This window comes from Chrysemys picta, chromosome 23, assembly GCF_011386835.1.
Source record: "Chrysemys picta bellii isolate R12L10 chromosome 23, ASM1138683v2, whole genome shotgun sequence".
Classification (NCBI taxonomy): Eukaryota; Metazoa; Chordata; order Testudines; family Emydidae; genus Chrysemys; species Chrysemys picta.
In genome coordinates this window covers 19,129,323-19,271,912 of record NC_088813.1, presented here as the reverse complement: position 1 = coordinate 19,271,912, position 142,590 = coordinate 19,129,323, and the positions used below count along the sequence as shown (strand labels likewise).

The following is a 142,590-nucleotide window of genomic DNA, read 5'->3' as shown; positions in this document are numbered from 1 at the left end:
GCTGTATGTGGAGATGGTTTGTGGGATTTGAGTGGTGCCCAGGCCATGTGCTGTCTGTCTGCATGGGGACGACTCTCCCAGGCTGCATGGAAGTCTCTGGGTGGCTGAGGGGTGCCTGGCGTTGCAGAGTCTGTGTGACGAGGGCAGGAGTTTTGCCAGCTCTAGAAGGAGCGGCTGCAAGTAGCAGGAGCAGAGGTGAGACAAACCCTGCAGCGCCTCCCTTACGCTCCCTTCTGTTCCTGTCAGAGGCCTTCTCCACCCCTCGGCACACAGGCAGGGCTGCGGGAGCAGGGAAGGCTTCTTATTTAAAAGAAACGTCGCTCCCTTGCTGGTTTAGAGACAGCTGTTCAGAAAGAGAGAACGGGAACGAAACGTTTGTCAGCCACAGGGATCTGGGCTGTTCAAAGCCCTGTGGCTTCACGAATTGAAAGCCATTGAATTTGCTCCTTCTGGGTTTGCTCTGTTTTTCTATCAGTGAATTCATTGTAAAGCCACCAGGAGCCTTTTGAAAAATAGAACTCTAATTTCCTCGTTTGCGGACTGTCAGTCTCAGGCCTTATTGTTGAGGAATATGTTGATGACCCTGCTCAGCCATTTGCATGTGCCAGTTCTGCCTGACCGGAGCCAGCCCTCTTCTCTACCCAGGGACCTGGCAATGCAATAGGAGGTGGCAGGAGAGAGCAGAGTGGGCATGCAGATGCCATGGAGTGCTAGACAGAGAGACAGACACAACGGTGCCTATCGCCCACCTCATCACACAAACATTTGTCATGGACTCGAGCTGATGGTCAGGTTAAACAGCTACCCAAGGCGTGTGGGCAGTAACACCCGACCGTTCTGCCTCCACCTCCCTGCTCATTCAATGGGGCGTAGCACGTCCCTGCCTCCCAGGGGGTCTCTGCAGAGCAGGGAGGGCTTTGGAGAGGAAGATGATGATTTCTGAACACTGCACCCATGCAAAGAGCGCAGGGGAGGTGACTGCATCACCCACCTCGTCTTGTCAGGGAACCAGATTCATTGTCTCCGTTTGGTGCTATGAAAGGCCCCGGCTGAGCTGTTTGTTACATCACTGAACTGAACCATTGAAAGGGATGAGCAGCATCTTTTCAGATCCCACCTGTCCACCTTATAATCTACTCGGGGCCTAGCTCAGAAGACCAGGAAAGCTAACCCTAGAAAGATCCCTCCTCGTAACAGAATCAAACACCAGATACAAAAAACAAACACAAGGAAAAACCTCTGGAAAACCTTCCAGCTGGGGATCAGCAGAATCAATAGGAAGGAGCTCAGGCCTCTGGAGGGGCCCACAGAGAGGCACATGGCCCTCTGGGCCCAGAGACCGGCGCCGTGGGCAGTTCTGCATCCCGGACTCAATGGCACCTTCACTCAGGTTTGGCAGATCAAGGACTGACAGGGAGCTTTTCCTGGATCCAACACATTAATCTGAAGCTCCTCTCTCCCCTTCACTTTCAGATGTTCAAAGCCGAAAACGCTCTCTCATCTCAGAGGGAGGAAAGACTAAATTATTGTGATTGGCTGCACCAACAAAGCTTGCTGCTGAGGGGTGGGTGCGCCTCCCCCCGCCCCATCTCTGACCTTTGCGGGGCTGCAAAGAGCCGCAGTTCAGTTCTCGCTTTTCCGCTAACCTCCTCGACATCTGTTTCCAGTGAAGAAAGAGACTCGTTAATTATCAGCTTTTTACTGAGTCTAAAAAACTGGATCATCTCCCAGTGGCTGAGCTGAAAGCTACCCTTAGATGTAGCTTTGCAGGATGAGAACTGTCTCAGAGGGAACTTCTAAATTGCACCAGATGCGTCCTGAGACTTGCACCAGCACATTCCTAGAGGCAGAAAGTCTAAAACGCAGTCACTGGTTATTTTCATATGAAAAAGCCTTTATTAAAAACGTGTCCCAGTTGTGGGTTTCTGGCTGGCTTGGCTTGGCCACACCTTCTTGTCCCAACTGGCAAAGAGCCTTCCCACATGCAAAGCCAGGGCCAGATGCAGCACTAAGACTCTGGTGGAGCAAGGCAGCTGCTTATTGTGGCCCATAACGGCCAGGGCATCCCAGAGCCTAGCCCAGGATAGGAATTAAATTAAAAATAATTCTGCATTAAACAACATTAGTGAGCTTGGGAGATAAACCCCCCAATGCTAGGAAGGTTGGAGCTCTGCCTGCTACAGCAGGGACATTCGGCCCCACTGGGGCTAGGCAGTTCAGCACACTCTTCTGCCAGACACTCCCGAAGTGCCCCAAGCAGGCGTTCAGCCAGAGGGGGAGAGAGCCGGTGCTCTAGAAAGACAGCGCAGCAAATACTGATTCTGAGAGGCAGCTCAGTGGGTCAGCAATGGATTCTCTGCAGCTGGGAACCAATGAAGGGTCTCAGTAAAGATCTGGGATGGGTGCATGAAGGTGTTGCCCTGGGTAATGGTGAACAAAGGTCATTGCAGGTAAATGAGAGGGCTGAAACATTTAATGGCATTCAGTCTGAGGTGCTGCCGTTACTGGATTAATTGTTCTTATAACTCACACTCAATAGGTTTTCTAATGGAAGAAGAGCTGTAATATACTGGTAACTGTCTAATAACAAGGCTGGTATTATGTATCATTCCTCATCCTTACAGCCAGGCTGACAGCTTGTACAACAACCCGTCGTCTCCCCTTAATTACACACACACACACACACACACACACACTCCCCAAGGATTTGTCTTCACTTATGGCAGTGCACATGTACCACACTTGTAAGGTGCGCAGCATTATATCCCCCTCTTGTGGCTCATCTACATGGCGGATAGCAGCCTTCTACTGCTGCCAGCTGACAGAGTCTCTCCTTTAGCTGAACTGGGGGAGGTGTGTGCCTGGATGCTGGAAGTCCTGGCTCAGACTCTGCGGCTGACCCACGGCGGGGGTAGTTACAGCCCTCCGGAGTTGTCTCCCTTTCCTGCAGCTCTCCTACACCCCACGGACTTGCCTTCCCCTCATTGCAGCCCCGATGCTGCTTGTGATGTTCTTTGTGTCAGCTGGGGTGCCCTGTGGAAGGGAGGGGGCTTGAGAGGAGACCAGGAAACAGGACAGCAAATCCCCACTGTGGGAGGTGTTCCATGGAGCTGAGGGCGGGGTCCCCGGGCAGGAGTCGTTGGGAGCAGGGGTCAGTCTGTGAAATTGGCTGATGTTTGGTGTCATTAATGAGCTGCAGGTGCTGCTCCCGGGGTCCGTGTAGAAGAGCTTTAGGAATCCAGCCTCTCCCAGCAAACCCTCCATTCCACCCACAGCTCCTCTAAACCCCCAGCCCAGAGCATTCCGGGGGACTCAAGCCTCAGCCAGCACACACCCAGCCTGCCGGCCAGAGCAGGGGGCAGGGTACCGGGGAGTAGGCAGGGAAGGCACCACACCTGCACGGAAGACCCGCAGTCTCAGGGCAAACGGGTGGTTCTCCCCCAGGAACAACACGCGCATCCAGCAGAACGTTCCCCAGGCTGCCTGTGAGCAGTTTGCTCTGATCTTAGGAGCTGGCGGTGGGGCCTTCTGCCAAAGAGCAAGAATACGGGTCTGAACAAGTGATCCAGAAACCCCGGAAAGGCCCCTCCCTGACAGGTCTGTGAATCACAGCACGGCCAGAAGAAGGAGTGGTGCGTGGTTCAGCTCGGCCGTTGTTCTGCAGGGTGACTGTGATTCTGTCTTGGCTGTGTTTCTGGGAGCACTGCTTTCAGGCTCTTCTGTGCAGAAGGGGAGAGGAAGCCCTTGCAGAGAGCTGTTGATATTTGCGATGCTTCTGCAGTTTGAAGTGATAGTTTAACTCCAGGAAATTGTTTAACTCTATGGGACTGACCCCTATGTTGGTCTGGGCCGTGATTCTCTGGCCCCACTGAGATCCTGGCTGAACAGATGCTCAGATCTCTGGCCTGTGTGTTTCTCGGGCCTGGGTTTGCTTTTGCCAAAATTTCTGGTTTTCTCCCCTTGGCCCGTTCACCTTTTGTTCTTTGTGAATTTTTCAGAGAAACATCAAGTCAAATCTCAGCCTCTCTCTTTTTTTCAAAAGCCGACATTTCCATTTCCACGCACGCTCAGTTATTCTCTGGTGCTCTCAAATCCAACAGTACTTAGCATTTCTTTGATAGACCTCTGTGTACAGTCACCAGTCACAGGCACCCAGGTTCAGTGTTTACAGGCAAAGAAGGTTTCCTTTGAAATGTTCAATGAGAACATCCTGTAATAAGGATGGAGTAAAGTGTGACTCATCCCAGCATCCCTGCACTAAACCTTTGTTTTGCTTCAGGCCCTGGAGGCTTCCTTTGCATAAGTCTCAACAGCTAATCCTCATCTCCAGCTATTATTATTTATTTAGTGCTAACGGCGCGCTAGACACTCTGCAGACATGCAGGAGAGAAGGTCCCTGCTCCAAACAGCTCAGCAATGAAACAGCCAACGTGCACCGAGAGGAGATTGGTGGGGAGTCACACATGATAGAGGCTTAGCTGGGAAGGGCCATGCTAGTGCCAGGAGTATTTTTAATTTCATTTATTTCTTCTCCTGCCGGAAGCCCTAGGGTTGCAATCTCCTCTCTTTAGGGATTGCTGGTCCTTGTATAGTATTCTTCTCTCTATATCACAGCGACTGGACTATTTGTTTTTTTATAAAACTAGAAGATTTTATGATCTGTAATAACTTTTGCAGCTGTGTGTCTTCCTGGGACATTAAAAGTTCTGGTTCTTGTTCCTCCCATTCCCAGGCGCGTGGCCTGCCTTCCCTTCCGGGTTTCCCCTTTGTACAAGGGGCCACCCTTGGCTTCGTCCCCTCCAAGTCTGTGCCCTGGGGCTGGAGGGAACAGGGTGGGGCGCTGCTGCCTGTGCAGGGAGCCAGGACTGAGGACACCTGGGCATTCTCCTCAGGCCTGGGTAGAGGAGGGGGTGTGGGGCCCATCGAGGCTCAGGGGGGGAAAGTGGGGCCAGGCCCAAGTACATAGGTCCCATCAGTGGCTCGGCGCTTTCGTCTCACACTCCTCCATGCGTTGCCATTTTAAAGGGTAGAATGTGGGGGGCGCAGCGGGAGCAAGCGGCACTGAGACGAGCCTTCCCCCTCCAGTCCAGATTGCCCACCCCCATGTCCTGTGTTTTATACCTCAGAGCTGGACACCCTTTGCCTCTGCCTAGGGAAGTGCCTGGAAAGGCCGCCACAGTTACCCAGTTCTGCCTCGAAAGCCTCGCAGCCCAAATGACTGGCAGAGCAGTGCGCTTCCTGTCGCCTTCTGACCCCACAGGTCACTCACCTCCTCGGCTCTGTCGCCACCAAACTCATGCTCTGCTCCCCCCAAGCGTGCCAGGTCCTTCCCATGCCAGCGCACGCTTGGGGCCAGAGTCTATCACCCCCCCCCCCCCTCATGCCGAGTAGCGTCTCACAGGGCCTGCGAGTGGCTGCCTTGATTTCACTGCCTGGGGAAGGAGGCGGAGGTGCTGCTCAGTCTGACAGAGCTTGTCAGGAACATTCGCTTGGTTGGGCCCCAGAATTCCTGTGGAGTCTGATTGGCTCATGGGTTAGGGAGCAGGTTGCTGTTGCGCCCCCCCCCCCCCCCCCCCCGTGTAGTATCCTATCACTCTAGGAAACAAGAGAATAACACCCCCGCCCCCGGCCCCTACAACACTACCAATCTGAACGTAACAAGCTAGACTTTGCATTTCGCTGACCTGCACACCCTGTATTCGCACAGCACCGCTGAATGCAGCTACCTCTGCAGGCTGGCAGCCAGGAGCACATCAGAGAGGAGAGGGCGTTTTGGTAAAAGGCTCCTATGAAAAGCACCCTGGATCTTTGCTGTCCATGCTGGGGAAACAGGACTTGAATTTTAAGGTCTTATCTGAAGGATCCACTCTCTGCCCACAAGTCAATTCATCCGCATAAGGAGCAGAGCCCGCCCTGCTCAGATTTGAATTGTGGTCTTCTGGACTCTAACCTTAAGCCACAAGCTATCCTGAATCGCTGCTATGAGGGTCCCTCCAGGGGTTAGATGTGTGGGCGTTGCCTCCACCCTGGTATGGGGACCACAAATGCTAGACTGCTTTGGCCACAATATAAGGTGCTACCATTGATCCATTTGTAACAGGTGCCTAGAGCAGGGGCTCTCCACCTTTCCAGACGACTCTTCCCCTTTCGGGGTCTGATTTGTTTTGTGTACCCCCAAGTTTCCCCTGACTTTAAAACGACTTGCTTACAAAATCAGACATAAAAATACAGAAGTGTCACAGCACACTAGTACTGAACAACTGCTTACATTCTTATTTCTAGCATACAATTATAAAATAAATCAATTGGGATATAAATATTGTGTTTACATTTCAGTGTATAGACTCCTCCTTGTTTTTCCTTATGGCTGGAGACACACCCACATCTGGGGGCTTGTGGCTTTCAGGCTCTGGGAATACAGGAATTTGATAGTCATGACAATGTTAGTTCAGAAACTATTTCAATGCATAGAAAATAATTCAGTCCCAAATTCAATCTGTTTACTTTAAGTAACTGGACATTAATTAGCACTAAATTACAACCGGGTTCCTCTGGAGTGCTAAATTACATTTCTATTAGCACCCAACGATTTCCTCTTGAGTAATATCATCACAGTGAATATCAGAGCTGTTATTAATGGCTGACAGGGCCGGCTCCAGCATTTCTGCCGCCCAAGCAAAAAAAAAAAAAGCCGCGATCGGCGGTGGAAGTTCAGCGGCAGATCCTTCACTCCTAGAGGGACCTGCCGCCCCCGAATTGCCGCAGGTGCCGCCCCTCTCCCTTGGCCGCCCCAAGCACCTGCTTGTTAAGCTGGTGCCTGGAGCCGGCCCGGATGGCTGATCAGTTGTCACTGCAGGGAATGGGCTAAAACCCTCCTTGGGGGTAAATCCATTGGCTTCAGCTGGCCTGTGTTCTCTGCAAAGTATTCAGAGGCCTGGCAGGGATGGGCAGCGCGGTTTGTCTAGCAAGATGGCAGGTTCCAAGCATGGTACAGGCTGTGCAGTGTGAATGGGAGTGGAAGATGGCAGGGAACCAGTATGTTCAGTAAATGAAATTCCCAGAATCTCCCCCACTCTGGAGGGCTGGTAAGTGTCCTGCCCAGTGCAGGGAGGATGAGCAGACGCCATCTGTAATGCCCAAGCCCGGGCCCTGTCACATTCAATTGCCTCATCTAGTTGTCTGCCACAGTGGCTGTGTTCACACGCCGTGCTTACAGTTAATCCTTGGGGCCATTGCTAGAGAGCGACATTACTGCTCCCCAAACAGGTAGGGCTGTTCCATACCTCAGCCCTCCCCCTGCTCCCCTTCCAGCCCCCTTCTTCATTGCCCCCCCCCCCGTGTTTAATGTCAATGGCACTGAGATGACATACCCGTCTGTGTCCGTCTCTGAGTGGGGCACACTCTGAGAGCCCGGGCACTGCATCGGTCAGGGCTGTAATGATGTTGGCTGGCCAGGTCCAGTCAAAGCTGCCGCCGATTCATAGCAATGCTTTCGTGTTAGCCTTCCCCAGCCTGGTCCTGAGCCGGGGCTGCAGGTCCATTATGAGCCGGGACGGAATTGGATTTGTCTTGCTTTGTTGCTATCTGGGCTCCATCAGATCTCCGGAGTCAGCAATTTATATCCCATTGTGTGCCTCTTGACTGAAACCTCCTATCAGATAATTGATTCCCTTTGTTTATTCTTAATCCTGTAAAATCTCCTTTCTGATACTAATTACCTGTCCGGGTCTCTATTGTCCAGCCAGCTCTACACAGCTCCAAGGGCTCAGGACTTATTCACCAGCATCTCACACCCGCTTTCCTCCCACCTCCTGTCCTCAGAAAGGCAGAGCCGGGGCAGCTCGGTGCTTTGGCCAGCAGCACGGCTCTGCAGGGACTGGGCAACCGTGCTCTGTGGAGAAGTGTAACCATAAGCCAGCACGTCCCTCGGCCCATGCCGCTTCCAGCAGCCCCCGTTGGCCTGGAACGGCAAACCAGTGGGAGCTGCGATCGGCCGAACCGGCAGACGCTGCTCGTAAACAAACCGGTCTGGCCCGCCAGCGGCTTTCCCTGACGGGCCGTGTGCCGAAGGTTGCCGATCCATGTTCTAGGGTGTCATTTAAGTGACTGAGAAATGCTTCTTGGTGGAGCACAGTGCGAGTGGGGGTGCTTTGCCACCCCTCTTCCACCCTGCGGAGCCTGTGTTCGGCCTTTCCCTGGGGCTGCTGGGAAGAGTGTGTGTCCTAGGGCAGGACCCTAACATGCGTCTCCGAACAGGCCAGCCAGGGACATGGCATGGGGCAGAGAAACTCGCAGAGGCCTCTCTGCTGTGAAGATGAGAATGGCCAGGAGGAATGAGGCCTAGAGGAGGAGGAATGGGAGCTCGCGCTCTCATTCAGCCTCCACAGACCCTCTTTACCATTCGTGCCTGGAGGACCACGGCCCCAGGTTTGAATTCGAGCCACGTATCCAGGCCTCCAAGCCACACTGGAGCATCATAAGGTCCCCCCCCTTCCTTCCTTTCTCCTTTTTTCCCTCTCCATTTTTATTTCCTTCTCACTTTGTAACTACAGGGGGCTCGCGTCCCAGGGCAACGTTGCCCCGTTTGCTCTCTTGGCTCCCCCCAGAGCTCTCTGCTTTTCCTCCCCAATCTGCTTCTCCAAAAGCCTGATTTTCAAGGCCCCAAGTACCTACATGTCCCAGTGAAGTCAACGGCCTGGGCTCAGCACCTCAGAAATTCAGGCCACAAATCTGTCTGAACACCCCCTGAGAGAAATGACCCAGCAGCAAGCGCTGGCGGCCATGAGCACCAGCAGGAATCTTTGGGTCCCAGCGAGGCAGCTCATGCTGTGCTTCCCTGGGGAATCTGCCCCAGTCATATGGATCTGGATGCCGGGGAAGGATGGCGGGATGTCAACAGGATTCGGGTATTTCTCCCCTCCGAGGAAGTTGCCCCATGTTGTGTTCCTGTCATGGCAGTGAGTTGAAGCAAGTGCACTGCCACAAAGCAGGGACATCCTGATCCTCCCTGTCTCTCTGTGCTCCCCAGCAGTGGACCCTGCCTGATGGCCAGGGCCAGCAGGGCACAGGACAGTTTATTTCTGCAGGCGACCCAGAAAGGGCTGCTGCACTGCCCATCTCAGGCCCCTCTGCTCTTGTTAAGAGAGATCTGACTCCAGCCTTGAACTGCTCTGCAGACCTGAACTCTAACCTGCATTTCTGGAACGCTGCCTGCGTTCAGCGAGTTACCTGCTGGGCTGAGTCCCTCAGGGCCTGGACCAGAGAGTCTAATTATTTTATATACTAAATCTGCAGAATTAGATGCCCAGTCCACACTAAGGCATCCCTAAGTCCCTCCTTTGAAGAGATCATTACAGCGGACAGCTCAGGAGACAGGGAGCTTTTTCATTTAAAGGGATTTTGTGATTCGAGTTTAAAGCAAGACGCAACAATAGAGCAGACAGAAAAGGAAACTAGGCCCGAGAAATGCCACCAGAGACTCCTCAGCTCTCCAGTGAGCCAGCTGCCCTCTTACAACCCTGCCTTGGCTCAGGCAGGCCTCTCCTCCACTCTAAACATGGGGCAAAAAAATTCAGCAAAGCCCACCTGCTCCCCAGTCTCTCCCCGTCCCTCTCTCCAGCATGCTCCTGGGAGTTTCAGTTGGAAAGCAAACACAATGAGCTAAGACCTTGTCTACACAGAGCCCCCACCCAGTGCTGTAGCTGAAAACCCAGAGTGTAGGCATGACTCACACTCATGCAACATGTTTTGACAGTGGAGTTAGCTGCACCCGTGCAAGTCACACTGCACCAGTGCGAACATGTCCACACGAGAGGCACGCTGTGGTGCAGCTGAACCCCAGTGCATGCTAAGCTCCATGGTGATGGACTCTCCCTGCAGAGCTCTCGGGGACGTGAGAAGCTGAGGTACATTGGCTGAAGTGAAGCCACGGCAGTAGCCTGTCTTAATGAGCTGCTAAGGGAGAGGCAGGAACACAAAGGGTATGGCAGAGGCTTGACATAGAGCAACGCTTCTCAGTCTTTTCCATACCAGGACTTCTCCACACCTAGCCATCCCCACTGTAACCATCACACACCCTGACCCCATGACAAGGAACGTGTGGCTGGGACACTGCGGGTCTCCTGGCTCTTTTCAAAGAGGGAGGTTTAAATTCCTCATGGGCAGCAGCTTCCAGAGATGGGCTGGATGGAGTCCTGTTTGCTGTCTCACTGCTAGCAGTACTGCACCGGGGGACCAGCCCCGAATCCGGGAATGAGTCCTGGAGGCTTATGGCCACCTGCAGCTGAGGCTGTGCAGACACACGTTCCATTTGGCTAGTCATTGCGGTTTCTTCCCTAGGCAGGAGGGCCAGGACGCTATTCAGAGAAGAACCCCTGAAAGTCAGATTAATGTGAATCGGGCCCTTGGGGTCAACAGACCTGCTCCACTGAGATCGTTATTTTATCTAGAGCTCCTCTTTTATTTTGATGTTTAAGGGGACGTTAGACTTCATTGGAGACAAATTGCCTCTTTGCCACAGCCACTCGTATATTATAGCATTTCCCTCTTGTGAATATGGGCAGCGTTCAGGCAATGTGGCTGCTGGGACAGGCCATATGTCAGATAAAGTGGAAAGAGAATGAGTTAATGTATTGTATTCTAGACAAAGCAGTGGGATGTTTTGCATATTAACATGTAAGAGTCTAAATGCAGAACAAGAATGTTTGCCTCTCTGAGATCTACTGCCCCACAGGAGAAAGATTCCAGCTGGGATCGATCTATCTATCTATCTATCTATCTATCTATCTCACACACACACACACACACACACAGCGAATACACCAAGTGTCCTCAGTATCTTTACATGCCCCTATACGTACCACAAGATCACATAGCCAGTGTGTGTGCTAAGTGAAGAACTGAGATACTATGAAACAGTCTCTCTTTCTCCCCCAGGTTTTTGCCCTTGCTATGCAGTTTAAATGGTGGTTTTTCCTTTTTCAAAATTTTCTCAGCAAAGGTGTATTTAAACATTTAAAAGAGGCACTAAAAATGCAGGAGACCGTCTCACCGTATCCTAACCAGTAAGGTAGGGTCTGAGGATTAACCCACACAGGCAAGGAACTGACTGATCAGTATCAGAGCGATGGTACTGTTCCGTGTTGCCCTGCCCTCCCCCCAGGGTTCTGGGGCACTGCGGCTTTCCCCTGCCATTTGTTCTCTCCTACTCCAGGAGGTTTGTCTCAGGACCGTAATGTTCGTTCAATGAGCTTTGTGCGAGGTGAACTGTCACAGTGAGTCACTCTGCCAGGAGGTCACAGGTGGGATTGTGTCCTGGAGCTGCAGGCAGAAGCGGAGTGAGAGCCATGTGTCAGCACGGAATGGACTCACAGCACGGAAGTTCGTCATTGTCCTTTCACCTCGTTATCTGGTTAACTCACTAGCTCCCTGTTATGAAATCCAGAGGTTGAGAAAAGGACCATTTTAGGCTGAACAACAGGAATATTACTATCCAGAAGGATGCTTAGAGTATGAGACATGCATCGTAGAGATGGTGCGAATCCATCTGTGGGTTTGTTCAAATGCAGTCTATATAGCACCCCCGGGATTCTTCTTTAGGGAACAGGGACGGGCTACGTGATCTTCTAGGTCTTTCCCATTTCTGAAATCTCCTCAGTCCCCTTTCACACTCCAGCTGTCACTGAGTTAGGGAAGCCAGTCACACCCCAAGGCAGATGAGATTGTGGATTGGCCAGAAAGTCTTGGACTGTCTAGGTTTTTTACCTAGTTACGAAACACAGGTTTTAACCTCGGTGCCACAGGGCCCCTGGTGGGATTACAGCTGTAGTGTAGATGGGGCCACAGCCTACCACCAGCTTTTGTGACAAAATGGCAGTTCTTCTAGCATGGCTGTTACCTGCAGAACCTCCCCCCCACCCTTTGCTAATTGGCTGCTTATCCATCTCCAAGCTGCCCTAGACACTCACCTCCGGTAGTGCTGTCGCCCTTCAGACACCTTGAAGCCAGGAATTGTGGGTAACTCAAGGCCCAAACCTATCCCTGGGTGACACGTTCCAAGAGCACAGGGGCTGACTGAGATTTTCAAAAGTGGCTAGTGATTGTTACACCAGAGATGCATTTGGCTCAATAACAACCCCTCTTATCCTGATCCCACTCTCATTTGGTGTCTCTCTGAGCTCCTCCAGCAAAGCGAAGTCTGGGTGACCTTTGCATGATGCACCAGACACATCCCTTGCCATCGCATGGTAGCAGTGCATTGTGTTGGGGTGGAGTTGGGATTCGGAAAGGGCGAGATGGTTATTTCTTTTGCACCTGCTTTAATTAACTCCAGTTTGTGCCTGGATTCAGAGCTTTGTCCAAGCTGCTGCAATGTGTTCACCACTCCTCCGAAAACACCCCTTGAGGTAACAGGAGTTACAGTGTGTATTTCCTTATGGACAACCCAGGTGGGCTTTTTGTGATTCCTGCTTTTCCCTACATTCCCCTTTAAAACTCACCACAGTGTAACCGGAGACAAATACATCCAGATGGGACAGAGCCCAGCAGGACCAGTTGCTAATGCAGCGGAACAATCCATCTGCCAGAGGTTACTCAGACGGTCTCTCTCCAGCCTGCCTTTCAAGGGCAGCCGATGAGAGAAACAGAGGTGACTTGGAGAGCTGGGCTGCCTGTCTGACTCTCAGGCACAGACACAAAGTGACAGGGGCAATAACGCATGTTAGTTTAACCCATGGGCGACGTGTGAACAACCAGCTGGGGGAGGCTAGACCCCTGCCCTGCCCCTTCTGCCTGAAGCCCCGCCCCTTCTGCATCCCTCCCCCCACTGGAGGCCAGAGCCTGCCCCCACCATGGCTGCCAGCGGCGGCCCCTGCCCCAGGCTAGCACCCCCAACCCCGGAGTGCCGGGAGGGCGGGTGGCGTGGCCCCAGCCCAAACTGGGACCACCTCACAGGGAGACTGGAGCCAGAGAGCGGGAAGCGGGGTGGGGTGGGGGTTAGGGGTGGATTGTGGGCGGGGCCACACCTGGTTCTTTGGAGAGGGACAGACTACCTGCCGCCCATGGTGATCTAGCTGGCCATGATGCTTCCTGGGACACCTCCCCACTGCTAGAGCTGCTGGGAGGGTGAAATCTGAAAAAGGCCCTGGGCCTGGATACATTGCTTCTGAAAAGTGTCTACAGTTGGATGCTCTGCATACACAGCTCACTGCCATGCCATGTGCATAAACACACACAGTCATCTGTACTTGGCTTCAGAACCCCTGCCAGGAGCTGCTGGACCCACCTGAAACGAGAACTCTGCCCGAGGTCACCAGAAGCCAGCCTGGCTCAGGAGAAGGCTGCCAAGCCTAGGTTAACTTCTGCAAACGTGGCCCAAATTTTGGTTGGTCTTGAGATCTGAAACTTCATGATGAGACTCAGCAGATCAACTTCCAGAAACATCGACATTCTTCCAGACGTGGGCTATGGGTGTGATTGTTTCCTGGCTCATAAGGGCTGTGAGTAGCAGAGCCTGCATCAAAGCCAACAACTACCCTTGCGAAATTCCACCTGTAGGCCATTAGAACTGATCTTTTTTCAGAGGAAAAACCACCTGTACACTGGCTGTGCATCAGGGTCTGGCCTTGGAATGGTTGGGTCGGACCCTCAGTTGTGTCTAATTTTTCTGATGAAAACTTGCTTGGCCCAGGTCTCTATTTTCCCAGCTGCCAGTGCACTTGCTTGGCTTCCCTCTGCTGCTTTAGAAGAACATGTCATAGAGTTGTGAATGTATCCATCACAATGGGAATGGGGTGGGACATATTTTGCTATGAACATTTGTTAGGCTGTGGAAGCCCTGCTGTAAACTGCAGATGCCAAGGAGGATAAGTCCTAGCGCACGACTCTCAGGGCAGCAGGACCACGCAGGGGACCCTCTGGGGTTTAGCACAGGTAGCAGAGACCGCGCCAGCCAAAGTAGCCATATGTTCACATTGTGCTATGACCATTTATGGGAGCTGCTTCACTCTGGGACGTCCTGCCATGCATCATCTTTATATGACAGCCAATTAGAGAGACAAGGTGGGGGAGGGGATATCTTTTATTGGACCAACTTTTGCTGGTGAGAGGGACAAGCTTGAGAGCTACACAGAGCTCTTCTTCAGGTCTGGGCAACGTGCTCAGAAAGGAACAGCTAAATACCAGGTGGAATGGATTGTTCAGCACAAGGAGCTAATGGATATATGAAGGGACCATTCAAGGTGAAGAGGCCCATTAACCTCTCTCCAATAATAGGGGAGAAAGGAGAAAAAAAAGCAGGGTTGGTGAGGAGTTTAGTGGGTTACAGATGGTTGTAATATGATATAAATCCAGCGTCTCTATTCAGTCGGTGATTGTTAGTGTCTAGCAAAGTTCTGACTTTGAGCGCTCAGGCTCGCCTTTTGTAGGCGTTGGGCAGGTTTCCTTTGAGGATGAGGACTGAGAGGTCGGAATGGAGCGATCGCTTTGTGAGACGTGTTCACCCATGGGTGACGGGGTGTTTTTCTCTTTTATCGTCTGTCTGTGTGAGTTCATAGGGAGTTCAAGAGCATAGTGATTGTCTGGTTTCACCCTCCTTGTTGTTACTGGGTATTTAGTGCCCTGGATGAGGTGCACCACATGTTGTGACAGGCATGCGTAAGACTCATGGATTTAGAAAGGTGTGTTGTGGGGGGTGCAGCTCTGCCAATGCACGTTTGTAGTGTAGACCTGCCCTGAGTACCTTTCCCAGACCTGAGGAAGAGCTCTGCGTAAGCTGGCAAGCTTGTCTCTCTCACCAACAGAAGTTGGTGCAATACAAGATAGTACCTCGCCCACCTTGTCTCTCTAATCTCCTTGGATCGACACAACTACAACAACACCGCATATCACAGCCAATGTCATCTGGAGGAAAGAAGAGATATTGCTGCATGGCTGATGAAGAGAACCTTTTGCTGTCAGGGTGCGTATCCTCGAGATGCATGGGCCCCCTGCTCTTCCCCTCTCACCCACTTTGAGTGGCACAGCATGCAAGCCAGGGCAGAATTTTTACTTTGTTCATATTCTTATACTGAGCCTATCACCAGGGTATCTGGTTGTATGGACGGATGCACCAGACTAGCTGTGGTTGCTACACTGATGAATGAAGTCTCTGCAGGAAGGTATGGACCTCATGGCAGGTGGCCAGAGAGCATGCAGAGTGATAGGAGCACTGCTTTTGTTTACATGGAGAGAAGGACAAGGTCAGACGGGCCTCTCGCCTTCACAATGCGCGGAACAAATGGATCCATTCTCTGTATGGGGATTTGCCTTTGACTCTGAATCGCTGTGAAAGTCATTGAATTAGTGGAACAAAATAAAGAATATGTGGTGTGTTGTTCTTATATTTAAATGGTCTGTGCAGAGCCCTGAGAGCCCTGCTGGGATGGAGGAGGTGGGGAGAGGGAGGGGAAGGAAGGGCAGAGGCTTAATAAATAAGATGATTATTATACAAGTCAGTCTGGAATTTCTGAATCCTGGACTTGTGTCTGGTTTGAACTGGGTCACCAGGCAGCTGTCCTGAGTTAGTGCTGGCCTGCCATTCGGTGCTAATATTGCTCTGAACTGATTATCCTTCTACCCAGATTTGCTAAAGTGAGTCTGAAAAGGAGTAAGGAAAACAAATAGAGATGCTCGGAAGGATACAGGATCTCACGAGCTACAGAAATGGTTTGTATTGACCCCTCACCTGAGCCAGCTGTGGTTGGCTGACTGGCTTTGCTGGCTTCCCAGCCAGGATAAATGATAGCAACAGCATTATTCTCTCCAAGCCAGCGTGCTGATCCTAAAACACAGACGATACCGGGAGTGGAGGTTGTCATTTTCTTTCTCTCCAGGGCTCCTGAGCGGTGCTAAGTGCCCTGGGCCTGCACTTCAGATTCTAACACCAGATTGCAAAACCCAGATCCCCACCTGGCTGGCTCTAATTAATAGCATGTGATAATCTGTCTCTGATTGAGTTGGAACGGAGCATTGGGTGGATCCCTGCCCCCTAATGAAAATCCAGATTTCATATAGACAACAATAAAAAGGCATATACATTATAGGAATATAATGGTTTTACGCTGCCTACAGCTGTGGATTTTCTCATTTTATGACAAATGTGAGTGACTTCAAAAAAACACAAGACACTCACTGTATTTTACATTATTTTCTGGTACATGGGTCCCTGTGGGCTGCCTGGAAATCCATTAGCAAGAAATGTAAAGATGCTTAAAGGCATTTACCCAGATTAGCTGCCTTTATTTAGTCAAGGATCTTTCCTATGATTACATTAAAAGCTGAAGAGCTGCTGTGAAACATTTCTACTACAGAGATTCCAAAGAGTGCAAGAAGAGCATACATCTGACAGCAAAGTAGGCCATTAAAAACAAACGGATTGCGCTGATTGCTTTTATTTCCAGTTCAATGCCACAGAAGGTACAAAGAGTTAATCCTTGTTATGAACATTTTCCTTTTGGAGCCTGCAGTCAGGAGCCCTGCTGCCTTTATTGTGGGATTTATGAGCTAGTTTGACATTAATTTTTATTTTAGTTATGACTTCTGTCACTGAACTGTGAGAAAAGGATGCCAGCAATTAGCTGGCATTGTCACCAGCCCCTGTGGGTGCATTTATCGAGGTAGTACTATACCCTCTTGGAGACCTAGGGGTAGAGCCCTCAGAACATGCCTTGGGGTTGTGCATTCAAATGGAAGATTTGCAGATGGTACAGTGTATGTGGGCTGATTGTTTAAACCCTCCTAATTTTTCATCATTCCAAGTTGACATATTTATTTCATGCCAAATCAATTAATAGATTATTCCTGTCCCCTGGCAGCTTTGCTGATGCCCTTCAATCCAGATCTGCATCACCTCTGGCTACTCCCATCCTGGCCCATGCCCACACAGCCCTAAGAGTCCCCCTGAATCTAGACCTGCAGTGCCCCCTCCTATTTCAGCACAAGCCCTCCTATCCCACAGCTCTGCCAATGCACCCTCTGCTTTTCCAGATTCCAGCCCTTTGGAGCAGAGACGGGGAAATCTGTGCTGGAGTCTGTTGATTGTGTGACATGCACAAAAGAGCACTAAGAAGACATGTGACTAATTAATTTACACTTGTAAACAAAACCTTTTGAGTCCAGAAGGGAAAGTGCAGGTTCAAACCTACCATAACATCAAGACTTCAGTTTCTCTGTAGTCTCTCTCTCTCTTCAAGGGCATCTCCTGCCACCACACATCAAAGCCTATGTCCTCCCAGTTCCCTTACCCTTTATCCTAAAACCTCATTTGTCAGCAAAAGAAAAAAGTTTTGTTTCTTGGTCCAGCTGTGCCCATTCTCCCACCAAGACTTCCAGCTCTTTATCTCAGGAATTGATGGGCACGGAGTCTGATCCTTTGTCCTTGGTGTTTCTATCGATTTTTTTGTCATGAGGGTTATTTTCACTGCGGTTTCAAAACTATCTTTCTGTCTCCAATTACAGCAGCTAATATCTCATCTCGGGGAATTATAGAGGTGCGGGTCCTGCAGCCCCATGTCTGCTGAGTTTCAGGGTAGTCCTTTGCTGTTCTGGAGTTTGAAGCAGGGATCACCAATGACAACTCAAAACTCTTCCATTGCTGTCACCTGGGGCTATCCTAGTGCTGGGCAGTGGAAATCAGGAAGGTGGCAGAGCTGTGTGTGTATGACAGGAGTGAGCAGAAAACCCAGGAATTATTTTCTAAGAGCTTTTCCCACCCTAAGAGTCTCTGTTTATAAAAGCATCTCTGTGCTTCCATCAGCATCTTTATTTCCTCCATCTGGCCAAAGAAAAACTCATGAGCTCAATTCCCCAGCACACCATGATGCTCCAGAAACATAATTAAAACACCTCTGGCTGTTCTAACATTAAGTCTTTACAGATGCCTGGAATAATGTTGTAACCAAATGGAAAAGTTTGTATTTGATTAGCACGATGTGTGTCACTGGAAAAAAAAATACCCTGAACATCAAAACCTCCCCACACATTTGAAATACACTCCACTGGTTAGGCTGTGAAATGAAATAAATGCATATGGCTCCCCTGGGTCTTCTTGTTGTGAATGAAACTATCCCAGTGGTCTGTATTGATTTGGTACATGACATTAATACCTTTCATTGTACCAGAAGCACGAGCCCGTGCATGAATATTAAATGGCAGGCTGTTGTGCCCCAGAGGCTGCTAAGTGAGATCCTATATATTACAGCATGTGAGTCATGTGTCATATTAGAGCAATCTAGTTTTAAAGGGCATCTTTCAAGCACAAACTAGCTTTTTCCCACACTTGACTGATCACACAAATAACTACGATTAAAGGTCAAGTGCCTGGGTTTTTCTATTTTACTCCTTAAAAATTTATATGTGAAAGAAAACCTAGAAGTTAACATAGCATGAAATTGTTATGCAGTTATGAGTCTTTAACGACAACTAAATATCACTTTGTTCCTGGGTGGCTTGAAAAATCTCCTGTAGTGATGGGTCACTTTTGCTGGTTTCTACTGGAGGAAGGTTATAAATAAATGCTGTCTTTTGCTTCCTTGAGCAGCAATGTGATAGAGGGAGAACTCTGGTAATATGAACTCCATGCCCTTCATCACCTGATAAATGCCTCACACCTTCAGACACACCTGGGATTTTTTAAGACTTTTTGCTTTGCCCTTTGTCGTTCAGGACCTAGGCATGCCTGAAGTGGGTAAATTGCAAGCACCATCAGAGCTCTGCCCAAACTGTGGAAAGAAAAACAGCAAACAAGCAATGATTTTCTTGTGGCTTAACCTCAGGATAGAACAAAGGTAGCAACAAGAGTTGCAGAGAGGCTGAGGGATGATGGGAGATACCATAACTGCCTATTTGGGCCTGAAATATCCTACAGGCCATTTATTACTCAGCTGGGTGTGTGAAGTATCACATTACAGCACTCCCCCTCCTCAGATCTGTCAAACTAACATTCAACTCCATGTCTGAACAGAAATGTTTAAGGCCGAATGGAGGGATTGGTAGGGGACTCTGGTGCTTGGGAGATGGAGGTTAGAGCTGACAGGTGAGGAAATCAAATGGAAACACTAGAGAGATTTATACGCCTCGAATCTAATGGCTAATCCTCTTTGTGCTTGAAAAGTGTTTCCTTCATTTCAGTAGAAGGGTCACGACAGCAGTGGACTCTTGTTAGCTGACCAGGAGCCTCGGGCTGCTGGCGGATTTATACTGGGTGCAGCGCGTCCGACACCCTTTGTCAGCAAATGTGCTTTGGTTTTTAATTGGTTTTGGAGACTGAGGGTCTTACTGATCATGTTACAGAAATAATGGACTTGCCGTTTTAAACCGGTGGATAGACTCTGTTCAGGATTTAGGCCCCAATCCTACAAAGAGGCACACACAGAGTTCGCTCTATTCACATGAGCGATCCCATTCATTTCAGGAGCAGGGTGCCCAGTAACTGGACCACAAGGCATGCACGTAGCTGCAATTACCAGATCCAATTCATCTTGCTATAGGATGTGTACCTTTGAGTCTGACTGGCAGCAGGCTTCAATGTGTGAGTCATTGCAGGATCTAGGCTTCGGTGCCTAACATTCTAGAAATATTTACACTGAGTGAATTGTTGTTGGCACAGAATGCTGTCCCTCACCCCCACCTGCCTCTTTCCCCAGCAGCTTTTGACGGGGCATTTTTATTTTTTTCTGAACCCAGTTTAGGCAAAGTTCTGCTGCTGCTTCACCACCTGCCTCACATCTGGGCTTCAGCTGAGCCAAGTCTCTCTCAGACACAGAGGAACAATGTAGTTATTCAGCACCGGCTTTCAGCCTCTTGTATCCAGAGACAGTGGCTGGTGGGGTGTCTTCCTCCTACTTCCCCTCGCACGCACCTGCCAAGCCAGGCTGGGGTCCCTCACTACCTCTTTGCTGTTTAAATCCTTGCTTTGAAAGGACTGATCTAATCAGAGAAGATGAAGGTTGATGGGCTTCCTATCAAACAAGCAGCATGGAGTCAGAACAGCAGAGTTCAGCCCACTATCTAGCTACACATCTCTGTTTTGTGACGGGCTGCTCGGGAAGCAGCATCTCCCGGCCACACTGCGTCACTCAGGGGCTCAACATTTGCATCCCAAACTACCTGACAGGGGGGTTACATTTGACTGTACAAATCCACAAGGAAGGAAGTAAATGTTGCTGAATAATTAAGGACATAAACACCTTAGTCTTTCTATTATGCAGGTCTCAGATTAAAGGGTTCCTGGGCTTGGGAGGGTTACATCAATCTCATATAAAACACAGCAATAGCAAACAAACAGCCTGTAACCCTGGTGTGCGTGAGCTCCACTTAGGGTGACCAGACAGCAAGTGTGAAAAATCGGGACAGGGGGTGGGGGGTAATCTACAAGAGCCCATACAAGAAAAAGACTCAAAAATCAGGACTGTCCCTATAAAATCAGGACATCTGGTCACCCTAGCTCCACTGAGCATTCTCAAATCCTAAACAAACAAGGCAACAGACCTTCCAAAGACACGCTCTGAGCTAGCTCTTTCCCCCAAGAGAAGCGAACACCGAGGAACAACCAGAGCTAGTGCTGCACTTCCCTTTTGTAATGTGCTGGGGGAAGGCTCTAATTCACCACAGCTGAGAGCCCTGCTACCCTCCCACTCACTGTGCATGCAGTCCTGCTCTTTCCCTGGCTCAGAGAGCGTTAACTCTTTCCTTGCTGGCCCCAGGACTGGCTCGATACAGCCCTACAGTAGGTCCATGTAATACTTGTGTTGCATTTCAAATTTCCTTCAGCAGCACCCACTAGAAAGGTCACTCTCACTGTTAGAAGTGACCTTTCAGTAGAGAAGCCCAGTACATGAGCAAACTTTACACTCAAATGTACATGTCTTTTCCTGCTTTTACATCATGATTTCAATTCACCTGAAATATGTTGTAATTTAGTCTAGAATGTCCTCCAAGGGAAAAACAAATCTCAAATTATACTGCAAAGAAATTAATAGGAAACAATGCAATGCAGTCACTGTTTCTACAGGGCCTCTGAGGTTGTGTGCTTCAGTGCTAGTGAGCCAGGAGAGGGACCCATCATTCACTCAAATCATCAGAAACTCTACTGCTTCCTGTAGAGTCACCATGAGAATTTGCAACGTGCTCATAGAAAATTTGTGCATTTTCTTTTGGGATCAGGGGACAGTGAAAAGATTGACGTGATTATAATAGAAAAATACTAGGAAAAATAGCCTTGAATGTTTTTGTCTTTGTGGGGGATGAGTGAAACCAATCCATTGTTTCCCACTTTTGAAAGCCAAGTCCCCCTTCAAGAAAATCCTAGTCACAGCCCCCTTTAAACTCACCATGTTAGAGTGAAACTAGCTCTACTACTGTACTACATCCCCCTGGCTACTCCTTTGTGCCCCACCGCCCCGACATGCCCCACACGGGTCCAGTCTATTCAGACAGCACAGAGAGCTTTTCTACCTGCACAGTCTTGTGGAACTGTAAATTGACCATAACCCAAAACACCTGTTTGAAATGCATGTCTCTGTATCTTGCCCTCTTAACTTAGCTATACATACATTTTCAAAAAACACTGTTTGGGTTGAAAGAGGACTGATTTCAACCAAGGAAAGTATAACATGAGGATTTGTCATAAGATTTTGCACATTTAGGTGCTGATCCTGCAATGGGCTGTGCACCGTCAGACCCCAGATCTTGCATGAAGCCCTACTGACTTAAAATAAATATTCAAACACTTGCACTGCTTATTAGCAGGGTTACATAAAGAGCAGCTCCACATTTATACACTAGCACTAACAACACAGCTTTCATTAGGCATATTTATTAATAATATTAGGAATACAGTGTTCTGTAACTAGGGCTCAAGGCATATTTTAATATGACTGCAATAACCATATCAAATGAATCCAATTTATTATGACACGCAGAACTGAGTCTGACTGGTAACAGGCTGAGAAGCCAATCAACATTCTGTCTGATATCTGGGGATTTTAATGAGTCTCACTCTAGGGTGATACAAGAGTAGTGTTCGCTTTATGGTTTACTATTAGAAATCTAAGAGACTTACTATTTATTAACAAATATCGCCTAGCTTTTCATGGTTAATTTGATTTTCTAGACCTGCTTCTATTTATTGTTCAAAACCAAAGATAGACAAAAACTGGAGCTACTCTGGGGTTATGGATGAATGGAGAAAAGATTCAACTCTCCTCCCGTGCTTCTGGGTTTGATTTTGCAAAATAAAATCCTGACTCAGCACTTTTTGCAGATTACCCAGTTACTAATTTTTCATTAACTGCACCAGGGAACTGAGCTCATTCAGTGGAGAGGGCCAAATTACATTTTTAATTAGGGTCGATGCACTTTGACTACAAGAACATATAGTACCCTCCACAGTAGATTTCCCAATGATATTGGGGGCAAACTATGACCCTGGCATAGTAATTAGATTTTTAGGACCACTGATATTTCTGCCCTTTGTTTAAGTGTCCACTTATGTGTGGGACTGAAGTAACTGTGCATATGAATTAGGCAGGCAGCTGCAAGCCCATTCTGTATGCACAATTGTCCATCTATGTTTCTAGAACCTGGGATGTAGCCATTAGGCTTCAGAATCACAAATTTATCAGCATGAATAGGAGGAGCTCACATCTTTCAGAGATGTTGCAGTTGTATCACTCTGAACGGCACAATGACCCCCCCCAACCTGCAGCAAGAGCTGTGGACTTGGCACTGAGCTCCCGTGAGCTGCTTCTCTTGCCCAGAACCTGGCAGCCTAGAGCCCCCTAAATCCCCAGCCCTATGGAGTGGCTACATCCCCCAGCAACTCTGAGCCCCAGGCTCCAAATTCCACTACAGATCCCTGAGCCCTCAGCTCCCCCAACCCAATCCCAGAGCCCCCCCAACACTCCCAGCTCCCCCCAATCCCAGAGCCCCCCCCCAGCTCTCCCTAACCAATCCAAGTCCACCAGCACTCAACTCTGTTAATCCCAGTTCCCCCAAAGCCCCAGTACTTCCAGCTCCCCCCCAACACCAGCCCCCCTCCCCCAGCACTCCCTGCCCCCCACAATCCCAGAGCTCTCCCAGCCCCCCAGGCCAGTCCCCCCAATCCCAGAGCTCTCCCCCCCCCAGGCCAGGCCAGTCCCCCTAGGCCCCCCCAATCCCAGAGCTCTCCCCCCCAGGCCAGGCCAGTCCCCCTGGGCCCCCCAATCCCAGAGCTCTCCCCCCCCAGGCCAGGCCAGTCCCCCTGGGCCCCCCAATCCCAGAGCTCTCCCTCCCCCAGGCCAGGCCAGTCCAGTCCCCCTGGGCCCCCCAATCCCAGAGCTCTCCCCCCCCCCAGGCCAGGCCAGTCCCCCTAAGCCCCCCCAATCCCAGAGCTCCCCCAAGGCCAGCTCTCCCTGCCCCCCCGAGGCGGGCCCCGCACATAGGCGAGCCTCAAATTCAAGCTTACCCGAGACCGCGCGTGCCCCACCCTCGGCTCCGCCCCCTCACTTGTAATTGGCTGGCAGGGACACCCGCCCCCGCACGCTGAGCCGCCGCTCCTCTCCCCGCCCCCTTCCTGCCCCCTTCTCTGAATGGCTGCTGTGCTCCCTTGGCCACGCCCCTCCCTGGTGTGCGGCCGCGCCCCCAAACGCTTTGCCCCTGCCGCGCCCCCCGTCGTGAGTAGCTGCTCCCCATCCTCGCCCCGCCCTTCCAGCGCACTTGTCGCTGTGATTGGCCGGTGCCACTCCTCGCCACGCCCCCTCCCACTCAGCTCTCCCCTCGCGGCGAGTGGCCGCGCCTGCCCCCGCCCCCGGCCCCGATTGGCCCGGCTGCCGGGTGGGCGGGGCGGGCTCCGACGGGAGCGGGCTCGGCGGCCGGGCCAGGGAGGGCGGGGGAGCGGCCGGGATGAGGGAGGCGGCAGCGGCAGCCGGAGCCGCGCGGAGTCGGCAGCACCATGGAGACGGGCGGAGGCGGCTTCCTCGGGGCGCTGCTGCTGCTGCCGCTGCTGCTGCCCGGGGCCGCCGCCGAGGAGGGTGAGTCCGGCCGGGGGGGCTAGGGTGCAGGGGGGTCAGAGACACGGGCAGAGGGGCGCACAAGAGCTGTGTGGGGTGTGTTGGGGGTCCTGGGCAGGGGGGATGGGGCTGGCAGGGGGGATGGGGCAGTGGGGGGGCTGGGTAGAGGGGATGGGGCAGTGGGGGGATCCTGGGCAGGGGGGATGGGGCAGTGGGGGGCTGGGCAGGGGGGATGGGGCAGTGGGGGGATCCTGGGCAGGGGGGATGGGGCAGTGGGGGAGGGGGCAGTGTGGGAAGGGGCTGGGTGGATGGGGCAGTGGGGGGATCCTGGGCAGGGGGGATGGGGCAGTGGGGGAGGGGGCAGTGTGGGAAGGGGCTGGGTGGATGGGGCAGTGGGGGGATCCTGGGCAGGGGGGATGGGGCAGTGGGGGAGGGGGCAGTGTGGGAAGGGGCTGGGTGGATGGGGCAGTGGGGGGATCCTGGGCAGGGGGGATGGGGCAGTGGGGGAGGGGGCAGTGTGGGAAGGGGCTGGGTGGATGGGGCAGTGGGGGGATCCTGGGCAGGGGGGATGGGGCAGTGTGTGTGTGGGTGGATGGGGTGTGGGGAGGGCAGTGTGGGAAGAGGCCGGGTGGATGGGGCAATGGGAGGGGGCTGGCAGGGTGGATGGGGCAGTGGGGGAAGGGGCTGGGTGGATGGGGCAGTGTGGGAGGGGGCTGGCCGGGTGGATGGGGCAGTGGGGGAAGGGGCCGGGTGGATGGGGCAGTGGGGGAAGGGGCCTGGGCCGGGTGGATGGGGCAGGGTGGGAGGGGGCTGGCAGAGTGGATGGGGCAGTGTGGGAGGGGGCCGGGCAGGGTGGATGAGGCAATGGGAGGGGGCCTGGGCAGGGTGGATGGGGCAGTGGGGGGTTGGACAGTGGCAATGTGGAGGGGCGGTTGAGTAGGGGCAGCGTGCAGGCTGGGTGGGGAAGGGGCCTTGGGAGGAGGTAGGCATGTGACAGCGAGTATCTGTGTGGGCGGGAGGATTGATGGGGGGGGGGGGGAACATCTGGTTGTCATTGAGCCATGAACTGGGCACTGACAGGAACATCTTAAAGTTCCCTGTGCCCCACGTGGTTCCTCCCAGCCTCCCTAGGAGGGTCCTTTGCCAAAACAGGTGCCTTGAAGAGAGGGGAACAGTTTGGGGATGGGGATGTGATGAATAAAGAGTTTCTGCCATCTGCATATAAATAGTGTTTCCAGCATGTTTATAAATAGTTGTTGTCATTGTAAATTGCATTTCCTGAGTGTCCCCTTCCCCTCAGCAGAAAGGACGGTAGCTGGGGGCTGGGATCAGGGGAGTGAAGTCTGCAGAAAGTCTTCCCTTCTGTGGGGAGTCTGTCCTGGACTCTGGTTGCTCACCCCTTCCCTCTAGTCTCGGTGCCTGGCCCCTTTCTATCTTGTGCCTGGAGATTCCTTGCACAGATAATTCTCTTTGGCACTTGCAGCTTTACAAGGAGCCCCTGGTTCCTCGTGCTAGTTTTGTCTGCTATGTGAAGAGAAAAGGCAGAATGGGGAAAAGCAAGCAGATTGCTCAAAAAGTCAACAGCTGGGAGGGTGCACATGTTTCCCAGTCTGCCTCCAAGATCCAAAACCTCCGCAGACTATTATTCTGGCTGTGTGAACTCCTCCTGGTTCATAATTTATGGGAGAATAGATCAGTATCTAGAGAGAACATATATAATGCGAAATCACGGTAGAGCTGTCAATTTGTGGTTGTAAAGACATGAATTTTTAGTATTGTATTTGTGCTATTGTGGGGACAATAGAACATGTGAAGGTAGGTGAGTTTCATTAGGCTGTGCAGTTATCATTCCTTTCTTAATTGACAGAATAACACCGAGAGAAGGTGGGTGAGGTAATACCTTTTATTTGACCGACTTCTATTGGTGAGAGAGACAAGGTTTTGAGCTTACACAGAGCTCTTCCTCAGGTCTGGTCTGAAGAACAGAATAACATCGAGGCAGCTTAGATATTCCCTACAGCCAGAGATCGGAAAAGATTACAGTGTAGTCTGGCCAAATCAGTGGATTTTCACTTCCTCTGGACCTATAAGTGTCTAATTTATCTGAGAGAAGTGTGTAGCTTAAAGATTTGGACAGCAGTTTTATGGTTTCCAGGACCAAAGAATCGAAAGTTTCCATCCTTGTCTGATTAATTCTTACTGTGTTTGCTGGGTTGTAATCTCATCATTTAAGGAGAGAGTAGAAGATGGACATCTGGTGATGTGAACAGTAGAGTCACTACTAACTCTAAATTCCAAGGCAGACTGGCTGACATTGTGGATAATCTGGTAAACTAAACCATGTAGATTGTATACCTTAGGCACAATTGTCATCCAGGTGAACTAACATGAGGTGCTGGTATAGAGCTTGTAATTAGTGCTGTAACCAATGCGTTCCTGTATTATTGGTGAATAATGCACTAAGTGAGAACATGATTATGATTTAGGCCCTATGTGATAAAAGTTCATAATTCAGGTAGCTAATGCAAATTCCCAATATGTTGTTGCTTGACTGGAGTTTTTTTCCTCTATGCTATGCACGTGTGTAGTTGGAAAACAGTTCTGCTTTTCTGTGGTATGCACAAATTAATTTAGAGTCCCAAAATTCTCCTGGTTACATGACTAGAATATTCTCTGGAATTGAAACTCTAGATTCAATTCCTTTTCCTTTCTTGAATTAATCCAGAGGAGATCCTGGTAATAAAGTCTGGTCAAGTGTAGTTTGTTTCGTCTTGAAATACTATTTGTGGCTGCTAACTTCCTGTATGTCTAGGTGCCACATGACTGCTGTTGCATTAACTGCATGACACTGCTTTGTTTTGTGTTGAAAAGTGTGAACTGCTGCTTCTGTTTCCATTGCCAGTGCAGTGTGGGTACTCTTGAGTCCTACACTTCGGAGCATCCTTCATTATGGGTTCCCTGGAAGCTACCTGACTTTTGGCTTACAAAAAATGCCCCATGGATATTGTGTGTGGGTCCCCATCTGGTCACTTACCCAAGTTTGTATTTATCTGTAGACAGACACACAAGCTTGCCAACACTGGCTACCTCCTCCAGACGTTGACTAGATTACCAAGAGCAATCCTACAGACAGTGGATCTCACTGGAACTCTGCTGAGAGACTGAGTGTGCCCACCTCTGGGATGGGACAGTATCTGATATAAATACACAACCCTGAGATTGGAAAGGAGGAAGGAAAGTGAACTCCTGTAGCTTGGGACTGTGCTTGTTGTACTAAATGTATCCTGAGGCTTCAGCCTTCTCTCTAATCCCTCTGCCCTTACCTCTTCCCTGTCACTGTCCACCTCAGCTGCTGCCCCTTCTTCATACTTCTAGGTCATGATGCTCTATATACCTGGAAAGACCCTCGCTCCCCCCATGCTCTTCATCACTGACCTCCCCTCCTGGATTGTCTTCTCCTCCTCCTAGCTCAGTCTCCGCTTCAAAGTTGTGAGCAGATCAGATTTGCTTACCTCAGTTCCACCTCTGTAAAGAGTGATGATAATCCTTCCTTTCTCTTGTCTGCTTCAATGGTAAAGTCTTCAGGGCAGCGGCTGTCCCACTCTCCGCTTGTGCAGTGCCCCGCACAGCAGGGCCTCTTACCGCTATTGTAATACTAATAACTGGCGTATATTTTAAGCTTCTTACCTTCTCCCTGTATCTATCACTGCTGTGTTCTATGCTTATCTTCTTTAGAAAGAGAGCTCCTTGGGGCAGTGACCCTCTCTGGCAATCCCTGGAAAATGCTGGGCAAAGCTCTGATGCTGCATTAATGATTAACAATACAAATAACAGGATGCATGTTGAAGCTATATTGAAAAGTGTGGTTCTGTCGGTGCGGTGATCACCTGGAAATTCTTGCTGGCAAGTTCCCTTTCTTTACAGTTGGTTACACGGCAGCTCTCTGAACTTGCCCTCTGGAGGTGCTTTAAAATGTCCTACGAGGAAAACTCGGAGAGGCTGACTTTGTTCTAGTCTCGTGTCTCCCACCCCTCTGCCATCTTCCTGCTTTACTTTCACACTCAAAACCATTGAATTCAATCTGGCTGTAGCATATTGATCTGCTTTCTGCAATATTTTTCATTCAAATAAAGCAGGCAAATAAATGGCTAGGAGTTCATATGCTTTTTTCCAAATGAGCCCAGTGAAGCTTAATTGAACAGCCTTTGAATTTCTGAAGAGCTGTAGTTAAAATACACTAGGGGCACTAGTGTTGCTGACATTCCCATTCACACCGTGAAGATGGTGTTCAGTGTTGCACTGTGGTGTGAAGTGGCCCAAGCCCTAGAGGATGCTGAGTGTTGCAGTCAATGTTCTGTCTAGAAATGGCGTGGCAAGCTTGGTCTCTTTCCCCATTCTACCTCTTGCTTTCTGATTACGTTGGACTCTGCTTTTCCCCTAACATAGAGCTTTGTGCTTTCCACTTGCATGGATTTAGTGATGGGTAGTGGTTTGATTTATCACTGATGGAATAGAGAGATCAATCCCACATGTGCTCGCTGCATTTACAAATTCCCATGGGGGAGAGGAGCCAGGACTCCCCTGAGTGTCTGCGCCATTCGCTTCACAGCAGAGGGCCTTAGCGTGGGAGGCTGGACAGTGAATCTAAGATCTGATGCTCTGGGCAAGATAACATCTAGGACTAAGTTATATGCAACCATTTGGATCCGAGAGCTGTTGCTTTTAAAGGCACGACCTAGTCCGCTGTGCAATAGTCTTCAGACTATTTATTCTGTGGCATTCAGATTTGGCTCGGAAATCTTGTGCAATCTGTGCCTATAGTGTGGTTTGCTTGAAAGGAAATGTTGAGTTCTCACTGTAAGAGCAGCCTGGGCTCTCCTGCCGTTGTAGGTGAAATACACTCCTTTTGTAACTAAGAAGCAGTGGGACTTTCACATGCAGGAGTTGAATCTAATCCTGGGCTATGTAGAAGTTTCTCAGACTGAGAAGCAGTCCCTACATTATTGAGAATGTTCCTGCATTGGGTTGCTCTATTTCTTCTAGGACCATAGAGGATAGAGTTGGCCACAACTTCTCTCGTTCAGTGGATGAAAACAAAGTTGAGCCCTGGTCTGACCCCCTTTCTGTTCTGTGCAGTAAACCCTGATCCTGGCTGCATGGTAGAATCTGCCCATGGTGAATTCTGGGGGAGGGAAGCTCCCTCTTTGAAGTTAAAAGGTTCCTGGTGGTTTCAGTGCATCACAATGTCTCTGTTATAGCCCTCTCTCTTTCCTCTTGCCCCTTTCACAATTCATCCATGCCCCAAATACTATATTAGTGCCCCCAATCTTACAGAGTGGTCCCTGCCACCATATCCTTCTGGGAGTGCAGTGGAAGCATCAGAGTCTGAACACCGGCCACCAAGAAAGGTTACGGTACGTGGATGGAAATGTGCTGAAAGCCCAGCTGGATCTGGGGGTTGTGTGGTTGCAATGTTCATATTAACAAAGCCTGATTTCAACCTTGATCTGCAATTAAAATGACCCCCCAACATCAAGCTGCAGCACTGGTTTTCAGCCCAGATCATTTGCCTGAACAATTTGGCTCATTTGAGAAGGCTCCTCTGACTGTCTTCCCCTCTCAGTAATGAGGGCAGGTGCAGTCCTTTGGAATAAGGCAGTTTACTGTCCGCCAGCCTTGCATGTTTTTAGCTCTGCTTCACTCTAGTGACGCCCTCTGGTGGCTGCAGCTTTTTCATTCCAAGTAATCCCACGGATTGCACCTGTTTATTTCCTGATGTGGGTTGCATTAACCTTGCCTGTTAGCCTCTGTCGGCTCCAACCTTTTGCTTTTCCTATAGGAGCCTGAGGAATTTGAAACGTTGTTTACACTTCCCAGCCTTACGGGTAGGAAGACCAAAGAATGACTGAAATGCAGTGGTGGTTGTAGCTTTGTCGGTCCCAGTATATTAGCGAGACCAGTGGTGAGGTAATAGCTTTTACTGGACCAACCTCTGTTGGTGAGAGAGACAAGCTTGTGAGCTTACACAGAGCTCTTCTTCAGGTCTGGGAAGCTCACTGGTGAATTGATCATAATGCTCCTTTCTTGCCTTAGAGTCTATAAATGAAGGAGTCCTACGCTGACTGTACTGTGGGATTGCTTTCATATTTAATGCAATAACTACCATGTTTAACTCCTCCGCAGAACTTGGCACCACAGTGCCATGGAGCCGAGGGAGCCTTGCTGCAGGATTTCGACCCTAGTGGGGCCATGTGTGTTACATGGTGGGATGCTTGCACTCCTGCCCACTGTTGGAAAAACTACTGACCTTTCACAGTGGCATCACAATGAACTAGAAGATGAAAGGATTTTGCCCACTGTGCTAATTTAATTTCCTGGACACCTGCCTGTCTTTCTGGGTGTCCTCGGTCTCTTTCTTGGGGTAATGTGTACTTGGTGGGAATCAGTTTTCACTTCTTGGCTTGCACTATCTTTTTGCCACGCTCCTTAGAAGTCACGGAGACAGAACCACTTGCCTTGAGAAGAAAAGAGCTTAAATGAATGTTGTAAGCAAGGGATGAGTGGAATCCAACAGAATAAACTGATTCTTAGTCTCTGGATGATGATTATCAAGAGAGTTTATACGTCTGTGTCTTCAAGATGTGTGTTTCAACAAGAGCCTCCTTATTACCCGAATCTATAAGGAATCTACAGACACTGAAAGCCAGAAGAGAAAAATAGAGAGAGAAGAGTGACACTCAAGTGTCTAACTAGAACATGCAAGGATTTTAAGGAACCTCTGTAGCACTTCAATCATCAGATTCCTAAGGACTGCCAGGAACTCGGCCAGAGTTCAGGTGTGCTCTGTATAATGCTGCACAGAGCTCTCCCAAATATGGGCAGAGCTAAGTTGACCTTAACTACGTATTTTGCCTTTTTTTTTTTTTTTTTTTTTTTAAGAAGCATTGGAACAGATATGTACATGATGTCCTAAGTATAAAACTGCCTGGCAGTCCCGAAATTGTCAGTGTTAACCCTTTACACTCTCTGGCCCAAGCCCACACCTTCAAGCATAGCTGTACTCTGTCTGGACCAATAGCGCCATCTCAGCCAAGACACAGAGATTTTGTGTACGAATCCTGAGCTGTGACGGCTTCATGGCACCAGAGACCCAGGGGCCAGTCTGATAAAGGAGGTTTCCTTATTCTGTTCAGATGGCTCACAGCCATTGCTATTACACAGTGATAAAGTGCCCTCCTCCAGCATGTGCAAATCCTTCATAGAGTAAGAGAGTGGGAGCAGACACGGTTACAGCAAGGCTTACGATTTAAAATAATAGAGCCTCATAAACGTAGTTTATTGCACCAATATGGAGGTTTTCACACTCTCCGGTTTTTGCAGAGTAAGAGCTCTGGCTATTCAGCTCCACTGATTTCACAAATTAAACAGTCGCCATCCCATGTGCTGCCTCAGAGAGCAGGGTTATTTTTATTCAATCTAATACAGCTTGTAGGTCAACTCAAGCTCCCTCTTGGCAGGAGAGAGTTAGTATTGTACAGCAGTAGTGGGGGAGAATCCCTGTCCTCTTAACCCCCAGCAAAACACAAGAAAGATGAAAACCTCTATTGCAGCTAGCCCCATGAATGAGCCACCCACACAACCGACTGCTCCCAGGAGACTGACTGGAAACTCAAGAAGTTGGGACACCAGCTTTTCTGTGTAAACCTACTTTATCGGCCTTCTAGTAGGAATATCCCAGTGCATTTCTCTCAAAGTGGATTGTCATTCAGATGGTTTGAGCTCCTGGGCCCGGCTCTCCCCAAACAGAACACCTGCAGCTCCCACTAGAGCCTACCTCCTAGCGACCAGGGGAGCATTAGGTGAATAGGGTTCTGTGTGTACAGAGCACACCTGAACTCTGCCTTGGCTGACCGAATTGATGCTAATCTATGGTTACAGGAGTTGTGGAGGGATGAGAATCCCTGGCAATCCTTAGGGGTCTGACTGAAGTCTTGCTTCATGTGTTCCTTAAAATTCTTGCATGTCATAGTTAGACACTTGAGTGTCACTCTTCTCTCTGGATTTTTCTCTTCCACCTTTCAATGTCTCAGACATCTGCCTGCAGATTCCTTGTATGTCTGGGTCATAAGGAAGCTCTTGTTCAGGCACACTTCTTGAAGACATTGTATAAACTCTCTCCTCAGGAGGCTGCCCAACATGTTAGGGGGCTTGATTATCATCATTGAGAGACTAAGAGTCAGTTTATTCTATTGGATTCCACTAGTCCCTTGCTAACAATGTTCATTCAAGCTCTATTGCTCTGGAGATGAGGGGTCTGCTTCTGGCCTCCGAAGGAATGCGATTCTAGGAGAGGGAATGCCGATCCAATAAGTTAGCAAGTATTCAACAACTCTGCTGCTCAATTAAGTTTGGGAGTTGGTGCTATGGCAACTGTTACACTATAGCGTAGCCTTCTCTGTGCTGGGCTGGTCAGAGAGTTTGAGGCCAGAAGGGACCCAAGATCATTTAGTCTGACCTCATGCATGACTTAGGCCACCAGTACTGCCCAGTGCCCACATGCTAAACTCAACAACCAAAATTAGGCCAAATTATCACAGCCCACAGGACACTAGACCCTTATGTGCCGCAGGCAGAGAATAGTAGGAATTGAGGTGCACCAGAGCCCGAGACCCGTGCAATTAGCAGGGAATTGATTTAAGTGAGAGATACCTGGATAATCCTGGCAAGTGACCCTCACCCCATGCTGCAGAGGAAAGCAACCCCCCTCCCCCGCCCCAGATCACAGCCAGTCTGACCTGGGGAAAACTCCTTCTGGAGCAATCCGTTAGACCCTGACCATGTGAGCAAGAACCAGCCAGGCAAGCATCTGAGAGAGAATGCTTGCCTGCCCACTTGTCCGGTGTTCTACCTCCAGCCAGGGCCATCTCTGAAGAAGCTTGCCTCAGAATACATTTTGGGGTGTGTGTGTGTGTGGGGAGGGGGAATCCCTTCCTGACCCTTGCAGGTAACCAGGTAAGTCCTGAAGCATGAGATTTTAGGAACACAAGGCATGAACCAGAAGAGACCCCGAGGGCAGCTGAGCCCTGCTCTGCCCCCCCTCCCCCCCGCCCCAATCACAAGCAACCCTGCCATCAGGGCTGGATTAATGCAGGGGCTTTAGGGCCTGCAGCTGAGGGCCTCCGGCTAAGATGTGAAATATCAGGTTCTAAGTGCTGGGGAAGATGCTGCTTGTGCGTAGGTTCTGCAAAGTACATAACACAGCCAAAGTGTGGGATGGAATTAGGTCTAGAGTTCTTGCATGCTGCGTGCTTAACCTGGCAAACTAGGTAAAGTAGGTTGGTCAGAAATACCTGGAGCTCTTGGGGAACCCAGCTTGCACAGTCCCTCGAACAACCAGCTTGAAGATACCGTTAGAGTCCCCTTTATCAAATTACCTGGTGGATGTGGTGCACCCTGTGATACTTGAATTAGCCAGCAGAGCATGCTGAACGACATTGCCATCAACTGGTATACAGAGAGCATTCCGTCTTCAGCAGACCGTTCTGAGTGCCTGTTGCCCTGTGGGGAGGCCAGGAAGAAGGAATGAATATGGATACTTCTAACCTTCTGCTCTGCCAAACACGTGCAGTCAGTGCTCCCCACGGGGCTCAGTTACTAAGGCAGGTAACCTGGGCAGCGCAGGCACCTGTGCTTCACTGGAATCCATGCACGCTGACAGGCGATAATAAACTCTCCTGAAAATGAGAAATCCAAGAATTCAGCATCAAACGATTTATAAATAACGTGATTTTTCCAAAACATCCCTTTGTGTTTTTCCAAATATTACAACACTGGACATCTCTGTCTCACTAGGTTCATGTTCTATGACAAGTTAAATGTTCTCTGAAACAAAGCAGAGATTTTCTGCACCTTGGGGTATTCTGTAGCCCATGGATGAGTGGGAAGAGTGGAGCTGCAGCCTAATGCGAGGGGAAGGATGGGCAGGCTAGAGCATGTGGGATGCTGGCTTCTGGCCCTGTCTCTTTGCTTGGCACACTTTAGCACTAGTGGTGTCTCAATGCCTATGGGACAGTATTAAGAACAGGCATGCATCTGGGTGAAAACTAGATCGTATTGTTTGAGAGGGGAAGGAGGGTCAGAGAGCAACTAAAGCAACAGTGTGAGATGCTGGGGTCTGCGAAAGCTCCCGCTTGTTCCTGTCGTTAGGGGCCCTGGGGCTCGGGACATGGAGTTATGATGTGCAAGAGAAGATGGAGCCAAGGAGCACAGAGGACTGTATCCAGACAGGCCCCACAGAGATTTCTGGGACTTAACTTTAACTGTACTTGTCACTCCACTGCAGCTCTGAAGGCTGATTTGCATGTGCCTGCTTTCTTAGCTGCTGTGCAGTGGTAGCGCTAAAGAGAGATCTGAAATCTCAATACTTTCCTGTCAGGTTGTGGTGCTGGCAAGGAGCAAACGAGCGCTTTGCTGTGCTTTGAGAAACATGCTTTATTGCCACTCCACCAGGAAGCAATATTTGAACATCTCATTAGCTTTTAAGGCCTCTCTTTTATGTGTTTTTATTCTGTTATCCAGATGTGCATATATTTGGTTAATTTCTCTATTAAGCTTCAGTAGCAGAAACATCTGTCTCTTTGGTCTTTGGAGATGGTCTCTCCCAGGGGATCTCTCTTCAAAATGGCAGCACGAGTGGATTTTATAAATATAATTTAAAAGGGCAAATAATTAATTTTGTAAAATATTGATTGCTCCTTTGAGAGCTCCCTAATACAATCATGGCGGTTCTGTTACCTGATATCCGATCTGATCAATCAGCGGGTCCCTTGGGGAGGGGATATTCCATTAAATTTCAGTTACAATACAGCCAAAGGGACTGCATACAAATTTGCCTAGCAGGTACGATGGTGTGTTGCAAATATGGAACTCAGCAGCATTGCTTATTGGTTGAAGCATGTGGTGGAGGAAGGAGAGAATCTAGCTTCTGTTCCTGGCTCTAGAACAAACACAATGTGCCTAGGAGAAGTCTCTTCCCATTGTCGACTGAGCATGACACACTTAAGTTTATTAATTCAGACCTTTGTTTGAACAGAAGCATGCCTTGGGATTGCAATTACTATTAAAGTAATGAATGACATATATAGAGGGGGGGGGGGGGAGAAAAAAGAGAAAAAGACAGTGGCTAGCTATTTTCTCCTGGGGCATCAGCGGGTCACAATGGGTTTCTCCTACAAAGCTCTGCCTGTCTCTGATAATCTATCCTGTATTATATACATCCAAATTGCGTATTCGTTAGTTCTCTTTCAATAACCATTAAGTATCATGAATATTACATATCTTATGTAACTCATACAGTACATGTGTAAACTTTAATTGGCATAACTTCTGTTTATCTTTGCTAATTTCCTGTTATTTTTTTTCTCTAATTGCTTTATTACCATTGATCATGCAAATTTGGCCAGGTCACTTTGACTCTACTCTGTGTAGGGACTTTTTACCTGATTTTTCTCTAATTGTCTCTTGGCGGTACGTTTTGCGTATCTGTCCCAATAACTCCCTTCAGTTTATGTAATATCTGTGGTCAAAACCTTTGTCCTATGCAGCCTCGGCTGTAAGCAAGTTTGCTGACTAAGAAGCTTGCTAAGAATACACTTGGGTCAAACAAAGCTGAAGCCAGCCAGTCAGTACAAACATCACCTCGGTCAGTCCAAAAATACTCATCAGACGCAACTTATAGCACTTCTCACAACCTTCTTTGCCTCTGTTTCTTCATCTGTAAGGTGAGGACAATGTGCTCCTCCCAGGGATGATGTGTGGCTTCATTTATTACTGCGTGTAGAGTGCTTTGGGGTCTTTAGTAGTAGCTAGAGGACAATGAGTTGTTAGTGTAAATTGTGTAAGGTTCTGCATTATTGACTGTTTTCCTTGTTAGCCCCTGTGTCTGTCACACGTTGTTGTAATTAAATCCAAAGCAGCCCAGAGTAACACCACTGAGGTAGGGAAGAAGACCCGGTAGGGCTTCCTCTTCATCCTCCACCCACCTCTCCCACACCCATTTTACTTCTAATACAATAAGACTCCATTATAGGCATGTAAGGAAGCTGCTGGCTGGGTCGTTTGTGGGGAGTGAACCCAAGATCTGTGGATTTAAAAGCATAAGCAGAAACTGCCTGAGCTTCAGGTCTGTGTCTATTAGCTGGAGGTAACAGCAGCCTCATACCTGCCCATGTAACCACGAGAGGGACACGCAGAGCCAAACTATGTTAACATGGGTTATGTGCAGATCTTTTGCCTAATAATCCCCCTGGAATTGTGGGTACGATGAGATAGCTAGTGTGTCCTGCTGACATTTTTAACCACAAAGAGCTCTATCTGGAAAGGGCAGAAGAGTGTCTAAAAAAGTGATGTGAAAACTGAGTCTCCCTTCTTCCCCCCCACCTCCCCAAATCAGAAACCCCTGAGCCTAGAGGAAGAAACTAGCTGCCAGTGACTTGCGCTTGCGGTCTGTTTTTTAAATTGTCATTCATTTGTTGAGGGATTTTATTCATCGCTCTAGATTTTCAAATAACGAATGCCCCATCACTGGGCTATTTGGTGATTATGTAAATAGTCGCACAAGTGTGGTGAATAATAATAATAATTCCTCTAAACTCAGCTGTGACCTGGAAATACAGGTGCTTCATTTGAACATTCACAGCTCGAAATGAAAGCTGCAGACCATGAAATGCAGGGAGGGAGGTTATTTGCGAGAAGTACTGGTTTTGTCAGAATTTGTTGCTGTAAATAATTTCAGCATCGCTGTAATCCGCTCTACTATAATGTAGGAAAAAAGCATTAGCTGAACTATGCCCAGTGGATTGTGGCCAATTTGATTGGGCTTTCGAGTAAAATGTGTGGTCTGCATTGTAACCAACACCCCCCTGCAAATGAATGATCGAGGACGGAGAGAGCCAAGGTTTGTTTTCAGTTCACTCTGAACTTCACTTCATACACATTATATTTCTTTTAAGTATTGCTCGTTGTGCTGTCCAGAAACAGCCCTCTCTCAATTTGCTGCTCAGATACTGAGAAGCCTAATGCCGCTAAGCACCGTTGGTGATGATCAGCGGAATTTATGAAGTGGTACAATATGGTGGGTCTGGCAGGGGGCATAACAAATGGCCAAATCAGCAGTAATATCATTTGATGGAAGAACTAGCATCTGCCAGGAATACACCGCAGAGGCTGGCAATTTAAGGCTTACAGATAACTAAACTTGATGTTGGGGGGGAGGGGGGGGAATTCTGCATGTGAATAAAAACTTCTTTTATTCTATGGAAACCGAAGGTAGAGATGAGACTACTTATTCTCTGCTATTGAGAGGCAAGCAGGTCATGGGTTGTGTTTTGTCTGAATCTCTGCCCTCCCGCCCGCAATCCTCAGGTTGGCTTGGGAATCCCTTATTCTCTGGGGAAAACTTTGTACCAAGCTCACAGTTTGCAAACTCATGAGTAAAGCTACTTTTTAGTCACTGGTATTTCACAGGCAGTAAACCAGTCCATGACTTTTACTATATACCCCTAACTAAAACTTGGGCTGGGGGACCGCAGGTGCTCAGGGGGGAGGAGGGGTGTGGGGGTTCCGGGGGGGGGTTGTGGCCTGCGATCCCCACTGGTGCTGGGAGGGGGGAAGGGTTGGCAGGGCTGGCAGGCTACCTACCTGGCTCCAACCAGCATGTCCCTGTAGCTCCTAGGGGGAGGGGCAGCCAGGGGGGCTCCGCGTGCTGCTTCCGCCACAAGCGCCAGCTCTGCAGCTCCCGTTCGCGGGGAACGGGGGTGGTGCCTGTGGGCGTGAGCAGTGCATGGAGCCCCCAGGGCTGCTCTGCCTAGGACCTTCAGGGACATGCTGGTGGGAGCCGGGGAGCACCCCAGGTGAGCGCCGCCACACACCCAACCACCTGCCCCAGCCCTGAGCCCCCTTCCACACACCCAAACTACTGCTGCTGGAACCAGCACCGGCTGCTGCAGAAGTCACGGAATCCATGACTTCCAGACACACCGCCTTACTCAGGAGGGAATCAGTAACGACCATGTTTTTTAATTATTGTCCCTTAACTGAATAAACAAGCTACTCTCTGTTTGTCTGTGACTGAAGTTCTAGCACAAGTTCCTGAGAGCTAGCAGTTATCCTTAATATCCTCATGGTATCAGTTTAAATGTTTGACAGTCTTTATATTCCAAAGTGGGTATTAAAAATGAACATTTTTATTATTATTGGTGATCGTCTCTTCCAATAAAAGGCCCATGTGCAACACTTACACCAGTGAAATGTTTATCACTGTGATAAAAATGCAGATGGTTCCAGCCTGTTATTTTTGGCATGAGCCTGTAGAGATTAGCCTTTATATCCTGTTAGTTTTAAAGAGAATCCCACTACAGAGAGACGGTGTCTTTATGACTTTCAGAGGGGTGAGTGAGTTTGATCCTGCCTCTCTTGGGGTACTCTGCCAAGATACTTGGTTCATTTCTACACTGGAATAAATGAATGACTTGGTATAGCCCCGGCATGGAAATTACAGCTACTGAGAGTAGAAAAGATCTGTTGGGTCATCTCGACCGTTCCAGGATCTGTCCCTGCTGGTGACCTGTGATGTTTGGCCATTACATATGGGAATCAAAGTGGGCATTTATATTTAGTGTAAAATGATATCTAGTATCTCAGGCCTGGTAGTGGCAATGGTGCATTTGGAAAGGGCAGCACCATTTTCCAATGTGTTGGAAACTGACCTCGCCCAATCCCTTTTGAGTAACTTGGATCAGAAAATGGGAGAATTTCCAGCAATTCTGCTGTTGTAAAGGTTTTGATGTTTGTAAAGTGGAACACTGTGCTTTGCTCCAAGGAGCCGCGTGGGCTAACCTGACCTAAGCTCAAGCATTAAAGTCAATTCCAATGTGGTATTTAAGGTCAAGTGGTTGTCATGGGATTAGTACTGAAAATCACTTGTTCGAATGTCATGGTATTTCTAGACCAGACTTACACACGTGAGTCATGTCTCTTTGCTGATCTTTTGGTTGTAGTATGAAGAGCTGTGTTGCAAGACACTGCTCAGAGCCCAATGCTTAGCTGTCTTTAGCTAGCTAAAGATTTCTCTACTAGTACCCATCACCATGGTATCTGAGCGTTTTAATCCTCTGGCATGAAAGCTGTGCCGTTAGTGGGAGTTTTGCCATGACCCTCAGTGACACCAGCATTTCACCACTCAGGTGTAATTGTGCGCCATAATGTGTATCCTGGAATTCTTCTTGCCACTGTAAAATAGACATCCCTCCTGGATGCAATTACAGTGTAGCTGGGTAGGTCTGCTGAAGCTTGGTGAGGTAGCGCTACCACAGCTGGCTAGTCAGAGGTACACAGGAAAGTTTTAGAAATGAGATTAAAGACTCTACATTAGCAGCAGTAAGTTCTTGAACTTAACAGTTCTCAATTAACTTACAAGCTAATGGTCTGTTCCCCCCTCTTTCTCACCCCACCTGCCCCATTTCAGGGCTCTGTGGTTACCCTGAGATAGTTGCTGACCTTCCAGACCCCCAAAACAGCATGTCCTTTGGCAGTTTTGCTGCTGCTGTTGGCACAGTAGAAATGGGCAAATGCAGAACCTGGAACTCTGGTCTCAGCTGGTCAGGGAAGGCAAAATGGCCTTTGAAATAGTTTGCAGATGTGGTAGTTGTCATCATTACATTTCTAGTGTCAGCTGGTGACAAACTGGAATTTTAAGCTGTTTCAGGGTTTCCTTTAAAGCACGGCAGTGTCACTCCTGTGAAACTGCTCCGTGGGGTGTACGTCTGAGGCACATTGTGCCTCTTTAAAAGTGAGAAGTGGTCTGAATACTGTCTCCAAATGGTCGAGCCAGTTGGTCATTTCAGAGGCTGGATGTTCAGTGTAGTTTGTCAGGGTGGCTGAGATGGGTGTGAGTTCTATAAATTCACTTTTTAACACCTCTGTCTCCCATGCAGTTGTTTTGCTGGATTCTAAGGAGTCGCAGGCCGAATTGGGCTGGACGTCGCACCCATCAAATGGGGTAAGTGAAAACATAGGCAGAGATGTTCTGTCACTATAATACAGCTCCAGCATCTCACCCGTTTCACCCCCGGTCAGCCTAGTTAACCCTGATTTAGAGCAATGGTGTGCGTCCAGCATTACTCGCCGCCTACGTGTGTCACGAATCTCTCCTAATTCTGCATGGTGATTCCAGGCTGTCTGGATTTATGGGAATGGCTTCGTGGCTCGAGCGAACTAGCTTCAGCAGCTGAGTAACGCCACCTGCGGAAGTGCATTTGTTGGTGCACTCCCTTCAAGGAGATGAAGACAGAACTCTTGATCCCGATGAGCTCCTCAGGGGTGTCCAGTGCTCTATACTGTGGAGGGCCTTTGCTTTTGGCTATTGCTTGTCTAGATAGGTATCTGCCTTCAGCCACTAAATAGCATTAGAATGATGGGTAGACAAAATTCTGCTGAAAATCCAGCTCCCAGAGGTGAGCGGAGAAGCAGCGACACATCTCCGTGATGTGAACAGCAGGCTTGACAAGCTGACACAATGCTGCCTTGACGTGAACGGTGATGTTTGTCAATCCCAGACAGCCGAGGAGAGGAGCTGAGTGACTGTATTGATTATGTCAGAGGAACACTGCAAATTGAGCATAGCTCATGACAATGCGCTTTGCATTCTTGTACTAAGAAAAGGAACTCAAGTCAATTAAAGCTTTTCTCTCTAGTTCACTTTCCAGGCCAGTTGCCTTAAGGATTCACTCTGTTCCCTGATGAGCAAAAAGGGCAGGATCTCTGGAATCCTTGGGGAACTTGACCCCATACCCCTGCATGATTTGTAGTTTGTCTAAGTGAATGGCTGCGGTGCCGCCTCTGTCTATAGCTGTGCCCGCTTTCACCTGAAAGGGCAAATCAGTGAAATCAGATGATTCCTGCTGCTCTTAACTCTCTCTTCACAAGTGACACTGCATGTTTGGAGCTTGGCTCAGGGGTCAGCTGGACTGGAGCCTGTGGGTGACTGGGAAGGAACTCCATTAGGGGGTTTCTTTGGTTATCTCACTACAAACTCTGCCACCTGTGGAAGGACTTGCTGTGAGCAGCCCTCAGATCACTTCCTTCTCAGGGCTGATGATCTAATCACCATCTCATCAATCAACGCTTCCCTGGCTGCTGCAGGGAAATGCCACTTCACTTACACTTGGGGTGAGTTTGTTCCTTGAGAGCATCAATGTCCTTGGCTTGCTTTCAGGCTGGAGATTGTCCCTGTTGGGTTTGAGGCACCTGGCTCCTTCATCCCCAGCCATCTCTAGCTTCTTTTGATATTTGGCAGTGTGAGCTGCTTCTGGGTGACACATACTACCTGTCTGGGAAGGTAAAGCCATGAGAGACAGTCGGCCTTGGGGACTTTGCCCCCGATTCTGACCTGAGTTGCTCATTCTTGGCAGGGAGGGTGGAGTCCTTCTCGCCTGTCATTTGGTGGGCAGGAGAAGGAAGTTGGCCTGACACTTCCTCTCTTCTTTCTCTCCTTTTTCCCCCCCGCCCCCGCCGGTGCTCTAATTAGGAGGGTAGTTTCCCCACTGGGGAGCTGTAGTTGCTGCTGCGCTATACTAAAATACAGCTTATGACCTAAAGCGAGTGGAGTTGCAGAGAGACTGACAGTCGCCATCTTCAGAACAGTTCAGTAGGTGCTTGGAGAGAAGAGGTCAGTCAAATGGGATTGGAAACTGGCCCTGATAATACACTTTAGTCACTAATACAGGGAAAGCCATCCCTGGCCCTGCGGGAGCGAACTGGGGGATTGTGCACCTTGCCTCTAGCTTTGTAGACAAGACTTTTCTGGCTTTTAGAAATGAGATCTTGTTTTAGACATTAAATCCTGTGTCCATCTTCTCTGTTACTGGCTGTGTTGGGATTTATGTATTCTGTGGGCTTCAGGTTTTTTTAATGTCTGCTATAATAATGCATAGGTTAAGGGGTTTTTAGTGGCTGTATTTATAATGATCTCAGTATGAAGGGGTCAGGTATCAGAGGGGTAGCTGTGTTAGTCTGGATCTGTAAAAAGCAACAGAGACGCGTCTGATGAAGTGGGCATTCACCCACGAAAGCTTATGCTCCAATACGTCTGTTAGTCTTAAAGGTGCCACAGGACTCTGTTGCTTTTTACAGTATGAAGGGGGTTTTACTTGGAAGACTGGTTCTCACTAAATAGCAGTTATCATGACGTGTGTGTGTTCTTTTTATAGTGGGAAGAAATCAGTGGAGTGGATGAAAACTACAAACCGATTCGTACCTACCAGGTCTGCAACGTCATGGAGTCAAATCAAAACAACTGGCTGCAGACTGGCTGGATTGCCAGGTGCAGTGGCCAAAGAATCTTCATTGAGCTGAAATTCACCCTGAGGGACTGTAACAGCATCCCTGGAGTGGTTGGCACGTGCAAGGAGACCTTCAACCTCTACTATGTTGAGTCAGATTCTGATCTGGGCCGCAGCATCCGTGAGAACAAGCATACAAAAATTGACACTATCGCTGCCGATGAGAGCTTCACCCAGGGGGACTTGGGCGAGCGCAAAATGAAGCTGAACACAGAGCTGAGGGAGATTGGGCACCTGAGCAAGAGAGGCTTCCACCTGGGCTTCCAGGACGTGGGTGCTTGCGTGGCTCTGGTTTCCGTGCGGGTTTATTACAAAAAGTGCCTCTCTACAGTGCAGAACTTGGCAGTGTTTCCAGACACTGTGGCAGAAGCAGCATTTGCAACCCTGGTGGAAGTTAAGGGCACCTGCGTCAATCATTCTGAAGTAGACCTGGATAGTCCTCCCAGGATGCACTGCAGTGCGGAGGGGGAGTGGCTAGTCCCCATTGGGAAATGTACATGTAGTGCTGGCTTTGAAGAAAAGGATGATGGGTGTGAAGGTAAAAATGGCCATTCGTGCTCTATTTCTATTGCAGGCCCCAATCAGTCCATCTCATTGTTATACTGTGTCCAGCACCCTGGTATCAGAGCACAATGTAAACAAATGGAATTGCATTTTGTCAATCTTGTGTTGTGGCTTTTTTTTTAGTTCATTCTGATTTACTAATCCAATAACCAGAGCTTTATTTGGGGACCAGGGAATAAGAGAGTTGTCTTTTGTGACGGTGGTTGTACTGTGCCGACTGATTCAGCAGCATCTTTGACTAAACAGACATGCCAAAGGCTCAGAATAGCTTCAGGTATTTTCCATAACTTTGTACGTGCCATAAAATGACTCTAGAACATTAATATCCCCATTGTCGTGCTTTACACTCAACTTAATAATTCAGTGACTTTACAGCTTGCAAGGTTACATTTAATGACAGCTGTAAAAATGGATATAACCCCTACTTAACTAGTGTCACTTTAATGAGTCTGATGCTGAAATTCACTTCAGTTTCTCTCTTTTAAAATGATGGTAAGAGAAACTCAGCATTACCAAGGGGCTGAGTGAGCCAGGGGGCTGGTGCTGTCCTTAGAATCAGTGTTTGGAAATGCTTTTGGAATGGAGGAGAATTATTTTGTTAACGTCTTTTTCTTAGTTCTTGTTCAATATCTAATCTCAGCCCAGCATTGTAGCAAATGCTTCTGTAAATCAAGTTAAAAATGTCAAAATAACTAAGATGCATCTGTTCAAACAATTTCAAGGGCAGGATGCTGAGAGTGGCGTTATCTGTGCAAATACTAGGAAGTTCTTGTGCACCTTTTTGTCACGGACTAGTCAAGTGTCCCCTGTTGGGCACTGTCCAGGTTGCTGTGAGGGGAACCAATTGCCAGATCCTGAGTGCTTGAGGCCTAACCAGTTCATGTACTGCCCTTAGTCTGGGGTCCCAGCACGCAGATCCTCTGTCTAGCTACCCCTCTTGAGAGCTGAGGCCTCCATGTCCAACGGTCCAGCCCCTGTGATCAGTGCCGACTTCCCCTCCCACTGTACTCCCTCATAGCTTAAACACACCCTGTTCCAGAGCTCCGTCTGTGTGAGCATGCTGGTCCCACAGGCTAACATTTCAAGGGCCTGAGACTAGTGTAATACAATGCACATACAGCCTTTGCACAGGAATCTAACATGATTGCTCTTAATCGTACAAGATATACACAGAGCTAGACAAAAATAATAAACTTTTCATGCATTTGCCTTAGTTTCCTCCCTACTCCAGAGCATTCTTTGGGTTGGGGTCAGTCTTCCCTGTGGACCTCCAGGGTCCTTCTATAGCTGGTTTGTCTTCCCAATCATGGCACACCTCTCTCTTTCTCTGTCTCTTTCTGTCCAGGTCAGCTTGTGTTGACTTTGATTGGTCCCACATCTAAACTATGGATGGGACAAGCAAGCCATATGAGCAAAGTTTGAAGGAACTGGTTATATTTAGTTTGGAAAAGAGGAGATTGAGGGGGAACATGATAGCGGTCTTCAGCTACTTGAAAGGCTGCCATGAAAAGATGGAGAAAAGTTGTTCTCTTGCCACAGAGAACAGGACAAGAGGCAATGGGCTCAAACAACAGCATGGCAGATTTAGATTAAAGCTCAGGAAAAACTTCCTAACTGTAAAACCAGTAGGACAATGGAACGGACGCCTTGGGAGCTGGTGGAAGCTCCTTCACTGGAGGTTTTTTCAAAAGGAGGCTGGCTAGCATCTGTCTTGGATGGATTAGACACGACAAATCCTGTATCGTGGCCGGGGGGGTTAGACTAGATGACCCTTGTGGTCCCTTCTAACCCTGTGAGTCTATGATTCTAAAACGGAGGTTATCTCGGTGACTGTCAGGGTAACTTTATTTTTAAGATTGCAGTGGCTCTGTGGCTATTGCCAAAATGCAGATTGGGTGAAACCCCTGCTACCCTCTGCTTCTGGAAGGCCATGCAAGGCTGCCGAAAACTCACTCCGTGAAGAGGCAAGAGGCGAAAGGACGTAAATATGTCCTAAAGTGCTAACATTTCTCTGTGGTAGAAATGCACCCGTGTGGTAGAGTGAGCTCTGCCTAAGGACAACAGTTCAGTTGTCAAATGAATACTTGGCGCCATGCAAACCTTAAATTCCCTTTACAGGATGCCGTGTGCCGGCCGTCTCTGCTCCTCCCCGGGAAGGCGGGAAAGCCTTTAATGGTGCTCTTGGTAGTAGTGATTCACTTAATGCCCTCTTTAGGAAGACCATAATAAAACTATTGAATTGCAATCTTGGTATTGTTCATTGCTTCAGTGCTTGCGTGGCAGCTTGCCATGCTCTTCCCATCTGTTTGGAGTGGGGAATTTACATAGCGACTCCCAGAAGGCTCTTACTAATGTTTCAGGTTTCTCTGTGTTGAGTTTAAATAATTCATATTCTCTTAGGAAAAATATTTGAAGTAATTTAATGGACATAATTAAGTTTTTTTCCCCCCCATTCACAGAAAGCAGGTCATTAGTCACTGTGTGGAGCTGCATCTGATGTCTGGTCAAATGTCAAAATAATTTTGAAAAGTGGAAATTTCTTTAAACCTTGCATTAGCCTAGTGCTAAGTGAATAATGTTAAAGATTTATGATGAAAGCATCCAAGGCCGCAGGAATTCTTCGACAAGGACAAAAAAATTAGCTTCACTTGAAGGCAAACAACAATGGCTTTTTGTGGTTGTTAAAATTGACTGGCTGTGCAGCAAATCTGACTTCAGTGCTTTGCTCCTAAGATCTGTTCTGAGAAGGGCCCTACTCCAGGTTAAAGTTTTCCAGGGCCTCCTTCCCAGTGAAACTGTGACTCTGACCTCTGACAGCAGTGCTTTTGCCTACCAGTGAGGGAGAGAATCCAGTGGAGGCTTGGGGAACTTCACGGATGGCAAACATAAGTGAGGGAGAAGCAATTCCAGCCCATGTGATTGCGGGCCAGCTCAAGGGAACAGCAGCTCTGACTTGGGATAGTGGGAGCTGCTTGGACCTGCAGCAGAAGTTCTTTCCCAGTATATCATGATGGTTGCAAGCCACCTTGCTGATGTGTGGGCTGTGGGTGAAGGCCAGCGTCTAGGGGAGAGTGTGTGCAATGCTGTCTCTCACACACTGAGCTGGTCTGCCAGAGCATTTGCCGTGGTCTTTTCTCTCCCCCAAGGAGAGGGCATCATGCAACCTTGCTGGGCTATTCTGCTCCTCTGTCTGTTGAACACCCCCTCCCTTTCCCTCTGGGGCCATGTCTGAAACATGTGGCTTGACTGATTTGTGATGAATTGCTCTGAGGCTCCATTTGTCTGCGGGTGTCACTGCCTGATTTCGTGCGGGGGGCTGTGAGCAGGGCCCTTATTTCATGAGGTGACAGGGATAGAATCCTAATCTTAATGGGCTTCTCTCGTTCATTCTTTGTTGGCAGCCAGAAGTACCTGTTCTTTTGTTCAAGGACAGCTCCCAGTTAAACTGGGATAAGCTCGGGGCAGACCATTTGTCTGGTGTAATGGGGGCCTGGCAGTTCGGAGGCCTGGCTCTTTGCCTAGGGTTACCATATTTCAGCAAGCAAAAAAGAGGACGGGAGGAGCCCCGCCCTAGCCCCTCCCACTTCCCGCCCCCCCAGAACCCCCAACCCTCCCCCCGTTCCTTGTCCCCTGACTGCCCCCTCCTGGGACCCCTGCCCCTAACTGCCCCCCAGGACTCCACTCCCTATCTAAGCCTCCCTGCCTCTTGTCCCCTGACTGCCCCAACCCTTATCCACACCCCCACCCCCAGACAGACCCCTGGGACTCCCACGCCCCATCCAACCACTCCCCACCCCCTGACAGCCCCCCCCCCAGAACTCCCAACCCATCTAAACCCCTCTGCTCCCTGTCCCCTGACTGCTCCGATCCCTCTCCGCACTCCTGCCCCCTGACAGCCCCCCCCAGAACTCCCAACCCATCTAAACCCCTCTGCTCCCTGTCCCCTGACTGCTCCGATCCATCTCCCCACCCCTGCCCCCTGACAGCCCCCCCCAGAACTCCCAACCCATCTAAACCCCTCTGCTCCCTGTCCCCTGACTGCTCCGATCCATCTCCCCACCCCTGCCCCCTGACAGCTCCCCCCCAGAACTCCCAGTCCCCCACCCCCCCACTCCTTGTCCCCTGACTGCCCCCTCCTGGGACCCCTGCTCCTAACTGCCCTCCAGAACCCCACCCCCTACCTAAGACTCCCTGTTCCTTGTCCCCTGACTGCCCCCTCCTGGGACCCCTGCTCCTAACTGCCCTCCAGAACCCCACCCCCTACCTGTACCCTGATTGCCCAAAACTTTCTCCACTCCCCCCCAAAAGCCCCCCCCCGTTTCTTGACTGCCCCCTCCAGAACCTCCCTGCCCCTTCTCCTGCCCCCCTTACCCTGCTGCTCAGAACAGGGTGTTGGGCTCTGTGCAGCCGAGCCGGACACGTGGCTGAGCTCCCCAGCACAACAAAACCCGGTCCCTGGCCCTGCACAGTGCTGCTGGACCGGGCTGCAGGGGAGAGCTGCCGGCTCAGAATGCAGGGCGGATCCGGCTCCTCTACAGCTGCTCCGGAGTCCAGCCCGGGACTTTCCTGCAGCCCTCCCAGCCGCTCGCTCTGCTCTGCCGGGGGAGGGGGGAAATCCCGGACATTGTGAGTGCTTTACAAATTCCCCCCGGACGGACGCTATTTTTAGCACAAAAAGGAGGACATGTCCAGGTAAATCCGGACGAATGGTAACCCTATCTTTGCCAGGCTTTTCCTCATGTTACGCTTCAGAGCTCCCTGGCCTCTGTCTGTTTATCCTTCCAGACCTTCTTTGACACCCTTCTGGCTGCACCTCATGTTTGGAATTTGCTGGGCAGTAGCAGCATGTGCAGGACCAGCAGTCACCTGGCATCACGTCTGCAGTGAGCTACCCAGGGCTGGGAACTCTCTGAACGCGGGGGGGTGGTGCCAAGCGTGAGAGGGAGACCTGCACCCGCAGTAAGATACTGCAGGATCCAGCAGACTGGCCAGCTGTAATTGTGACCTGTCTGGGGGCTCTGCAGTAAGGGGACGCCATGCCACGAGAGCACCTCAGGCAGGAGGCCTTAAATGCACCTGGAACATGGCTGCTGCGGGCACAGTTGTGCACTTGCTTGGCCCCCGGCAGTGGGTTACAGAGGTGGCAGTGAGCTGGGTCCGAGCCAGTGCTGCCCCATGGAGAGGTCAGCAGGAGTCAGCTTCTTGTGGCCTTCCAGCTGCTCTTCCCACGAGGGCTGCCAGTCACTAGGAATGGAGCTACCTGGTGATAAAAAGCCATGGGGTGCCAGACCCAATCCAGCCCTGCTGGCCTGGCATTGCACCTACTAGGTTTGCGCCACAGCTCAGAGAGCCGAGAAGTAATGCAAGTTTGGATCTGGCCCAGGTCTTTTAAAACATGTGGAAACGACCTTGCAGCAGGGCCGGGGCTCAGACAGAGCAATGAAATGTTTGGAGCAGCATTGCTGGAGTTAACATCTTCTCCGTATTCAGCCTTAAAGAGGGGTGCTGAGCAAAGCAGTGTCTGTCTGATCCCCAGCCTCTGCTCCTCTCCCCCTACATAAGCCAGGCCCTAATGTTTCTTCTCATTACTCCCTCTTCCAAATGTTTCCTGCCTGCCCCGGTTCTGATGCGGCTAACAGAGAGTGCGCCTACACTGTGCCGTGCAAGGAGAGTGCCGAATTAGGCATTGATTGCAATGAGGAAATGATAAAGTAACTAAAGCTGGATGCATCTGAACGTGTGGGTTGCCCTTTGCAGATGAAAACACCAGGGCTGAGTCTTTCTCCCTTACCAGTGGCACTGGCCCTGCTCTGACTGGCCTTTAAAGATGAGCCCTTGAAGACAAGACACAAGCTGGCTCCTGAGTTAACTCCAGACCCAGATAGCTGCCAAGCCAGGAGCCTTTCCCAATAAATTAATTTTTCATTTGAAAAATCTGCCCCATTCTCCAGCTCACAGTAAAAGTGAAGAGCGGATTCTAGTGTTTGCGATTTGTAATTGGCTGGGTGCACAGAGCCCATGGACAGGTGTGTTTGATTAACTCTAAATAGGGAGGAAAAAATAAATTAAATGGTGGCAGGGAATGAGAATCATGCGAATAGTCATTCCCTCCCCCACCCCCCCCCCTCCACCCAGCCTCCCTGACAATAGCATCCTCTGTGGTTCTCCTTGGCAACCTCTAAACCTGAGCTACAATGACCCTGTTTACAAGCATGACACACTACATCCAGATCCGAGTCCTGTGAACCAAATGAGCGCTGGGGTCTGTAGGGAGTGTATCAAGCCTTCTGGTCAGTTTTATTTCCTGCCTTGCTGATCAGTACCTCTTTAGTTGGGTGCTATGAGATTGGGCGTTAAAGCTGGCATCTCTGCAAAGCAGAAGGGATGGGGATCGACACAATGAGAGTTGGATAAAATAAGCAAGGCGGAGTCATGGACTTTGGGTGGAGAGGATGCAGAGCTTAAACTTGATGTGGTGGAGAAGAAAGCTCCTTTAAGACGCTTTTCTCAGTGGGGAGCAAATGGATTTCTGTGTCTTCTTGAATTTGCAAGGCTGGGCTCTAATTAGATTATAAATCTCTAGTATTCTAGTGATTAAAGTACTGAAGTCATCATTGTGCTGAGGGAATATTCATGTTTTAGCACACTAATCAGCAGAGATTTAAAAAAGGACTAATAGGATTTCTAGCACACACTGATCACTGCTGCAATAAATCCAAATAGTTCATCTTTCTATACAGCTCCTTTCATCCTAAAGGATCCCAAGGCAGGTGACAAACTTTGTATGTGTTCTCATCTATTATAAATCACTTCACCAGTCACTGAAATCAGCCACCTCTAGCGTAGAATGAGGTAGCTGTTGACTATCTTATCAAATACGATGAAGTTCTGTCACTAAATACATTTGAAACACTCTTCTTGTTTAGCGTATGTCTGTAGCCAGATGCTGCTCTGTGCTTGTCTTTGTTTTGAAATCTAGCTCCAGTGATCACATAGTGAGTGAATTAAGTCTTATTACACTGCAGCTGATCAGACCTGTCCACTCCTGCCTTTTTCCTGACAGGGTCCTCAGCAGCTGTGTCCTTTTACCCTTAATGTCATGAGACACATGCGTTGGTCCCCTACGTATAATTTACTTTCCGGTGTATGCAATATCTTTTGTGTAACTGAAGCCCTAATGTAGAGACTGTGCCTGACATTTGTGGTAAAGTTGTCTCTGCTTCGTCTTCTCCATCCTTCTCCTCTTTGTATCTGCAAGGAGAATTTCAACCAAGCCCAAGGTTAATATTTACCAGCCAGATTTGTTGCAAATGAGACAACTTTCATCAGAGGGTGAATTAATATGATGACCAGTTTCCAAAAATAGCTGTCAGCCACTTTTCTTTGACAGAAACGTAAATTTGCGCTGTAGCTAAGTTTTTTTTTTTCTTTTCAATTTATTTCTGCCCAGTTTTGACAGCCCTGGTGGGAGCTGGCGGCGCGTTAGTATTCTGCTGGGCTTGCAGCAGGCCCTGGAGAAATAGCCTCTTTGTATGTAGTTCTTACTTCACCTCTATCACCTGCCAGTCAGCATCTTTTCCCCCCAGGAGGCTATGATCTAATTAGCAGGCAATTCCACAGGCTTTAGGACACCTTCCTTGTGGGGATAATGGCACTGAAACCAATTTGGGGCGGGATGTGGAATCTCTACTGCTTTGTCAGGACTTTAAAAATCCTGTTAAAAAGGTGAATTTAGTGCTGGTGTAAAGGGTCAGCTTGACAGCTCGGGATGGTCTCTCGTTGCAAAACCATGCTTGGAAGTGTCCTCTGTTTGCCAGCAGCAAGGAATGGGCAACGGGATGGATCACTTAAATTGGCCTGTTCTGTTCATTCCCTCTGGGGTACCTGGCTTTGGCCACTGTGGGAAGCCAGGACGCTGGGCTGGATGAACCATTGGTCTGACCTAGTCTGGCCGCTCTTATGTTCTTGTGTGCAGAACGGGTACAGGCCTAGCAGTGGGACTGCATGCTCCTAACCCATTGATTTGCCTCCGGGTTAACCTGGCAGGACTGAGATCAGCAGAGTTCAGCCTTGTCTTGTATTTGCTGTGTTATAGGAGCCAGTGAGATGGCGAAGGGCCAGTCCACATTACAAGTCACCACAATAGATCAGTCTGGAAAGTGTGTGTGTGTAAGAGAATGTGCCAGGTTGTGAACCATTGCCGAAGGGTTAAATTATCTATAAATGCAGCAATGCTGCTTTCTCCAAGTGCCTGCCTCACTAACCCTCTTTCCCCTTCTCTATCCTTAGTACGCTGAAAGCAACGCTTAGATTGCGAGCAGTCCCCATTTACACTGTGCCTTGCTGCCCCTATAGCTCTCCTCTTCCTCCCAACGACAGGGAGTTGGATTTAGTCATTCCTGGTCCTAGGTCACTAGGTCTTTTCCTTAAGAGGTGCTGACAAGAACTCAAATTAAATCAAATCCTCAGGTGACATTAAGTAGAGAGAGATTCTTGACAGGAAGACCTAGCCTACCCTTAGAAAGCATGGCCATGACAGACCATCAGTGTTGGTTAATGATGGGAAGAGCACACACGCGGACATGAATATGGAAATAGCTTTAATATTAACATAACAAAGAAGCAAGGTGTGTACTAATTGACTGTCTGGCACTCTGCACGCTGAGATGGAAACGTGGATTTTGCTGCTGGACACCTGAAGCTGTGGTAAATTTTAATCAAACTTTCCAACAGATTTCCACTAGTGGAACATAGCCTGGGTTTAGCCCAGTGCTCAGGAACAGCACAAATGAGATGGCAATTAGAAACGAACGTGCTCACTGAAGAACATCAGGGCACCATCCCAGAGGGGTGATGGGCTAGTATTATATTGTCATAAGGGAATTCGCACTGTATTATGTATCACTTAAAAAATGCACTTGTACATAGACTCCTAGAATATCAGGGTTGGAAGGGACCTCAGGAGGTCATCTAGTCCAACCCCCTGCTCAAAGGGGGACCAATCACCAGACAGATTTTTGCCCCAGATCCCTAAATGGCCCCGTCAATGATTGAACTCACAACCCTGGGTTTAGCAGGCCAAGGCTCAAACCACTGAGCTATCCCTCCCTCAATGTCCTAAGCTTGGAGCCCTTTGTGCTCCAAAGGGCTTTTAGGGATGGGGGGCTCAGCTCGTGAGCTGCTAACCTGTTCTTGGGAGAGATTCCTCTGATTTCTTCATTTGTTTAACATATTGAATGAATTACTGTGGTACCTGCAGCCATGCTTACTACAAAGGAGCAGGCTCTGGAGACACATTCTGTCAAACGCTTGCTGGTCATGAGCTCTGTTCTGGGCTTATCCTAGTTAATGCAGAGGAGGAAAATACATAAACGCTCTCCTAACAGATCAGGGTGATGGTAACACTCAGCGCTGTGTGTGCCTGTTTTGCTGTTGAGGGACATGCGTGTCCCACAAGTCATATTGGCAACTTACTGGCCGCATCAGCTCATTATCTAAATTGTTGTTGGGGAACAGGGGTGAAGCACATTCTCCTCCCAAGTTGCTGATTAGATTTTTGAGCAGCAAGTCAGAATTGACACAGCACAGAGCACTGGAGACATTAATTCACTGTGTGAGTAATTGCAGATGTTGATTACTCACTAATATATCTACAGCAAATAATGGCCCAAATCTCTACTTACCCATGAACTTGGGCTGGGACAAAAACCTCTTAAATATGGATTTTTTTCGCTTCTCTGGTAAGACATGTTCACTTTATTCGGGGTGCAGGGGAGTCTCGTGGTTCCCCCCCTACTCTCTATTGGCCATTGACCCCCCCGCACCCTCCACTGGTGATGGAGATTCTGCACTCTACAGGAATCAATAGGTGGTAAGAGAAGCATATTCAGTGATACAGTGGGTCTCACCCTTTCACTAGTGTGGAATGTGGGGTGGAGCATAAATCACCACACTTGTTTAAGGGAGATATTCAGGTAACTCACCTAATCCCAGTTTGAAAGGTGCCCTTATAATTGAGGCCATGCAAGTCTGGGCAGGAGTAGGGGGAGCTTTAGTTTTCTTTGTTACTCTGCTCAGGTTGTGTACCTGACTGTCAATAGGCACGTTGTAGTACCTGCTGGGCTGTAATCCTGTAAAATCAGCCGTCCAACAGAGTGTGAGAGGGTCTTGTGTCCCCCATTGCCACTCACTGAAAAGTGGCTGCAACAGCAGGACTCTGCTTGACTCCTCATCTCCTTTAGAAGAGCGAACGGCTCGTCCTGCTGATGGTTCGCTCTCCAAAGACACATCGCCTTCCTGCCCTGGAGAAGAGCTGTGTAACTGTCTAGTGTTCTGTTGATCCCTGAAGCTAACGGTTTGCCCTATTGTCTTTCAAGTGTGTGCTGGGGTGTCCTTGCCTATATCTAGTGTGCTCTTCCCACAGCCCCTGTTAAGTTAGATTAATACAGTCTTACAGGAAATTCTAATAACCCAGTAAACAGGAACTTCCCCTTGCTGACCATGTCCCAGTCAATGTTCATGAAATTATTACCCTTGAGCATTCTTAGATTGTTGCATAGCAATTCCAAGACCATCACACGCACAGGCAGAAGTGCCATTCAGGAACTTCTAACTTGTTCCTGTCTAACGCAACAGCTGGAAACAAGGAGAGTCAGCACCGCTTGACCCGCCATCTCGCCAAACCCACCAGCAAGTGCCCTGTGGGAGTTCTGTCCTGTGTTGCAGTTACTTCTGAATAACAATCGATTTACATTTATCTTCTGACTCGCTGCGTCAATGGCAAAGGCCCCAGAGGGAGTGAACCTAACAGATAATGATCAAGTGATCTCTCTCCTGCCATCTCCACCCTCTGACAAACAGAGGCTAGGGACACCATTCCTTACCCATCCTGGCTAATAGCCAATAATGGACTTAACCACCATGAATTTATCCAGTTCTCTTTTAAATGCTATTACAGTCCTAGCCTTCACAACCTCCTCAGGCGAGGAGTTCCAGAGGTTGACTGTGCTCTGTGTGAAGAACTTCCTTTTATTTGTTTTAAACCCGCTGCCCATTAATTTCATTTGGTGGCCCCTAGTTCTTAGTATGGGAACAAGTAAATAACTCCTAGCTGTGTTAAATGTTTGGAAAAGGGGAGTCTGTGTGCCAGGCTCCATCTCATGCCCTGCGTGCCATCCCTCTGTGAGCAAACTGTACTTCTTCAGGAAGTCAAGATGCTCCCAATGACCCTGCTGTTTCTCCAGGTGTCTCCTGACTCTTACATTCCCTCTAGTCTTGCCCAAGCAGCTTCTGCCATGAAACTGTGATAGAAAGAGAGCTGATGTTGGGAGAGCTTCGTAATGGACAAAATGAGTCTGATGGGACAGCCAAGCAAAACTTCCTGCAGAGCTGAACATTTGTTGCCAGACTTGAGACTGCTGTGCTCAAACTGCTACAAATGTCGCACTGCTCACTCAGTTCGAGTCCCCATAGACAGGTCACCTAGCCCCAAACTCTCCCCCATTTCTCCCCCAGACACATGGGTCAGCCGCTCTTCTGAGTCCCCGCTCGTATTGTAAATGTGACGCTTCTCCCACCTGTCCCTTCTGAGAAACATTCCAACTAGTTTAAAAGGAGCCCGAGGCGGAGGGAAGGGAATGCGGGGGAGCTAGTGGGGTTGCTGGTGCAGAACTTTCACCAGTTGTGTGGATTTTTGTAGTATACACACGTTTTTCCTAAATTCTGTAGATGGGAAATGAAAGCTGTGCCCCGTGTCGGGGGAGGATTCCGGCCAGTCACATCACTCTCTCTTGCACTCCTACCAGCCTGACGCTGCTGGGCATGTTTGTTTATGTGGGAATTGCTGCATTGGCCAGAGTCCGTGGGACTGGAGGTAAAGTCATTAGCTGTTCAGGAGCTAGCAGGCTGCTTTTCCTGCTGAGAGCCTCCCAGCCGTGCTGCTGGGTGCTCTGGGGAAGGGATTAGCAAATGGGATAATTAACAACCCGCAGATATGGGGTGCGCCTTTGGAAGGCTTCCTCACTGGCTGAAACGGGCCCTGTATCTTGCAATGTGTTTTTAATTAGTAACAGTTCTGTGCCCTTTCTAGCACCTTCCACCTGAAGGGTTCCAAGGACTTTACAACCCCTAACTCAGCTAGCATCGTAGGCACTTCCCAATGAGAGACAAGGCCCAGGTCGATGTCATTCCAGTTACAAGCAAACTGTCCCAGAGAACGGTAGGTGCCACTGGTACTGGCACAGAGCTGTGCAATGGGGACAACCAACGTCGTGCTGGTTATGCAGTGGGATTCAGCAGTGGGCGGCATTGTATCTCTGCTGGGTGATTAGGCCAGGGCATGTTATTAATAGCTTGAATTGGCTGTTGAATCTAACCGTGTGCACAGTATAATTATGTTCTCTGGCAGCATGTAATTGTTGTTGGTAATGACGAGACAAGATTTACGATGGCAAAGCCTGGCTTGTTATCGGGGCTCCTCACCCATTCTTTACGTGCTCCGAACACTGAACATCCAGAGACACAAGGGGCGGGAGGGGAAGGGATAGCTTTTACTGGACCAGCTTCTGTCGGTGAGAGAGAAGATTTGAGCTTTACACAGGCAGGCTCTGTGTAGCTGGCAAGCTTGTCTCTCTCACCGACAGACGTTGGTCCAATAAAACCAATCCCGTCCCCCCTTGTCTCTCTATTAGCCTGGCACCAACCCAGCTACAGCAACACTGCACTGTACAGCTAGACTATTGCCCGAGAGTGCAAACACAGCAAGGAAACCGTCAGCCTGCCTGTGCTCTGGGTGTTTCCTTCTCTTCCTCCGGCAGTTGTTAGCGGTCCAGCTATTTCTCAGATGCTGCCATTCTGCCTCAGCCTTTGGAGAAATGCCTCTTGCTGAGCAGCCACCATCTTTGCCCAGTGACCGTCCCTTTGTCAAACGCAACAAGGAGTTTGATTTGCAAATCCCTCCCCACCGTTCCCCATCGTGATTCACCCAGCGAAGATCCTGCTGCAGCACATGCTTGGAACGGTGCTCTGCAAAGGGCAATTCAATTGGGCCCTTTCTTGCACTGATATATAAAGAAGGCCTGAAGTATCTGCTTTGGTTTTTACTGCAGAAATCTCAGGCGAGTCTTTTCTTTCCTGTATTTGGCTTCTTGAACCCTTTAGCTGAAGGGTTGGTGTGCAGAGCCCTTCATGAAAAGCTTCCCTCTGTAGGACTTCTCTACAATTCAGATTGGTTGTGGGTCAACTTGAATCTTTGTGTTAAAAGTCCACACAGTGTGTTGCAAATCTGGCTTTTTAACACGTGTTATCAGTCGAAGCGTGTGTGTATAGCTGCAGAACGAGTTATCCCGCAGCTACAACAAAAAAGCTTTAACTAAATAGGGAAACAAATCTTCTTCATGGTGTTTAATCAGGCCTTATTTACATACACAGCTGGTTGAAATTTTTTGACCAAATTTTTTTTCCTGTCAAAAAGGGGCTTTATCGAACTGTAACAAGATAATCTCACTTTGGATTCAATTGTTAGACTTTTTTCCTTCAAAAAAAAAATTGAAATGAAATTAAAATTTTGTTTCATTTTAGTTTTTGAAAACAAATAATTGGTGTGTCCCCATCTTTCTTCCTTCTTTGCCTCCCCCGCCCCATTTTGACACTGGATGCAATAAATGTATCATTAAATAATGTATCATGCCCAGGGCATATGTGGGGTTTTGTTTTATTTTATCATTTTGTAACTTTTCAAAACTTTCCCAACTTTGGAAGAATTGCAGTGTGGCAAAGTTAGGGTTTCAGTTTTCCTTTTGCTTCTCTCTAACTTGTCCAAAGCTGGGGAAGTTACAGAATGTTAATGGGGGAAGAAAGAGTGGGAGAAAACCCAACCTCTTCCTCAGGCTATGTCTACACTATGAAGTTTTTAGCGACATGTCTGGTGGTTACAGCCGTGCTGCTAAAAGGCGCACAGTGTAGCCGCTGTTTGTCGGCAGAAGAGAGCTCTTCTGCTGACAAGGAAGTTCCACCCCCAACGAGCGGCGCCTGTCATCGGCAAAACTTTTGTCTTTTGTGGGGTAGGAGGGAGGTTTTAATTATTTTTTTTTTAACAGAACAACAAAAGTTTTGTCTTTCACTTGCCAGTGTAGACGTAGCCTCATTCATTCTGTTACACTCCATGCCCAAAAGAAGAGACAAATCCAAACTTTTTTTCTATTTTGGAATACTGATTTGAAACAGCAAAATTGATTTGAATCAAAATGAAGTCTTCCTGCAAAAAAAGTCAAATTTTTGAATGAAATTTTTCATGTTGAACTCTTTCACAGGGGGACGGGGAGAGAAATCGGGTTTTCAACCAGTGCTACATGCAGGAGTTGTCCAGTATCTTAACCTTTGTTCATTTTCTGGTCATCCATGGAGACTTTTAAGACCGGTTCAACAAGACCTGAATGTCTGTTACTCTTAAAAAAGCAGCGATGCCCCCACTGTATTTGAAAGGGGGAGATTAAACCTTTCAGGCCCTGCTACCCATCATAGAGAAGCAAATAAAGACACGGTTTTCCTGCCACAGACCCTAAGATGGGGGACTCAACAAAAATGGAAGAGATGGCACAGCTGCAGGAACTGAGTTGAGCGTCAGTGCTTGCTTGACGGGTGAGAGTCTTGACACAGTGAGCGCCTCACTGAGAGGTTAGTGGGTGCTATAATCGCTCACTCCCAGAGGTCAGATGAGGATGACGTAGCGGCAAGTAAATCAGAATGCCTCCCCTCCCCTCCAGGGCCTTAAACTCAGGACTTGATTTAGTGTCTTCTGCCAGAACTGGCAGTTAAGTTTCTTCATACAGAGGAAATGCAAACATCAGCTTTATAAAAGGCAGTTGCTGGCACTGAGTGAGTTATTGGCAATGTCTTTCCCGTATTGGCACTCAAATGCGTACTGCGCTTGTGTCCTTGTAAATCCTAAGGGTTATTTGTTTGCATTGCACATCAACCATTCTCTCGCTGTCCTCAGTATTCATCCTGTACTTGAATGTCAGAATTACTGGAATGTGGAACAAATAAAACTGCACTAGAGCCAAGATGAGAGAGGCAGATGTGGGGAATCAGGAGCTGCAGAAATAGAATATATTTATTTATATACAATGTATAGGTTTTGAACACAGGTGTTTAAAGAAAGACTCCATCTTCGCTAAATAGGGAAAGTGCTTTTGTGGCATCTTTCCATGTGGCTGGGACGGTGTGCCTGACTAGTGCTTCTTTAGATGGGAAGTCTGGTGCAACATCTGTCTTTTTGTTTTGTTTGTACAGCATCTAGCAGAGTGGGGTCCTGGTCTGTGTTTGGGTTCCTCGGCACTGTGATAATACAAATAACTCAGGATAATAATACCTAACTCCTGGTGTGCTCCATGCCATGCTGGGAACAGAGGCACTTGCATTAGCCAGGTAAGAAAGCAGAATGCAAAAAGGTTGAAGACAATCTGAGCCTTAGATTTGATGGGGGGGGCCCCGTGCAGGTCAACTCCCCTCCAAACAGTCTTGGAAGTTGGGGGACTCTTCTAATAAATGCTAGCTGGTGTTATAGCCATTGGAATAGAAATAGCAACAGAAACCCAAATCTAACCTAAAGCAACAGGAAAAGACACACTTATTGTAAAAGGGCAACAGGAACAATGGGGCCTCTTTACAGAGAGACCGGCAGATGTCCAGAGCCATGCAGAAACTAAGCTGGCAAGCCAGGAGAAGCCCTCCTGTGACTGAGTGGGAGGTGAAATGGGAACGCCTAGGGAGGGTGTATTGGTTTTAGTCATAGCTCTTCCAATGGAAACCAGACAGCAGCAAGTTCCTTAGTCCAGTGTGGCCATGCACTGCATGCACATAGGGTGACCAGACAGCAAATGTGAAAAATCGGGACGGGGGGTGGGGAGTAATAGGAGCCTATATAAGAAAAAGACCCAAAAATTGGGACATCTGGTCACCCTACGCACATGACTTTCTTCCTAGTAGAGTATGTGTGATTGCCACAGCCTGGGAGAGGTCAGAGAGTGTCATGGGTACATGCAAGCCTTAAGTAATCCAAGGTATGTGTCTGATACCGCCTCCTCCCATCTGTCCATGGCTTCCAGGTACCACACGTGGTTAGGACCTGGTCCAGCAAAGCTCTTAAACATGTGTCTGACTTTAAACACAGAGGTGCTTTCCGAAACTGGGATCTTACCTGGCTGTGTCAAAGCATGGGGTGGAGGATAGTGTTGGGGGCCTTTTTAAAGGCTGTATATTTTAGTGTCACATCTTTAATTTGAAAATTCTCTAATTTTTAATGGAAACAAAATGTTTTAGTTGAAAATTAGAGAATTTTTAAATTGAATATGGGATTCTTGTAGCTCTTTAGTGCAAAAAGTCTTCTGAAGCCTCAAATCTGCTTTTTCATTTAAATTAAAGAAAGGGATCCATATGTACAGCACTTTGTTTTTTTAAATGCGTTTAGTTTTTTATACATTAGCTTAGAAACCTGAGTTTATTTTGTCTTTTGGCTGATGCCTGAGTATTATGCATAATCAACTGCATATAGTTTAAGGATTTATTTTTCTCTTGGGATTCTGGTGACTTGCACCAAACACCCAGGCTTTACTTTCATGATTTATCCAGTATCCTTCACAATATACAGCTTTGCATAATTTCCTTGGCAGATAGAATTCTGTGCATTTAAAGGGACATTCTTAATATATACATTGATTTAGTAACACTAGTAAAGGATTTTTTTTTTCGCTTAATAATAAAACCACCTGAGTCCATGTAATCTGAGAGCTTTTATATTGACTCTAACTTCCTTTTTGCTCCATGACTTTGTTTTGGCATCTTTAGCAACTTGGACAGTAAAAGCAGACAGGTCACTTTCCCGAGTCAGGTTCTGCATATTAGCATACTGTGGTAGCAGGGCTTTTGCAACCCAAGCAAAGCAACTCTTTACACTGCATTGAGAACGTCTGTCTTACTGAAGCCCTCTCTCATCTGTTTAACAACCTACAGTTTGAGTCTACCCTACCCCGTAACAGGTGCCTCTCTCTCCCACGCACACTTTCTCCTGTGCCTTCCTTATGAGAGATGTTTCTGCTGTAAATTCCTTTTTGGAGTGCTTATCGAGCTTGGGGATATTTTATTATCCTGCATAGTCTATCACTATGTTACGGTGTGTCTGACATAATTAGGGCCCTGGAAATCCCGGCAGAGCTAGACACAATGACTCTTTATTTTAGTGTAAAATACTCAGAAAATTACAAGAATCACAACTTGTTTGCAAAATTCCTGTCAAGCTTAAGGTTATAGATGTTTGGCTCCTAGATGGACATACTGATTGTTCTGCTGAGAGGCAAGGCAGGCGATAAGTATTCACTCTGAGCCGGGGGAACGCTGGAAGGCAGGTAGGTTCCAGGTTGTTATCGGGGGTAGGCTGGGGATATTCCTGTGAAATGTATGCCCTGACCTGTAACTTGGTGAATTACGTTACGAAATTGAAACAAACAGTAAACTACATTAGGCTTCTGTTGCTGTCTCTGCTTTTATGTGGCCTTGAGGAAGGCTCTACATAAAGAGAAATGTTTATAAGGTTTTTGTTCAGTAAACAAAACTGAGGATTGCACCAAATTAGGGTGACCAGATGTTCCAATTTTATAGGGACAGTCCTGATTTTTGAGTCTATTTCTTATATAGGCTCCCATTACCCACCCCCCCATCCCCGTCCTGATTTTTCACACTTGCTGTCTGGTCACCCTACACTGAATTCAAGTGAATATTTTTGCGGACTTTAAATCGTGGGATATTTCAGCGCTGCCATACTGATAACACTTGGGGTATTTAATTTTCCTTTAGATAAAATCACTGAATTTAATTTCTCCTAGTAAGAGCTTATTAATATTTCAAGAGATGCACACAATTCTGGCATCTGCACATAGTTTATTTCACTTGTGTTCTTAAAATTATTTAAGAAGGGCAAAAAATATACTGTAGTGTTGTCCTAAGAGTTTCAAAAATACTGAGAACACATTAGACTGTAGACTTTGAAAAGTATTGTTGAAAACCAGTTCTCTAACAGAAGAAAAACTACCTTTGATTTCCCTCCTGTTCCAAAGTGGCACAGTCTGAAAGATCCATTTTAACAGTAAGGTACCAAGATAACAGGAGTTTAAAAGGGAAGAGCATGACTGTCCCTTGAAGAACTGATCCACTGCTAGTATTGATCTCCCTTTCCCACAGACTTTGTCCCTCTTCCACAGGCACGGAGATTGTACAAGATTTTCTTTTCTTCCTCACAGCGGGGCTCTGTACCAGAATTGCTCACCGTCTGCAAAATATTGATGACAGTTTTTGCAATAAGACAAGGCAAGACTGCAAACCCAGCATGTATGGGGAAGACGGGAGAGCTCCTCTGTGAGACAGGTTTCAGAGCAGCAGCTGTGTTAGTCTGTATCTGCAAAAAGAACAGGAGTACTTGTGGCACCTTAGAGACTAACAAATTTATTAGAGCATAAGCTTTCGTGGGCTACAGCCCACTTCTTTGGATGCATATAGAGTGAAACATATATTGAGGATATATATATACACACATACAGAGAGCATGAACAGGTGGGAGTTGTCTTACCAACTCTGAGAAGCCAATTAAGTAAGAGAAAAAAACTTTTGACGTGATAATCAAGATAGCCCAGTACAGACAGTTTGATAAGAAGTGTGAGAATACTTACAAGGGGAGATAGATTCAATGTTCGTAATGGCTCAGCCATTCCCAGTCCTTATTCAATCCTGAGTTGATTGTATCTAGTTTGCATATCAATTCCAGCTCAGCAGTCTCTCGTTGGAGTCTGTTTTTGAAGTTTTTCTGTTGTAAGATAGCCACCCTCAGGTCTGTCATAGAATGGCCAGACAGGTTAAAGTGTTCTCCCACTGGTTTTTGAGTATTATGATTCCTGATGTCAGATTTGTGTCCATTAATTCTTTTGCGGAGAGACTGTCCGGTTTGGCCAATGTACATGGCAGAGGGGCATTGCTGGCACATGATGGCATATATCACATTGGTAGATGTGCAGGTGAACGAGCCCCTGATGGTCCCAGATCTTGGGAGACAGACCTGTCCTCGCTTACAGACAACCCCCCAATCTATGACAGACCTGAGGGTGGCTATCTTACAACAGAAAAACTTCAAAAACAGACTCCAACGAGAGACTGCTGAGCTGGAATTGATATGCAAACTAGATACAATCAACTCAGGATTGAATAAGGACTGGGAATGGCTGAGCCATTACAGACATTGAATCTATCTCCCCTTGTAAGTATTCTCACACTTCTTATCAAACTGTCTGTACTGGGCTATCTTGATTATCACTTCAAAAGTTTTTTTGTCTTACTTAATTGGCCTCTCAGAGTTGGTAAGACAACTCCCACCTGTTCATGCTCTCTGTATGTGTGTGTATATATATATATATCCTCAATATATGTTTCACTCTATATGCATCCAAAGAAGTGGGCTGTAGCCCATGAAAGCTTATGCTCTAATAAATTTGTTAGTCTCTAAGGTGCCACAAGTACTCCTGTTCTTTCTGTGAGACAGTGACAATTGTTGACTAGGCTTTTTCCCCAGCTCATGAGCTGTACCACTTACACTTTATCATAGATTCCAAGGCCAGAAGGGACCATTGTGATCATCTAGCCTGACTTCCTGTATGGGGGCAGGAGGGAAGCCCGTAGAATTTCCCTACCTGCCCTGCCCACCCTCCTCAAGGGGGTTCTCATGGTAGGTACTGGAGCAGCTTAGAAATAAGACATTCAATAACATGCCTATCTGAGCAAAGGAATTGCTCTGTAGAGATTGGTGTGTCCTTAACTAACTGAGCCCTCCTGCCGCTGCCTGTCTCTCCGCCTCTTCCTTGCAGATGCCAGGTGTCGCTTGCTTAGTTACAAGTGGGCTGGTGGTGATTCGGGAGAGCCCCTAGTACTGAACAGCAGCTCAGCTTTAATCTGAGGTGCAGGGGCAAAAGTCTGGACAGGAAACAGGAAGATTATTTTTCCTGAGCGACCTGAGTTTTCCTCTCGAACAGGCACGTGGCGGCTGTTCGATTCAAAAGGCACTCTTCAAAGGAGCTGACCCTTATTTTAAAGTAAGACCTGCTGCATTAAGTCATTGATTGATTGCAACAATTTTAAGGAACAAATACCTGATGGGTTCCCCCCCCCCCAGAAATATCAGGGAAAGGCAATTTCAAGCGGCATAAACTCCATTTAGCTCCATCAGTGCAAGCTACACTTATGGGTCAGCACTGGGCTAGCCGTACCGGGTGCGGGGCATTGATTGCTGAACAAGAGCTATTCCCTAGCGTAGACCCGGCCGGGGATTAGGAGCTGGGAAGCTAGTGGGATCTGTCAGACTTCTGAATGAGTCTGCATAGACAGCAATGACATGAAGGCTTCTCTTCCCATTTTCCTCCAAGTACGTTTCCAGTAGTGATGGCAGATGTGACTCATTGGTTTCAGCCGTCTCTCAATCAGGGTCAGTGTCCTGCGCGCTCTCCTGGTATTTCTCATCTTGGTGTAATTGGTGTGTGTCGTCCAGGAGTAAAACACACGAGATCGCAGCCCTAATGAAAATGCACTTGAGCAATCTATCTCACCTGGAATTACTTCTATCGGAAGAATAATTTTTTTCTCTTCCGAGGTAGGTGTAGAGAGTGGAACCGTTTGTTCTCGTTTAGTCAGGGGCTGGGCCAGTTTGTGTCTGGAGCAGCCAGATGGGACACTAAGCAGCAGGATCGTGTTCTGCTGTATTTAAGCTTTTTCTTGCAGTACCAGAAAATAAAAGACTTGCAAGAGCAGACCAGTGTGCTGCCCAGAAATCCGCCCCCTAGCCGGGCGTACCTGGTGTTGTGAATTGCTGTCTGAGTGCTACGACCCCAATCTGTACCTCACCAGGGGTGGGGTGGAGGGAATGGCCCTTCTGTGCACGGCCTGGCAGGGGTCGGAGCTGCATAGGACTCTGTCTGTACTTGCTGTTTGGGAGAGGCAGGGGTTGCTGCTGTTGCCCTCCACCCCGACACACATGACTGTCACGGTGCTGCCAAATTAACCTGCGGGCGTCTCGGCATCTGAGCAGCTGTCTGTCCATGCGTGTGTCCGTATTCCGGGCGCTCTCTTTATGCACTGTAGGAGGGGGGTGGAGTGGAGCCTGTGCTACCTGCTGCTAATTTGGAGCGGTCACGGTGAGCCTGCGAGAGCCCGAGCAGGGAGCAGTCAGGGCTCTGTAGGGACGACACCTCGTTCCAGTCTGACTGCAAACGGGTTCGTTCAAACCCGCCCAAAGCACCGGATGAAGCTGACGCTCTGCAGAGGCCGTGTGTGTTGGTTAATCCTCCTGCTGGCGTTCACTGCCCACAGTGCCAGGCCAGGCTTGTTCAGAAACAAGTCCAGGACCTTCCGGGGGGCGGGGGGGAGGGTCCACCAGAACTTGCTTCCTTGTGGGCAATAAAATAAATGTCTTTAGACTCCTCTGCTTTCTGCTGCATCCCAAGAGTGTGAGCACTAGCAGGGCTCTCTCTCCAGAGCGCTGACAGGTGCTCCTGCCCGCGGGCGTTTCAAACCAAGAAATTCTGCTCTGGTTATTCCAGTTCATTAGACTGGGCTTCTCCTTCCCCCCTGAAACGACTCCTTTCCTTGATCTCCTCGGCACTGCAGGTAATTGCCAGACCCCTGGTGTGGAAGGATTCAAACAGTCAGTATAGGGCGGGGATAGATGTGCTGGAGAAAGACAGTTCAAATGGAACGTGTGAGGAGGGCCAGCACACACGTGGCAATAGCATTTTACAGGTCAGCTGGCAAAGCCTCCCCCGGGGCCAGGTGACTGAAGGGAAGTGGCAGCTCGCTGGCATTTACTGCCTTTGTCAGTAACTGATACGTCTCGGTGGTAATGGAGGGAAACCCGAATGATCGACAGCTTCAGTGCGATGATCTGATGCTCACAGGGGTCACGGCTGCATTGGCCCCAGTGCTGGGACTCAGACACTCCCATCCCGGCAGTGAGCCGGCAAAGGCAAACTCCAGGTTCAGCATTCAACGTGCAGAGTTATCCAGACTGTCTGAGCTTTACTCGACCCATAGGTCGCATGTTCCATGGGCCACCTTGGCTCTCTGGCGCCGGTAAGGGGTGTGTGTGTGAGAGACACTCCCTTCCCCCCAGTCGGAAATAGACGGGAAATGAACACTGCTACCCCTCCAACAGCTCCTATGGGGAGGAGAGGGGTACGTGGCCACCTCCCATCCTCCAGGTGTCTCTTTGGGGGTATCAGGGCTATTCTGCCCTCTGTGGGGTGAGGGGCAGGGCATGATGCTTCTTTGGGAGACTGACTTTGCACTCCAGAGACGCTTTGGCTGGAAATTAGTTGGCCTGTTTCTACATCCGAGTCTGGTTTGCTGCCCAGGGCCGAGCTGCTGCGCTTCTCGCCCGGACTTCCTTAATGATATTTAAATGTAATCTTTAGAGTGTGAATCTTAATTGCATGAAATCTGCAGCACCTCGTAGCTCCTGTCAGTGCTGGAGGCACGTAATAAAACCTCCGCTGCGCTCACAGGATGGAGGAGGCGCCTTGGTGCTTTGTCCGGGGATTAGTTCCTTGAAGATCTTGGGCTTGAATTTACCTAAAGTAAATTTGAGACAGCAAGGGGCAGATTTCCAGACGTGCTGAGCACTAACAGCCCACGTGCTCAGCCTCCTAAAAACCAGACCTTTCCTATCTCAAGGTGGGAACCCAAAGTTAGAGACCACTTTGGAACACGTGGGTCTGGGCTTGAATGTGTAGTGAGTGCCGAAAATGGGGAAATTGTCCCAGATCCAGATGATCACCCAGTGGTAATGTGCATTTATTAGCAGTGGGAATGTCCTCTGATCTACCTGGCATGAGATTGTGGGTGAATTTCTCCCACCTTTTAGTACTTTGATATTCTGATCCATTTCCCCCCACCGGCCATGGGGCTTGGGAATCTAGGACACACCTACACGGAGCACTTGTAGCTCTTCCTCGACAAGGGTTCTCTTTTCATCCATCCCCGTGTGCGAAGAAGCACACGTCCCCCCTGATAGTCTGATACAATGTCTGAAACATAACAGTGAGTTAAGCTTAATAATGGCAATCAGATGGATGAGAGGCCAGGAGTCAGCCTGGTACAGGGGCATCAGTGGTAGCTAAAATCCATGGGAAGAACTCCGGAGAGAAATTGCAGTGAGAGCAGTTTTGTAGTTCACAAATCGCAGGTGTAGAGACAAGTGAGATTGATGTTTATACAGTACTTCGAATGTTCAGTTTGCTGTAGACGCGTGTAGCTGGGACCCTTTTCTTCACTGACATCAGGAAGGGGGCTGGCATGCAGCTGAAACTGTGCTTTCACGTTACTTCAGTCACACAACAGGACACCTAGAAGTAGTATCTGTGTAGTCCACACGCAGGGCTCCACCTAGGGACCTGCAGATCCGGTATGTGTTAAATACATAAGACAACCTGTGAACAGCTGTTCGGTCCTTTGTAATGAAAAGTCACTAACAATGTGTGCGGTGTTCGTGCCATAGTTCTGAGTAACCGCTCCATTTGCCTCGCACTGGAGGAGAAGGTACCGGCTAACCGCAGACTGAAAGGGGATTTGTGGAATCACTGGTAGAGTGTGCTGGGTTTTCAGATGACTCGACACCTTAAGGCCAAGAATGCTACTGGGAGAAGTGAGCTAGAATAGGCTCACCACTAAGAAAAATGAAGACTGATTCTTTTCTAGGGAAAAGGGGCTGTTTTAACAGCTGCCCCTCTATCTGTGATTCATCTCTCATCCTTGCCCTTTGTAGGGAAATAGATTATGCAGTTAATCCCTGGCTCACTCTGGGGGCCTGTTGCTCACACCCCTCCCTCTCCTACCTGCTGATGTACTAGACCAAATCCAGTTCAATGGTTCATCCACCTTTTTCTCTTATAAAAGGTTTCACCCTAGTATTTCATTTAGTTACAGCAAAATCTGTGATCGTATACAATGGACACCAGAGAATTTGCCCTTGTCTTCAGGATTGTTTTTTCCTCTCCCCCCCCCCTCCCTTTTTTTTTCCAGGTGGGTGAAGTGAGTGAGTTCTCCACCTCGGCTCCTCAGTGGAGCAGAAGGGTGGAAGTCCAGTAGCACAGGAATGATTTTTCTGCAGCTAGGGAGAACAAGGCCCACTTGCCAGAAAGATCTTTGTCTGTTGGCCTGTGAAAGCCCAGTATGACCCAGTCTAGGCAGGTCTCCCCAGGGGGAGGAGTTTACAACCTGAGTGATAAATCTTAATCACACTCACACCCCTCCCCAGTGTTTGGTTCCTGGAGGATTGGGTTGCATACAATTTCTGGCCCACGGTGATACATAAACATAATACAATATGGTCCCCAAAGTTATTGCATGATATAGCTGTTACAACTGAGAAGGGGGCAAGGCACCAAAGAGGATCCCGTGAAATGCTGGGTAAAATCCAATGTGCTAGCTGGCCGACAGAAGTTTCTGCTCTTCCCTTCTGGTATCTCCTGTCTCTGAGGGCTCGTCTACACGCAGATGTTTATGTTGCCTTATCCGTTTCTCGGCTGATACAGTTTACAGTTAAAGCAGTATGACCTCCCAGTGTGGATGCAGTTATAACAGCATAAAGGGGCTCAGGGACCAGGCCGCTTTAACTCTGTCTAAATCAATAGAGTTACAGTGAAGCAAAAGCTGTGTGTGGAACAGCTTGAACATAGCAAAAGCCACTGCAGAGTTTCTTTAACACAGAAAAAAGCGTTCATGTTCTGGACATCCACCTCTCTGCTCTGTCTCGTCTTCCCCCACCTGGCACCTCAGAAGCTATAGGCAGAGTTGGACTCCTCTTCCCAAAGGAGTGGGACTGAATGTGGGTCCTGCGGCCTTCTGCTTGACTTCTGTTTTTCCCCTGGGCAGCGCCAGCAGCCTGTCTGATGTGACCCCACTCGGGGAGGGTGGTGCTGAGTTAACTTAGCAGCACGTTCGAGAATGTTCTGTCGCCTCCAGCTCCGGGGCTTTGCTTTGAGGCTTCCCTGTTGTGACCCACCAAGTTTATCCTGACACGGACTCGCACACAAAGGTAACTACCATCTTGAAAGGTGGTGTCTGAAGATTTTGGAGAGGAGAGACAAATCTTAGCTATACAGTGTCAGCTGGTTCTACCCGTCTCTCCCCTCTCCCAGGAACCTGAATGACGAGGCTTGGGCATTCTCATCCGTCATGGACCGTGATGGAAAAGAAGCCCTATAGGCGGAGTTGACAGAGAGAGACTCGCGGAAGGAAATGCACTAAAGCCGCACTCCCGCTCTCTGAGCTCAGCAATCCCACTGCGGGGGGCGAGGGGAGAAGTGAGGGGTGGGAAGAGGGGTTTTATGGTAGAGCACCAATGTGCCAGTGTCCATACTCTGTCTGTTGCTTCTCTCACAACAGTGTCTGTATTTTCTTCTATGCCCTTTCTGAGCTGGTCTGTCCAGCCTTCTTGGCATTCAAATCCTTCCTGAAAGCTACGTCTACCTCAGCCCCTACAAGCAACCTGCCAGGCGTTCTTGGCTCGTAGCAGGGCAGCAGGTGCTCTAGTATATGTGCAAAATTAAAGTGGGGAACTGAGACATGTACCAGGCGCCGCCCTGCCCCCTCTTCTCCCCCTGTTTTCTCTTTCCCTTTGGAAGCTCTGCAGGGCAGGGTTTTGACCTCCTACGTCTGCCCAACGTCCAGCATGCGTTGGGTGCCGCTGCACTGCGTTAATTTTCATTTATGTATCTGCCGGATACAACTTGCACCGTCAAAGAGAGACAAGTCACTTGGTTCAAGACAGCAAGAACAGCGGACGGGGTGGAGTGCCCCTGGGAATTCGAGGGTGGGGCTGATGGCTCCCATTCTCCTTAGCTGTCTCCAGAGCAGTTCCCCTGCTTTTCCATTGTCCCTTCGCTCTCGTTAGTCTTGCCTCGCCAGATCAGACGTGTAGTCCCTCTGGTTCCATGGCCTGCCTCCCAGGAGCGGCCAGCGACTTCTGATTCAGAGGGAGGAGGCTGTCTGTAGAAAGTGCCTGGCGAATTGTGCAGTGCTGAATGTGCCGTCTGGACTTGTCCCAGGGGTGGTGTGAATGTGGGTTCTTCCTGCTTGAACGTGCGTGCTGCCCTGCTTCTGCCCACCCCTCAGTTACGGGGGCACAATGATGGGAGGGGAGTGTTAACTGGGTGGGGGGAAGGGCCAGAGCCCTGATGTCTGTTCATCCTGGATCATTGGCACAGAGCAGACTGGAGCGCTACAAAGGAGCTGACTACGGAACTTTCAAACGTCATTGTGGGGAGCCACACACTGATAAATATTGATTTTTATTTCTACTCTTTGGCGAAGAGCAAATTAATTCCAGCTCACGTTGTTTGTGGCTATTGGATTAATAGGCGGCAGCGCTACTCCAGCTGGGACAGTGGCATTTCTCTTTGTATGAATAGATGTCAGCTTGAAACATCGTTTTAGCTATACGACCGAGTTGAAATTTGCAGCAAATGCTCTTGCCTTAGGGGAAATGATGTCACTGTTTTACCGCCGTGTGACAGGAGCTGGCTTTGGAATAGGGACTTTGAAGGCGCTCGGCGTGTGTGATTCATCACGAGGCCTCGACACAGCAGCACAATTATCCTCTGTGAAAGCCAGTTCCCTCCCTTCTAAACCGCCATCCTATGCAACTGATGGATTCTAAGGAGAAAATTGGTTTAGTGCTAAGTTCTGCCCTGTCCCTCAGCCATGGACAACAAAGAACTTTCTCCTGCAATGCTGTCTGCTGGTGTGTGTTGCCACTGTGCTTCAAAGGGGGTCTTTCTACAGTCTCTCAGGACCTACCCCCTGGTGTGTTAATTTGTGTATAATACCTAGAGCTTTGGGTGAGCCCTGTTAAACGAGCAGAGAGTTGAAGGGGCTAGTTTCTGAGCAGAGGTTAAGGGGAACCTAAAATGTATAACAACCCGCTCTTCATTTGCCCCTGCCCTTCAGTGTTTTCCCTGCAAGAAACACCCACCACCAAGTGGTCATCCATGTTCTGCTGAGAACCGATTATCAACAAGCCTCAGAATGAACCTGTAACCACCCCCCCCCCACTGCCGAATGCAGTAATGGGGTGTATGATGATGTGTGTAGCACTTGGAGTGGATAGACCAGGTTAATCCAAATCGGCTTGCATTCCCTCCCCAGCTAACTAGCTCCTCTGGCTCCACGCCAGGGACCTGTTTGAAGGAGGCTGGGCTGGTGGCTCTATGACTGGGAGGATGTGAGGGGATTGAAGGTTCCAGGTTTAACTCGTGAGGACGTGTACACGTGACCAGTAACAGTCCATAAACATACTGGTCTGAATCACTAGGTTTGGCGCGTTTGTCCTGTCATCTCTCCTTTATGGCCCTTTCATGAATGCATGCTATTCAACATCTCAGCACAGAAAATTAACGCACATTAGAAGTGTACGAACTTTGTCAAATACAATTTCTCACAAAAAAGTGAAAGGAATTGATTTTAGAAGACTACTGAGCTGTAGTGTTAATTATAAATGATCGTATAGGCGTTTGGGGGAGAAACTGCAGGCGTTATTGATTCGTGCTGGCAAGCATACAACACTTCCACTATAGCTATGAATTAAACAACATGAACAAGTTCAATAGTGCTAATGCATACTGTGTCCTTCAGGTTTTTTGTCTCTGTGCTTTAGAGATGTCTGTAGGGTTTATGGGTGAACAAAGTAAGTTGAGACAATGAGAAAAATACAGATCTGTCAAAAAGTTCAAAAATTAAATGCTTAAGAGGTATATAAAAAAACAAAGGTAAAGGCGACCACATTGAACAGCAGAAGAGCCATTGGTCTGGGAAGTGAAGAATTCCAGAAAGGGGGAGTCTGATTTCGCAAAGACAGCTCTCTAGAAGAAACAAACTCATGACCAAAATTTGGCTGCAAAGCCACAGTGAATGTGGGAAGATCCCAAGGGGGAGATAGATTTATCATAGGAGCTCAAGTTGAAGGTGAAAAGCCAGTGTGGCAACTGCTCCAGAAACTGTTTACTGGTCTGAGGATTGGGACAGTGTCCTCAGGCTGTTATGGAAACCTGATTAGGAAAAAAGCAATCTGTTTCCTCCTACACTTACAGCTAAACAAACCCTCTAGATTTAATACATCTGAGCCTCACACAAGAGCGAAAAGGGGAGAGAAGAAAGAATAGAAGAAAACGTGTTTAATTACAAAGTCAGCTTCTGTTCGGGTGTTTGAGCCGTAAAGCTCTACCCTTGGCGCTGAACCACTGCACGTCAGTGGGCAGCTTTCTACCTTCTATGAATGTGCCACTGCCGTGTGAAGCAACTGGCATCCTTAGCTTTGGTTAGGAAAAGGGAGTTGGATTTGAGGGTTTTTCTGTTCAAGACTCGAAGGGACTGAGTGATTTAGCTCTAGAATAACTCCCCCCGCCCCGGCCGGAAAGCAGGCTCTGGCCACTTTCAGGCCAGGCTCAGGTAGGGGGACCAGACAGCAAGTGTGAAAAATCGGATCGGGGGTGGGGGGTAATAGGAGGCTATATAAGAAAAAGACCCCAAAAATCGGGACTGTCCCTATAAAATTGGGACATCTGGTCACCCTAGGCTTGGGGTACAGTGGTACCCCCTGCTGTCCTGTCCTGGGAGCGACCTGCGAATAGAAACCTCAGTGGGATTCCCACATGCAGCTCAGGCCCCAAAGCCACAAAATCGGGGTTTGTGTGAGACCAGTGAGTTGCATTTTGCAGAGAAATGTGTGTATTTGTCCCCTAATGATGCGCTCTCTTCTGTGGGGGCTGCTGCTTGGCTTTGTGGAAAAACATTTGTATGTGGCCCTGGGGCGTCTCCTGCTGCGCTGCCTTGTTTGTGGAGGAGCTAGAACAGGGGGAATAACATCCTTTCTCCCCCAGAGTTCAGGGAATCTCTTGTCGGTACCTTTGCAGAGAGGGGTCTTGAGACGAGGAACGTGGCTTTCTGCGTCGGTTCAGGGTTAGCATCCCATGTGAAGCGCTCAAAGGCGAAGACGGTCCAGTGCCACTTGTTGAGAAACTGACAAACAGGCGGCTGAAGGGCTCGGGGTGGTGGCCCAAAGAAGATGTCTTGATAAGCGACAAGGGGAGGTAAATAGGAAGGAGCAAGAGCAGAGGTGTAAAAGTGAGGACAGTAAGCGTGGATTTTTGGTGGCATCAGAAAGGGGAGCCAGTGGAGAGATTGAGAAGGGGTGAGGTGGTTGCGGGAGAGAGGCACTGGGTGGAACACTGGCCTGCTCTTGTGTTCACCGCTCAGATGGTGGTGTGTCCAGACTTCCCACCACACGAATGCTTAGGAAGCGTGTACGCGAGAAATCCCTGCAGTCTGAGTCACCTACAGTCACACTGGGGCCTTGCACGCCCATGTCTCTAAACCATGTAACTTTGCCACTTTAATAATCTGGAACTCAAGCTGGGTTCTCGGTAACTGCAGCAAATCAGAGCTCCGAGTCCCTGCCTGTCTGCCCCCCCCCCCCCCACCAGTGCTTGTGATGTCACAGTCGTGTTAGATGCCGATCTAGCAGGGAGGTGAGTTGGCAGCGGTCACAGTTCGTTTCAAAGCCGTTCTCTGAATGCTAGGCGAAGATGAATGCAACTTCTGAGAATGCCTCCTTCCAAATCTGTGGGGTTTCTGTCCCACGCTGGAGCCCTGCTAATGCAGTGGCAGTGGCGGGTAAATACCCCAACTCCTGCTCTGACAGCTTCCTGGGGGTGCGGAAGGCTGGCAGCTGCACTGAAATTTGGAACTTCACAAATAATTTGACATCCTGTGAGCTAAAGTAGCTAAACTTCCTTTCAGTCAGATCCCTCCTGCCTTCACCATGCCGCTCTCCCTCCTGCGGAGGGCTCCGCTGTGACCCGAATCTTGTGGCTCCTACCACGTGCACCGCAAGCTCCCCTCCAGGCTGGGGTGTGTGCTGAGAGTTTGCGCAGCATGGTCAGAGCGTGTTTCGCCGTTATTGCTGATGGGAGAGATTGACATAACTGACTTCATTTCTCAGTTCTTCTCTTATTATTCTGGATTGACCTTGCCATGAATTCGGTGCTTCCATTTCCACAGAGAATGTCTCTCCCATCTGAGTGCTGGATTGGCTACATGATGCTGTTTTGTGACGTTCTGAGCCCTGCCAGTATCCACGACCATTTAGCCTTTTACAAATGCTTCAACGTGCCTTGCAAGGAGCCGGCGCTCCCCTCACAAAGCCCACCTCAGCGTGATTACATCTGAAAACGGCTCCCTGGAGGAAATGTTCAGAACATCCTCCTCTATCCTGCGGCTTGGAAAGATGAAGCTCACATTCAATACGGGGAGTTCCAGATTTTGACTGGACAACACACAAGGCAGCACAGCATCCTGGGCGGGGGTAGTGGCCAGAGGCTTTGCTCCCAGTTTCAAGGAAAGAGCGACTAGCACGAGCCCCAGGAGCAGCTCTGAGTTTTTATGAGCAGAGGCATCATGCAGGTGGGCTAAGAAATCCAGCCCCCCCGGCAGCAGACAGTTGTGATCTTCAAAGTGCTTGTCCTGAAATTCACCCAGAAGGGAAGTCCTCTCCCAGTCCTGCTGCCTGCTGGAGCAATTGCTGGTTTCCATTCGCAGGTCCCTCACCTTTTCTCTACAATATCAGCCTACCCCTTTTGAAGGAAGGCGTGGAGGAGCAGACCTGTACCACTGCTGTCGGGTGGAGAGGAAGCACATAAAGGAGTGTGTCCTTGTTTTAGTATTAGCATTAGGTTTCATTCCTAAATCCATAATAGGAAGTGGCTTCCACCTCGTATTTAATCTCCCCTCTGTGCTCATCCTCTTTATTTTATGCTAAGCTGCCATATTTACTCAGGTCTCTGCCCCACTCCTCTTTGCAAAACAATAAGCATGTTTCAGTTAGTCAGGTGAATGATAAGGCCACAGAGAATGGATTATTAATCTTCACTGGACTCTACTGATTTGCTGGGTCCGTTTTAGTGGGTTTTAACATGCTCGTGCTCACATTTGTCTGATTAAATACCATTGCATAATTTAAAAAGCGCTCTGCAGCTGCTGCTGCTGCATTATGCAGAGCTAGACAGACACTCCGCATGAACCGGGGAGAGGAGGGGCGGTGCACTGCTGCGCTGCAGCTAGCCAAGCCCTGTCAAGGAAGGGTTCTGACTTTACCAGTGCACTAAAGCTGCAAACATGTAAATGCGACAGCTGTAACAAGCAAATGGCTGTGGAATCCGGGCAGTGTGGGAGGATTTCTGACCGGGACCCGTCTCTGCAAATAAAATTTATTTCCACAACGGACCTTTGGGTACAGTGAACCCAACAGCACGGTGGTTCTCAACCTGCGGCCCAGTCAGCACAGAGCTGCGGCCCATGTGACATCCTCAGGGCCATACAGGTAGTACTGGTTGTGGCCCACATAACACGGCCCCCGATGGTAAACAGCTTGAGAACCACTGCAGCAGCAGGATCACAGCCCCTGCTGTTACTTACCCCTGGTGGGTTTCTACTTATTTCAATCTAGCCGTGTCTCCACGGTTCTCACAGCAAGATGGCAACTGAAAACTGGCTGTAGATTTTCCCCTTAGTGAGAGTGGCTGAGATTGAATCTCTTTAATCTCTTGGCCGAGTTATAAGATGCCACTAGCATTATCCCAGCCCGTCCTCCTGTTCTCAGAGAATTGTCTTTCCCCTAGGAGCCACGTGACTGCCAATTCCATGCTGAGAGGAGCTGCTCTCCATTGATGTCTGTCCCGGTAGGACTGTGAGCTGCAGATGGGAATGTGGACAGGAGAGCAGACGCTGACCGTAGCTGAGTCCTGCACTGCACTGTTAGCCATTAGGCTGCAGGACTCTTCACATTTCCATCTCAGGTGCTATGTTGGCATCAAATTAAATCCCTCTGCCACCACGTAATTAATAACTGGACTCCATCACTCAGCCAGGTCATGATGGGCCATGGTGCAGAGCCTTGACCTTCGAGTCTGTCTGTGTCCCCGGAGACCTGGGGGGAGGGCGGGTCTCATGTGCAGGTCACAGCGCCCCCGTTACCATAGGTGCTGCTGCAGAGCAGTTTTCACTTGCCCAGCCTAAGGATTATTCGGTGTCGCTTTGTGTGCACTGGCAATGGCTTCATGTTGCTTGTGTCTAAGTCACTATCTCATGCTACAGTACTTGCATGGAAGAGCTGGAATCCCATCGGTGGGTCTAGAGCAGTCTCTGCTCTAGGGGCTGGTTGTGCAGACACTGGAGTGAGACTCCAGAGACCTGCATTCAATTCCTGGTTCTGCCACTCTTCCTGTGTGACCTTCAGCCAGTCACATGACCCGTACCTCCATTTCCCTATCTTTAAAACGTGGTTAATACTTTCCTACCTTACAAGAAAACGGAGGATGAATTAATTGTTTGAGGCTCTCAGTTACTATAGTGTGCTGTGAAATGGAGAGGATGCGGCAGTTCTGTTGGGCAGGGGAAGACACAGATGTCCTACCATAATCTGAGCAGCTTTGCCATGTGCGTCTGAATGCTGCATCCCTACTAGCATCTGCTCTCCTTCCAGAAAAGGTCAGGCATGAAAGTTGATGTCACTTTCTTCCTTTGATAGAACCATCTCCACTCCTCCCTTCACAGAAATGCAGCAGCTGTGTATGTAAGAGCAAACCATCCCACGGGTGCATCTGCCAGGTTATCTATCTGCCAACCTACAGCACAAATCAATGATGCTTGTTTTGCTACTATTTTGAGCGCGCACAGTGTTTTAACAAGATGGGAACAAGTGTGCTTGCTGTCAATGCAAAGAATAAAGAATGCATGGTAAGCGAGTGGTCGCTTGCATGGGTATCAGTGATGGGACTAGGAGGGAGGCAGGCAGTTTGGTATGCTTGGGACCATGAGTTTGGTCATAGATTATGGAGCCATTACAATTATTTAACGTTTATATTGTGGAAGCACCTGGAGGCCCAGGAGTGGGGTGCAGATGACAATAAAAATGGTGATGGCATTATGTAAATCGATGGTGTGTCCTCATTTGAAATACTTTGTGCATCATTGGTCACCCCCTCTCTGGAAGGATAGTGCAGAATTTGGGGCATGGGAGTGGGAGAAGATTGGAGAAGGATTCCAGAAATGGTTAGGAGGCCTGGAAAAATTCTGTTAGAAAGAGACATTGAAAAGTTTGGGGTTGTTGTCCTTAGAAAGAAGACAAGAGGGGATTTGATAAAAGTCCATGACATATTGAATGGTCTGGAGAAGATAGGTTTCAGAGTAGCAGCCGTGTTAGTCTGTATCCGCAAAAAGAACAGGAGTACTTGTGGCACCTTAGAGACTAACAAATTTATTAGAGCATAAGCTTTCGTGGACTACAGCCCACTTCTTTGGATGCATATAGAGTGGAACATATATTGAGGAGATATATATACACACATACAGAGAGCATGAACAGATGGGAGTTGTCTTACCAACTCTGAGAGGCCAATTAAGTAAGAAAAAAACTTTTGAAGTGATAATCAAGATAGCCCAGTACAGACAGTTTGATAAGAAGTGTGAGAATACTTACAAGGGGAGAATACTTACAAGGGGAGATAGATTCAATGTTTGTAATGGCTGAGCCATTCCCAGTCCTTATTCAATCCTGAGTTGATTGTATCTAGTTTGCATATCAATTCCAGCTCAGCAGTCTCTCGTTGGAGTCTGTTTTTGAAGTTTTTCTGTTGTAAGATAGCCACCCGCAGGTCTGTCATTGAATGGCCAGACAGGTTAAAGTGTTCTCCCACTGATTTTTGAGTATTATGATTCCTGATGTCAGATTTGTGTCCATTAATTCTTTTGCGGAGAGACTGTCCGGTTTGGCCAATGTACATGGCAGAGCGGCATTGCTGGCACATGATGGCATATATCACATTGGTAGATGTGCAGGTGAATGAGCCCCTGATGGTATGGCTGATGTGATTAGGTTCTATGATGATGTCACTTGAATAGATATGTGGACAGAGTTGGCATCGGGCTTTGTTACAAGGATAGGTTCCTGGGTCAGTGTTTTTGTTCAGTGATGTGTGGTTGCTGGTGAGTATTTGCTTTAGGTTGGGGGGTTGTCTGTAAGCGAGGACAGGTCTGTCTCCCAAGATCTGTGAGAGTAAAGGATCATCTTTCAGGATAGGTTGTAGATCTCTGATGATGCGCTGGAGAGGTTTTAGTTGGGGGCTGAAGGTGACAACTAGTGGTGTTCTGTTATTTTCTTTGTTGGGACTGTCTTGTAGGAGGTGACTTCTGGGTACTCGTCTGGCTCTGTCAATCTGTTTTTTCACTTCAGCAGGTGGGTACTGTAGTTTTAAGAATGCTTGATAGAGATCTTGTAGGTGCTTGTCTCTATCTGAGGGATTGGAGCAAATGCGGTTATATCTTAGAGCTTGGCTGTAGACAATGGATCGTGTGGTGTGTCCTGGATGGAAGCTGGAGGCATGTAGGTAAGTGTAGCGGTCAGTAGGTTTCCGGTATAGGGTGGTATTTATGTGACCATCGCTTATTAGCACAGTAGTGTCCAGGAAATGGACCGCTTGTGTGGATTGATCTAGGCTGAGGTTGATGGTGGGATGGAAATTATTGAAATCATGGTGAAATTCCTCAAGGGCTTCTTTTCCATGGGTCCAGATGATGAAGATGTCATCAATGTAGCGCAAGTAGAGTAGGGGCGTTAGGGGACGAGAGCTAAGGAAGCATTGTTCTAAGTCAGCCATAAAAATGTTGGCATACTGTGGGGCCATGCGGGTACCCATAGCAGTGCCGCTGACTTGAAGGTATATATTGTCCCCAAATGTGAAATAGTTGTGGGTGAGGACAAAGTCATAGAGTTCAGCCACCAGGTTAGCTGTGACATTATCGGGGGTACTGTTCCTGATAGCTTGTAGTCCATCTTTGTGTGGAATATTGGTGGAGATTGGGGGATTTTGTTCTCCCTAACCCAACAAGGGGACATTCAAGGAAATTCTTCATCAGCATCATGGCAAATCCCACAGGAATGTGGCCTCCTTGCAAATCGAGCACCACTCTCTTGCAGCAAGAAGTGAACAAACAGAAAGGGACAAATCCAGTAGAGGGGAAAACGTTGGGCTTGAGCTTTTGCAAGGTTTGCTTAAAACAAAGACTGCCAAAAATATATGGGATTGTGCGCTCTTAAATCGATCCCAGATAAGCGAATAAGAGCAGGATCCGAGTCCTAGTTGGCTTCCTCACCATGATTAAGGGCCTGTGGTTTATGAATTGGGAGATCTGGGAGGCAGTTGTTGGCAACTGCAGGCTGCAGACCCTGGTTTCCTATTTCAGCGCATCATCCTGCAGCTTCCCCAGCATTCTGGTGAGTGCCAGGAAGGACGACAAGGAGAGAACAGCTGCTTCAGTGACAAAATTTCTCCCGATCGCTCTGTTTTTGCTTCCAAGAATTCTGAGCTGACCTGACTGGGCTTAGGAGGCTTGGCTTGCATCCCATACAGAAGTAGCGTTGACAACGGCCAGGCAGTTGTTAGTTTTTTGCGTGGCTGTAACATTGTGCAAGAATCCTATTTAATTTGGGTTTTCAGAGGCAAGAGCAGATTCACTGTCCTTTTGCAAATAGGGAAACAATCCTTGTTTTAAGGTTGAAAGCTGCACAAGATGCTATCGATACCCACTGCAGCAAAGCTCCTCGGCTGTACAGAGCTGAGAACGGGCAGCAGCTCAGTGCAGTGCCTGCCATAATACCGACATTATGCAATGGTTCAGTTCCTGCCGGCCGTTTCAGAGAAGATGTCTCTTACTGCGTGACACAGTCGAGTGGGCAGCTCTGCCTGAGTTACAGGCCTCTGGGAACATGGCACATTGGCCTTGGGAAATGCTGAGCTGGAATTCTCTCCCGTGCTGAGTGGGACTTGCAGTCTAAGCTGGGAAAGCATTTTGTTGTTGTTACTGGACACATTTGGGGAAGCTTGTTGGCAAAGCCTGCTCCATTCTTCCCCCTGATGTCTTGGTTTGCTTGGCTGGTATCGGGTAAAGCACTCTTGGAGGAGGTCTCATGGACATGGGCTCTGATTCGACACTGAAAGTCTATGACTACTGAGCATGGTTCTCCTCTTCCCTTGGTGCACGTGTACCTAGAACTGCAACAGGACATTGCAGGGATCAGGACATAAAACAAATGTGGGTTTGGGGCAACTCCTGAAAGGCCATTTGTGTAACATTAAAAAAAAAATTATCTCATTTGCATGGTAGGCCTCAACTCTGCCAGCCAGCTATCCATACATGTGCCAGACTCCAGGGAGCATAGAGAATACCAGAGAATGGTTAGCTGAACTTTGCTCTCAAGGAAGAGGAAGGATTAATAAAATGCTTCATGCCGCACCTTGATTTGACTTGCAGGGTGATGTGAATTCCAAAAAGACTTTGCAATAGATGAAAATCTGCCTTTCACTTTGTGTTGCCTGAGCATTCCATTGTCCTATGAATAAATGTCATCCCCAGCTGATCCTATATCTCTGGTACTTTGTCCTAAGATCACAATTGTAGCTGCCAGTATTATATCACGGTAAAAAATTAATGAACCGGAGTGCCCTGGAATAATTTCTTGTAAAAGGAACAATCTCAGCAGTGAACTCCTTAACAACGATAAGATATGGGGGTTTTGTGGAACTGTGCAGCTGGGAAGTTTAAAAGTGATTAAGTTTAAATATTCAAGAAGCTGATGAAGGGCTGATGCAGGCATAGCAGACAGCAGCACCTCACAACGAGAGGAAGGAGAAGCAAGCAAAGTGTGGTGCTGAAAGTTATGTTCTGCTCATATGTTCGGCTTGAATTCCAGCTGAGTCAACCTCATAGCAGTCCCTATTGGCTCAGCTGGGGGTGGCTCCCGCAACAGACAGAGGAGCTGCCCAATAGAGCAAAGGGGTCCTGGCTGGAGCTCCTGCTCCATGAGCCGGGCAGGAAAGCGCGTCTATCCAAGTCTGTCTGGCTGATCGCACCACGACTCTCACGCATTTGTTTTCAGGCTTCTCTCTTCCCAAATGCGTTCAGGGTCACCATTGAAACTAAGGACTTGTTTGGTTGAACCTCAAAGGTAATTTACAGAGAATACATGGGAACCAAAAGTTTATTAGTTTGTAAGTTTATATTCGTATCATTCAGTATCGATGACTATATTACACCACCTCACCGCCCACAACCCACCTCCTGTGTCGGTAAAGCCACACTCCTATTTGCCCAGGCTTGCAGCCTTGTGGCTTGATTCTCACTTACACGGACACCATTCTGGCAGTGTGAAGGGGCCTTAGAGTAAATGCTCTGTCACTGTTGGCTCTTCCCTCCCATTCAGACTGTGGCTAAATCCTGCTGCTGCGTCTGTGTCCTCTCTGGAACTTTCCCTGTCCCCCCGACTCCTAAAGCCCATGGCCATGCATTATTCATCGCCTGCCTCATCCTGCAGCCACCTCCTCCTTGTCCTCGCTCAGAGCCCCCCATTGCTCTCCTCATGCCTCTCCAACCTGCTGGAACTAAAATCTGGCAACCTTGACTCCGTGGAAAGGTTTCTGAACACTGAGACCCAAAACAAAGGGGGCCTCAGGACTTGGGGAAGGCTGGTCACTAACAACTGCTCCGTTTGCTTGTGTTGCCAGAACTCGGCTTGCCATAACAGTCTGTCTGTCTCTTCACAGCTTGCCCTACTGGATTTTATAAGCTATCCCCCCGACTCCCTCTCTGCTCTCCCTGCCCCGAACGCAGCTTCACACATCGAGAAGCCTCCACGTTCTGCACGTGCCAGAAGAACTACTCCCGGTCCCCGTCAGACCCGCCATCTGCCTCCTGCACCCGTACGTCTCTCTCCAGCAACATCCATGGTTCGGTAAATGGAAGGGAGAGAGAGGAGCCAGCCATAGCTGCCACTGCCCTGGGACTGGCCAGGCCTATGACGGGCCAAGGAGGTGCCCCCAACCCGGGTGGCAAGGCCACCAACACCCAGGCAGAGCCGCTTGGCCTCTATAGCTGTGTCCCAGGGTATTAGCATCACCGGGAGTTATTCCAGTAGCACCCGTAAGGAGCTCGGTGCTCTCCAAACAGATAGGAAAAGCCAGGCCCTACCGCAGGGAGCTCACAGTCGGAGGTTACAAGGCCTGAAATCTGGGGCTGTGAACATGCCAGTAAGGATTGCCGGCATTACCCCAATAAAACAAGGGCATACTTGTATAGACACAGCCTAGCACGGCCCACGTTTTTAATTAAATGGCATCAAGTTAATTACATTTGATTAATAGATACTACGGTGATGGGCACTTTAGAATTGCTTATATAATAAGCAGCAGCCTGCGTGGTTTGACTGACAGCTAGCCCGAGTAAGAGGTGTCTTATTCATGGCCTCACTGCAGAGCCAGATGGCTTAGGTCTACGCTATTTCACCGTGTGAAACAAGCAAAGCCAAGTCTCCAGCTTGGAGCAGTGTGAGTAGCCGGCATGTGTCAAGTGTCTGCAGGTATCCGACTCTAAGGCTCTGTCTGCACTGCAAGGACACTGCACGGTGTCCTTAATCTGGGTTAAAATAGTCAAGTTACGGCATCTTGGCTTTTCACTCCAGTTAGCAGCTTGAGTGCAACCCCATGTTCCCCTACAGGCGTTCATTTAAGCTGCTAATGCAAGTTAAAAGACAGGCTAACGTAGCAGGGAAAATGCAGCAGTTTGAGTTAGCTAATGCGGATTAGCTAACCTGAGTTAAGAACACGCCTTTTTCTGCAGTGTAGACGTACACTCAGACTGATCATTAATCCTGTTCTGCCTTGCTCAGAGCTTTCTTTAAAACGTTGCTTCAGTGCGGACACTCTCCGTGCTGCACCTGCAGCACATATTGCACAGGGCTGAGGCTGCCCAAGTGACGCCTTGTGTTACTGGATGGCATTACGAGTGCCCTAGAAACAGGCTCTCTTGGATCCAGCTTTTCCTCTGCCATTCTGTAATTTCCCCTGAATTCCAGTGCCAGTGCCAGTGGGGTTATAACTGTGACGGCCCCGCACTGGTGCTGCTGGTGGTTGCACCCAGTGCACACGCAGTGAAACGCTCCCTCTTCTGCTTGCAGGTCCCCCATCTGCTCCAAGGAATCTCATCTACAGCCTGAAGCAGTCCACGCTGGTTCTGGAATGGAGCGCACCAGCAGACTTGGGCGGCCGGACCGACATCACCTATAACCTCCTTTGTGACCGCTGCTCGGCGGCTCTCCGGCGGCAGTGCGAGCAGTGCGGCAGCAGCGTTGGCTTTGTGCCTCAGCAGACGGGATTGGTGGACAGGACCGTTACCCTGGTGAACTTGCTACCACATGTTAACTACACTATCCGGGTGGCAGCTGTCAATGGCGTCTCTGATTTCAATGCCTTGTCAAAGCCGCAGTACGCGGAAGTGAACATCTCCACCAGCCTCACAGGTATGGGCCACCCCCGGCTGCACTTGCTGCTTTACCCCCCTCTGCTCCTTCCTGTGAACGTCTGGGACTTGCACTTTGTGATGCAAGAATCCCAAAGGGGTAAAAAGGGAGTGGTGGAGAGCCGCCCCCCCACCCCCCCAGGCTGACTCTGCGGCCTGTGGTGATTGTCCAGCATGGCAGTGGCACAGCTCTAGAATGAAGTTCGCTGGCTTAGAGTTCTGACCATTTTTGTTAACTTAGAGCTCTCCTGGAAAGCCCAAGGTTTTCTGAGCACTTCTGCAGCACTGAGCCCCAGGGCCCCCGGGGAGGAACAGTCAGGTTAGCACCCGCAGCGGCCATCACTTTACAGAAGGGACGTGGGTCATGTTCACTGCTGGCCCAATATGCTCCTCTTGAAGCAAGTGACGAATACAGGAGCCACTGGGCCTGATATGCTGGAGCGTGATCCAGAGCAGCTGTTTCTGGAATCCCAGCGTGCTCTGAGGACACAGTGCTGGGGCGTGACGTTCCTCGGCAGAGCTCCTGGGAATGCCTGGTTGGAGGATGTCCCCCCAGTAACATGAGACCACCTGCTCCTGGAGCTGGCCTGTCCAGCACTGCAGCTCTTTCTGCTGCAGCCCGTGCTCCATACCAAGCCGTCAGGATCTGGGCTGGGAGGCTGGGGGATACAGTGCACAGGGCTGAGTAGTCACGTCACAGTTCCCTGCATTCCCAAATGTGCTGGCCATGTTCCTGTCCTAGTCCATTTCCTGGCACCTTCACCAGGAAGCCAGAGATCCTTTCATTTGTCTACCTGCTCTCATGAGCTGTTAGGAGTTTTTCTAAGATGGCTGAGCGAGCCGGAGGGGTTTACACTGCTCAGCTGGTGTTTCCGTAGCTTTGCCTTCTGGGAGGAGGTGATTGCTCACATACAGCTCGGCCAGTGGATTTCCCCCACACGAGGACTTGGCAATTCCCCCCCCCCCAGGCCTCTCACCTTCACCTCGTCTGCTGGATACTCAGGGACACGCAGATACTACAGCAGTGATGAGGACCATACCAGTGCCTAGGCAGATAGATGGGAAGAGACAGAAGCAGCTCTGTGGCACTCAGGCTGGTTTTCATTGCTAGAATACAGAGAACAGAAGCTTGCTGGGTTTAGAAAAGCCCATCGCTCAGCAATGAAGATGGACACTCTGCTGCAGACAGGGCTGGATTAACGCAGGGGCTTTAGGGGCTGCAGCCCAGGGCCCTGGACTAAGGGGGGCCCCAGTGCAGCGGGGCTCAGGCAGGCTGCCTGCATGCCCTGGCCCCACGCTGCTCCTGGAAACGGCTGGCTGCTGGCACGTCTCTGTGGCCCCTGATTGGGGGGGGAGCGGCTCCGTGCGCTGCCCCCCGCTCCCAGGGAACCGGCCAAGAGCCCCGCTGGGCTGCCGGCCAGGAGCTGCCTGTGGTAAGCGCCTCCCAGACGGAGCCTGCACCTTGCACCCCCTCCTGCACCTCGACCTCCTGCCCCAGATCAGAATCCCCTCCTGCACCAAACTCCCTCCCAGAAAGAAATGAATATAACAGCTGTTCTAAGGGAAGAAGCAGGCTATTTTGAATTAACTTAACTCTATTCTACATGTTTTGAGACTGAAATGTAACCACAGAACGGCTTTATGTTAATTAGAAGGCAAGTTTAGTATAGCGTTAGTAGCCTTGGTGCCATAACTGTGATCATTTTGTTTTAAATTAGGAAAAAGACTTGTAGACAGAGGCCCCACGCAATCTAGTAGCCCCGGGCCCACGGGAGAGCCCTTAGCACTCCATGAACTGTGCTATTTCAAAGCTACACGACAGTCACTATTCTGACAGTGAGGTTCTGAGCTCCATGGAGCTGTGAGTCCACGGCGTGATTAAGTTACAGTTTGAATTTATGGATCACAAAAATGTCTTCAGGGAATCAGTTCTTGCAACCCAGGCACGTGAAACTCCTTAACAGAGAGTGATTCAGCGGCTGGCTGTCCCACGGGAATAGGAGAGCGTTAGAATTGTTGGTTACATTGTTTTCTCCAGGCCACGTTTCAGGGCACAATTTCCCATTGTAAATGTCTTCCTTCCCCTAGGGGCTCACACCTTTAATTGCCTGACCTGAGCAGAACAGAGGAGCCTTTCTGTCTGCATGCCAGAGCCCTTCCCTGGTGGAGAGGGGCTTGTTCCCACTGCTCCAATCCCGTTCTGTTTCTGCAGGTCCCTCTCCATGATTTAAACCTCCCCAAGGCAAGCCAGGGAGGGCTTGTTGTGTCCTTGTCTCTCCCTCTGTTGGTGTTAATTTGCATGAAAATCCATTCCCCAGCCACAGTTAATGGAGATGAGCCATCTCCATGTCCCTCTCCATAGGAATTGGCCAACAATTTAATCTTGAGAGATTAAACTTTGATCTTGTTAGGAATAATTTCCCCACCATTTGATCAAATGTTTTTGCTCACGCTGCTTTTTCTTTCCTTACTCAGTAATTTCTATGGCTGTGCAGTCTAGATGCAAGGCCAACATGGACCTATCCTTCCACACAGGAGACCTCTTCTGGTCAGTGGAGAGCTTTTAGTGCCTGAGCTCATGTTAACCCCGTAGGTCCAGGGAGTCAAGCAGCCAGATGGCTTGTAGAAAAGTCAGATTAGCCCCCAGGGAAATGCTGTGGCTGCAGGAGAGCTTGTTAGGGGAGCTCTCTGAGAGGCAAGGGCGGGAGGGACGTGTGTTTGAGCCACTCACAGGTCACTGAGTGACAGATTCTTGCTGCCATTGGAAAAAGAGACTTTCCTGGCTTGGCAGCAAACAGGCAGAATGTGTTTCCATGTTGCTTTGACTTCTCCATAGGTGGGAAGCCAACACTGGTCACAGCTGGCAAGTGGGGAAGGACAAGAGGGCTGATTTGCAAGTTTCCAGAACCCGAGTGTATTAGACACGGGGACTGGATGAATCTGTTAGCTGACAGGGATGAGAAACAGAGAGAGGTTTCTCTAAAGCAGGGGCTCTCAACCTTTCCAGGCAACTGTAGCCCTTTCAGGAGTCTGATTTGTCTTGCATATCCCAAGTTTCACCTCACTTAAAAACAACTTGCTTACAAAATCAGACATAAAAATACAAAAGTGTCCCAAGGACACTAGTACTGAACAATGGCTGACTCTCATTTTTACCATATAATTATAAAATAAATCAATTGGAATATAAATATTGTACTTACAGTTCAGTGCACAGTATATAGAGCAATATAAACATCATTGTCTGTATAGAGTCCTGTGGCACCTTATAGACCAACAGACGTATTGGAGCATAAGCTTTTCTGGGTGAATACTCACTTCATCGGATCCGAAGAAGTGGGTATTCACCCACGAAAGCTCATGCTCCAATATGTCTGTTGGTCTATAAGGTGCCACAGGACTCTCTGCTGCTTTTACAGATCCAGACTAACACGGCTACCCCTCTGATACTTGACATCATTGTCTGCATGAAACTTTAGTTTGTACTGACATCGCTAGTGCTTATTATGTGGCCTGTTGTAAAGCTAGGCAAATATCTGGATGAGTTGATGGACCCCTTGGAAGACCCTGTGTTGTACCCCCAGGGGTCTGCGTCCCCCTGGTTGAGAACAACTGCTTAGAGGAGCTCCCACAAAGGTCTCCCAGCAGAGGGCAGGGGGGAGACAGGTGCGCTCAGAATCTGCATCCTGAGCAATTATGTCATATAGGAGGAGACTAAGGCAAAGCTAGGACAGCAACTATTCTGCAAGATCCCTCCTCCTCCAGTGAGCGAGAAGCAAGTGGCAACACAAGTCAGATTATCATACACCCCAGATGTGTGTATTTAATGTGTCCCTTCTCCTTCATAAGTGGGAATCCTGGGTGGTTCTCGCAAACTGCTTAACAAATACATGACTCCCAAAGAAACTGAAATGCAGACAAAGAATGTGGCAAGTAAACTATTCCAAATCAATGTCTCTTGTCAAGCCGCTGAGATTCCGGATGCAGATGGCAATACAGAAACTAGCTAACCAGCTGAGACTTCTGCACCATTCAGGAAGTTTCCTGAAGCATGTTCATTTTTGCTGCTGAAATTGGCTTTTACCTAGGTGGCGAGAATCAGTGGAATTGCTAGATTGGAATGGCCAATTTTGTTCTTTTTGTGTTTGGTCTTTTGGGGGGGTTCTGCTGAGTTGCAGGAGACCCAATTCCTCTGTTTTGATCTGTCATGTAAAAAATGACGGTGATAATTAACTTGTGCCCACCAGCCAAGAAGGAAAGGAGGGCACCTTCCCACACAAAGGTGGCTTACAAGTCTGACTTGCCTGCAACATTCCTGCAAGATAAGAGACCAACCTTCCTTGGTGAAATCCCTGCACCTGCATGTGTGCCCTGCTCCAGGGGGTCAGACAGGAAGAGCAGCAAAACTCATTTTGAATGTGCAATCCAAACCCTGGGCATTGCAGTCACAGTTCCAGGGGCCTCCGCTTTGTTTAACAAGCTGTCACTTGCAATTTTCTGTGAGCCTTGATTTCCCGCACGAGAGCAGCTCTGTGCCCCAAGTTAAAGTGGGCTGTTAATGCACTGCAGAGCATAAGCCCATTCTGTGAACTCTGCCCTGGTGAGATGGTTCATACCTGGGGTTCTCCGCAAACATGCCTCTTCCAGGCACTCCCATTGTGTGTGTGTGGGGGGAATGTGCTTCCCTGTGCTGCCAGTGGAACATCCCTTACATCAGGGAAAGGCAGTGAGCAGAGGAGAGCTTGGGGCGGTTTATATTCGCTCCTGAATGGCTGGGACTCCTGCCTGCCTGGGGGGAAAAGTTTCTTTTTCAAGGGCTTTTAAGCTACTGGTCGGATCCTGAACGTGCGCTGGTCTTGGTCGAGGTGCAATAGAAAAGAGCAGTAACCAGGGGTTTGGGACTATAGCTCATCGCTCTGAGCCATTCCTAAGAGCCTGGATACGAGAATTGCTGAACTCCTGCTGATTTCAGAGACTTCGGAGACGGGTGTTGGACTGAGCCAGGCACAGGGAGGCTGTAAGGGGGTGGGGGAGGGAACGAGCTGGTGCCCTTGAAGTCCAGCTTTCCCTCTGGCCTTCCACCTGCCCCTTCCTGCCTTAGAGCCTGGCTACCTGTGCGGCGCGCTCTGGCTCTGCGTCTGGAGACCGTGAGATGCAGGAGGCTTTTCAAGGCAGCCTGCTTAGCACGTGTGAGGAATCCACCATTATGGCTGGGGACCCTCGGATACAAAACCGGCGCCGGCGGCTGCGCTGGGGTCACAGAGCCGTCGGTGGAAGCAGCGCTGAGAAGCTCTTTCACGTCTCAGTTGCTGCAGGGTTGTGAGACCCTTATAGGTTCCCGTGAGAAGGTCGAGCCTGAGCCTCCCCGGCTCTCGTTCCCTTGGCGGGTGCCTCAGCAAGCCCAGAGCATTCAGACCATTCCAGACCTCAGCTAGTCCGCTTCACCGGGGAAGAGCATCCTGACTACGGGCCTGGAAAGAAGCAGAGGAGGCCCAGGCTTCCTACATTGCTTCAGTTACTATCCGAGCACGGGTGCAGGTGTCGGAGGCTCACAGAGCTAAGGAAGGGGCTGTTCTCTTCTTGGCATAAGCCCTGGAAGCAGGAGCGCCGCCAGGTTTGCTGCCGCCCTAGGTGGCAGAAGGTCCCGCCCCGAAATGCCGCCGCGGTTGCCACCCCCCAAATTGTAGTGCCCTAGGCGACCGCCTAGGTCGTCTAATGGGTTGCGCGGCCCTGCCTGGCAGTTAGGGTTTAGCAGGACTCGTTAGGCATATCTCCAGCTGTGTCCTGGACTGCTCTGATGCCCCACGACAGTGTAATGTGGACGTCTCTGTGGGAGAGAAGTGTGGAAAGAGAGACGCCAGGACCCCCTGGAAGATGCAGACGCAGAGGAGACCTTGTTCGTGGCTGGGACGTTGCAGCCTCAGGGGATGAGATCTGCAGCAGCAAAGCTCCGGCTGCAGATATACAGATTGTCGGAGAATAACCTTCCACAAGATTCAGAGGAAAACTTAAAAAAAGAAAGAAGGTCTCAGTTAGCTGCCAGGTCCCTGTACCTGTAACTATAGCTTGGACTAAAGCTTTCAGCTCTAACCACTTCCCGCCCGTCAGTGTTCACAAGAGGTTTCATTAACACTTCTCCATTGTGTCTGCGGGGGGGAAAAGAGGCAATTTAGTCTACAGGAGGCAAAATTAATACTGTGTTTTTTCTAATCTGGCCCAGCATGGGGCTAAGTAAAAGTGTTTGAGGAGAGAATGGAGCTGCTTACCTGCAGGGGAGGAGTGCATTAACCTCTGCACACTGTAGGACAAGGCCCTTTACATTCCCGGCAGGTGTTGGGGTCTGTCTTTTAAATTTGTTGCAAATTAATAGTGCGGCCATGGCTGAAATACACTCTAATTTCTGTCTGTGGGGGTGTGATTTGTGCCCAATTAGGGCCTGGTAGGGAAGCTTTATATGGTCACACGTGGCTGGCATGCTCCTGACCACCCTACCCAGACCGGGTGGTAACCAGGTAACCAGACTTCTCCTGGTCTATTGCACAAGCGTGAGGGTTCAGAGACACTGGCCAGTCTCCTGCAGAAACACCCCTGGGGCTCTTTCCTATCTGCTCAGAGGAGAGGGGACCTTGGTTTTTAGCATCTATTCTGAAAGAGCCTCCCAATGAAATGCCTGGAGCTTCATTTACAGCATAGATGGCAAGTTCCTTGTGGCACGAACTGTCCTGTGCGGTGCTCAGTTGGCCGAGGGAAGAGTTCATTACCTCAGGCAGGCCGTTCTGTGGAATGTGTGAATTATTTTGCTCGGTTCCCTGACGTTCTCCCCACATATCTGCAGCCTCCAGCAGGAAAGTGCTGGCATCTCCAAGTGCTCACGCCAGTTCTAGCGCACGCTCCCTCGGCATTTCCTTACTGATCTCAGACTCCCTTTGAACCGGCAGGGGGCTGGCCATATGCTCCCCTTTGCCACGGTTCATCTGGATGTGCCAACCGCGGCAGGAGAGGCAGCTGGACTGTATTAATGAGGAAAACTCCCTCCTGGATTTGAGTAAACTGGAGGTTTTGAACTATAATTACAGTACTCGATCTTCACCAGCCAATAACTACTCAGAGTGACGCTTATTAACAAGAAATTCAAATGTCCTCATTCTTACCCGTACGGAGAGAAACATTAGGTAACAAACAGGAGCTGGGCACAGCCCACATTACGGCACCAGCTCAGCAAATAAAAGGGAGCTGCTGTTACCTGCAGAATTCTCAGCAGGCCTTGGCTTCTAGCCAGCTGACTCGGCTGAGATGCATTTCAGTCCTGGCTCCCAGGTGCTCCTCACATACCGGCACTGGTCACTGTTGCTAGATACGTGGGTTCAGTTGCTGCTGCGTTTAATGGGCAGCTTTTCTAAATACATTAAAACAAATTCAAGAGCTTTGTCTGTACTAGTCCAACACCAGCCATGCCCCTGAGCGCTGGGTTCACTCTCTGGATCTTCAGGAGGGAGTGCAGTCTCCTGAATGGTTCAGAGGGGAAAGGGAGTCAGGACTCCTGAGTTCTATTCCTGGCTCTGCCACAGGTTTCCTGTGTGACCTTGGGTGAGTCACTTCCCCTGTCTGTGCCTCAACATCCCCATCTGTAAAATTGGCCAGCATGATTATCCCCATGTCCCAAGGTGCTTGCGTCTGTCAAGCACTCGTTTGCTGAGCACTCAAAGTTCTCACTGAAGTCAGTCCTCCTGCTCCCAGGCTCTAAGTGTCAGATTTTCAAATACCCTAGGGAGTGAGAAGTGGGGTTATTCCTGATAAATCCACTTCTTCTGCCCCGATACCTGGTCTGCGTGCATAACTGGGCAAACTAGCAGGGCAGGAGGGTCAGTGCAGTGCCTTTCAGGGACACTAAGCACTAGATTTATGGCTCACAGTGTCCATTTAATGTCACAGCCTGGAGTTCTCTGCAGCCAATTCACACAAATTAACAGGTGCGAATTAATGTTTGTGGCTTAAACTTCTGCTGTGTGTCCCTGTGGTCATTTAGGCTTTGTCTTGGCTCTCTTATGGCTGCTGAACACAATCGGACCTCAGGTATAGAGTGTGCAATAGCTGAATGCTGATTTTGTAAAGCAATTCACGAGCTAGGAGTGAACAGTTCCCAGCATCACACATCCTCGAGCCATCTTTTCTTTGGCATGTCTCTGTGGCTGTTGGGCTCAGTCCAGGTTGAGAGAGATCAGCTGCCTTTCCACAACGTTAACTCCAGTGTTAGTTCTCTTCCCTTCCTGCCTTCGCTTTGGGATCCTCTTGCTAATTTCTTTGGATGATTTGGAGTGTGATTTTTCGGTTGCACGCTGGATGTGGTTTGCTTTGTAGCTCTGGCTCCTGGAGGTGCTGAGCTCTGCCCCTTTAGGTGAGAGCTCTCTCCCATACTTCTCCCCCCACCCCAACCAGGGTGCTAACTTGGAGTGTGTAGCTTGACTTGTGCTTATTACACGTGTTCTCCCTGCATGCCAAATGGCAACAGAGACAGACAGAAAATGTCTGTGGAGAATAATCTTATCCTCTAAAGATTTCCTGAAGGGCCCCTCTCAGTTCCTTAGCCATTAAATCACACGTTCCAAGTTCTTTTGCACAGATACCTTACACACCATTAATTTCCCTTCTGTGCTTTCCCAGGCTGAAAACCCCACCTTTGCTTTCTGGGATTTTTATACTGACAGGGCACAAACTGGGCAGGATTTTCAGGGAAGACTTGCTGAAGTTTTCTAATAACACGATGGCTCATGCCATGTTAAACCCAAATCCTCGCCAACTCTGCGAATAAACTTGGATGCCTGGTCTCATATCTACTGATAGCGTGCTGTGCCAGGAAGCTGTCCCTAGGTAGAGAGGAGTTTAGGCACTGGGGTCTATTAACCGTCTCTGGCCATTAAACCCCAGGAATAGCTGCATGGAAGTAGCTAGGTTTAAAATGAAGGGTGTGTCTACACTGCAGTTAAACACCCACGGCTGGACCATGGTAGCTGACTTGGGCTGTGGGGCTGTAAAACTGTGGTTTCCATGTGTGGGACCCCGCCAAGGGGGAGGGTCCCAAAGGCCAGACTCCAGCCTGAGCCCGAACCCGAACGTCTACACTGCCATTTTACAGTCCTGCGTCCCGAGCCCCATGAGCCCCTGTCAGCTGACGGGGGCCAGCCCAGCCGCAGGTGTTTAATTGCAGTGTAGACACAGAAACGGCATTACCCAGAAAAACGGAATCCTCCTGGCTCTGGATTTTTCCCGTTTCAGGGGAACATTAGCCCGTTAGGCTATTTCAGCCCTTCCCAACAGCTCGCTGCATTTATAATGATAAATACCTTGGGGGGAAGGAGAGTGGGGAGGAGGGAATCTTTTACTGCCCTATTAAAGCAGTGTGTCCCCCCCCATTTGAAATTCTTGAATTATAAATTGTGCAGCCCCAGAGAGAGCTGCTTTCTCGTATAGATGTTCTGTTAGTGACGTGCTCTTTAAATCTGCTGGCATGATGCCCTCTGGGTGGGTGGGTGGGAGCGTTTAAAGCAGCAGTTTCAACTTTCTGTTTCCTTGGGATTGCCCTGGGCAGTCTCTGGCTGAATCTGCCTCAAGTCACGTTCCAAACCTTTGCAAGCGTGTTCATCTTGGAGTTGTTTGGCTTAGACCTTTGTTCCATGCAGAATAAAAAACCTGATATTTCACTACTCCTGGGGGACTTGCAGGATGCCCACAGTCTACAGGGAAAGATGCTAAATTAATGCTGCATTAAAGGACACAGGATGCCTCTGGGAAGCAATTGAGCTGGAAAATGAAAGCTTCTCTCTCAGAATAAAGGTGAGTTGGTGAACTTGGAAGAGAGATCCCAAAGCTCGCTCTTCTGCCATGTAGCCACCCATGTGGCACCTTCCCCGGGACGCAGACTAGTTTGCCTCTCTAATTATGATGGAGAGAGGGGGATTTATCTGGCACCCCCACAGATCTCCTCTGTTTCCCTATTCTCTCCTTTCTGAGCCTCTGCTTCCACTCCCAGTAACACCACAAGAGTTGCCCATATGCACGGAGAGGAGATAGTTAGTTATTCTGATTCCTTGGTGGATCACGTCTGAATGTCTTTGCGAAGCCTCCCTCTCCAATCCCCCTGGGGAATGGATCGGTGAAACATTGCAATGAACGTGGATCCCAGCCTCCCCCAGGAGGCAGGAGCCCGCCCCAGGTATTTAGGACATCTTTAGACATCTCCTGCTAGAATCCATATTTCAGATGCCGTTGTTTTCTCAGCAGATGGCTGCAGTGAGTACACCTATTTTTATGCCTTTTCTGCTGGTTTGTTTGTTAATTAAGAGGAACAAAGCCATGCACAATGAGATGGAGTTTATAAAATCAGGCAGAATGGTGAATAATTTAATGTTTGCTTTTCAGAATAGAGGCAACGTTAGGGAGTTTAAAATATTAATAAGAAACATTTTATTCACAACATGAATTACTCTATAGCTGTATGATTTTTTAATTCCTTTTTAATGCATCTGGGGCTTTACTTTTTAGCTGGTATCTACCATACGGCACGAACGAAGAAGCCCCACACACTGGTCTGCAGCAGATCACTGAGTTACCAGAAGAAAACGTAACTATGATTAGCGATGAATAGGGTTTATTAACAGCAGCAATGATTAGAGGCGATACAGAGGTAGAATTGTGTGGGTGGCTCTGCTTGTTAACAAAGACAAGATGACTTTTCCCAGCTTGTCTGGAAGGAGAAGGCCCAGGAGAAGAACTGATGTTGGTCACTGCTAGGAATATGTCCTAAGTTCAAGACATGGAGGGTCTATCTTTCTTTAATTTATAAAAAGGCTCAGGCCCTAGCCCCCCTGCACAAGTTAGGAGAGCAACACTGAAGTTCAAAGAGCAGGCTGCTCTCCAGAAGCCAACAAAACTTGACCTCTTACAAAGCACAAAGATATTTTGTCCTGTGACTATAGGTTAATGGGCTGTTTGACATTGACTGGTCCCTTAGAATATGTGCTAACTTCTTATGCTAAACTATCTGTTTGACCTTGTATTTAACTGTGAGTACCTTCCCTAGACCTGAAGGAGAGCTCTGTGTAGGTCAAAAGCTTGTCTCTCTCATCAACAGAAGTTGGGCCAATAAAAGCGATTACCTCACCCTCCTTGTTACTCTATAAATACTACAGGTATGCAGTAGCCACTAAAGCATGCTGGAGGTGGGCATTTTTCCAGCTGTTCCAGTTACTACAGCTGAAACTCTGTGTGTGTGTGTGTGTGTGTGTGTGTGTGTGTGTGTGTGTGTGTTTATCTTTGCAAGGCTGGCAAAAAATTGTCATGGTTTCATCTAGAATATTTCTGTTTTTTCTCTATTGTTGAAAGACTCTTTGCAGGTAAAAATAGTTTCTCCCCTCCCCTCATCCCTTAGCAAATATTGCACTTGAATTTTTGCCATCATAGAAAATGGCTCTGAGGAAAATGGCAGCCAGGTGTAATTGGCAAGATGCGGTATAAGGAAGTACAGAAGCGGCACTAATCCTGTCATATTAACGATTGTTCTCTGAACTACCACAAGGGGGCAGCAGGCTTTGTGCCATTCCTGTTATTCCTGAAACCGGAGCTGTTGGTGTCTTTGGTGGGATGGGACCCTTTACTGCTGACACCTGAAGTTTTCAAATACAGCTCCGCACCCGAGACTCTGGGGTAAAGGAAATGCCAGCCAGGCGCATGTTGCAGGAATTACAGGCGGAATCTAGTATCAGAGGGGTAGCCGTGTTAGTCTGCATCCTCAAAAACAACGAGAAGTCCGGTGGCACCTTAAAGACTAAAAGAACAGGAGTACTTGTGGCACCTTAGAGACTAACAAATTTATTTGAGCATAAGCTTTCGTGGGTAAACCCCACTTCTTCAGAGTTGTCCTCTGCCTGTTGTTGCGATTACCTGACAGACCAGACAGGATGCAGCGTTAGCTGCAGTGGTAATGCAGGCACCAGTGCTGCTTCAGACCACACCTGGACACTCACCTGCAGAGCTGTCGCAGGTGTGCTGCTCTGCCTTCATGGTCTCATTGGGTCTTTAATTTCAAACACAGCAGAATCCCTTCCCTCCCCCAGCACTACACAGGGGCTTTCATTTAGGAAAAAGACTTGCCAAAAGTTGAGAGCTCAAGATGACCCAGATGTTTGGCGTCAGTAATAGGCCATCCTCTGTCTCCGGTCTCAGCTGAGCTGTGGGAATGATGAAGCTGACCCTGGTGTCTACGAAAGTCCCAAACTGTGCCTTTTAATTCTGGGCTTTGAGACAGATTCTAACCTCTGCATTCATTCCTGCTGCTCCCACCCAGGGAATCAGGCCTGTTCTGCATGGTCTGTCAATATGTTCTGAAACATTAATAACCTTTGTTATCCTCTTTCTCCATTGCTAGAGTGAATTTGCTCCACCCTCTTCACATATGGATAATTCAATATCCTCCTAAAGGTCAGCGCCCAGAGCTAGTGTATTTACTTGGAGAATTAGTTCTTAAAATGTCAAATAACAACATCTAGTCAGATTAGAAGTAAATGACAAGTGACCTGTGCAAAGAAAGTGCCCGCACGTGCAAACAGCTGCTCCCTGGCTTGCTTTGCCGGTGTCGCATGTTGAGGCTGGTCTGGCCTGTGCCAGTTGTTTAAATAGAGGCTGAAAGGACCAGGAGCCAGTCAACATGAATAATTCATCAGCAGGACTTTTCTCAGCAGAGATTAATGAGCTACGTAATAAATACAACATTTCACAGCTACTTAAGTTTGCTTTCCAGGGACTTGTTCCTCTCACTGGAATTCCCTGTAGGATAGGCAGGCTCTAGCAAGCTTCCAAAATCTGGGGGAGAAGGAAGACAACATAGAACTAGCTAATTTCCCAGGCCGCTTTTTCTCAACAAGGTTCCTTTCAGGCTGTCAGCTCTGCCCTGCCGTCCCCTGAGCCAGATAATGGAGGGGTTGTGAGAGACTCTTGTTCTGATTAACAAAAAATAAAATCTGCCTGGGCTTTAACGATTGGGGATTTGTGTTTGAATGACCTGGCAGGATCTAAATGAGGAAACCAAAACTGACCTGCATCCCTGCAAACTGACCTAGGAAGACCGACAGAATCCATGAAAACAGGGTACCCTTTTGCATCTCGCTCTGACCTGCCCCCGGCTCCCATTTCCTATCAATGAGCCATGGGGGGCCCTCTGGAGCAGGAGAAATCCTAGGTGTGCTGATGTATATAACAATGCTGGGACTCCCCAGAGGAAGGATGCTACAGAAGGGCAACATAAGGTGCCAGTTCAGTGATTAAAATTCACAGCGGTCCTGCTGTGAGCCAGGAAGATCCTGGTCTCAGCTTTCCAGAGGAGGACGCTGAGGAAGAAAGATGAAGTGTCTTGCCAAAGGCCACCCACAGTGTTGGTATAGAACCCAGGAGTCCTGACTCCCAATCCCTTGCTCCAACCTCCCAGACACGGATGCTCCCTCTGACTGTGAGTGAGGGAATGTAAACGCCCAGGTCAGTGGGTGTGATGGAAAATGGGAGCAAACCAGAACTAGGGCAACAGCAAACTCCCTCCTTTGGGGTCTGCCCGCTGAGACTGATTATCGCTGCTGTTCTCTGGTGACCACTGAGGATCGGGGGAAAGGAACATCAAGAGTTTGTGTCCCTAATTCAGGGCTCCAGCAGCAGAAAGGGGACAGGTGCAAGCAGTGTTCCCAGTGGGGAATTTGTTGTGAACAGCCACCAGCAGATCAGAAGTTCCTCAAAGAAGCTCGTTTCAGAGGATAAATCAGCCGGTGTAAACTCTCTTCTCTGCTCTTGCCTTGCAGCTTAAAGGGGCTAAATGCGATGCTCTGCTCCTTGGGCATCAACAGGACCCAGATCTGAGAATGAACAACCTAAGGGCTGGGGGAAGGTGGGAGGTCTTGGCAGCCCAACAAGCTCCAGCGAACTGCGAAAGAGACTTTGTATTAGGAGGAACACGCCAAGAACAGAAAACATTTCCCCTCTCCTGTCAGAGCAATCCCTGCTGCCTCACGGGAGAGACGTGACAGGCCTTAATTGGCATGGTCAACTGCAGGGGAGAGTCGGGGTTTCTCATTAATCTGGGACAAAAAAGGGGCTTCAGTGGAGATTTGTATCCAATGTGCTAGATTTTCACTGCTGAACTATTTAGCTAAGTGGTTGGCATCTCCTGGGCTTCTCCAGCCCAGTTAGCCCATTCCCCTGGTCCTGATAAATCAGCAAAAAACACATCAGTGGGGAGGTGAGGCTTTGAGTCTGAGGCCTCTATCCCACAGCGGGTGTCCTGTCCCTGACCCAGCTCCTTGTGACACTCTGACAGCTCAGTCCGGGTCCCGCTGGCACCTGCAAACCCTGCTGGTCTCTCCCGTACAGCAGAAGAGTACAGGACCGTTAGCGCTCTGGCGTGCCACCCACAACATGCCCGCAGAGCCCGGTGAGTACAAGTGACATGCTGCCCGGCGGGCACAAAGGGCTGGTTATAGCAGCAGTGTAAGAGGCAGGTGCTGGGGAGGGGAAATCCGTGCAGCAGAGGGAGGCGGACAAGTCGTTCCCTTCTCCCTGCCTCGAGTGCTAGGGGCAAAGGCTGAGCTCCCAGGGGAGGGGCCCAGGGTTAGCACAGGTTGGCTGCTTTCATGCTCATCCACTGGTCCCAGCTCCACATAGGTCAGTTTGCTTTGGCTCCCAGCCGGGTTAACCCGAGCGGGAGAACTAAACGTGAACAACGCGGGGAGGAAGGCTGGGCATTGGTTCTGGAATCCTGGGCTGGGGGTTTCGTTACCCGTTACCCTGCTCGCCACTTCAGGTTTCACACTGTGAAGCTGAGTTTGAAACAAACCAACAGTTTTTATCCCTGTCGGGATTTTGTTCCTTTTTAAAACTGAATGTGCCCCGCCTGGGGAGAGTGAATTCCAAGTGGCTCTGCGCTCCCGTGGGCTGAGACTGTGCCAGCTAGTGCTGGGTGCCTGCCGCTCTCTCCTCATCTGAAGCGGTGTTGAACCGGGCACTGTCCCGGGGACAGGAAAGCCTCTTTTTTGCCCTGCCAATGATTTTTGAGTGACTTGCCTGCTGCTAGACCCTGATAGGGGCTTGCCAGACTGATACTCGCTGCTGTTGCTGGCTCCTTTTCTTAAGCGAATTAAGTCCTCTGCCCTTTGGAGCGACACCCAGCCAGCGCACTGGGGCTTGGCTCTCCTCTGAGCCTGTGCAATAATCAAGAGGCACCAATTTACACAAAATTATCTTTATTTTCACTTAGAGTCAGATTGTCACACGGGACTATCCGGCCAAATAAAGAGCCTGATTGTCGTGTCACTTGAGCAGCAGTTCTGTGCTCCTGGGGGATGAGTGGAGAGAAGCTGTCTGCGGGTCGAACTCTGCCCCATGGCTGACGTTCGGTGAATGCCAGGCCATGCTCTGCTGCGTTATGTCCAGGCCGAGATTTGATTCCTCTGTATTATCTGACGGGTTGGAAGGGCCTGACCCCGGCTCTGCTCAGATTTCCTCTTCTAGTGTGACGCTGACTAATGGGAGTGTTGCTATTTACAGCCTCACTTCCCATGGAGTCTGAAGCAGTCTGCCCAGGGGGCCGGTTCCTGCCTATTAACAGCACAACAGGAGGCTAATGGGGCATAAGCAGCTGAACTCTGGTCTCCTTCATCTACTCTCCATTCCCAAAGCAACCCTCCGAGCCTCAGCGAAAGGCTTGCAGTGAAGAGATGCCAATGGGCTGTAGTTGAAAATACCTTCCCGCTCTGGGAGCTTGCCAGAGTTTGCTCTAAGCTTAGCAACAACCTGTAACAGCTGATGGTCTGTGCATTGGTGAGTTTTGTACTTTCCCAAATGACTGGCGCTTTCTCGTCATAAGCTTTGAAATCCAGCTAGTCGCTCATCCTGGTATATGGCAAGACACTTGCTCTTGCCTGTGTCCCCATGGCAGTAATACAGCGAGACAGACTCCAACGAGACAGACTCCAACAAGAGACTGCTGAGCTAGAATTGATATGCAAACTAGACACAATCAACTCCGGTTTGAATAAGGACTGGGAATGGCTGAGCCATTACAAACATTGAATCTATCTCCCCTTGTAAGTATTCTCACACTTCTTATCAAACTGTCTGTACTCGGCTAGCTTGATTATCACTTCAAAAGTTTTTTTCTCTTAATTAATTGGCCTCTCAGAGTTGGTAAGACAACTCCCACCTGTTTATGCTCTCTGTATGTGTGTATATATATCTCCTCAATATATGTTCCATTCTATATGCATCCGAAGAAGTGGGCTGTAGTCCACGAAAGCTTATGTTCTAATAAATTTGTTAGTCTCTAAGGTGCCACAAGTACTCCTGTTCTTCTTTTTGAAAATACTTTCAGGAGTTTGTGCAAATGGACCTTTGTGCCCACTGGTATCTGTTTTGAATGGGCGAATATGGGCTCCTGCCTCTGGGATGCACCTCACTGCTGGATGTGCTGCACTGTACCCCATGTTATTCCAGTGCTGGAAGTTGCCAGTTGTGGAGTGATTTTCTGATAGAACAGTGTCCTCTAGAGACCCCAGGAGACTCATTCTCACCTGTGACCATGCAGCCCTATAACACTGTCTGACTGTAACTCTGACAGGCAGAAGGTCCCAGGAAGTTGTGTGCTATAAACCCCAGACCCACTCAATCTCCCCCCTGTAGATTACCAAACAGCCCAGCGCAGACTGACTAGCCACTGATTTATCTGCTGGCAAAAAACGGTGCTCACCTAACCCAATGGGCTCAGGCGAGATTCCCCTCCCAGCTCTGCACTGCAGAATGCTACTACGGTACCCTGCTTTCCATACCCTTGCAGAATTCCTGGTGACCGTCAATGCGGGGATGTGCATGTAGCAAGAAGGGAATGCTGGAGCTAAGATGCAGAGCTGGGAGGAGAACCGCTCCTAGTATGGGACGTTCAGTGCAAGTCCACAGAGCTAAGCTGGCTGGCTGGAGACCCCCTTAGTGCGACTGGGGGGGATCTGGCTCAGGGTGCTTGAGTTCCACATTTAACAAGGTCCTTTTTTAAGCAAAGAACCTGTTTGTGTTGCCTGGACTAATTGACCGGACAGATCCCTGTGCGTTAAGCTCCAAAACAATTACATGCAGCAGCAAAGAGGGTCCCAGAGCCCTGTAGTGTTTGCTGTCTTCATGTTTAAAACCAGTTGCCTAAAAGTTGAAGCAGTTTCCTTCTGTTTTAATGCAAAAGATTTTGGCTGTAACAAAGCTGTTACGCTTTGAACTTGTCTTCGGATTACCTTTCCTGGGCCCTGCCAGGCCACCAAGACAGGGTCAGTGCTTTTAACCAACACTGAACAGACGAATGACGTTAACAAAACAACTAAGGTTACAAATTCAGCTCCCCCACCCGCCATGTATTTCTGCCCGTTTCATCAGTTCTTGACCTAGAGGGTTGTAAATGCAGGCAGCCAGGCCAGGATCTAAGCAAGCCCCAGGGGATGTGACTGAATAATCTATCAGGAAGAGCTGATTTCCTCCCCTCCGTGTTTATACCCTGAATCCTGAGAGCCCCGGGGTTTGTAACACTGCAGACAGGGTGCAGCTGGAAGGCCACTAAGAAGGCAGATGCAGCTGGGTTTATTTAAGGGCCCTGTGGAAACTTCTTGTCTTCTAAAGGAGCTAGCTGAGGGCCTGTCCTATCAGCAGAGGATTACAGTGAGGTGGAATTACCTGGGCATCAGTGACTGGCTGGTGTCTTGTGACTAACCCTGGGCCTCTGTCTCCTCATGGCTGGTCAGTAGTCCTAGGGAAGGACTTGTACTCCAGGGTCTTATTGCCCAAATAAAACCCAGTCCTCCTCTGCTGTCTCACTTCTTGGCCACAAAGCAGGTGCTTGCGAGCTGGGCAGCAGGGTCTTGCTGCGCTCAACACCCTGGTTTTATAGCAGAAGAGTGAGATTTTCTCTCTGCCCTTCCAGCCTCGTCTCAGCAGAGAGAGAAAACCAAGGCGGTTCCGTGCACGGTGTGTGTGTCATGCAGATGCCGACTAGCCCTTTATTACAACACAACTTAGGCTAATGTGGAGTGAAACCTATTGTGTCAAAGGGTTTGTCTGTGAAACTCTGTGTCGGCCCAAAAGCTGAATGCCCTTTGTGCTGCAGAAGGAGCAAGTATTTCTGAAATGCATTCATAAGTGATCTGTCACTGGGGCACATTTGTGACCAGGCATAGAAATGGGTTGATGATACTGTTCCTCAAGGGCCCAATTCTGCCGCGGCTCTGCGCATGGAAGTCTCCGTGAGATGTCTCTGCATGGCGTGGCTGCACGGTCAGACTGTACAATCAGGGTGCTGTTTTTCTGGGGTGAGTGGTGGGGGAGCCCAGCCTCTGGGCGATGGTGTTAGTGATCTGCTTGTTTCTTCTCTCTGCTTTTTCAGCACCAGCTCCTGTCGCTGACATCCGCACAGATAAAATTGAACAGAAGAGCGTTTCCTTGTCATGGCAGGAGCCGGGCTTCCCAAGTGCCAGTAACATGGAGTACGAAATCAAGTACTATGAAAAGGTAGATCCTTTGGAGACTTGTTTCCCATCTTTTCAGTGACATGCCAAAAACTCCAAATGAGAGGTTCCCCCGCTTCCCAGCCAGCTTTGTGATACATAGAACTGTGCTTACAGATGCTGTCTGCATGTCTCCCCTGTAACGTTTGCTGTGACCCACTTGCTTTGTAAATCCTCAATAATGGAAAGTGTGTGTGTGTGTGTGGGGGGGCATTGTCAAGACTTTACTGGCATAAGTTTGGGTTGCTTCTGCTACTTAAAAGTTCCACATTTCTCAAATCACCACTACACAATCTGGTTATACACGCTTTAAATTATTTTAGCTATTTTTAGAGTTTATTTTCATTGGGTTTTTTCTGTCTCCATCTGTGAAGCCTGTCAGGTTGCATCAACACTGCGAGTCCTAATATATAAACCTCCAGGGAGAAAGAGTAGAACTTAAGCATGTGTAGAGGTTTTTAACAGCTTTTCCTTAACTGCATTAGAATTCTGGGACTTGGGAGCTTGCAACCAGCTAAGTTAGAAATATGTGCTTAGTCCCTTTGGATGAAGGGCATTCCCAGAACCACAGGAGGAGGAGGCTTATATTTTTGGCACTGATGGATCACAAAATACTGAACCTTAAAACTTCAGTGAGTTCAGGACTGACTATTATCAGTCCTGGATATTAGAGCAATGATATGTGGGTGAAATTCCACACGGGAGGGGAATGAAGCAAACATTTTTGTGATTGTCTTTTAAATTAAAAAATGGCCACTTTTGATAGCTGTTGTGAGGTTTGAGAAGGTTAGAAGTAAAACTAGTGGGCAGAGAGCAGGGGAATATGTTCAAAGACCAAATAAATGCAGTTTATCACATGGGTCTGTAAATTATCCTGTCAGTGTATGGGGATGCTCCTTATGAAATTCCCTACATGCCAAGCAAAAGGTGCAGTGACATGCTGAAATTCTTTCCCTTGAAACAGATGAGTTTGAAATAGATTCACATTAACTTGCTCTTTAATATCTGAGAGATTCCAAGAGAGGAATTTGTTGTGAGGTCAGTTGCTGAAATATAATATGATAATTTCTTAGCAAAAATACTATAACCACGAGATTTGGAGCACATGTGAAATAACAATCCACTGCCTCTGAACTTGGTTAGTAAGTTTAACTCTACAGTTTAGCAATTGCTCACATGAAAACAAATCAATATTTGATCTGACTCCAGAAAACTGGCTTGGTACCTCGTCCTTGTATTTAAGGACTCAGTTTTTTCCTGATTCTCTACACAAAGGGCTCTGAGGAAAAAACCATCTCAACTAGATAACATGTTGCACAACAACATCTACAGACCCTGGAGAAATGTAATGAACTCTGTGCAGGCTGGGGCATTAATGCTAGAAACTAGGGTTTGAGAAATGTGTTCAGGTTAGTTATTCAGCATAAACAGTGTGTGAGAAACGCAGGCTTGAGCTCTGCTAAGTCTTTGACACAAGGTTCAGCTGTATGAATTCTGGAACCCACAGACTGCAGCAAAATCTGGCCTCAAATAACTTCTACCTGAGCTTTGGGTGAAAAGAGACTAATCTGTTTGCCAAGCAATTTGTTCCAAACTGTCATTGTTACCTCCCATAAGAGCGTAACTCATTCATCATCATCATCATCATCATCATCATCATCATCGAATGTCCCAGCTTTAACAGTGCGTTTCCCCACATTTCACTCACGCCTGCACACACAGCCCCAGTTGCCTGGGAATGCCTCCTTCCCGCCTTGGAATAGCAAACAAGGCAGTGAAAATCCTTCTGTTCTTACCTTGCTACCTACTCTTGCTATTACTTACTTTACAACACCCAAAACATATGAGGCACCTCACAGAAACCCCCTGAGGTTAGTTCCTGCTCCAGGGTGCGACAGGCTAATAGATGGGAATGTAGCACCCCCCCAACGGGGCTGGGCAAGGCAAGATAGAGGTTCTGGATGGGGCGTTGGAACAGTTTGTGTAGTGGGGGCGCTGAGAGCCACTGAACTAGACTAAACCCCGTATATGAATCGGGGTGGGACTGACCAATGGGAGCTGGGGGGGCAGTGCCTGCAGGCGAGAGCAGCGTGTGGAGCCCCCTGGCCCCCCCGCTAGGAACCGGACCTGCTGGCTGATTCTAGGGCGCAGCGCAGTGCCAAGACAAGCAGGGAGCCTGCCTTAGACCCTCTGCGCCACTGACCGGGAGCCACCCGAGATAAACCCACGCCCCAACCCCCAGCCCTGAGCCCCCCCCCAAACCCGGAGCCTCCTCCTGCACCCCAAACCCCTCATCCCCAGCCCCAACCTAGAGTCCTTACCCCCCCTGCACCCCAACCCCTTGCCCCAGCCAAGAGCCCCCCCTCATCCCTGGCCCCAACCCAGAGCCCATACCCCCTCCTGCACCCCAACCCTCTGCCTCAACCTGCAGCCCCCTCCCACACTCCAAATTCCTCGGTCCCACACCCCCAGCCTGAAGCCCCCTCCTACACCCCAAATCCCTCATCCCCGGCCCCACCCCAGAGCCAGCACCTCCAGCCCAGAGCCCTCCCTCCCTCCCGCACCCTAACCCCCTACCCCAGGCCAGTGAAAGTGAGTGAGGGTGGGGGAGAGCGAGCCATGGAGGGAGGGGGAATGTAGTGAGTGGGGGCGGGGCCTCGAGAAATGGGCGGGGCCAGGGGTGGGGCCTTGGGGAAGGGGCGGGGCTAGGGTGTTTGGTTTTGTCTGATTAGAAAGTTGGCAACCCCATATATGATGGAAATCACTTCAAGCCAGGGGGGTGCAGCAGCCCCCAGCACCTCTAGTCCCAGCACCTATGGGATACTACGTATGTCTAGATGGTTTGAGTGGTTTGTTAAGCATAAGCTCCTTCTCTGGTGGTGCTGTGCGAGTGATTGGATTGAGGAGAGTGGAGGCTTGTCAAATTTGCTTTGGGAGGAGGTTTCCTAACAGGAGGCTCTGCCTGGGAGAAGCATGAATATATCCAGGGGCCTGGGACTTTGAGATTCCCAATGGAGAACATGGAGAACGTCATCTGGACTGTGACAACATGTGCTGCTGTAGGCATGTAGAGCCTGCATCTCTGGAGCCTACAGAAAGTTTGTGTTCTTTAAGTTCTGTGTGATTCCTCGGGACAAGGAATACAGCAAAGCCCTCAGAAGGGCCACACGGAGACCTATTGCCTTAGGAAATGCTACATCAGCGTCTTTCTGTTCCGGGCTGCCATGCAGAGTCTCAGCTTCCCATTCTGACATGTGTCAGCTGCTGCTTGAAAGGTTCTGACCATCTCAGTCATAACAAGGCAGAAATCCGGAGCGAGCTGGGTAGGTGAATCACATTCCTGGGACTGGAATCACTAGAGAATGTGCCTGCCAGCTTTGATTACTCCAAGTGTGCTAATACATGTTTATTTAGTCTTGAGAAACAGCCCACTGCTGGTGCCAAGAACAGCCTGCATCCGGGAAGAGCTCTGCCCTCTGTATTCCTGGCTGCTCCAGTCCAACATGCCTGGGAAGCGCCGGTGGGTTTAATACCATCCCCCCGTCATGGCAGGCACTGGTTAGTACCAAAGAAATTAAGTTAGACTGTTTGCAGACATCCAATGTGCTGCCTTCACATTAGCCATAATGAGAACAATTCACTATCCAAACGGCTTTCTGGCCAAAGAGTAGAACATGCAGCCCCCAGTGGAGGGGATGCAGTCCTCTTCATGCTAACGCTGTGTGACTTGCGTCCTGGGCAGGAGAGGCTGCATGAGTGAGGCATTGCAGGGCGCGGGCAGCTCCAGACTAGCTCAGCTAAGATGTTCCTGTGGACGTGTCTTTGCTGTAGTTGGTGCCGTGGCCGAGAGAGTCCCCCGATGCTGTTTGCTGGAGCAGTTTAAAATGCGGTGTTCTCGCCAGGAAACCTGGTTTGTGTGCCAGGCGCTAGGCCACTCTGTGCAGTCGGGAGGAAGGGCTTAGCTCTAGCTGTCCAGCGGCTTTCCACTGGCTGTCAGCTGATGGGATTCGGGCACGGAGCTGGTGAGCTGGTGCACAGAGGCCTTGTTGGTCTGAGTAACCCAGGTCTCCCCAGCCCACCTGCCTGTAGGACTGCCCAGCATTCAGAGCTGGCTCCAGTTTGCGGAGAGGGCCCTCTCCAGACGGCCTGGTGGTGGCAGGTGATCAGATTCCAGCTGGCGGACGCGTCCTCCCCCTGAGTAGTGCAGTGAGTACAGGCGCTGTCTCCTCTGTCCCTCACACCTCTACTCTGCTCACTGCTTTTCAGGGTCCTCCTGGGCTCTGGCCCAGCTGTAGCCAAGCCCTCTTTGGGGGTGTGGCCCCATCTTGGTGCCTTTCACTGAGAACCTGCTCATCGCTCTGGCGAGAGGCAGAGGGGAGGGGCTGAGGCTGAAGGTCCCTTCTCCTCTCCTGGGAAATGGCTCGTAGCAACACCCTCCCCCCCCCGCCCCCCGGACACGCAGCAGCCCCGTTTAGTTTAAATGAACCCCTCTCTGGGGACTCAATTACACATTCTCACCCACTGTCCCCGGTCCCAGCCTGAAAGGCCCCTTTGTTACAGAGGGAGCTTAAAGAGATGGCCATGCTGCTGCCAGGATGCACCAACTTGCCTCTGTTCTCGCTCAGTCTGCCCCTTCTCCTTCCCCTTCCCCTGATTCCTCCAAGAGCCTCTCTGTTCGAGCAGCCTCCCCTCCCCATCCAGGGCACTGAACATGGGACTCCTTGGCCCTCAGGCGACTCATCCCCCCAACCTGCCCTGATGCGTTTGGGGTCACTTAGCACCTTCCAGCCTGTCCCTCCCTTTGGACTCTTCTCCTCCGATATCCCTTTGGGACGCCGGCATCTTTGGCCAGCAGTTCCAGTGACTTCCCAGGCCTGCTTTGAGGCAGTGCCGTTGTGTACCACAGTCCCCTCGAGGAGCTGGGCCCTGTCGCTGGCTTGATTGTGTACTCAGCGCTTCCCCCGCACATGCCATGCAACCCCTCTGAATGTCCTTCAATAGCCAGACAGGGCTGCCCAAGGTACATCCACGACCACCCTCTGCCCATCCTCTCGGGTTCTTTGGAGATGGTAACTCGGGCTGGGAGGGGCGGGGTGGGGGACAGGAGTGTGCTGGCTGGTGTCTGAGTGCATGCCAGTATGTGACTGCACCCAGCACCCTTTGCTGGCTGGAATGCCAGGCCTGCTTAGCTGTTTATTCTCAGCCCTACCTGGTGGAACTACTTTCTGTTATATGGTGAATATTAATCTTATCCTATATGTAGAGCCACGCTCAGGACCTCCTTGGAGGTAGAGGGGGAGGGGCTTGGTGTGCACTCTCCCAGCGTGCAAGGTGGTGTGAAAGAGAATGTAAAGATGTGAATGGGAGAGGACAGCCAAGGAAGCTGGTGTATCGTCCCTTTTATGACACCCGTTCCCCAGCCTCTCACCTGTCGTATCCGCTAGTCCTAGCTGCGTTTATTCATCCTTCTTGTAACTTTTCAATGTAATTTCTATTAATGAGGCATCTAGAAAACGTTTCATTTTCACTGATGGTCTAACGTTTGGCTAGTCAGCCCTGCTAGGACCCAGAGGCACAGCGATAAGACAGCTGCTCCACAGATCAGCTAGAGGACAGCTGTCAATCTCGTTAAATCTCCCGTGTTTCATTATTTCATAGGATCAAAGAGATCAAAGTTACTCGACCGTGAAAACCGCGTCGACGGCAGTGACAGTCAGTAACCTCAGGCCTGGCACACTCTACGTCTTCCAGGTCCGGACAGCGTCAGCCCAGGGTTATGGAAACTACAGTCCTGGCATCGAAGTGGAAACCTTGGGGGAACGTAAGTGCTAGCAGGCTGGTGGGGTGCGTCTCGAACACAGAGCACACGTCAGGGGCGTTACTTTGAGCTGGAGCAGCTCTACGGCTCGCGGTTTGTGCCTGAGACTCCACTGACTTCAAGCAGCAGAGTCTGTTCTGGGTGTGGGCTGTCCCCTAAGGAGGGAGCGGGCCCTTCTGTTGAGCGAGGGCCTATTCCTTCATTGCTAGGTACCCGTTTCCTTCCGCTGTCAGAGACTGATGTCGTGCTAATGAGGGCTGCTGGCTTGACAGCCTTGCAGGCTGACGTCCTCCAATTGTCCACAGAGCAGGTGCAGCATCGACAAGGGCACCCGCCTGCCCGCTTCTGCCCTGCCCTAGAGGGAGCCCCTCGGCAGGAGAAGGGGAGAAATTAACCGGACATCTCTGGGGGTTCTACTGAGCCTGCCCACGAGGATGCCCGGTAGGGCCGATTGTGACTTGGTTTTTGTGACATTGACATCGGGATGGATCCCCCCAGTTCCATTACACGGGCCACCAAACAGCTGTCAGATGGGAACGGCTGTCGGTCACTGCCTGCTGAGCCAGGTGGTCTTCAAGTAGTGCCACAGAAGGGCTGGGGAGGGGGTCAGTTGCACTATTGTCCAGTGGAAACCAAACCAGGGTCCTTCAGATCATTTCACAAGGGAGCAGAGCTGGTCTCGAGCCTGTGTCCGTGGAGCACTTAGGGTGTTGGTCACTTTGCTGACCGGCTTCACTGGATCTTGTTGGGTTTTTACTTTTTACAGCTTCCATTCAACCCTGTTGTCAAGACCATCTGGTTTCACTGTCTGAAGGAGGGGCTGGGAGAGATGGTAGGTTTCCAGCCCTGGCTGGAAATGAAAGTCCAGGGATGGCTGGCTCAGAATGAAGTTCTACAGATTGTGTTTAACAGGGCCTTAAATTGCATCCATTTACCACACGTTTTCAGAATGAATTGACTCCAGTAAAAGTTGTCTATCGAATGTCGCTATCTCAGACCTCGGTTCGCCAGCGCAGGAGAGGAAAGTATTGAACTAGTGGGGGAGACCATTTGTAAGCTATAAATTGTAATGTCTCCCCCATAAACAGGCCTGTTTCCTTAACACCAGCTAATAGAATGAGGAGTCCACTAAGGCTGAGAGCTAGAGACAACACTGCCCTTCACTCCGCTCGCGCTGGCTCTGGCTGCCAGAACGGCCTCGGCCCGTGAACTGGAGAAATAACAATAAACAGCAGCTTGGCACCTGCGGTGAAAGTTTCTCACAGTCTTTGCTAGAGGAACCTGAGCTGGTTTAGCAGGAGGAGGGGCCGAGCTCTGGGACAGGGAGATGCTCCGAGGGAGCATGGCCAGATTTGAGACCCACGTGCGTTTACAGCCTTCCCATGGTGTGGCAAATCCTCTAGCTTTTGTCTAGCTGCATTTGCTTTGGAAACAAGCTGCCACTCGCCTTGTGAAATCGGAGCCCTAGTGCTGCCGACCCTACGAAAATAGCATGTTGAGCTCCCCTTGCTGCCTTTCCACGAGCGGCTACTGTGACCCCTGCTCCCAGGTCTGGCCTGACATCCGGCAGGTCGTGTGCTGCTAACCCGGGGTCAGCATGAACGTCCTTCTGGCATTTCGACTGCATCCTGGAGGAAATCTTTTCTCAGCTTCAGCCATCAGGGCAAGGTTGTGGCTTAGGCAAAGTTTTCAGACCATGTAACATCTGCAAACTGCCAGCTTCGTCTAGTGCAGTGGGCTCTCAACCTTTTCATATGACTGTCCCCCTTTCCGGAGTCTGATTTTTCTTGTGTACTCCCGAGTTTCATCTCACTTAAAACCTACTTGCTTACAAAATCAGACATAAAAATACAGAAGTATCACAGCACACAGTGACTGAAGAAGGGCTGACGTTCTCATTTTGTCTGTGTGAAATGTTAGTTTGTACTGACTCCGCTAGTGCTTTTTCTGTAGCCGTTGTAAAAGTAGGCAACTATCTAGATGAGTTGCTGTACCCCCAGGAAGACCTTTGCATACCCCCTGAGCTATGCAGCCCCCTGGTCTAGGGCGACGCACCTGCATTGCAGGGAATGTGCAAGGGGAGGCTAGGCAGTTAAAAGTGACCTGCTTTGTCCCCTTTCTTGGTGCTTTATGATGCAGAAAAGCCTGAAAGATTTTTTGCCCTACCTCAGTCTCTCTCTTGTATTTTGCCCTAGAAATACCCAGAGTTTTGTTCCCTTTTCTGGTTGTGTTTAAACACGAGGGGCCCATCGTACACTGCCAGTGATGCCGAAAGTGCTGTCTGGTGCAGGAGCGCCCTGGAGCTCGGTGCTCTGGCACACACCATGACATTGCCAGGGCCCCGACCTTGGTGCTGGAGATTCCTGGTCCCCTTGGTGCAGGAATGCAGCACAAGCCAAGGCAGGCTGGTCTGGAGTTGTAACCATGGTGCCGGGTACGTGCAGAGGGGAATACAGACCTAACCCCTGTTTCGCTTCCCTCCTTGGCAGTGACTGTGGCTCCCAGCGAACAGAACCCTATCATCATCATCGTGGTGGTTGCAATCGCTGGGCTGATCGTGCTGGTTTCCATGGTGATTGGTGTGATGATCTGGAGGAGGTGAGCAGACTTCGCACCTCTTCTATTGTGCATATGGCAATAGACCAAGGATTTCTGGGGGCGGCTTGCTGGCTTGGTGTAGCTAATGCTTCTAATGCTGCAGCTGGGGTTCGGGGGACACTGGGAAAGAGACAGGTCTCTGTAACAGCCAAGTTCTGCCCTGTGAGCTGTGTGTTTGGCTGCCTTAGGGTCAAATCCATTCATCGAGAGGGCCAGCACACGGCCTAGAGCTGTGAATGTCACCTTCCTGTTCCAGGCTGGGAATAGTTGGTGTTTGTGCCAGGGGATCAAATGGGGTTACAGGGTTTGGTAGCTGAAAAATGCTTTGGCAACTGACGTGTGACTCTGCCCATGGCCAGGAGCGGCTGGTGGCACTCAGAGCTCCCCCAGGGACAAGCTGTCCTGAGTCTGACATGGTCCAGGCTGTGCTGTTGTCACACAAGTGAGTCACTTTCCCGAGGCTAGAGGGTTTTGTGGAACAGACGGTGGGAAAAGCTTAACCTGAGCTGTGTGTCTGCAGCCATTGTGGTGCTCGGCGAGCTAGTGATGTGACTGTGAAAATGGGCCTGGGTGGGGGGAATCTGGGAGAATTTGTTGGCTCCAGTTAACAACTAAACCCCCAGGATTCTCTGCACTGTTTGCAATGTGGCCACCACGCTGGCCAACTGGAGGCCTTCAGAGAGAGCACAAGAGTCTCTGCACTCCCGGCCGTGTCTTGGAATTGTACCAGACTCGCAGCCTCTGTGGTTCGGGGCGGGTCACACTGGGACATCTCCAAACAGTGTGAAACTCTTCACTTTTCCAACTGGTAAATCAAGGATAGAAATTCCCTGAAGTTAGTTTAGCATTTTTAAAATCTGTATTTCTGTTAATCTTCCTAATCTGGGGCTTTTCTAAGGCTCAAGTTTTTGCTTTGGCTGGGTCTAGCTGTGGAGTTTAAGGACGGGTGAAACCCAGACAGCCGGAGTTCCGAACTGCATGGGGAAGTATATAAAGCAGATAATTGTGCTGTCTTTAGAGCCACTTGCTCCGATCGCCATTCCTCCGGCCAGGGCTGCTGGGACAAGGGAAATGGTTCAGAGGGGCATCGGTATTCATCTGACAGATGGGTCAGTGAAACGATCTGTACTTTTTAACTTAAAAGATTAAATTGAACCCAAAATGAGAGTAATTTAAATAAATAGAAAAATAAAAAATGACAAGGGAAGACTCGAATGTTGTGTAACGACAGGGCTGGGGTGGGAGCAGGCCACTGTCACTTGCTTCACCGCGGGAATCCCAGGTCCCTGTGCCCCTTGTCGGAGCGGCCGGGCGGGGGGGAGGGGGCGACTCCAGAGTGGCAGGCCGACCTCCCGTGCACAGAATGCCTGAGCTCTGAGAGCCAGGCTCACGCAGGCAGCGAGAGTTCACTCAGCTCCCCCCAGCGGCCGTTTCCCCTGAATGCCCTGGGGTGGCAGAGGAGCAGCTCCAAGGGAGGTCTCCTTTGTTTAGAGTTGCACAGCTTGCATGTGCAGGCAGCCCTGGTGCAAGGCTCTGGGTCCCTGCTTTAGAGCTGGGGAAGTTCCTTCCTCCCTCTGGCTGGCGTGGCGCTGGTGTCAGTGGGGGGCTGAGCTGGGAGGTTGCCGGAGGAGCAGCAGGGCGTGGTGTTGGCTTTGCTTTTAGTTTATTAACCAAATGGCATCTGGGGCAGCCTCACGCTCTGGCTCGGTCCTCACTGGGCCCTGCTCCCTCTGACACCAGCAGGACTTTGCCACTGCCCGCGGCCCAGGGAGCACAGCTCTGGCCTGGGCAGCAGGGCGGGGTTAGGCTGATGACTGGCAGCCCACAGGCGCGCAGCAGAGCAGGCTTTGCGTCTATGCTAATAGGAGTCCCTGAAGGTCAGAGCAGGGATCTGACTGTCGCACTGCTGGTGCCACGTCTGAAATCCTGGTGAGTTCGTTGCTTGCCGCACTGGAGCGAGTCCGTCCATCCCATGGCGTTTGACTAGCATCTTTGTCAGGCTGAGATTACAGGGGTGTGGACACGCGAGCAAATATCCTGCCTGCAGCAGGGCTTATCTGCACCTGTCACAGGATGTGGACATCTGAGTTATGCACATGACTGAGCTAGCAAATGCTCTTGTGTGCCAGGCGTCCGGTGCCCATTGGCTCAAGGAGACCAGTGAGCTCTTAGTGTGGGCTGGAAATGACCTGGAGACGCTGCTCTGTCATTATCCCTGGGAGTTCGGCACTTGCCTTCGTGTTGCGGCTCCAGATTTGACCTGCCCTTTGTTGGTTTCCACCCCAGCCCCGGATCAGTCGGTGCCCACCCTGTATGGTTTGCCCCCGTCATTTGCTCGTCTGCTGTGCTGTAACCCCTACGCTCTTCCACGCCCACCGCTGAAGCTGCAACTCCACATCCAGTCCCTGTCTCAGCAATTCTCTCTTGCTGGGGTTGGGATCACAGAGACCACAGTGGTTAAGCGTACAGGTTTGCTTGACCCTGGCCTCTGGCTCCTGGTGCTGGTGTATTCTGGGGGGTTGGACAGCTCTCTTGGGCACTGGCATTTGGGGCTTTGTATCCAGTGGGAGATTCACGCTCAAGGCCTAACGTGACTATTGCATCTCATTGCAGACAGTGTGGGTACAGCAAAGCCAGCCAGGACGGAGACGAGGAGCTGTACTTCCATTGTAAGTGACGTCTGGCCACTGTGCTGTGTCTGATTGCGTGGGGAGCTCTGCATTTACTGTCATTAACAACCCTGCTCTCTGCAGAGCAGCCCGGAATCCTTCCTTTTGAAGTGCTGTCATCCCGTGTTAGCCCAGAGAAGGCCAGCTCAGCACAGCAAGGCTCTCCGGAGACAGCTGGCTTGACAGCTTCATAAGCCAGTGGCCGTCCTTCCTGCGCACAGAGCACTGGCTGCTCAGGGAGGTCACTGGCATGCCACAGGAAATGGAGATGCTTTCAGCTTTCTCGAGGGCGTATGAATTATTCTGTCAGCTTTTCACATACAGCTACGGGAGAGCGGGGGTTTGTTTTCTGGGGCATCTCTTGATTATCAAGCAGTGATAATTTTACAGACAACAGTTGTCAAAGGAAATGCAAATGTCAGAACTGACGAGTGTATTTGATTCCTGGCATATGCCGGTTAAGCACACACCTACTCTTCTGCTCCCTGCAGCATCTGAGAGGCAGCAGAGCCTGTGCGCTTTTCAGAAAAGCCTTTGCTGCTGTCATCCGCTTTTCAGGATCCTTGATTATTGCCGAGCCACGCTCCGAAGCTTGCTGAGAGTTTTCCATACAAAGCAGCGGGAGAAGAAGGGCAGGAGCTGGGGTTTCTTAGGCTACCTGTTACTGATCTGGGTAGGGAGGGGGTTGCTCCTGGCGCCCTGATCCAGGCCTCAGGGGCCGTCACGCACAGGCAGGACACCAGAGGGGTCGCATGCGTTATATTTACTCTTTGGAATTTGTGCTCAGTTGACGTGGGATTGGCCTTCGCTGCTGGTTTGGTTCCCCAGTGGGAGCACCACATGCAGCAGGCACAGCCCCCTGCCTGTTCCGAATGTGCAGAAACTCAGCCAGTCTTTGGGTTGAGCAAGGCAAACCTCCCAGGTCAGGGCACCCAGTGCTGTTGTGTTGGGAGCAGAGGCCCCAGGAGCAGCAGAGCCAACATGCTCCCGTCTTTGTTATTTGTTCTGGGAATTTAAAATGAAGGTTTACAGGAACCCCGCGAGTGGCTGCTACGGTCCCCACCCGCGCTGTGCAATGCTCTTTGTAACTGGGTCGCTCTCGCTGGACTTCGTTCTCCTGGGCTCGGTCCAGGCAGCGTCAGTTGCCATTTAGCAGATGATAGCGGCCTGTGGGGGAGGCTTTGCAATCCATGCGCTGATCATCGGGGCCTGGAGCAGCACGTGGTTCTAATTATCCCTGCTGGGGGGCTTGGACACCGAGGCTGGCCAGGTAGGGAAGGGTTAACCTGGGAGGCGGATCTGCTCAGTCTCGGAGGGGCTGTGTCCCTGTTGGAACTGGTCTGGGTGAGAATGAGCAGGGGGAACGGTTCCTTTTCTCCCTGTAGGAACTTGGTAGCAAACGGACAGAGCCAAGTTTCTCAGCGGTTTTAGTCCCAAGAGGCAGGAGGTTCCTGCCGAGGCAGATCAGGGGAAAGGCAGCACGTTGGCTCCATCCGTCCTGATGCTGGAAGCAAAGCTCCTTCTGCGTCCAGGCCCGGAGAGAGCACTCCCAGGCATGTCCTAATGGCAGTTCTGACCAGCCCCCCCCCAGAGCAAACCTGATCTACAGCCGGAGTTGGCTGTATCTCTAGAGGTGGTCTGGGGCTAAGCAATGAGGAGAGGCGCTCTGTCTACCGGAGCAGTGATACCGCTGGTGGTTCAGAATCGTACTGTGTCAATATGCCTGTAGCCTGAGTGGATAGCGTGTCCTGGGGAATGGAGGCCTGGTCCCTGGTCTGACTGATTGTTTCCATAGACGACAGGAACCGCTGCCTGCCTCACTTCATTTCGTTTCATGAACAGTGTACAGAGAGGAGAGGACAGTCTATTTGCCAAATGTAGTTTGGGGTTGTGAGATAAAGAGCAGAGCCTTGCAAAGATCTCCCCAGTGCGGGAGGGCTGGGAGCAGCGGAGCATATTGTAGATTGCAGAGCCGCGTGTTCTTTTCCAAATTACCTGGCTCCGCAGACAGGAGAGCGGCTCCACGAGAGGCCCCAGGCGGCACAGCGAGAGGATACAGGTTTGTAGGGTTTTAGGGAAGTTATTGTTAGACTTCGTTAAGCTGAAGAGCTAATTACCTGTTTAACAGCAATGTTTTTTAGTTACATTAAATTCAGATGGATGCTGTTGCTCCAGTGCTGAGTCCAGCTCCTGCTGCTGCGTCCTGGCGCTCTGGGTGCTACAGAATCTTGGGTTTTTCTGTATTTACGTGGAGCCTTCGTGCTCAGCTGAGATGTGAACGCTAGCTCTGGGGCGACTGTGACCGGCTTTCTCCGAGCTGCTGTCTCAGATCCTAAAAGGGGACACGGTGTCCGAAAGGAAATCTCTGGGTATGGATTAGCTGCTGCAGGGCCCCTCAGTGTGGGCCCAATTCGTGTCCTGAGCCCCAAAGCGCCGTTAAAAGCCCGGGGAGCAAAGAGCAGCAGCTGGAATAGGTTGGGCTGGAGACAGCGAGGGGAATGCAGCCTGGAGGAGGTTTCCAGGGCTGGCAGGTAAAGAGAGGGGCAGAGCTCCTGCCGGTTCGCACTCTGCTGCCTTTCGCTCAGTGGGGTCCCGGCTGGGCAGAGCTTCGCGGAGGTGACGCAGGGTTTTCTTCTCACACACTCTGTTTATTCCCCCTCTTTGCTGTAGTTAAGATACCAACCAGGAGGACGTACATTGACCCTGACACCTGTGAAGACCCCACGCAGGCCGTGCACCTCTTTGCCAAAGAGCTCGACAACTCGAGTATCAAAATCGAGCGGATCATTGGAACAGGCAAGTATCTGTTCGAGACGCTGCAGCATGGCTCCCGGTGCGCTCTGCAGAGAGGCGTTCCTGCCGGGCCGAGGACGCCTGTGCCACAGGGACACAGCGATCAATCTGAAGAGGAGACCGTGTCCTCAGCCCATCGGACGGGCGTTGGGTTGGATTTACAGCCTCCTCTTTCACCCCAAAGGGTTAATTCCCAGCAGGGTTCCCAGGGCTCCAGGCTGCAATCCAAGGCTGAGGCAGGATTTCCAGGTGGAGCAGATCACAGCCTACCTCCCAGCTCAGTCCTTCCCCAGCCTCTGCCCTGGAGCCCGGCAAGTGCTGCTGGCGCCTGTCCTCAGGACCCCAGCTAGGAGCTAGTGGGAGCGCAGTGAGAGCTGCCCCCAGCTAGGAGCCAGTGGGAGCGCAGTGAGAGCTGCCCCCAGCTAGGAGCCAGTGGGAGCGCAGTGAGAGCTCACTACCCCCTGGCAGGTGCTGCAGGCCTGCGTTCCGAGTGACATCACTCACCTCCCAAAAACCCTTCCGCACTTCCAGGTGAGGGAGTGGGGCCCAGTCTGTGTAATCCCCAGCCTCTGTCTGGCCTCGCGGTTTGCTGGGCACAGAGCCCTGGTGCAGCTCTTGCATTAGCGGGGACTTAAGCAAAACTGTAAATCCATTTTGGGAGCAGTACGTTGCGTCAGCAGCCAAGAGTTTTCTGTTTTCAAAAGCAGACGTGTGTGTCCGACTGGCTGAGCTGTCAGGATGCTGTCTGGCCCCCTCCTAGGGAGCCAGCAGGGCGGAGAGTATGAAACAGACACAAAAACTCAGCCATATCTGAGACCTGTTCCCTCCTGGGACTAGAGTTTCTCCTGCTGACTGCGTGGGACAAGAGACAGAGAATTATTACTATTTTGACTTGCAAACACTTCAGAGGTGCTCAGACGCTACAGGCATGGGGCTGTATAAGCACCTGAAAGGAGAGATCAAATGTCACTCGAGCCTTTTCTAGATGATAAACTGACCCTCCAAACCCTTGTATCTCAACTGCCTGCAGGGACGCGGGGAGGCTGTGGATGTTACTGGAGTGTGCAGAAAAGGCCGGCCCTGGCAGAGGTGTGGATCTGGGTCTGGGTCACAAGTCTGACTCTTGGCATTCAGAGTTGCATCGGGTCGTTGTTCCGTGCAGCTGTAAGGGGCTGGCTCCAGAAGTGCTGCTTCTCCATCGAATGCAGCTCAGGAGATGTAGACAAGTCCCTTGTGAATAGGCTCCTGTCAGAAATCAGCAGTGGGGCACGGGGACCTGCTTAAACAAGCTTTTCACCCAGACCTTTTCCCTGCAAATGTGTTCCAAGGTGCTCCTCCCCCACCCAGGAGACTGAGCCCTATCAACCTGTTCAGAGCGCTACATAGCTGAAATCGACCGCAGCCCCTGGCTCCTGGCTCTGTAAGGTGATGACTCCTTGCATCATTGCCGGTGTATAAATACAGCCCTCGGTTTTCTTTCCATGGTGAGCTTTCTGCGGGAGCTGCCATGGAAACAGCTAGGAAACAGATACCTGGGACTGACCGGGGTGGAGAGTTGAACTGTGCCACGCACTTGGATGGTGGTCATGGCAGGATCTCGCCAGCTGTAACGAAGGGCTGCAAGTGTAAACACCTCACTTCCCCCATAGCCCTCGCTGCCTTGTCTCACGTGACCCCTCGCTGAGTTCTGGGGAATGAGGAGAAATGCAAGAACTCACAGTGCATCCCACTGGGGCTCTGGATTGTTCCACTCCGCTCCTCCTGCTGGAGAGGAGGCTCTCGCCTGAGACAGGCCTGGGAGGAAGGTGGAGAGTGGCGCCCTCGGAGGAGAACTGAGTCCCAGTCTGCAGCAGCGTCAAACCCGTCAGTGATTGTAAAGGAAGAAGGCACAGCCGGGGTGGAGGCACAAGATCCCTGGGAACGACTAAAAAGATTGTGACTTTCACCTGCTTCCTTGAAACCAAGAGGACAAGGGCCGCGGTGCCTGTGAATTGCTGCTCTGTGCACTGAGGGGACCGCAGCAGGTACAGGGTAGGAATGAATCTCAGCAGCCCATTGTTACCTGCTCGGCTCGTTCTAGGATTCTGGGAGCCTCGTCAGGGTTCTTAAAGCCATTTACATATTTCCTGCTACCAGCTTCATTAGGGATTTTCAATCTCATTGTGGTCCTGGCCAGTTTTGTATGCTCGTAGCAGGGAGACGCAGAGTGTGGTTGGTTAGTATTTTGTACATGAGCTTGATTTAGTGTCCCTGTTTATTTTCCTCAGGCAGAGCATACAGTGATGTGACCAGCATCTCATAGAGAACGTCGGCAATTATCTGCTTCTTAGCAGGTTGACAGCGGCATAAAAACTATTTATGAATATGCTAACTCTCAATGATTTATTGATTTTCATCGACTTTACGGCCTAAACCGTCAACGCAGATTAAAATCCCTGCAGTTTTAATTGCTAATGCAAGCCAGATCTGTGGAGGCCCTGGTATGCTGGGTGTCATTTTCCCAAAGAGACGCTCTTTAAAAACAAAAACGACAGAGGCAGGGGAGTACCGGTAGCTTAAATATTAACATGGAAATAAAAGGTGATTGTCGGAAAGTGGAGATCAGAGGAATCTGGGCAGAGAAACTGGCCCGGTGATTCTGAACTTTGAGCACTAGATAAGTAATGAAAAGGCAATCCAAGTAGGGTGGGTCTTTTAAATAGGAGGAATGTAGAATAGTTTGTATTAGTCTCCCGGGTGACCTAGCGGATACCTGTCTCTCAGATCAATAAAGCTCTTCATATCTATTGGCTTTTCCCTGTAAAACCAAAGTTGGCCTTTTCTCATTCGAATTTGTCACTTTGTGCTGCCACGTTGGTGACTGCGAGGAGCAGAAAGTTCTGTCTCAAGTGCTGATGAACAATGCGTGGCCCTGACTATACTTTGGGTGGGCAGCAGATTTGGGATGGTTTGGGAGTGGAGAGAGTCGGAGCCCAGTGAGGACTGTCTTGATCTCTGGGAGATAATCTTTCATTCACGGAAAGCACTTCAAAAGTGCAGTGTGGACTTAGCTGGTGTATTAGGGGAATGGTCTAAGCAGCCAAAGAGAGGAAATTGCATCATGTGTTATTGCACCTGCTAGTTGGCACTAAAGAGTTTCAAGGTCTGTGTGTTCACAGCAAGTCACGATGCCTCCCAGAAGTGGGGGAAGATGGTAAACTGAGGCTAGGGTGAGAATTTTTAAAGGGACCTTAATCCACTTTCCTGTTTTGTGGGTGGATGTTTCCCCTGAGCGTTTCTGGCTGTACAGTTCCCTGCTATGTCAGAGCAGAGCCCATCTGCCTGATTAGCCAGGTACTCAGACCCCGGCTGCCCACACCCCGGCACCCAGATCACAGTGTTTGCAGGTCCAGAGGCAGAGGTCCTGCTAGGGGATGTGGGGCACAAGGAAACGCTACCAGAAGGGAGCTGATTTTCTAGAAGAGAGGCACTGCCCCTTGTCCCATTGCGCAGCAGCAGATCTGGGCAGCGATATTTGAAGATTTGAGAAAGCCATAAATAAAATCAGCGTAGCAATAGCTCCCGTTTTCATGGCCTGTGAGGGACCGAGAGCAGCTAGCACAGCTCCTAGAACGACAGTCCCGTGCGGCGTTCTCTTGGGATGTTCACTCTCTCAAGCGTCCAACCACAGGGACGCTAAACGGCTGCGCTCCTTTAGCTGGAAACGCTCTAATTCCCGTCTCTCCTACGGCACAGGAGAGTTTGGAGAAGTCTGCCGGGGATGCTTGAAACTTCCCAGCAAGAGAGAGCTCCCGGTTGCCATCCAGACCCTTCGAGCTGGCTGCTCAGACAAGCAGAAGCGCACCTTCCTGGCAGAGGCTAGCACCATGGGCCAGTTCGATCACTCCAACATCATCCGCCTGGAGGGCGTCATCACCAGAGGTAGGGCTTATTAACTCTGCATGTCATGGTATGCAAACTCATTGGGTTTGGGGGTTTTTTAATGAAAGGGCCAATTAATCTAGGACGACACTCGCCAAACCCATTGTGACTAGATCCTAGAGCTAGATCTGAATTCAGTCCTCCTGCACGGAAAGCCTCATGCACTAGGTTCACTCGCCCCTGCCTCCACCCCCTCACTTTCAGCTTGGAAAGTTTTGGATTCCTGTTCCCTCTCTCGGAGAGAGGGCTGAACCCCAGAATACTGGCAGCTTTGTGCTGCGTTGTGGTGGCTTCACTCACTATCCGTGCAGTTTTAACAGTGTGCGATTCTCAGAGCGAAGGCAAAAACATACAGTGAATGGTCACACAGTCCCTTCATCCAGGGCACCCGAAGCCCTCCACAAAGGCAGGTGTGTGTTGCCATGGGGAAACTGAGGCATGGGGAGGGGCGAGGACTAGAAAACACTGACTGTGCCTACTCTAGACTTTTCTGCCAGCTGTTTCCAAACACACTAGCACCAGTTGATCACCACTGTGGTAGCAATGCTGGGAGCGCTTGGCTGCTGACTTGTATCCCCTGCTCAGAGTAGGCCTGCATGACGTGGTGGTGAGAATGCCGGTGCCTACAGCTAATGGTAATAACAACAGGAAAAGTTGAGGACAAAATAGAGCCACAGACCAGGAGTCTGGCAGAGCTACAATGCCCAGGCTCCGGGTCGCCGGCTGCGGAATCACTACATGGAGATGTTCCGGACCAGAGAGACGTGCGTTATGTGATGAGACTTTATGCTCAACGCACATACGGGACGGCTGTAAAAACACCCTAGCCACACACAGCAATAACAACATGCTTGCTTCAGGTTAGGACACAATTCCAAGTCCTGTGTAACTCAGAGCGTTTATGGGCTGATAACGATGCAAGTTGGGCAGCGTAAGGGGGATATGCACAGACAGCCGCTCTGCGATTGCATGGCACTTACTCTGATCGATAGATACAAAGTGATTCCAGCATTGTTACACGCTTATTAGTGCCCAGCAAAATGAAGCGATACGCTCCCTGATCTGATTTTTGTGGCAACAATGCGGCCTCGTTTACTTGGTAATTTAAAAGCAATAGAAAGCAATTGTCCTGTGGAAAAGCAGGAAGAATGCTGATTGTTTTCTTAATTACCCACCATGGAGTTTGGGTCATTAATGCAAGAGTCTCGCCTTTGAACTAATCTGGTAATATGCTCGAGCAGTTGTTTAGCAATGTGATTATCTGGTGGTGGAGATGCTGTACAGTTGCCCTCTGGAAGCCAAATGTTTGCTTGTGTTGGTTTTTATTATTTTATGGTTCTGATGCTGTTTAATCGAATTTTTACAGCTAGATTAATAAAGCCAGGGAGTCAAACTGGGTTAGCAGCAAAACCCAACTCTTGGCATAAAAGCAAATTAAAATGAGAGTTTTGTCAGCAAACAGATGAGTGTGTGGTTGCTGTCTTTCCCTGTGGGAGTGTGTGTTCTTTATGAATCTGAGGAAGGTGTGGTTAAATATGGAGAAACATGAACACGCATGTTGTTAACTGTGCTATTTATAACATGGGGGATCAGCTTCTGTTTTAACATAGGGCCCAATCCAGCTACCCTCACTCGCATACTTTTCTCCTCGATGGTGCTACTCAAAGTGTTCCTAGCGAAGTCCTCCCCAAATCAAGAGCAGGGCCCCTTATGCTGACTGCATTCCTCAGGGTGAGATCCATGTCTCCCTCTGAGACGCCAATCTTGCGCTTGGATCCATGCAGGCAGAGCAAACTGCAGGATTGGGGTCGAAGGAATGAGAGAATCAGGCCCTTAGAGTTTAAGCCGCTTGTGTGCAATACAGATGCACAAAAATCCATCCTCTGACGGTCAAATGCTTAAGTACCTCTAATTATATCCATTCCATTTCCTCCCTTTTACTAATTTCTTCTTCAAAATACGACGTGTGTGCTTGCTTTGTGGGTGTGTGAATTATGCCATTTAGATGAACAGCTCCACCATTGATAGTTAGGTAATCAGAAACACTAATTAGTTGCTTTCATTTATATGTTTGTGATAGAGAATTGCAAGTCTCTCCCCCTGAGCAAACGCACCCTCCTCCCTGTTAATGGCCCTTTTTCTGTGTCGTTCCCTCCTTTTCTGTTTGGCAGATGTGATCTTGTTTCAAAATAAATGAATCCTCTAGCTGTGACTCTGGAGACATCTCAGGGTCTGATAGCCTCAAAAACCCACATGAGCTTTGTGTTCCCATCATTCCCACAGCTACTTGATATTCATGAAGCATTTCACCATATAGGAATTGTATAGTAAGCCATACTTTTGAAAGCCCTAATTCACTCTTCTCATAGCAGAAAGATGAGGTCTGTGGATGTGAAATCTGAAGGGTGGCTGGGAGCTTGTTGAAAGGGGGAAAAGAAATGTGTTTGTGCTTTTTTCAGCTGCCTGATGATACTGGAAGGAGGCCGGGATTATTGCTATTTATTTATTTTAAGGTTTCTTTTTCTGCTTTTTTACCTGAGAAATATCAGGAGTATGAGGTCATGTCTGTCTTGTTTTTTGGAGGTCCCACTGCAGCAGTGGTTCTCAACCAGGGGTACACAGAGGTCTTCCAGGGGGAACATCAGCTCATCTAGATATTTGCCTAGTTTTACAACAGGCTGCATAAAAAGCACTAGCGAAGTCAGTACAAACTAAAATTTCATACAGACAATGACTTGTTTATACTACTCTATATACTATACACTGAAATGTAAGTGCAATATTTATATTCCAGTCAACTTATTTTATAATTGTATGGTAAAATGAGAAAGCCAGCAATTTTTCAGTAATAGTGTACTGGGACACTTTGTATTTCTATGTCTGATTTTGCAAGTAGTTTTGAAGTGAGGTGAAACTTGGGGTTCGCAAGACAAATCAGACCCTGCAAAGGGTACAGTCATCTGGAAAGGTTGAGAGCCCCTGCACTGGAGGAGCTAGAGACCTGAAGCAGGACCTTTCATAAATTTGTAGAGTTTATAACCAAAAGGGACCATTCCATCATCTAGTCTGACATGCTATATATCACAGGCCAGTAAATTTCACTCAGTTGTCCCTGTACTGATCTGGATAACTTCCAGAAAGGCATCTAGTCTTGAGCTGGAGATAAAAGAGGGAGAAGCCACCACTTCTCTTGGTAGTTTGTTCCTATTGTTAATCACCCTCGCTGTTAAAAACATGTCTGATTCACATTAGAAATCAGTCAGCCATTGGGTCTTGTTCTGCCTTCCTCCACTAGATGAAAGATTCCTTCAGTGCCTATTATTTTCTCCCCTGAAGGTCCTTGTAACAGAAACCAAGTCTCTTCTCAATCATCATTTGGATAAGCTGAGATTGAGTTCTTTTAGTCTCTAACTGTCAGGCATTTTCTCCAGACCATAAATAATTTTGTGGCTCTTTTTTGCATTCTCTCCACTTTTTCAACATCCTTCTTAAAATGTGAACACCAGAAGTGGACACGCTATTCCAGTACTGATCTCACCAGCGCCATATACAGAGGTTTTTTTCTCCTGCTGATAATACCGCACCTTAATTAATTAACTTCTTACAGTTGGTGTGGCTACTTCCACCTTTTCATGTTCTCTGTATGTATACATATTTCTTACTATATGTTCCATTCTATGCATCCGATGAAGTGGGCTGTAGCCCATGAAAGCTTATGCTCAAATAAATTTGTTAGTCTCTAAGGTGCCACAAGTACGCCTGTTCTTTTTCCTGGACTTTGTTACTTAACACATTGAGTCATATGCATTCATGGTCCTGAAACTGAGTCGTCAGTCACTCTAAAACAGGTCCTGTCTATCGTATAGAGTGCTGGCCCACTCCATCCTTCCTGAGTAAGGTGTAACCAGTGATTTTAAAATTCCCCTCATGGACAGTCCGACCATTCGGGAATACCAATTTTATCAAGTTTCTTCTCATCAGGGAGAATTTCCAGTTCCTCTTTCTTGTTACCCAGATTCCCAGCATCGGTTTTTAAGCCATTGAAAATTTTCTTTTCTTCACCTTCTTTATCACATTGGTTCAAATTTTTTGCGACAAGCTAAGTTTGTGTGTGTTCTGCATTTGTCTTCTGAGCACCCTCCCCTCTGTTGCTCTGACTGCCCCAGTTCGTCTCCAGCTGAGACGATTGTAGGGATGTAGACAGTCCCTTGGCACAGCCCCTCTCCCATGGGACTGTGGCCCAATGTTCCACAAAACCAAAACCTTCAGCTTCATGCCCGGTGAGTACCCAGCAGCTCAGCTCCAGGAGTTCTCCACTTTGGCGGCAGGAGGTGGGGTTGCTGAATCTTCAAGAGAGATTTTCTCCCCATGGTTTATCAGGCATTTGAATTTGAGGTTTTTAAAAAGCTGGCTCTAAAGGGTGAGTAGAAATCCCTTCCCCAGCTCCCCTCCTTTGCTCAGGGGTCCCTTCCTTTGAATGTGGCTGCCTGACTAACTCTTTAGTTATGCACAGAGATTCCCACGACAGACAGAGCAGACGAGACCCAAATCTCTCGTGTGAAAAGCAAGCAGAAAACGATCTTTCGAGGAGCGAAGGGTTAAGGGCTGGGCTGGGCATCTTTGGGTCTGGAGGCTTTGCTGGATGTATGTATTTATATCTGTGCAGAACTGTGCTCGATAAAAACCAAGGTTAGCTAAATACTCCTTTTCTGTCTGTGCGCCCAGGAAATACCATGATGACTGTGATGGAATACATGGGGAACGGAGTGCTGGATTCGTTTCTCAGGGTGAGTGTACCTGGGTGTCGGTTACCCCCTCGGACCTTGGCTAGCAGTGCTGCCATTTTCCTAACTGAAGAGTCACAGCACGAGCTGTTTGTGTGACATGCTGAACCTCCCTGAAATGCAGCCTTCCCTACTCCTGCCTTGCAGAAACACGAGGGCCAGTTCACAGCTGCCCAGCTGACTGGTATGTTACATGGGATTGCCTCCGGCATGAAGTACCTGACCGAGATGGGTTACGTACATAAAAGCCTTGCTGCCCACAAAGTCCTTGTGAATAGCAACCTGGTTTGCAAAATATCAGGCTTCAGACAGTCCCAGGAAGATAAAATGGAGACCATCTTCACCACCATGGTAAGCTGTGGGGGACTGTCAGTGCAGGACAGTCAGCTGGGTACTCACTAACTTTGTGGGGTCATTGGAGGGGGGAGGGTTGGGTTTGAAGGTGCATGAAATGGAATGTCAGGGACAGTCACTGAGGAATACAAAGATGAGCTCCCTGGGTAACGTGGTTATTAGACTATCTCTTGTGCTTGGAAATGGACTGATATGTTAGTGCAGCGTAGAGTTTGAGAAGCAAAACTTTCTGACATAGGTTCAGAAGGCAGGAGGAATTTCCCCGTACAAAGTACAAATCATAGAGGTTCTGGAAATGTAAGAATGGAGAAACCTCCCTTCTATGGACCTGGCGGATGATAGAACCACGTTCCCTGCAAAAACCTGATAGAGAAAACAACATGTCCAGATCCCTCTGAGATGCTGAAAGCCCCTTCCACGACAGAGCCAAGGTTATGAGGCTCTTTGTGCAGGTTCTGCTGCCATCCATCAGAACAGGAGCACAGTTCTGTCATGGTAGGGAGTGTTTTCTTGCACCGCCCTGCCCCTGAGAGAGATCTAATATCTTCCCAGCAGCTGGGGTTTCGGGTTCCACTTCACAGGGTTTGTGAGAAAGTTTCCTTTAGCTTTGGCTTCTGGTACCAATGTTTCCCAAAGCAAAAAGCAAACCTTGGGCAGAATGGCCACGTTCTCATGCTGAATCTTTGCAAAACCAGATCTCTTCCGGTTTCGATGCAAAGCCACAATCAGGATAACTTAAAACTAGGCTCAGCATCGTGGAAGAGGTTTGCAGGCCTGATCTGAATGTTGAGTAGGGATCAAAATATGAAGCTAGCTGAGTTTCACAGCTCCAGTTAATACCAGATACAGCGAACCTGCTGCAAAAGCAGGATGTTTTCTGGTTGCCTGGTCTCTTCCTGATACAGTATTTGCATGTAAAAGAGTTTTCTTTTCAGCTGGAGATTAAAGTAAATGGCAGTGAAATGCGAAGGCTTTCTGCATAAACTACCTATGAATCTGAATCAGTGCAAGACAAATTCTTCCCCTCTCATTGTGTGTGTGTGTGTGTGTGTGTGTGTGTACACGTACACATGCATGCACTGGGAGTTGGAAGCAGCTCGCACAGCCTGGGGGTTAGCTGTGTGTGTTTTATCACTTCTAATGAAATTCATGGTTTTCAATTAAGAATTTAAGACCTGTCTGATTCACACACACGTGCCTATTCAGCGTTCTCAGCCAATAGGCTTCCTGAACACACACACTCAGTCATAAAGAGATGGGGCTTGAGATCCCATTACATTCCCCCAGAAACACACCCACACCCCAAACATGGCACTTGGAGGGGGGAACTGTCCTGCAGACTCTGTTAGGGAGTCAAATTACAGGTTTGGGGGAATGCCGCACACTTTCCCACGAGCACATCTTCAGCATGGCAAGATAGCGCTGCTCTCATTAATTCGCTCACAGTCCAATTTAGAGCATTTCACTTGCCAGTGAAGAAATCAATGTACAGTATTTTTAACTGAAAAGCAATAAAAAAATGTTTAATTTGATGTCCCACAGCCAGCATACGTGAGCCAACACCATTATATCATCCCATTAACCACGGCATTCGTATTTAAAAACGACAATGGATTCTTCACTCCAAAGAACACGTACTGTCCCAGGCAGTATTCTGGTAGCACAAAGTGTGTCAGCAGCCAGCCCTTGAGACCGGGGGTGTGACTCTCCCTGCCTTGCTGGCCTGCGCGGGGAACTGCTGACGCTCACCAGCTCTGGCGAGCCTGGCACTTAACGACCTCGGTTAGTCTGAGTGTCTGATGCTGGTGGAGTGTTCGGCACGTCCCCCCAACCTGATCGAGGGTCAGGCCAGGGGAGAGCCTGACTTGGAGTCTCTGTGGAATTGGAGGGGAAAGCATGTCACTCGGAGCTATAGCTGAGACTCTGAGTCCCAAATGTTATGGATGGAAACCTCGTTGGCGCTAACGAGAGACTGGGGGCCGGATATGCCCCAGCTGAGGAAAGGCTGGAGAGATCTGCGGAAGCGCCAGGGTCCCCTCTCTCTAACAAGCAGGGTGTGTGACTGCCGAAGTCCATCTCTGTCCCTAGCAGGTAATTAGTATTCACCGAGAGGAGCCCAGTGCCTGCTGTCCCACGTGCAGCCAGAAGGGTTCTGCAGACGCTGCAGAGGCATTTGCTAGTTACAAGGGAGGTGAGGTGGGGGGGAGTGGCGGTGTGTTTACCGGGTTCGGAGGGTGGTTTTGTTCAATATTAATGGATAAAATGCCATCAGCTCCTTCGGGAGACTGTACCTCCCACATTAATGTTTCAGGCCTTGCCCTGCCCTGCAGACTAGCACTGGGGCTTGGTCCATTGTTAAAGAATTTGGTGCAGAGTTTTCCCCTCCCATTAAAACTGCACATGGTGCCAAGGTCTGTGTCACTAACTGCTCCACAACACAGGTTGGACGCATGCCGATCGGAGGCATTAGTGAGCCTGTGTGAACGTGTCCCTCGTCCTGCTGTGGAGATCCTCATGTCTTCCTTTCTTCTGCCTGGCCAGAGTGGGAAGAGCTTGGTGCTGTGGTCAGCCCCCGAAGCCATCCAGTACCGTCGCTTCAGTTCTGCCAGTGACGTGTGGAGCTTTGGCATCGTGATGTGGGAGGTGATGTCTTACGGGGAGAGACCCTACTGGGACATGTCCAACCAGGACGTGAGTTGCTTTGCATCCACCTTACTCTGACCCTACGGAGAGATCATGTTTCAATGACGGGCATTCGGGAATTGCAAGACATGCATGTCGCTTGAGTGGCTCTGTATTTGCATCTTGGGTTAACGTGGGGCAGGGAGACATTTGTCATATTTTTGGCCTATAAGAGCAGAGCTATGCAAATAACCCAAAAAGTTTAAAACAATTGTTTCGGGTTAAACTAGGGTTACCATCCGTCCGGGTTTCCCCGGACGTGTCCGGCTTTTTCAGCTTTAAATGGCCGTCCGGGTGGGATTTCTAATAAAGTAGAAATGTCCGGGATTTCCCTCTTCCCCTCATGCAGAGTGTGGCGCGGCTGATTGGATGGCTGGGCCTGATTGAAAGCCGCTCGCAGCCACTGGGGCCTCTAGCAGCCAGAGTCCCTCCCCCTCCCCTGCTCCCTCCTCCCCCACAGAGCAGTGTCCCAGTGTTTGGCTGCACGTGGAGCTCGCAGCTCTCCCTCGGCCTGGGGGGGAGGGGCGCGCAAGGGACAGGGAACGGGGTGGGTTAGATTGGTCGGGGGTTCTGAGGGGGCTGTCAGGAGAAGGGGGTGTAGAGAGCAGTTGGGGCAGGCAAGGGACAGGGAACGGGGGGTTAGATTGGTCGGGGGTTCTGGGGGGGCTGTCAGGAGAAGGGGGTGTAGAGAGTGGTTGGGGCAGGTAAGGGACAGGGAACGGGGGGGTTAGATTGGTCGGGGGTTCTGGGGGGGCTGTTGGGAGAAGGGGGTGTAGAGAGCGGTTGGGGCAGGCAAGGGACAGGGAACGGGGTGGGTTAGATTGGTCGGGGGTTCTGGGGGGGCTGTCAGGAGAAGGGGATGTACAGCGGTTGGGGCAGGCAAGGGACAGGGAACGGGGGGTTAGATTGGTCGGGGGTTCTGGGGGGGCTGTTGGGAGAAGGGGGTGTAGAGAGTGGTTGGGGCAGGTAAGGGACAGGGAACGGGGGGGTTAGATTGGTCGGGGGTTCTGGGGGGGCTGTCAGGAGAAGGGGGTGTAGAGAGTGGTTGGGGCAGGTAAGGGACAGGGAACGGGGGGGTTAGATTGGTCGGGGGTTCTGGGGGGGCTGTTGGGAGAAGGGGGTGTAGAGAGCGGTTGGGGCAGGTAAGGGACAGGGAACGGGGGTTAGATTGGTCGGGGGTTCTGGGGGAGCTGTCAGAAGAAGGGGGTGTAGAGAGTGGTTGGGGCAGGCAAGGGACAGGGAGCAGGGAGACTTAGATAGGGGGTAGGTCCTGGGGGCAGTTAGGGTGGGGGGGGTCTCAGGACAGGGCAGTCAGGGGACAGGTAGGGGAATTCTGAGGGGGGCGGAAAGTGGAAGGGGGCGGGACTAGGGCGGCACCCCGTGTCTTCTTTTTTGATTGTTTAAATATGGTAACCCTAGGTTAAACAAGACGTTTCTCTTCAGCCTGAAACAAAACTTTTCATTTACTTTTTGACTTTGATTACCCTTTAAAAAAAATTAATGACATGGAAAGAAATTTTGAAACAAAATAAATAATTTTGAATCAATAGATTTTGTTTTAAAATTTTCAAAACAAAACCTTTTGATTTTTTCAGGGGGGTTTTTCCAAACAATTTGGCAATTTCAACATGAATTCACTAAATGTTTCAGTTGACCCAAATCGGCAATTTGTGGTGAAAAATGTTTCCTCTGAATAATTTGGCTCGGCTCTCTCAAAGCAATGGGAATGTCGCACTCCAGCAGCGCTGACAGACAGGGACTTCTCTGCTGCTCTTCAGTGACTCCTTTGTATAGCTCTCTTCTCTTCCTGCCCCGTGTGGGATTTCAGGTGATAAAGGCCATCGAGGATGGGTTCCGGCTGCCTCCCCCGATGAATTGCCAGCCCCCGCTTCACCAGCTCATGCTGGATTGTTGGCAGAAGGAGCGAAATGAGAGGCCCAAGTTCTCACACATCCACAATATCCTAAGCAAGATGCTTCAAAACCCAGAGCCACTGAAATGTACCACCTCCACTTGCACCAGGTGAAAATCTGCCTGTATCACCAATCTTTCTCTTTAATTCTAGAATGCCGGAGCGTTCGCCTCCGTATGTATCCCATGGGCCACACCACACGGCTCACTCCTGGGTGACACCAGATGCTGAAGCAAATCCAGAGCCACTCCATCTAAATCATGGCAGCCATTCCCAGACGGGCGCTGCTGTAACTGAGATCAGGATTGGGCCCTCTGAGTGCAGTCTGCCTCATGGGATCTGGCTGGATTGAGGGATTCCTGGTCAGTTGAAGCTGAGTTCACAGACTGCTGTGTGGATCTCACGGGGCTGACACCAGCAATATGGACCTGCCAAGGCTTGGGTCCAGCACGGTGCCTAGGGGTATGTCTACATTGCAATTGGACCCCCAGGCCTGGCCTGGGCCAGCTGACTTGGGCTAACGGGCTGTTTAATTGTGGTGCAGACATTTGGTGGCTTGGGCTGCAGTCTGGGCTCTGGGACCCTCCCACCTCGCAGGGTCCTGGAGCCAGGGCTGCAGCCTGAACATCTACAGCGCAATTAAACAGCCCCTTAGCCCAAGCCAGCTGGCACCGGCCAGCGGAGGGGTTTAGCTGCCGTGTAGCCAGACCCTTGGAGAGCGACAGCCCCAGTTCTACCCTCCCGCTCCTGTGGGAACACAGAACCAGTACAACCTCTCTGCACAGGGTGGGTGGCAGGGCCCCGAAGGCATCTGTCCCCCCACTCTCCATCGATCTGTGCGGCGCCCTGCGTGCCAGCGCAGAGAGAGGTATCACGGGAAGTGGGATCCAGGAGATGCACTCTGGCCCTGCCCTCGTTGTTTGATGTTTTCTCCCACGCTGCCTCTGCTGCAGAGCCAAACCTCTCCCCACCTCTCTGCCTCCAGCTAATGCAGCACTGACAGGTCAGACACACTCTCTCCTCAGCCCCCGCGGGTGGGTCTGGGAGCTCTGGCTGGAGGAGGATTCAGCAACTGAAGTTGATTAGAAGCAGAACCCTTCAGAGGAGGAAGCAGGGGTTTAAGAGAAGCTCCTCTTCGGCACGTTGGGGTGTGTCTGTCATGCGGTGCTATGTGACTGAATTACTTCGTAAGCCATTGGTAGCGGTGCTGCGTGGCTACGCTGGCGGAGCTGCAGGCCGTCTGGGACTTTCGGGTGACCTGCTCTGCTCTGGTTCCTGGTGGAGGGGTGAGACCTGCTCCAGCAGACGGAGCCTTCTCTATTGTTGAGTCACTTGGGAAGAAAGTGAAGTGCCCAGTAACCCAGGATCACAGCCAGAGACAGCTCCTGATGGAACTGCAGAACATTCTGTGATTCCAGATCCTCACAGAGTGGGTAGGATTAAGGAGCCAAATAGCCACCATCCCTCAGTTCTCCCCTTCCTTACATGGCCAGTGCTCAGGTTAAATTTCCATGTGCCTTGCCTTAGTTGTTCCCTGAAAACTTGCATGGGCCAAGCCCACTTTCATGCCTGCTAGAGAGGTAGCTGCCAGATTCCGTCCTACGGATGGGAGCTGAACCTTGCTTTGGTGTGATCTAACTGCTCGTGTGCTGTTTGAGTTGGCAGGCCTCACAATCCATCCATCCCCCTGGCCGAATGCACTTTCTCAGCCTTCCCGTCTTTCAGCTCCGTGGGTGAGTGGCTGGAAGCCATAGAGATGGGCAGATACAAAGATAACTTCACCGCTGCGGGGTACTGCTACCTGGAATCTGTGGCAAGGATGATGGTCCAGTAAGTGAAGAGTGTTCTAGAGAATAGATGCAGCTTAAAATAGCTTGCTCTGAAACACCAGGCAGCTGCTATTACATGTGAACAAGAGATACGCATGGAGCATCGAACCCCCTAGGCGAACACGCTCCAGGAGAGGTTGGAGCTGCATGTTTTTTGTGTGTGTATCTGTCCTTTGTTTGACCTGTTTAGATTTTAAAGCTGGAAAACTGGAGGCCAATTATAGAATTTACGGGTGAGTGGCTGGCCGGCTACCTCTCCCAGCACAGCTCCGATCATACCGGGAGTTTATAAAGCTGCAAATAAATAGCCCTGCTTGCAGATAATACAGGTAGCACCGCCCCAAGTGAGCTCCGGATCTCACTGTGACCCTTCTCCTCCAGCCCGCTTCCTTTGGGTTTGGCTTCTCTCCCCGTGACCCCTGACACTGTTCCAGTCTTTCCGTTGCATCCAGTGGCGATTACAGTGTGGGACCCCGTCCAAAGTCTGCAGGGCAGAGAGAGCATCTGTTGCCTGTGAAGTGCCCAGCATGCTGCAGTCTCTGTCTCTGAGTTGCTGTCTCCTTTGGCTGGGACTCCATGTGTGGGCTGCTCCAAAGAGAATTGCATGAGGCTTCGTGTCCACACGAGCTGTACCCCTGAGCCACAGTTGCCTTTAGTCTAAAATCTCCATTTCCACCATTGGCCGGTGGCCTTGGGGGCCTGCTGCTGTGAACTCACCTCTGCTGTGGGGCTTGTTTTCCAGAGATGTCCTGAGTCTGGGAATCACCTCAGTGGAACATCAGAAAACCATCCTGAGTGGGATCCAGACCCTGCGAGCCCAGGTGATACAGATGCATGGTCGAGGCGTGCAGGTGTGAGCCCAGCAGGGACGGACGGACACTTTCAGAGCACTGACGTAAAACTCCCCGGGGACAGTGGTGCAGCAGGGCCAGGAGCTGGCCCCTAAACTGGACCAAATCTCTGAGACTTTACCAAGAGCAGCTGTGTGAGTGGGAGGTAGGAAGTACAGGTCTGCTACAAACTAGTCATTCCAGAGTAGCGAGGGAGTCCAGGAGTTGGCGTTTCCTGTCCTGGGGTTCTCCCATCAGCAGCTTTAGTGCAGTGTGCTTGGTTGGTTGTGTTTTTCCCCAGCAATGTTTTGTAGGATGAGAGTCAAGCTACAATGATGCCGTTTCACATGGTACCTAGGTTAACAGGGTGGACTGGACACTTGTGTACTGGTTTTAAACTGGATTTGACAGTGTTTTAGTATCTCGCGTTCTACTGATAAATCCATAGGTATTTTTTATACAAGCTGATGTGTTTTACTGACCCCCCCCGAGTACTGTCTGTTTTCTAGAGTCCAGAGCACAGCGCACTCTAATGACCCAGCTTTGAAAGGTGACTTGGCCCATCCATTCCTGTCCTTCCAGAGGAGATTCTGAGTTCCCACTTTTCCCCAGCGTGAGCCATTCCATTCCAAGAGTTACCTCATTACGTCACAAAAAGTGTATGAAAAATAACTAATTCAAATCAAAGTGGCAGGAAAAAGTCCCCAAATTCCGTCAGAAATGGGACAGAGAAAATTAGGGAGTTAGTCTGGAGTTATTGAGAAGAATATGGCATGTGTCTGTCCATTTCCACTCCTGGGATGTGCCCACAGCCACTGAAAGAACAACTCTGGTTACAGGTGAGTAGCCTCCATTTCTCCCCCAGAGACTGTCCCAATGAACTCCCTAAAACCGTTCTCTGGAGCAGGACTAGAAATGGCTGGTCAGAATCACCCTGTTCAATCGTAGCACAATATTGACGTTTCACATCACGGATCAGTATCACACTGTCAGAGCCAGAAAGCTTGTCGCTGGGTGTGAGACGCATGGGGCTGTAGCATCAGGAAGGGTTGGGCCATGTGCGCTGTCTGTGATGAGAACGCTCTACACTGCTTGGGGGTTGGTTTGATGAGCCACAGTCAGGGTGTCAGTTTGAGGTAATTTCAATGGTGGTGTTGCCAGATTAGATCCCAAGACAGGAAATTCTGGCCAAATGGTGGAATTGGGAATCAGAACGGAATCAATGAACCGATGGGATCTCTGAAACTGTCTTGAAATCCAGACAAGGCAGGCTGTATCTGCCCCTTGTTTTGTTGTAAATAACAGGCCCCGTCCTGCATTCCTTGCACATCAAACGCACCCATTGTCTTCAGTCAGGGATCACAAATGGCATTTGCTTAGCAGTACAAGTTTCCTTTAAGTTAGTTAATTAAATGGATTTTTGCAGCCTGGATTCAGTTAGATGTACAGAGTTTTGTAGGCCCTTGATTATCATCTATAAGCATTACAAGTGAATTATTGATGATGAAAGACAAAGATTTACAAAGGGAATTAATGCAGTGGAAAGTATTCAAAGCACATTTAGAAATCTGTTTGCATTGTGATTCAGATGTGCCTACTAGACTGCACCATAGGGATAGAAAACTAAATTGAAACTAAATACAGGACCTTAACTCCTCATATGCCCTGTAATGTTGGCACAGTATTTACCCACTGCCTGGGCATCCTTCATCTGCTCTCGTAGAGGTGATGAAACAAAATTGGGGGGATAGCTCAGTGGTTTGAGCATTGGCCTGTTCAACCCAGGGCTGTGAGTTCAATCCTTGAAGGGGCCACTTAGGGATCTGGGGCAAATATCAGTACTTGGTCCTGCTAGTGAAGGCAGGGGGCTGGACTCGATGACCTTTCAAGGTCCCTTCCAGTTCTAGGAGATAGGATATCTCCATTCATTCAAAGAGGCAATAGTATGTTTTAACTTCTCTCACTGGCGTGGTGACCCTTGCAGAGCCTGTTACGGTGGGGATCTAACTCTTTTATTCAGAAAGGTTTACTCGATGGTGGGCTTTTTTAATTGTCCATACCTGAGTAAAATTCTGTTTTGGCTCAGGGGCTGTGATCTGTTCAGATTCTGGAGTCCTGGAGTCCAGCGGTTTTGTTGGCAGGATTTAGCTTTATGTTGGTTTTGTTGCATTCTCAAAGCAAATGGGAACGTTCTTCTCGAGAGGGGATTTTCTCAGATAACATTTCACGACCACTGCCTATAAGCTGGGGAAGGATGTGTGCACGTTTTGTGACTCTGACAGCTACATGGGACTTGGCTGGCTTGCTTTCTTGGTTATTTTTGTACTGCCTCCTTGCGACATCAGGCTGGATTTATATCTGTTTAGTTCCACAGAGGGACAGTTGTACGGTCCTGGGGATGGGTGTACAGATAGTGTTCATCATGTCACTACGTTAGACCCTCCAGATGTGGCACCAAGAGGGCGTGTATTTTAAATACAACAGAGGTCCCAGCTAAAGCTCTTTGTAATGTTCCTGCCCATGTAGAAGCTTTCAGGCAACGTCACAGCCGAACTCTCCTGTCAAAGGATCCTGAATCCCGGCAGCTCAGACTGTGTGAGCTGACCTTAAGGAAGTTGCCTCCTTTCTTTGCAGGCTTTTGAAACAAATTTAAGCAATTCCTGGTAGTAAAGGTGAGGAACAATGGAGTAACCGGAGCACAAATTGTGTGCAAAGCAAGAGATAAGAAATATTGCCCCATGGAGAACTGGACCTGTAATTTGTGCTACAAATCTACAGAGCATGCAGAAATCAACATGCCTTTCAACACACCATTTCTTGGGGGAATTGCTGGGGTCAGGAACTCTCCCTGAGGTAGATCAACTCTCTTCTCTTTGTCACTTCTTCAGTTAAAAAAAAATACACCTGCCCCAATGTCACCTGGTTAACTTTTAATGGAAAGAATTTGTCTTCAGGGTTCATCTAATTCCAGCCCACTTAGTCAACATCTTGTTGTTTCCTACCCAGACAAATAATAATAGTGAACTGAAACCTTCGTTTGGTAGAAATGCCAGATCCTAAGGATCAAGTGCAATTTGTATGCTCTTTATGTTTACATTTTATCTATAGAGACAGTGTACTGTAGTCCTCTAGCTAAGAAATTGAACCAACTTGATTCCTGATCATTTCATTGCATTTGAAATCTTCCCTTGGGTTCCCAGTATCTGTAACCTCTTAGCTGTGATCCTTCCTAAGGGTCGTCTGCACTCTGGAGAGCGTGCAGAGAGGCTGTGGAGACCATTGCTGGAATAACTGTGTCCAGCTCTGGGCTCTACTCTTTAAATAGGTGTTGAAAAATTGGAAAGGGCCCAGAGAACAGCTACACCAATGAAGGAAGGTCTGGAACACATGCCGTACAACGGGAGTCTAAAGGAGCTCAACCTCTTTAGCATATTGAAGAAAATGTTAACAGGTGATTTGTTCATGAGCTATAAGTACCTGCACAGGGAAAAGCTACCTGAGGACTCGACTCTAGCAGACAAAGGCATAACAAGATCTAATGGCTAGAAATTGAAGTCAGCAAAGTTCAAAGTGGAAATCAATTGCAGATTTTTAGCAGTGACTCTACTCAGCCATAGGAACAGATTGCCAAGAGTTGTAAATTCTTCATCACTTGGAGTCTTTAAATCAAAACTGGATCTCATTCCAAACGAGGGGGTTGAACTGGAGCATAAATTGTTGGGTTAGATGCAGGAATCGCTGGGTGAGATTCTCTGGTCTGTGTTGTGCAGGAGGCCAGACTAGGTGAGCACAGGAGCGCCGCCAGCTTTTCTGCCGCCCTAGGAGGCGGAAGGTCCCGCCCCCGAAATGCCGACGGCGACTGGGGTGGCCGAAGATCCGGCCGCCACGGTCGCCGCCCCCCAAATGTTAGTGCCCTAGGTGACCGCCTAGGTCGCCTAATGGATTGCGCCGGCCCTGGGTGAGCATAATGTTCCCTTTTGGCCTTAAAATCTACCAGGCTAGCAGAGAAAGGTCGAACACGAGCCCAAGGGCTGGAAGCTGAAGCTAAACAAATTCAGACTGGAACTAAAGTGTGAATATTGACCCATGAGAGTAATTAACCATTGGAACATGGTATCGAGGGTCGTGGTGGATTCACCTAGTCTGACCTCCTGCATAGCCAGGCCAGAAAACTGCCCAAAATAATCCCAACGGTGAATCTTTTAAACAAACATCCCATTGGTTTAAAAATTGCCGCCAGCAGCAGTACAGAAGTAAGGTTGGTATGGTATTGTATTGCCACCCTTACTTCTGCCCCGCTGCTGGCAGGGCGCTGCCCTCCGAGCTGGGTGCCCGGCCAACAGCCGCCACTCTCCAGCCGCCCAGCTCTGAAGGCAGTGCAGAAGTAAGGGTGGCAATACCACAACCCCCCTAAAATAACTGTGTGACGCCCCCTGCAACTCCCTTTGGGTCAGGACCCCCAGTTTGAGAAATGCTGGTCTCCCCCTTGAAATCTGTAAAGTATAGGGTAAAAGCGCACAAAAGGCCAGATTTCACAGTCCGTGAATTTGGTAGCGCCCTAGTTATAGACTATTGTTATATTTTTAATATTAACGTCTATCCCATCAGTAGCTAACCTTTAGGGCTGTGTTCAACGCCTTGTAATTCAATGAATTAGCAACGCTGTTTGTCAGCTGCTCAACCAAGGGAATTTATTCTCTTTCCCCTCCAACCTTTGGCACAGTGAGAACCTCCTGTTAGTCACAGGGATACCCTGATCACTTGGGCTGTAAGGAAGGTTTAATGCTCCTGCCACAGTACTCCCTCTCCCCCATGGGCACATTAGTGTAATCTGACCTATTTAGAGGAGAATAAAGAACCCTTTTTGGTAATCAGCAGGCTTTACTGGAGCTAATAAATGCAATTACCACAGGATTAGATTGTAGACGTTAATGTGGCTAAGGCACACTGTGTGTGTGTGTGTGTGTGTGTGTGTGTGTGTGTGTGTCAGAATCCACACCCAAGTAGGATTGTGCTCTGGTCTCCCTTCCCCTCCCCTGCTCCGGGAGTGGGAAAAGCCCCTGAACCCAAATTGGAGTTCTTTAGCTTGTCCCATTAGCCTCACTGCCCTAAGCCAGGCCACAGTTCTGTACCTCTAGGTACGGGGCCATTATCCTGTATGTAAACAGCTGAGCTCCCAGTGGCCAAAGGCTGGGTGCTTTTCCTCAGCCAGGGCTCTGGCTGCAAGCATGAAACAAACAGAACAGCCATTAGATCCCAGATGTCCTTCTGCAGAGCAAAGCGGCCCAAAGAGCTTAACACGCAAAGGCTCTGTGACCTCCTCAGGCACCAAGACCTTGTCAACATCTGCTTTGGCAAGCGACATGGTGGCCAGTGAGAACCGGCATTTCCCTGCAGGAGGGTGCTGAAAACCCCCAGGTTATCACCCCCTTGGTGAGTTCCTTGTCTGGGTAAGTGAGGAGGACTTGCCAGGCTGGTAGTGAGTGTCCCGGTTCAGCACATGCCCGTATGGCCAATAGGCCAGGCTCCCAGGGATGGATTTTCTGCACCCCCCCATCATGCCTGCAGAACCTGTGTTTTCTCATGCAAGAGGTGCCCTTGGAAAGACACTGGTACCTGAGTAACCAGAAATGACTCCGGACTCACAGGTCAATTATTTTTTTAGTGCAAACAACTGGCCTTGAACTGCAGCTTCAATTCCCTCTTCAAAGAGGCTTATCAGCAATTGCTTCCTCTGTCCCTGCATGCTCCAGTGAAACAATCTCTTTTTTGGGGGGAGGGGTGTCCATCTGCCCACCTTCCAGGCTGTCTGTTCAAATTCACGCAAAGCTCCTTCGGGTGCCTCTGCATTAATCTGCTAACAACTCTGTGACAAAGGATTTTCTTTGGATGATGACGATCAGAACAAAAGTACCAGTGCAAAAAGCACTCGACAGGCAAAGCTGTTCTTGGCATGCTGCGAACATAGGGCGATGCTATCGGGAGGAATTAATTCTGTCAACTTACAAAGGATAAACTTGGATTCAGGTCTCGGCTGAAGGCTCAACATGCGGCCATTATTCTTGCACTTTGGCTTTTCCTTTTGTTGCTTAGTCTCTGGCTCCCTTCCGGCGAGGATTCTGTACCCCGCGTGGCTGCCAGGGCTGGGGGTATTTCTCAGGAAGTGTATGGAGCAGACCTGAGCGTGTCATCCCCATCTCATGCTAGGCATCTCGGCATATTATTGGCTTCCTCAGACTCATTTTTCCACTCCTTGCCCCTGGTAGCATAACTGCCACCTCAAGCCACTAGCAGGGAGCAACATTGAAGGGCTTTTCTGTATAATCCCTAACTAATACCTCTCCATTGGAAATGCGACTCTGCCAGGGTACAGGCACTTTGCCTGCAGCTCTTGGCTGTCCCTGTGGGGGCGATAATTGTAAAGTGTCCCTGCTGTTCAGCTCTGCCGGCATTAGCTGCGTTGGGAGCCCGTGTGGGGACAGGCTGCCATCTGGTACCGGCATTCCCGGCTGTGCCAGTCGGAGCTGGTCTCCTCATCGCCTCTCCCATTGTTTGTTAAACCCGCTTGTTGCATCTTGTCTTCAGGAAGGCAGGCCCTGTCCTGAAGGACTTACCTGTGTGGGGCGTGCCCTGCACAAGGTGGCCCTAATCTGATCAGGGTCTCTGGACACTACCCACAGGTCCCATGATCCCATACCAAAATGGGGCTGGGCAAGCTGGTGTCTCTCTGCTGGGGGATAGTGAGGGGAGGTTTTAAAGTAGGAAAACTAGCGTCATAGTCAATAGCGTCGGTACCCATGAGACCTGAGGGAGGGGACAGCCTGAAATGAGGATGGTCCAAAGTGCTGAGCTTAAAAGCACTCAGTACAAATTAGCTCCATTCTTTAATTTAAGAAGTGTGAGTTTGTTCAAACTAGCAAGGTATTAAATCTCCTCCACCACCACCCCCAACCAAAATTGGAATCAAGTTGGTTCAGCAGTTTAGGTTTTTTGATATTCATTAACCACATGTTATATATTGTAAATACATACTGGAAAAGTCAATATATATTTTTATAAGTTTCAAACAAATGTAATATAAGAACACAAGGGACACTGTACATTTCACTATTTGAATTCTAGTCCGGCGTCTCCAGGAATCACTATTGTTTTGGAATAATAATAATATAATTAATAAAGCTCTATTGACATTTTTGTTAATTTTGTATGTATTGACTCATGGTTGAAGGTTGCAATAAAGAGAGACTATATGCATAAGTGAAACCCAATGCCAGCTGTGCCAGGACTGGTCTGTGTGGGTTTATTTCAGGTGTTCCAGTGAAATGCACCAATTAGCACAGATGGCAATTATCAGCCAATTAGTAGTTTAAGCTCTGGCAAGGTGTGACATGTGTCAATGGTTTATTAAGTAGTGTGCGTGCTGAAAGGAGACCCTCCCCTCCTGCTGCGGGTGGCGGGTAAGGCGGAAGCCCATCCAGAGAGATTTTTTTGCCCGGTGTTCTACCTCAACAATCCATCCTGGGTACTTTCTTGGGTGAAGAGCTGTCTCCATCTGCCTGTTTCCAGAAGTTGTTCAGGAAGTGAAGGATCCCTCAACGTTCTTCCAAAGAGCGGGTAACCTTGGAGCTATCAGCAGTGCAATCTCGCTGTCAGTACAGATGCAAACTCTCTATTCTGATGTTGCTGCAGGGAGGGGAGAGGGAAAACCACTGTAGAATACTGTGCGTAAGGCCGATCATTGTTTTATTGAGTAAACGAAAGCAGCGTATAGCCAGCACGTTACATGCAAACGCAGCACAGACACAGGCCTTTAGAAATAACCAATTCAGTGCGACTCTTCGTCAGCCCCTATTTCCTCTCTCAAGGGGCTTGAATATTAATGCTAATCTACAGAAACAAAATCCCCTTTTCAGCATCCTGACAGTAGCGACAGCTGCTAGAAGGAAGCTGAACTCCTCTGTGCTCCCCGCGGTCTACCAATTAATGTAGCCAGCCTCCACCAGGAGCTGTCTCAGCAAATCACACGGGCACTGTAAGGAAATCATCAGAGGCTTTAGCAAGTCAAGGGGATAGTGCACTCGCCTCTCCAGCTGGGAAATAAGGCCCCAGTTCTACCAGCACTTTACTCCTGACTTCAGCAGGACTAAGGAGGTGCTTAAGTCACGTGCATGCTTGTTTGCAGGAGTGGGGGCCTACCGCTCATCTCTCTAGCAGAAACGCATCGGCTCCATCAGTTCTCCTCTCCCCTGTGCCACGGGACTCACTACTCTACTCTCTAGGATCCTGCAGAAAGCGCGAGTCCATGTGCAGCCGGGAGGGGTGAGCGAGTCTAGACCACGGATCCAGGATCTTTGCCTAGGCCAGTGGTACTCCGCCTGCAGGCCACTGGCACTCAGCTGCGGCCCGTGTGACATCCTCAGGGTAGTATATGTATTGTGTGGATGCTGCCCACGTAACACTTAGAGAGCTGCATACGCAGCCCACAATGGTAATAGATTGAGAACCCCTGGCCCAGGGGCTGCCCTCCTCTGGAAGGGGCAGGCTGCACAGGTGCGGCCTGACTCCTTTAAACATGGACGCAGGAGCCTGTCCTGCACAGGTGGGTGTGGGGCTCATTAATCACTGGGTGAGGAAACGCTTTTGCTACACCCCCGCCTCTCCGAGGGAGCTTGCCAGCCGCGTGCTGAAGGTGCTGCCTTTGTAAATCAAGCCATTTATAATTGAAATCTTGTCATGTTGAGACAAACCCTCCACTGGCTGCATGCGGCGGCACGCAGAAATAACTGAAATCATTAGCGGCTGCCTCCCTGCACGGGAGGGAAAGGTCAGCCTGAAAGGCAAGGTTAGCAGGGGAGGCGCTGGGGCTAATTGGAGACCAAACCAAGGTTTAAAAAAATTGTTCAGGTGACGACTCAACCGACCCCTGCCCAGAAATACAAACCAATGCCTGACCTTGGCCGTCCCCCGGGGCTCAGCAGGAGGAACTGCCTAAACCCTGAACTTCTGCTGGTTTGCCTCCCCTTGGGGGGGTTGAGCCAGAGGTGCCCAAGATATATCCCTCCTAAAAGATCATGGGACACTTTCAGCATCACAAACGTGACTAGTTTGGACCTCCCAACACCCCCGGCCACACAGTGGGACGTACCATTGCTCTCATTACACACGGTGAGCTGAGGCACAGAGAGATTAAGAGACTTGCCCACGGTCACCCAGAGAGAGTCTGTGGCAGAGCTGGGACTTGACCTCAGATCTCTGAGGCAGAGTCTGGAGCTGTAAACCCACAAGATCAGCCCCCATCTGTTGCCTGACAAATCTTGTCTCTAACTTAGTGTTTTGTGTGGAGAAAGGAAAAACGAAAGGGAAATTGCCAAGAACTGAGTTGTTTCAGCCCAACACCCGTCTCATGAGCTGGCATTAATTAATGGTATGAAATGGGCTCCTTCACCTCTGCAGTTCAGGAAATAGTTCCACAGCTGTTGGATCTCCATCTCACTGAGCCACACTTGAGCAATTCCTTGAATTGGCTAAAGTGGAGGCTGGTTTTCTGGCTTATTGGATTAAGCTGTCGTATTGAACAGTGTCAATGTCTCTCCGCTCTACTCATGTTGGACGCTTTCTCCTTATAGCTGGTCACAGTTTTATAACTGGCCCCACTGCAGGGACTGGTTCCATAAGCTGACATTGACTTTGGTGTTCTTCCCTCCCACCTCCTAGGCTGATGCAGCTGACTGGTCTGCAAATATTTTCTGTACAACACACCAACCCCCCTGTATCAACTCACTTCTAGAACAGATCCTGCAGCGCAACAGAGGACAGCATCACAGCCCCATCCATTACCATGTGTACGTCTTGCATATTCAACAACATTCTTAGCATGGTACCAACCTCTCCCAGGAGGAAATGACCCTCTGAAAAATGCCTGCAACAAACCTCCTGGCTAATTGTAGCTGTCCAGCCCACCAAAGGAAAGCCACTGTCTGCCGGAGCTACAACGGCTACATTAGTAAAAAGCGACAGAGAGTCCTGTGGCACCTCATAGACTAACAGACGTATTGGAGCATGAGCTTTCGTGGGTGAATACCCACTTCGTCAGACGCGTGTGACATGCATCCGACGAAGTGGATATTCACCCACAAAAGCTTATGCTCCAATACATTGGTTAGTCTATAAGGTGCCACAGGACTCGTTGTTGCTTTTTACAGATCCAGACTAACACGGCTACCCCTCTGATACTTGCTACATTCGTGTTTGCCTTTGATAGCCTGGCTGGAGCCTCCCAGAAAGATCAATCCCAGGGGTTCTCAAACTTCATTGCACCTCGACCCCCTTCTGACAACAAACATTGCCAAAATATCCCCCCAAATCCCATTGCATTCGTGGAGCTGTGCCAGCATCCGTGTGGGTAGGTCCGTGCTCCAGACTGGGTGGATGTGACATGTTGGGAGTTGACCTTGGCATATTCCTTCACCAGAATGTGATTACCTGCCATGGAAAGTAATGAGACAAGGTGGGGGAGAGGTAATAAATACATTCCATGGGTGGCGTACCCGAGCCCACTTATCCACTGATGCCTTAAAAACTCCCGCATCCCAATCTGGGTCTATGCTGGTTATGTGAAATGTCTGTACCTCGTGAACCTTGTAACCGATATCTGTAATCCTTCATAACTCAAACCTGACCCCAGATGTACAGCACCTTCCCTCTTAACTTGTGTATATTTAATTTTAAACATTAACTTTAATAAAATTTTTAACTGGACCAACTTCTGTTGGTGGCAGAGACAAGCTTTCCAGAGCTCTTCTTCAGGTCTAGGAGAGGTAATCAGAGTGACACAGCCCTATAGGAGGTGGAACATATTGTTATGCATATAGGGTTAGGGTGGCAGGAGACCAGTTAAAGTGAACTGGGCCATTAACACCTCTGCAGTCACAGGACAAAGGAGGGTTAGTAGGTTACAAATTGTTGTAATGAGCCATAAAACTAGTGTCTCTGCTGAGGCCAGCTTTTTGGTGTCTAGGACAGTTAGGAATATGAGTTCCCAGGCTCCTCTGCGGAAGGGGTTGTGCAGGTTTCCTTTGAGAAGGAGGACTGAGAGAGCCAATGTGGCGTGATCACGTAGTGAAAAGCATTCGCCCACAGGGGATAGGGTGTTTTTATCTTTTACCATTTTCCTGTGTGAGTTTGCTCAAAAGCGCAGTAACTGGCTGGTTTCACCCCCATTGTTGTTATTGGGGCTCTTAGTGCACTGGATGTTGTGTAGGACCCTGGGAACTGGACCGTCACAGCAGTGGAGAGATGGCTGCTGGTTTTGCATCTGTTGTTCTGACAGGGTCTGGTGCTGCTTTGAGTTGGTGGGTCTGTGT

The 142,590-nt window shown here is 49.5% G+C and overlaps 1 protein-coding gene across 5 annotated transcripts; it reads left to right on the top strand.

Moving 5' to 3' along the window:
- The first annotated feature begins 23,831 nt into the window (after positions 1-23,831).
- Positions 23,832-141,148, top strand: EPHA10 (EPH receptor A10). Of its 5 annotated transcripts, none has more exons than XR_010594692.1 (17): positions 23,832-24,044; positions 40,016-40,080; positions 42,290-42,959; positions 80,722-80,877; positions 82,131-82,472; positions 100,917-101,041; positions 106,696-106,858; positions 109,345-109,453; positions 112,067-112,122; positions 114,793-114,918; positions 118,651-118,836; positions 123,562-123,623; positions 123,768-123,971; positions 126,516-126,665; positions 128,485-128,678; positions 130,227-130,398; positions 131,140-131,280. XR_010594692.1 is itself a non-coding variant. In XM_005298348.4 (17 exons), exons 1-17 carry the CDS (start codon positions 23,966-23,968, stop codon positions 131,252-131,254), a joined length of 2,967 nt encoding a protein of 988 aa, XP_005298405.1. In that variant the 5' UTR covers positions 23,832-23,965; the 3' UTR covers positions 131,255-131,708. The 5 variants fall into 5 exon arrangements, 4 of the variants coding, with proteins under 4 accessions (XP_005298405.1, XP_042709911.1, XP_042709910.1 ...); XM_005298348.4 differs by having other exon boundaries at positions 130,234-130,398; positions 131,140-131,708; XM_042853977.2 differs by lacking the exons at positions 130,227-130,398; positions 131,140-131,280 and adding an exon at positions 140,942-141,148.
- The last annotated feature ends 1,442 nt before the right edge of the window (positions 141,149-142,590 follow it).

Coding starts and splice junctions, on each gene's coding strand:
- EPHA10 (XM_005298348.4), top strand. CDS start 23,966: ATGGAGACGGGCGGAGGCGGCTTCCTCGGGGCGCTGCTGCTGCTGCCG. Junction 123,972..126,515: donor AGACCATCTTCACCACCATG/GTAAGCTGTGGG, acceptor CTGCCTGGCCAG/AGTGGGAAGAGCTTGGTGCT. Junction 126,666..128,484: donor GGGACATGTCCAACCAGGAC/GTGAGTTGCTTT, acceptor GTGGGATTTCAG/GTGATAAAGGCCATCGAGGA.